This window comes from Onychomys torridus, chromosome 16 (assembly GCF_903995425.1).
Source record: "Onychomys torridus chromosome 16, mOncTor1.1, whole genome shotgun sequence".
In the NCBI taxonomy this organism is placed as follows: Eukaryota; Metazoa; Chordata; class Mammalia; order Rodentia; family Cricetidae; genus Onychomys; species Onychomys torridus.
This window is the reverse complement of record NC_050458.1, coordinates 66,674,932-66,815,300: the sequence shown is the minus strand read 5'-3', so window position 1 is coordinate 66,815,300 and position 140,369 is coordinate 66,674,932. Positions and strand designations below refer to the sequence as shown.

At 48.3% G+C, this 140,369-nt stretch overlaps 5 protein-coding genes and 1 pseudogene across 5 annotated transcripts; 5 read left to right on the top strand and 1 right to left on the bottom strand.

Moving 5' to 3' along the window:
• Positions 1 to 42,552: 42,552 nt before the first annotated feature.
• Positions 42,553 to 50,020, top strand: LOC118596760 (keratin, type II cytoskeletal 78-like). Its single transcript, XM_036207639.1, has 9 exons — positions 42,553 to 42,918; positions 43,328 to 43,542; positions 44,546 to 44,606; positions 44,983 to 45,078; positions 45,762 to 45,926; positions 46,278 to 46,403; positions 48,140 to 48,360; positions 48,574 to 48,647; positions 48,699 to 50,020. Exons 1-9 carry the CDS (start codon positions 42,553 to 42,555, stop codon positions 50,018 to 50,020), a joined length of 2,646 nt encoding a protein of 881 aa, XP_036063532.1.
• Positions 50,021 to 64,540: 14,520 nt separating this feature from the next.
• LOC118596830 lies at positions 64,541 to 64,824 on the bottom strand (annotated as a pseudogene).
• A 9,159-nt stretch (positions 64,825 to 73,983) lies between these two features.
• On the top strand, positions 73,984 to 86,817 carry LOC118597179 (keratin, type II cytoskeletal 79). The gene is made up of 9 exons (XM_036208488.1): positions 73,984 to 74,563; positions 75,994 to 76,211; positions 77,746 to 77,806; positions 77,920 to 78,015; positions 84,202 to 84,366; positions 84,562 to 84,687; positions 85,219 to 85,439; positions 85,939 to 85,973; positions 86,199 to 86,817. The coding sequence occupies exons 1-9, from the start codon at positions 74,090 to 74,092 to the stop codon at positions 86,402 to 86,404; spliced, it is 1,602 nt and encodes a 533-aa protein (XP_036064381.1). The 5' UTR covers positions 73,984 to 74,089; the 3' UTR covers positions 86,405 to 86,817.
• Positions 86,818 to 92,038: 5,221 nt separating this feature from the next.
• LOC118597178 (keratin, type II cytoskeletal 4) lies at positions 92,039 to 97,629 on the top strand. Its single transcript, XM_036208487.1, has 9 exons — positions 92,039 to 92,589; positions 93,780 to 93,994; positions 94,829 to 94,889; positions 95,241 to 95,336; positions 95,850 to 96,014; positions 96,163 to 96,288; positions 96,881 to 97,101; positions 97,315 to 97,349; positions 97,436 to 97,629. Exons 1-9 carry the CDS (start codon positions 92,098 to 92,100, stop codon positions 97,627 to 97,629), a joined length of 1,605 nt encoding a protein of 534 aa, XP_036064380.1. The 5' UTR covers positions 92,039 to 92,097.
• A 6,635-nt stretch (positions 97,630 to 104,264) lies between these two features.
• On the top strand, positions 104,265 to 109,147 carry LOC118596759 (keratin, type II cytoskeletal 3-like). The gene is made up of 7 exons (XM_036207638.1): positions 104,265 to 104,798; positions 106,004 to 106,224; positions 107,189 to 107,249; positions 107,601 to 107,693; positions 107,955 to 108,119; positions 108,529 to 108,654; positions 108,923 to 109,147. Exons 1-7 carry the CDS (start codon positions 104,265 to 104,267, stop codon positions 109,145 to 109,147), a joined length of 1,425 nt encoding a protein of 474 aa, XP_036063531.1.
• A 15,593-nt stretch (positions 109,148 to 124,740) lies between these two features.
• On the top strand, positions 124,741 to 132,476 carry LOC118597167 (keratin, type II cytoskeletal 2 oral-like). The gene is made up of 9 exons (XM_036208472.1): positions 124,741 to 125,286; positions 126,272 to 126,492; positions 127,747 to 127,807; positions 128,174 to 128,269; positions 128,724 to 128,888; positions 128,985 to 129,110; positions 129,708 to 129,928; positions 131,544 to 131,578; positions 132,157 to 132,476. Exons 1-9 carry the CDS (start codon positions 124,741 to 124,743, stop codon positions 132,474 to 132,476), a joined length of 1,791 nt encoding a protein of 596 aa, XP_036064365.1.
• The last annotated feature ends 7,893 nt before the right edge of the window (positions 132,477 to 140,369 follow it).

The following is a 140,369-nucleotide window of genomic DNA, read 5'->3' as shown; positions in this document are numbered from 1 at the left end:
GGGAGGGTCCTTCCTGGGGCATGGAAGCTTGGTGTGCAGGGCAGGAAAGTCTCCTCCAGGCTGTCCCAAAAGAATGTGCCTTGGCTGATGCTCTGGCTGCAGACCATGGCTTTTTTTCTTTTTCTTCTTTTAAGATTTATTATTTGTTTATTTATTATGTATGCATGCCTGCACTACAGGCCAGAAAAGGGCACCAGAAGGTTGTAGTTGTTGAGAATTGAACTCAGGACCTCTGGAAGAGTAGCCAGTGTTCTTAACCGCTGAATCATCTCTTCAGTCCCTTGGACCATGGTTCTTTGCCAGTGCATAGCCTCTTACAGTTTACAGCAGAGTCTCATTCATCCAGGTTCACTTGAGCTTTGCAGCAAGGAACCAGGTTTGGGGTGGTCCTATCAGAGAGTCAGTCTGCTGTTGCCAGACCTCAGCATCAGGACCACTCACAGAAAGTGGCTGAGCTGGGCATGGAAGTCAGGACTGTCCAATTCTCAAGCCTGTCCTTGAGCAAACACACAGCTTCCTTATGTCCATCTAGATGTCTTTGCTAGGGGCCTAGGAGGTCTGGGTTCCTATCCCTGCAGATGTCCAGAGTCTATTTTTAGTAATGGGTGTGTGGTGCCTATAATTTCTAGATGCCACGATAGTTCAGTACAGGACTTGGCACTGATACATGGGTTTGTCCCTGCGCCTCACCGTCACACCCACCCACATTGCTTCACACCGCCCTTTCCTCCCCTTTTAATGCTGTGCTTGATAGAAAGGGTGTGTGTGGAGCCAGTGTTTGCATGTGGAGGGTGGACTGTGTGCTTTTGGGTGTATATAAGTTCCTTACAGTGTGTGAAGGGGTTTGACTATCTGTCCAGTCTCCCAAGGTTTAGGGCCGGAAACAGCCGGATGAAGCATGGCTACAGCTCCTGCACAACTGCCATCAGTGTGGAGTTTCTGGCTGTCACACGGTCTGTGCACTGCTGGACTAGGTGTGCATCAGGGCTTAGCACCGCTGCTGAGCCTTATATTGTATCAACTCTGTTGAAAACGGTTGGAGAATAAACAGATATGCAGACAGGAAGTAGGAACAGACTAGTCCAGGAAGCTCATGGGTGGCCCCTCTGTGGCTAGGGTACTTATATTCCAGGTCCCTGGCATCAATCAGCCTTGCCATCTTCCTAGCCCCATGGAGATGTGCTTTTAGGCCAGCATTGTCCTCCCAAGCCCTCTAGCCAGCTCTCAGCCAGGTAGTAAGGGACTTCAGTCATTATTGTGTTACCATGTTGGTCAGAGCCTGGGCAACGACAGCCCTAATATGCCAGGCTTGGCCATCTGTCCTTACTTAATAAGCCAGTTAAACAAACCAACGATAGTGAAAAACAGAAAAAAGACTCCTCAACATGGCCACCTTGGGAAGAGGAACAAAGATACAATGACCGCCCCAAGTCCATTTTCAGAGTCTTGGCCTGAGATTTGGGTTTAAGATGAGGGCCGGAGCACAGCTAGGCAGTCCTGGCCAGGGTGTGTTCCCACCCACAGGCAGACCTGGCCAGGGTGTATTCCCACCCACAGGCAGACCTGGCCAGGGTGTGGTCCCACCCACAGGCAGACCTGGCCAGGGTGTGGTCCCACCCATGGGCAGACCTGGCCAGGGTGTATTCCCACCCACGGGCAGACCTGGCCAGGGTGTATTCCCACCCACGGGCAGTCCTGGCCAGGGTGTATTCCCACCCACAGGCAAACCTGGCCAGGGTGTATTCCCACCCATAGGCAGTCCTGGCCAGGGTGTGGTCCCAGCCACCACTCAGCCATCTTTGTCTTGGCTCCAGTCTTGCCTGCAAGGTGGTGTGACAAATGGTAAATCTCAGGGAAACAAACTCCCCCCATGTGGCTGGGCCAGGCTTCCTGAGCTTCTTGATTTCAGCATGCTTTGTTTTAGAACTCTGTCAGCAGAAGTGAGAGACCCAAGTGTCTCTTTGTCCCTTCCGATGCTGCCACATTGAGTAAATCTCCTTTTAGAGTTGGGGACAAAGCCGCAGCACTGTCAGAAAGAGCACGAGCTGCCTGTTTTGGGGTTGCCCCATTGCTCCATGGGAAATTCTTAGTCTTTCTTTTCCCCCCTAAATCAGCTTAAGAGACCACTCTTACAGCACCTGTTGGACCACACGGGCAAACCCTCTGTATTTTAAAAACTTGACATTTTATTTTTGTATTTCTGTATTTCTTCATTTATCTATTGTGTATAGACAGGCCGGAGAGTGACTTGTAGGAGCTGTTCTCACCTTTGCCCTGTGGGTCCTGGGAGTGGAATTCAGGTTGGCAGCTTTGGCAGCAGGGGCCTTTACCTGGGTTATCTCCATGTTACTCTTAATCCTTTTTCCCTTCTCTTTTAAATACAGGGTCTTATTGTAGCCTACACTGGCCTTGAACTCACTACCCTCCTGCCTTTGCTGGGTGACAAGTGAGTGCTACCACACTTAGGGGCAAATTCAGTTTTATTATGGTTATAAACGCACACATAAGTGATTCCCAGGAAACAGGAGGATAGTTATCAGCATTGCTCTGGGCCATCAGAACCCAGGGAGAGGGACCTTTTGCCGACTAGTGCCCCGAGTCAATATTTTCAGTTGTGCACACCCAGTTCTTGACCACCTGTCTTATCAGGCCCTGCTGCCAGGCAATGGGCAGGCTGGGAGAAGCCTTCCCTCATAGTTGCCAGATGATCTCCACACCCTAGATGTTTGTTGAGGGAAGGCTGTACGACTCTTCCATGCTGGAGCCCTGTCTTCTCTCGTGTGTACCACCACGGGGCAAGGCCACCCATCGCTCAGGAGTTACCCTCCTTTACCTGTCAGAACTTATGTATTGATTTATTTTTAATCATTTTTAAAATTGGTTTTTATGTGTTTTGCCTGCATATATGTGCACCGTGTATGGGCCTGGTACCCGTAGAGGTCAGAAAATGGTTTTGGGACAAGAGTTACAGAATTAGTGTGCTCTCTTGTGGGTGCTGGGAATTGAACCTGTGTCCTTTGGAAAAGCGGCTGGTGGTCTTAACCACTGAGCCATCTCTCTAGCCCCTACTTTTTATTTTTACTATTATTATTTTGGATAGGGCCTCACTGTGTAGTCCTGGCTGTCCTGGAGCTCACTATGTAGCCCAGGCTGGTCTCAAAGCCCTAACTCACAGAGATCTGCCTGCCTCTGCCTCCTGAATGCTGGAATTACATGCACAACCACATTCAACCCTGACGTAACTTAAACACTCACAAAGGATGGGGGTGTAGCTTAGAGGCAGAGGGTTTGTCTATCATGCACAAGGTCTTGAATTCCATCCTAAGAACTAAGAACATCTTTTTCTCCCTTAAGCAAATGCAGGGGCTGTGGATGTAGCTCAGTTGGTAGAGTGCTTGTCTAGCATGCATGAAATCTTGGGTTGGATCCCCAATACCACATAAGCCAGGAATGGTGGCACAGACCTGTTATCCCAGCACTTAGAAGGTATCAGAAGTTCAAGTTTGAGGCCAGCCTGGGATATAGGAGACCTTGTTTCAATGAGTGAATGAATAAATAAATGAAATCCAGTCCTTATTTATACGAGGGAACTCAGAAGGATGGAAGATAAAAATTCTTAAGTATACCTAGCCCCGAACACTTGTAGGTACTCCATCTGGAAAGTCAGCCAATCATGAACAGAAAACATTCCAGGATTGCACCCATATCTCATAATTCAGATCTCCCCCCTTGTCCTTATTATCTAAATAAAAACATTGTGTAGCTTTGCATGATATTAGAAGTAGACTCACATGACTCAAAATACGAGGAAGAGCTCGGTTGGGTGGCTCAGGCTTGTAATGGCAGCTCTTGAGAGGCGGAGGCAGAAGGGTTGTGAGTTCATTGTCAGCCTGGGCTATCAAGCTAGACCTTGTCTCAAATCAAAACCCAAACATAAAAACCAAAACAAACTAAATAAAATCAAAGCAAAATGGAAGTCAAGTGACAGGAGTGTGTGTTAGGTTCAGTGCAAACTGCAAATGATTTTCTTTGAGAGGCTGAGATTGAGTTTTCACAAGGACTGAGGCACAGCTGTGCCCGCTGCCCTGCCTGGCTTTCGCTTAATGAACAGGGAAAAAAAAAAGAAAAGAAAAGACTGCTCCTGGTATGATGGAGAAGAAAGTTTATTGTAGATATGTTGGAGAGCGTGGCCAGAGGCAGGAACATCTGGGAGAGTCCAGAGTGGACATGACCCTGGGCCATGGGAGGGTGGGGGAGGTGAGAAGGGAGAGAGAGCAGCTGCTGACCAAGAGGGGTAGCCTGGGCCAAGAGACCGGCCTGGAGAGCAGATGAAAAGACCAGGTGTGGAGGTCTGAAAGAAAATGGTCACCATAAGCTCCTTGGGAGGGGCACTATTAGGAGGTGTGGCCTTGTTGGAGGAAGTGTGTCACTGTGGGACCATCTCTGAGGTCTTCTATGCTCAAGGTTCACCCAGCATCTCAGTTCACTTTCTGTGTCCTGTGGATCATGATGCAGAATCCTCAGCTCCTTCTCCAGCACCATGTCTGTCTGCTGCATACGATACAGCTGCCATGCTCCCCGCTATGATGACAATGGGCTAAACCTCTGAACTGTAAGCCATCTCAATTAAATGTTTTCCTTTATAGAGGTTGCTGTGGTCATGGTGTCTCTTCACAACAACAGAAACCCTAACTAAGACACCAGGTAACCAAATGGCTGGATTAGATAGGAAGGGCAGCTCAGCCCCTGGGCTGGAGAAGTTTAGTGTAGTGGGAGGGGTATGCTGGCTAAGAGGACCCTGTATCAGGTCGGGAGTGAGGGATGTACGGGAGGACCTGGTGGCCAGGTCTGCTTTGATATGTTAAATAGGCATCTCAGCCTTTGACTTAGCACTTAACACCTTACTAACACCACTGATTACCCTTAAAGGCAGGCCTGAGCCCCAGAGTCACCAATGTCCTTTTGGTCACACGGGATTTTTATCATATGTAAGCTAAATTAAAAAGAAATTACTTTCTGCTTTTGAGTGCATCAGACAGGCATGTTATTCACAATTCAAGAACCCTGCTCAGTTGCCTTGTTTCTCTTGCAAAGGGCAGCTGGGCTGTGTTTCTTGTGAGTTGTCCCAGGTGGTGTCTGTGTATGTACAGTTCCTGTGGTTCATGTTCGCACACACCTTGTCAATGTTAACTTGTCATGAAGGGGCAGGGTGCCGTATGTTGTCATAGCCCTGCTTTGACTTCCACCTGTGCAGTGTTGGGAGGAAGGGAGCAGGAAAGGGTCGAGCACGGTGGCCTTGGCAGCCACCATGCTGTCTCTCCCACAGTGGCTTGTTATTCTTGCATCCTTCCTCCTTGTAGCCCAGGACCCTCTCTGCTACCTGCCGCGGCCACCCCCTTTTGGGCACCCGTTCTTCAGATCCACCCTGAGACTCAGGCCTGCGGGTCATGGGACACGGTCAGTGTGGGCCAGTCTTGGCTAAGCACAGACCCTTTGCTCTTTTTTCTTTTCCTTTTTCTTGCTTTCTTTGTGTAGCCCTGGCTGTTGTGGAAACTCGCTCTGTAGACCAGGCTAGCCTTGAACTCAGAGATCTCCCTGCTTCTGCCTCTTCGTGCTGGATTAACGGTGTGTGCCACCACTGCCCAGGCCCTTGCTTTTTTCTTACTGAGGCATCTATGTTATGGAGGCATTCACACCCCAAGATCCACATATTCCTTGAGAAATTCCCAGCTCCCCGTTTTCCTGATGCCTGGAACAGGAGCTTTCCTATATTACAAAAGACTTTCCTTCCTGCCCTAGCGGGTGTGGTGGTTATTCTTGGTTGTCAACCTGATGCATCTGGCAAGAGGGAGGCTCAGTTGAGGAGTTGCCTCCATTGGCCCCCAGATAAATGTCTGTGGGGTGCTTTCTTGATTGCTAACTGATAGAGGAGCCCAGCCCTCTGTGGGCCGTGCCACCCCTAGGCAGCTGGGTCTGGGCTGTATAGGGAAGGCGCTGAACAAGCAGTAAGCAGTGGCCCTCCATGATCTCTGCCTCAGCTTCCCTCGATCATGGGTTGTGATCCTAATAAACCTTTCCTCCCCAAGTCGCTTTGGGGCAGTGTTTTACCGTAGCAACAGAGAAGCAAACAAATACCTATTGCCTTTTCTTTTCTTTCTTTTTTTATAATTTTTTTTCAGAGTTTTATTTATTATGTATACAGTGTTTTGTCTGCACATATCCCTGCAGGCTAGAAGAGGGCACCAGATCTCATTACAGATGGTTGTGAGCCACCATGTGGGTGCTGGGAATTGAACTCAGGACCTCTGGAAGAGCAGCCAGTGCTCTTAACTTCTGAGCCATCTCTCCAGCCCCCTGCCTTTTCTTTTTGAGACAGGCTTCATGGAGCCCAGGCTGGCCTCAAACTCTGCATGAAGCCAAGGATGACCTTGAACTCCTGATACTCTTGCCTCCATCTCTACTGTGGTGCTGAGGATCAGTCTCTGGACTTCTTCCATATACTTTACCAACTTCATCCCCAGACAGACCTCCTTGTTAGAGCACTTTAGGATGGCAGTGAAATTGAGTGGGGTTTTAGAGGGCTCCCTTGCCTATTAGCTTCACGGTCAACCTGACCAAATTTAGTTTCACCCGGAGAGGGAATCCCAACAGAGAAATGGCCTCCATCAGATTGGCCTGTGGCCACGTCTGTGGGGCATTTCCTTGATTGCTAGTTCCATTTCTGTGCCATCCCTGGGCAGGCGGCCCTGGGCCATATGAGAAAGATATCAGAGCATGAGCTTAGGCGCCAGCCAGAGCCATAGCAGTGTGCTCTGGTTTCTGCTTCAAGCTCCTGCCTTGAGTTCCTGCCTCAGCTTCCCTTGATGATGGATTGTAGCCTGTAAGAGGACATAAATCCTTTCTTCTCCAAGTTGCTTTTGGCTAGGGTGATGATCACAGAAACGGAGATCAAACCAGGGCCCACCCTTTCCCCTAGGAGGTGCAGGCAACTCTCCCCACGGAGTTTATTTCCACTGGTTTTTACTGACACATGGTTTTTATTTTTACTGACACATGGCTGTCATGGTGTCTATGGCTGACATTATGGTTTACTCAGTGTGAAGTCTGTACGTTTGGATATGCCTCATGCCATGGATCCTTTATCATCTTGTCACGTGGAGTCATATCATGACCCTAAAAGAGTGTACTTCACAAAACCCAAACCGGGTTTAGTTACTCAACTACCAGTGTCTATTCCCAAGATAAAGTGCCAGTCCTGGCTTGGCCTGAGGGCTGTGCCGGCTGGGCCTCTGCCCACCCAGGAGATATTATTTCTGTGTTAAGCTCCCTGGTTAGCCTGTGTTTCATCCATGTAGGTGATGTCACTCACTCCTGCTGACAAGCCTTATTGATGTCAGCTTAGCCTGTACTGTCAAGCTCAGTGGTTCTCAACCTTCCTAATGCTTTAATACAGTTCCTCAAGTTGTGGTGACCCCCAACCATAAAACTATTTCATTGCTACTTCATAGCTATAATTTTGCTACTGTTATGAATCATGATGTAAATATATAATATGCAGAATATCTGATATGGGACCCCTATAGGGGTCGAGACCCACAGGTTGAGGACCACTGCCCAAGCTCTACTGTATAGGAGCTGCTCCCTCTGCTTGGGTCTCACTCCTGCTTTAGGGTCTCGGACTGAGAAGGCATGCAGGGTAGTCAATGACACTGCTAAATACGGAGTCTGTAATTCTGGTTTCTTGGGAGGCTCTGGAAAGGTTACAAATAATACCTTTGCAAAAGAAAAGGTAGGATTGGGGATGTACTCAGTTGATAGAGTGCTTACCCATCATGCACCGTGCCCTGGGTTCAACCCCCAGCAACTCAGAAACCAGGAGTGGTAGCATATACCTATCATCCTAGCACCCGGGAGGTGGAGGCAGAAGGACCAGAAGTTCAGGTCGTTCTGGCTAAGACTTACTGCATAAACCAGGCTGGCCTGAAACTCACAGAGATCTGCCTGCCTCTGCTTCCCCAGTGCTGGGATTAAAGGCGTGCGCCTCCGCCGCCGCCGCCACCGCCACCACCACCACCAGTCATTTCATCTTATTTTATAGATACTTTGTTGGGTAGTTTATGGATGCTCAGACTGCTGAGCTGAGAAAGCTGCACTTGATCTGATCTCAGGAGCACTGGGGTCCACTGGAGGTTTTTGGTTTGTTTGTTTGTTTTGGTGGGGAGCAGGCAGGGCTTTTAGGAAGATCAATCCTGGCATTGTAGGATAGGGACACACAATTCAAGTCACTCCAGCAAAATAAACTCTGGGAAAGAATCAAAAGACCTGGGTGGACACTGGGGTCTGGCATCCGAGGGGTCTGTGATCTGACTGTCGCCTCTGTCTCGCCATTTCAATGGAGTAAAGGCAACGGAGCCATGTCATGGAGGTGGTGAGAGTGAGCACCATGATGGGTTGACCAACCGGTTTGTGAACCACCAAGAGACATGAGATTTCTCCTCGTAGGAGACAGTCTGTCTCTCTGTCCCCTCTCTTCCCTGTCACAGACACCACAGTCACTTCCCATGGAACAGCAAGAAGGCAGAGGGCCAAAGAAGGCATCTCTCTGCTCTGCGACAGTCTCCTCAGTGAGACTTTATCCCTCCCTCCTTTGTTGTAATAAAATCGAGAGAGAAAAGTTCTCTCTGTCTCTGTCTGTCTGTCTGTCTGTCTGTCTGTCTGTCTTTCTGAGACAGGGTTTCTCTGTGTAGCTCAGGCTGTCCTGGAACTTGTTTTGTAGACCAGGCTGGCTTCAAACTCACAGAGATCCACCTGCCTCTGCCTACTGAGTGCTGAGATTAAAGGTGTGCACCACCACCGCCCAGCTACTCTCTTACTTTAAAAAAAAAAAAAAAAAAAAAAAAGATTTATTTTTATGTTTGGGTGTTTTGCCTGCATGTATGTCTGTGCACCACATGAGTGTGGTGCCTGTAGAGGCCAGACTCTGCAGAACTGGAGTTACAGATAGTTGTGATGTCATGTAGGTGTTGGGAGTCCAACCTGGGTCCTTTGGAAGATCAGCAGGTGCTCTTAACTGCTGAGCCATCTTTCCAGCCCCCTCTTCATCCCTCTTGTTCTGTATTCCAGTCCAGAGTGGTCAGGGGGCTTTGCCTCATCTGACCCTGAATCTGCTCTTAGGGAGTCAGGCTCAGCTCTCCTATGGAATCCCAGAAGCAGACAGTGTCTTGGGAAGTCTAGGCGTTTGGTGGTAGGGGTTAGATCAGATCCAAAAGACTTGGATCTAAGCCCAAGTTTTTTTTTTTTTTTTTAATTTTTTAAAAAAAGTTTTTAAAGACCTTTATTGACAGATAATTCACATAGTATACAATTTTCCTGTTTGCACAATTTGATAGACTTTAGTCCAGCATTCTCATAGGCCCATGACACCATCAGCACTTCCTGTTTTAGAACATCGCTGTCTTCAATTTCTTTCCCTTTTTTTGAATGCCGAATGCCATTTATCGAAGGAGGGAGGAGGTCTTAAATACAGGCATACAGCACAATGGGAGAACCCTGGAGGGCAGAAGTTCGCTTCTGATGTTTTACAATCTTGCATCTAAGCTAAGCACAAGTTTTTGCCAGATAACCTCACCTGCCCCTTGTCCCCTAGCGGAGCCCTGAGAACTGGAGGAGACCACTGAACAGAGGAGTCTGTCATAGGCAGTGGTAGAATAAGGCTAAGGCCTTGATTATGTGTATGGGTCTCTTTATACAGGTTTCTGGTGCCCCCTGGTGGACATTGTGGGAACTGTCCTGCGATGTGGGTAGCGGCTCCCTCAACGCATTTCAAATGGCCAGTTGGTTACCTTTGGGCTTGACCTGAATAGAAGTAACATGAGTGCTTTGGAGAGAGATTTTGGTTTGAAAAAAATACCAATTCCAATTTGTGTTGTTCACTGGAACGTAATCAAACTCCCAGCGGGCAGCCCCTTAAAGAGAACTGAGTCCTTCACCCTTACCCAGAAGCCATCCGCTGTGAAGGGCTACACTTCAGCTTCTCTATCACAATGCTAACGAGTTCTTTGCGATGGCTTCCTGTCTAGACTGTTTCTGTGTCTCTCATTCTCAACTGTGAGTCCAAAGTAATTGACACCTCTGCAGAAGAGCTTCCTTGCCCTTCATAGTCAGCGGATCATGGACTTCCACATGGTTTCTGTCAACAGCATGGGCCATGGACAACATGGCCTTCTGTTGTAACACGGACCACGGACACCAACAAAGCTCCAGCGGCAGCACAGACTCAGACCTCGACATGGCTTCAGGTAGCATCAAAGACACTGAGCTGGCTGGTTTGTGTGTCAACTTGACATAAGCTGGAGTCATCAGAGGAAGGATCCTCAGCTGAGGAAAGGCCTCCATGAGATCCAGCTGTAAGGCATTTTCTCAATCAGTGATCAATGGAGGGGGGGCAGCCCATGGTGGGTGGTGTCATCCCTGGGCTGCTGGTCCTGAGTTCTACAAGAAAACAGGCTGAGCAAGCCATGGGGAGCAAGCCAGTAAGCAGCCCCCCTCCATGGCCTCTGCATCAGCCCCTGCCTCCAGGTTCCTGCCCTGTTTGAGTTCCTGCCCTGACTTCCTTCAGTGATGAACAGCAATGCTGAAGTATAAGCCAAATAAACCCTTTCCTCCCCAACTTGCCTTTTGGTCATGGTGTTTCATCGCAGCAATAGAGACCCTAACTAAGACAAACCCAGGTCATAGACGTCCATATGCCCCCCGGCCACAGTAGGACCATGGACCCCAACGTGGCCCTCTGTCCTGAGTTCAAAAACATAAAAAACGGCAGTCAGTGCCCTTTGTCTTTGTGATATTCCCTTTGTCACCCCTTTGGCGAAGGCCCTTCACTCGTGGGGAGGGGTCCAAGGAGCCAGAGATACAGACCAGACGGAGCCCATGTTCCCCAGCCCCCCTCTGAATGCCCAAGGGCTGCGTGACCCTCTTCCCTAGAACTGCTGAGGTGGGGGAAGGCCTTTAGAGGCTGTTCACTGCGGTGACCCCAAGTCATGAGGGCTGACTGAGTGCTTCAAACACAGCTGGTCTGCTCTGAGCCCTGCCAACAGTGCTAAGTCTCTTGAAGACTTAGTATCAGAGGAAAGAATGTAGAGTATTTTCACACTGTGTAGGTCGAGGGGGTGGGAATGGGAGGTGGGAGGTGGGGGTAGGGGATGGGGGAATGGCTCAGGCAGGAAATGCCTGCTGTGCAAGTGTGGGGACCAGAGTGAAGATCTTAGGCATCCCTGTTTAAAAACAAGTGTACGTTTTTCACCTGTTCCACCTGTAATCTTAGTGTGGGGAGGAGTGGGTGGAGGTGGAGCTGGGTGGATTCAGGGTACTTACTGGACAGGAAGTCTAGCTGAGTTGAAGAACTCCAGGTTCACTGGGAAGCTCTGTCTCAGGTAGATGGGCTAGTGAGATGGCTGAGCAGGTAAAGGCACTTCCCACCAAGCCTGATGACCTGAGGTGGATCCCTGGAACTCACGTGTTGAGAACCAGTGAGAACCAGTTCCTGAGAGCTGTCCTCTGACTTCCACACATGAGCTGTGGCACCCTTGTGCCCACACAAATATATACACACAAAACAAATAAATGAGTGTAAAAAATTAAAAAAAGGTAGAGAGTGATAAAGACACCCGACATTGTCCTCTGGCCTTCACACACGCATACACCTGTATACATGCACATGCCCACACAAACAGGAACACATACCACACATACGCACTTATATTTGTATGTTGGCTACATGTTTGAATTAGATTTAGGATACATCGGATTATATAAATAATTATTTTAAACTTAATTTCACTGTATATGTTGTTCAGACCTGCAATGTCAGTACTCTTGGGGTTGAGGCAAGAGGATCCAATGATCAAGGTTAGCTTAGGCTGAGATCCTGTCTAAGACAAACCAAAACCAAAATTAAATACCCTGCTTTTTCAGGTTCCTTGTGGCTTTACCCAGCAGGTCTGCATAGAGAAGATGATTAGACCACGGGCCTGAGTGCAGGTGTCTGAGATGGTCTGCACTTGGCTGTGCTGGAGGGAGGTCTTTTGCTCTACCCCCTTGGTGTCTCTATAAATACCCTGGGACAGAGACAGTTGGGGCACGTTGGTTCCAGGCCCTCTCGAGGCTCTCCTTTATTTTCTATGTTTATCTTTGCACTATAAAGCCTTCTATCTAATATTTCCAGCTGATCACACTCAGGAAAACTCTGGGGACCTGTGGGGTTGGTGGGTAAACGCCCCACACTTCTTTTTACTTTTAAAATAAGGTTATGAGCTGGGAGTGATGGCACACACCTTTAATTCCAGTACTCAGGAGGCAGAGGCAGAAGGAGCTCCATGAATTTAAGACCAGTCTGGTCTACAGTGAGTCTCTCTCCCTATATATATCTATAGGTATTACAAATTCTACTTGATGGCTCTCATTTATGGCTTATATTTCTGTCTGGCCAGTGTCTGCCAGCACCTTTCAATGTGGGGAGAAACCAAGGTCAGGAGAGCAGGGAGTTATGACCCTCTTTTTTGTTCCCTTTCCTGGTTCCTCAGAGGCTGGGGCCAGGCAGCAGCTCCCCTCAGGTCTGCATACCACCCAGGAGTGTGGTTCCAGAGGGGCCCAAAGTTTCAACTTTGCAGTAGAGATCTTTTATATGGAACCTGATTTTTAAGTGCTAGTAATTGTTCTACATGTTTAAAGAATCCACCTTGGCCAACCTCACGTGGGTCCCTGGAAACTGAGCAGAGACACAGAGACCACAGGGACAAGCTTTCATGGGTGACACAGCTCAGGACTCTGAACCGGTATAGATGGGGTTGAGAAAGGGACAGGAAAGGGATGACACCACCAAGCCCAGCTCCTGTCTTTGCTTGCCAGATTGTGAGACTCACTGCTGTCTGGGGACACAGTGCTGGGAGTGTGGGGACTCAGGACACAGAAGGATAGTAGAGGGAGCCTGGAGTTGCTATAAAAATATCTTAATAGTCTTTGTTTAGTATTACACACAAGCTAAAATGCCTTTCAGTCAGCATCTCCCCACACAGGGAGTTCTGATTCAATTGACACCACAAAGAACAACAGAGACGGTCCCTTCCTTGTCTGCAATTGAGCAGGTTCCAGGATAATGTAATGGACACAAATTGAAACACAGGCAAGTTCTGCTTGGTCCTGAGACAGAGAGGAAAAATTTCCCAGTACTTAAGGGTAGTCACAGAACCATTCATACATACCTGAGCATGAAGCTGACCTTAGCTTGGGAGCGGCATGCTCCATCTTTGTGAAAAGAGGGAAATTGCTAATCAAGTCCACTGTATCTTTAGAAAGGGAAGTCAATGATAGTAAGTAGAATTACCATTAACTTTGTAACAGGGTCCCAGACCTTAGCACAACTGACTCCATGGTGGAAGTACCATTCAGGCTGTAAAACTCAGCATGTAGACAGCACCACCTGCCAGAACTAAAACAAAGGCCTAATCCACCGAAGTCCATAGTTCTGAGAAAGTCCCTAAATGTACTAACCTTGCTTTGGGCTTCTGCAGTTCTGTGTCTGGCTAACTGTTCTTGTTAACGGAGGTATGTCAACCCAGGACATGGTTTTGTGCTTAAAAGTTCACCCTGAGAAAGACGCTGGGCTCTACCTGGATCCTGAACACCCTGTGCAGTGGCTGGCTCAGAGACTTTCTATCGGCTTAAAGCCATGTCCGAGCAGTCTTCTGTGGCGGACACCCTGCAACGTTTCTTATTGTTCTGTGAGGGTTTGAATAGAGGTCAGAGGCTCATTTTGTGGAGCTGCACATTCCTTTATGTGAGTTCTGGGGATTGAACTCGGGCCACAGGGCTTGTATGACAACTGCCTTTACCTAACCCCACTGGCCACCTTGTAAACCCATTTGTAGTCTTTTTATATTTTGAAAACAGGACCTCACCATGGAGCTCTGACTGGCCTGGAACTCTCTATGTAGGTCAGGCTGGCCTCAAACTCATAGAGATCAATTTGCCTCTGTCTCCCAAGTGCTTGGATTAAAGACATATGCCACCATGCCCGGCCCCATTTTTCTTAAAAAATAAGCTATTAAATCTGCACCCCCCCCTTTTTTTTGAGACAGGGTTTCTCTGTGTAACATCTCTGTGGAACTCACTCTGTAGACCAGGCTGACCTAGAACTCATGGAGATCCACCTGCCTCTACACCCCAAGTGCTGGGATAAAAGGTGTGCGCCCTCCTCCCCAATCCCAGAGAAAATCAGTGTTGTCTCAGGAATGCACATTTTGGGATCCTCAAATACTTCATCAGAGCACCCTCTCCCCAGGGTGGACCTTTGTTCCTGCTGGCCTCTGTGTGAGGGAATCCAGCGGCCAGACCCATCTTCTGCCTTTCCAGAGAAGCAGGAGGCACATTTCTGAACAAAAATTTTGCTTTTCTGGACATTGCCCTTTTAAATCCTCAATGAGGGTTACGGGTCGGAAGCCGGAACTTGAACGCTCTTGGATTTTCATCGCTCCCGCTCAGCCTGCTCCTGTCTGACCCGCTGAAAGGCAGAACGGTGGAGGAAGTGTGCGGTTGAGTAGACGGGAAGTCCAGCACATGTCCGCCAGGGGGCAGCAGAGGAGTGTGGAAACTGCTCTGCAGGCTTTGGCAGGCGCCAGCCCCACAGCCCCATTCCTATTCCAGGAGCCAGACCACAGTGGCAAGTTTTGTGCTAACCAGAAGAAGCTCCCATTGTTTGGGGTGGAGCATGAGTGGTGAGTGGTGACATTCGGGTGGGTTTTAGCCCCTAATCACCCAGTCCCGCACGAGAGGTGGAGCTGAGTGCCAAGGGATCCGAGACGTGCTGGGCAGCCTTGTTTCTGAAGAAGCGTGTCTTCTGCTGTCTGTGCACCGCAGGTGTAGATACCAGAGAAGCACCAACGTTCCTAGTGGGTGCCACGTCGTCTCGCTTGCTTGCTGTCCCTCATCTGTCCAGCAGGGGGCAGCATCCGGCTCCTGGAGTCAAGCGTCACCATTTAGAGCCTTCTGAGGTTAAGGCTGGAGGTCCATGCCTCATGGGGCTGGCAGATGGAGAGGGAGGGAGAGGACAGCAGGCCCCAGGGGGCACAGGCATGGCAGGCATCAGAAGGGCACACCTGAGTTACTAGGGCATAGCTGGCCTATGTGAGCCAGCAACTCAGAGGTTCAGCAAGCACCTTGTAGTTCTGGGGCCTCAGAGAGGGCAGTCAGGGAACGTGGGGCAGAGCCAGAGTGGGAGCTTAAATGCCCTGTCTTCCAGCTTAGTATGTGTCCATTGCACTCCTCCAGTGGAAACATCCAGGGAAGCCTCCCCCTCCCCCATCACCAGCAGCTGAGCTCCTGGCAGGGTCCTTGGAGAAACCGTATACCATCTGCCCTTTGCTTTTGTGTGTGCCTGACCCCAAATATGCTTCCGGTGTCTTGCCTGTCCATTGGCATTTAGTTTCCTAATTCAGGGTTGATTTTCTCTAAGTCTTTCTCTGGCTCTGTAAGGCTGTGCTCCCCACATTCTGTATCTATCACAAGGCCCTTCTCCCTCAGCCCATACTGAGCAAGGTCAGGAGCTGTGTGTCCTGAATGCAGCCTGTGCCCCTGCGCCTGGCAGGGAAGGGGTGTGTCTTGAATATCTGCCGTCTCAATGGAAGCAAGGCCTGTTTGCATTTCCTCTGCCCTTCACCGCGTTGACAGCCTTCCCACGCAGGGAAGATTGGCAGGGGGGCGTGTGTGTGTGTGTGTGTGTGTGTGTGTGTGTGTGTGTGTGTGTATGTGTGCTTGTGCATGCATGCTTACACACTTTGGGACCAGAGGCCAGGGCAAACTTATGTAGAGGTTGTATGAGCACAGGCACAGACAGGTATAGGCAGGCACAGACAGACATGCTCACATTGAATCAGGAAACACGTGGCTTGGACACCAATGCAGACATTTGTTGGCAGACATTTGTTTGAGAGTTACCCGCGTCAGGCACAGAGCCTCACGGGGTCTCACAGTCCTGAGCATGATGCTACTGATCCCCAGATCTAGAAGTGGAGCAGGCCCAACCCCACAGTGGGGTTGTTACACACTGCTGCCTGACTGTTAGCCCGAAGATGGAGGGTCGAGGAGCCTCACGTCTTCACCTGTTTCCTCGAAGGGCCTGGGTCTGCTCAGTGCTGCTCCAGGAACTTTCCTGACTCTTAAAAAGTGTGTGTGTGTGTGTGCGCGCGCGTGTGCGCACGCACTCAGGGAAGTCAGAAGAGGGCTGCTGGAGCCCCAGGAACTGGTGGTTCGAGCCCCCTGATGTCAGTGCTGGGAACTGAGCTGGGTCCTCTGGAAGAGCAGCCAGTGCTCTTGACAACTGAGCTCCAGCCCCTTGAATGTTGAACTCAGTCCTGTTCTTCTTCTACCACTTTGTTATTGCCCTGCCTCCTCCAGCACTGGTGTGTGTGTGTGTGTGTGTGTGTGTGTGTGCGCACGCATGTGTGCGTGTGCATGTGTGAGTATATATGTATATGTGAGTATGTATGTGTGAGTATTCATATGTGTATGTGTATGTGTTTGTGTGTGTGTGTGAGTATATATGTGTATATGTGTGAGTATATATTTGTGATGTGTATGTATGAGTGTGTGTGTGTGTGTGTGTGTGTGTGTGTGTGTAGTTCTGGGGATTCATTTTGCTCCCTAAACCATCTTCCTGGTGGGGTTTTTTTTTTTTTTTTTTTGTTATCTTTAAAATTTCTTCATGGCTAAGTTCTTCTTGGGCTCAGGTCTTAGCCAGTCTGTCACAGCACCTATGGCTCTGTGCTTCACCACCGTTTCTGCTCACCTCCTGGTCTAGCTGCTGGGCCGTGAGAGTCCATTGCTTCTGGAGCGACATCTCTAGGCTTAGCAGACCTCAGTGTGTGTCTGCTTCCTGTCCCCAGGAAGCTGTCTCGGACTGTAGGGATCAGAGCTGTTGGAGAGGGTTAACAGGAAGAAAAGGAAGGGCCCAGTCACGCAGGGAGCTCTGAGCTGAGTAGCCCCTTCCCATGGGGCCTAGCTAGTCGGGCCTCTCCTTCAGGCCCCCAGCCCTGCTGTCAAGGACCTGTTTCCCCTCCCACCACTGGCCTGCTGACAAGGACTAGCCCCATCTGGCCCAGGCCAGATGCTGAGGTAGCAGGCAGAGGAGGGGGTGGGGCTGGCAACGTGCTGGAGCTTGGGCAGCCTGCCCTGTGCTGAGCTGGCAGCTGGTCCTGGGAGCAGGTGGGGCCCCACCCGAGCAGGCTGGGACAGGTGGGGCAGGCCTGTCTCCAGCAGGGAGGGGGGAGAGGTGATGGGGCAAGCCTGGGCTTTGTTTTCGCCAACATGGAAGGTTGTGGGGGCAGTGGTGTGTCCTGTGGGGATTCCTTGTGTGCTGGGGTGAAACGTGTCACATTTGTGGCCTGTGCACACTTACTTCTGTGACTACATGCATTTGATTCATGTGTGTGTCTGTAGTCCTGATGTGCTGTACCTATGCATGGGTCTAGGCAAGGCATAGTGGATGCCATGTGAGGGTTTGGAATGTATGCAATTCTGTGGGAAGGCCAAGCCCATCTAAAGATTGTCCTGTCTGCCGATTTATTGAAAGACCTGTGTGGCTTTTGTATGTGGTGTTCAGAGAAGACATCCATGGAAGTCAGTGCTCAGATGGTTTTCTGAAGTCATGTGTGTGCATATGTGCATGCCTGTGTGTGTGTGTACATGTGTGTATGTGTGGGTACACACGTGCGTGTCCCTGTCTGTGTACATGAGTAGCCCAGGTGTTAGGCCCAGCTGTGGCCTGTCATATGAATGGGTGTGGAGAACAGAAAAGCTTGAGATTTTATGTTGAAGCTTGAGTGTCTGGCCAGACCCAGGACAGATTTGTTCCTGTGCCTTCCAAGGGCATATTCCACCACCTTCCTGCTGGGTCTGTGTGTGTGCAATGACCCACAAATGATTGTGAGTCTGCACATAATAACTCTGCTTGCTCATTTTTATCCATGCTGTGTTGTAGGTATTGAAGGCAGGGCTTCCATATAGATAGCAGACAAGTGCTCTAACCCTGAGCTATGTCCAGAGCCTCATTTTTCACTTAAAAATTTGTTTTTGAGTTAGGGTTTCACTGATTTGCCCAGACTAGCCTTGAACTCACTCTTTAGCTCAGACAGGTCTTCAGCTTTCTACCCTCTGGCCTCAGCCTCATGAGGAGCTGAATTACAGGCCTTTGCCACCAGGTCTAGCTCACTTTGAGGGTTTTTGTTTTTTGTTTTAACACCCACTGGATTTTATTTATAGCATCAGACATCTGCCATTGGACAGTACTGGCTTACAGAATTAGGCAGCTCCTCTGAATGTTAGTGTATTTTGTTATATGATGTAGAAAATTGGATTAAGCAGTAAAGTCCGAAGCAATTGTGGCAGTAAGCTGTCAAGTTCTTGATTGTATTTCAGGATATTTGTATATAACATGCACATAACCTCTGTGTGTGCATGCGTGTCTCACTATGTAGAGCAGGCTAGTCTCACACTCACTGTCCTCTCACCTCACCCTCCGAAGAGCTTGGATGACAGGCGTGTGCCACCATGCCTGGCTCTGTTCACCATTCTTTCATATAGAAACAGCGTTCCAACATAAAAGCAGCTTGCAACTTAATTGTGCTGCTTTATTTTCCAAGAAACCCATTGTATTTCTGTGCGCAGCTGAGTAATTGATGCACGTCATTGTATTTCTATGTGCAGCTAAGTTCTTTATGCATGTCCCGATTCATCACACAGAAGTTATAAACATATATAAACACACAGGGTATTTAGTGTTACACACCCATGCACATAAATAAAAATAAATCATAACAATTATTTTTTCCTGTGAGTGTGTGACATGCTGTATTGAGTGTGTATGCAGGGGTGTGTGAGTGTGCATGCAGGGGTATGTGGAGTTCAGAGGCCAACGGCAGGCATTTTCTTCAATTGCTCTGCACCTTATTTATTTTTTTTGCTTTACATTTGTATGTGTTGTGGTGTGTGTATGACTGTGTATGTACTTATGTGTAATGTGTGTGTATGTGTTTGTGTGTATGAGTGTGTGTGTGTATGCATGTGTAGGTCAGAGGTGGACAATGGGTATCTTCCTTGATAGCTCTCCACTTTATTTACTGAGGCAGGGTCTCACTGAGTGTGCAGCTTGCCTATTCAGCTAGTCTAGCTAGGTGCCTTGCCTCAGGGATCCCCCATGGCTGTCACCCATAACCTGGAGAGACCCCCCTGGAGAGTGCTAGAGCTGGGCTTAGAGTAGGCCACCAAGACACATTTCTCTCTCTCTCTCTCTCTCTCTCTCTCTCTCTCTCTCGGTTCTGAGGATCCAGACTCTAGCCCTTATGCTTTGCAACAAGCCCTCACCCGCTGAGCTGTTTTCCTAGCCCCTTTCCACCTCATTTTTTCAGACGAGGTCTCTCAGTGAACCTGGTGCTTACTAATCACTCTGGGTTGGCTGGCCAGGGAGCCCCAGGGATCTGCCTGCCTCCACCTCCCCAGAGCTGAGATTACAAACTCTTGCTGTACCGGACTTTCACATGGGTGCTCGGGATCTGAACTCAGGGTCCTCACGCTTGCTGAGCAAACACTTTACCCACTGATCTCCCCTTCCTTTGCTTGCTTTGTTGCCCCCTCCCCCACCCTGCCCCCTACAGCAGGGTTTCACTTTGTATTCCTAGCCTGGAGCCTCTCTATGAGCTCTTAGACCAGGTATGTGTCATCTGGAACATGCGTGTACTATGCACTTGTACACGACCTCTAGACACGGATGGAATCCCGCACGGAGCATGTCTAGCAGTCACTGTGTGTGTCTGTACGTGTCCCCTACACACTGTGGACTGAGCTGACAGTGTCCTTCTTAGCTGGAGATTGGGAACAGCCTGTCACCCCCATACCCCCAAAGCCCACATGGGCTGACAGGTGGCTTCTTTCTGTTCCCTGCTCCATTCCTTCCCTCAGCCTGGAGGGACCCTCCCTGAGGATGGGTAAACCTGGGTGAGGTTGACAGTGATGTCCCCCAGTTTGCTGTAATGTGATACAGTGACTGCAGATGACCACGAGTGAGGAATCTGGGCAGCCAGAGCTAGTGAAGGAGTCTATGGTGTAGAGCTTGATGGCTCTGGGTTCAAATTAGGCTTTCCTTTTTCTTGTTCTGTGTCACCTTCTCTGAGCTGGCCTCATGAAGTGGGACCGGTGCTCATCTTATTCAATAGGTAGGATGCTCCCAAAAGTACTGCAGGGTTTAGCACTGAGTGCTCAGGGCAGTTGTGGGTCCCTTGCCTTTTTAAGCGACCCCCGGCAGTTGTGCATTGAGACTCTATCAAGGGCTTTTTCTTGAAGGACAAGGCTGGTCATGGGACTGGAGTAGACACCTTGAGTTTAGGCTATGGTCTGTAATCTGACCTGACCTACAAGGGCCATGGCAAAATGGTGGGTAAAATTAGAGCAGAACTCCTCAAAGACTTCCCGAGACAGGCAGAAAGCTGGTGTGGTGGTAGAGGGTGCAGAGATGATCTGAAAATGGTAGCCACGGAGTTGACCACAAGGGAACAACCTGCAGACTGTGGAAAGCCAGTTTGTCATCTAGGCTTGTCAAGGTAAGGCCTGCAAACCTCAAAGGGTCAGACAGAAAACCCCTAGTAAAGCACCCCACAGCTCTCATTTCAAAGGAACAGCAGCCCCCTCACCCACTACGTAGACACTGGAACCCCCACTCCCAGATGCTAGGTCCTGCTCTCCCCTTCCCCCAGCAGGCAAACTGTCCCAGAGGGCCAGACATGCCACCCCCACCATCCCTGGGCGGTTCCCTGCTGATTCAGCCTGGCCCGGCTTAGCGGGCGGGCCGGGGTGGGAAGAGGCTCGGGCACAGGGCCGGAGCGGGGTGCGGTGGCGGGTGAGTCATCGCGGATCCGGCACGGTGGCGCCGCCCGGCTCGGGCGTCCGTGGGAGCGCTCGCACACAGCCAATGTGCGCCTGCCACCCGGCCCGCGCCGCCACGCCCCCCGCGGCCCGCCGCCTCCGGTTCCCAGGTCCAGTACCCCCCCACCCCCCCATGGACCCCGACCCTGGCGACCTGCTGATCCCGCGATCTCTGCCTCCCCCGCAGCCGGGGCTCAGGAGGTGGGGTGGGGGCAGTTTCTGTAGACTCTTCTTGCCTCGCCACCCGCTGGTTAGGGCCACCCCACATCCCCAGGAGACCCTGCCTCGCATCCGGAGCTCTGGGTCCTTACTGCGTCACTCTGGGCTCTTCCCAGAGAGCGACATGGGGGTGCCCAGTGCCCCCTCGAAGGGGACAGACTCCCCTGTTTGCCAGTCTGTGCTGGCTGAACCCTGGCACTTCCTGTCACAGTCTCCACGGCCAAAGTTCTCTGTTCCTAGTCAGCCACACCACCGACTACTTTCTGCTCCAGAAAGGTCACCACACTAGGGAGGTCATGATCCTAAGACTTTGGTGACCCTGGCTGTTGACCAGCCTTCTCTGGCTGGACCTTGGCCTTGTCACACTGATACACACAGACTCAACTGCAAAGAAGCCCAGGCCAGTGCAGATGGCAGGGCTGGATTGTCATATAATGTATATACACACAGGAGGAACAGCCGGAAAACCCTTCTTACTAGAGATTGCCGTGAAGATAAAGTGTCTAGTAATCGACATATCCTCAAGAAATGGTAGGTTTTGATTCTCTCTCACACAGATACAGCCCCATACACACACAGCCGGTGAGGACACAGCCTTCACCCACTCAGAACCTCAGACATGGATACATGTTCAGATACACATCAACACAGGTGTATTTGTGCGATCTGCAGACACAACTGCCCCCTCCCCCGCCCCCCAAACCGGGATAGCAGCAACCCCCACAGCGACCATAAAATCAAGTTTTACTGCCCAGGGTGTGATGGGAACCAGCAGACAACTGGGCGGGGCAGGAGGCCTCCGCGTCAGGGCGGTGCCTGATCTGCCCAGCTCCCACTCAGCCCCAGGGTCAGGACGCCTTCATTCTCTAACACACCCTCCTCTGTCCCCAAGACCAGTCACCCCATCTATTCTCCACTGTTGCCTAAAATCAGGCCACACCCTCCCGCAACAACTGAACCCTAAGGTGCCCCTCCCCGCCCACAGGCCCCCACTAGTTCGTACCCTGCTAGCAGGGCCTGATGGCTTTCCCGGTAGGTTTGGGGTCCGCAGAGGGGTTCCTTCTCCTCTGGGCTGCAGGGTTTGGCTCTGAGCTCTTAGCTCCTCAGCCCTCTGCAGCTGGAAGGGGACAGGGGGAACTTTGGGCCCTGTACGGTTTCCAGGTAGTCTCACCCCACTCTACCTGTGGTCCTTATTCCCAGCCTTGAGACTGCAAGAAGTTGAAGGTTGCACTTTAGTGTCAGAGAGAGCTAGGAAGATGTGGGGGCCTGGGCCTGGATTAACACCCCTCTGCTGCTGAAGTGCGGCCATGTTGGCCTGGTCTTCCATTCAGTATTTCTCCATGGCTCTCATATCCCTTCCCTGCTGAGCACCATGGTCTGCCAGATGGACCCCCACCTCACCGAGTCTATCCCTGTGGGGAAGAGCCCCACATCGGAAATCACAGGGTGAATCTGTAGGAGTAGGGCTGGGATGAGGAGCGGGTCTCCTGTCCTTGTGACTAGAAAAGTTCTGGATGTCAGTGTCTGCTTTCTCCCAGTTCCTGGCCATTTTCCTGTGAACAGATCTGTGTCCCTCTGTGGTCTGGCTCCTGTCGGGGTCTAGGGAGGGGGATGGGAGCCAGAGGGACTCAGGCCTTGTCCTCTGCACTTGATGGGGAACAGATGTCAGGTCCCTGACAGAGGCACATGGAGGTGACAGGGCACACAGGTTCTGGGAAGTTTGTTAAGAGCCACCTGGAGGAGGGTTTTGAGGGAGAGAGGACAAACCAAAGGCATGCCTCAGTCTGTGTGGCTAGGGGTCTTGACGAAGGGGACAGTGCTTGTTCTGTGTCCTTCATGGAGTATTCGGTTGCTTCCAGCCCCCTGGCTGACTCTGGAGGCTGACCACGAGGGACCAGATGACTTTTTGCTTAGAAAGCTGGATAAAGGTGAAAGGGGCAGATGGTGCTCAGACGCCTGGTCCTTGATGTCATATCCGCTGGGTAACCTCTAGGGCTGGATACTGGTCATTTTCAAGGCCTGGACTCCTGGAGGTCTGGGACATGGAGATCATTCCACTCTCCAGCTCTCAAACTTCTCAGCCAAGCTCTCTCAGCCTCAGCATCCTGTCCCCTCCTACCCAAGAATCTTTGGAAGGCTAAGAAGACTTCTTTCAGTATTTGGGCCCTCAGCCGCCCCTTTCTCTTTTGCCTTCAGATTTTCTGCCCCCCCTTTGCCCCTAGGGCTTGGATGAGCCAGAAGGGTGGGGCTCCCAGTTGCAAAGACTCAATTTTGCTGGCTGGGAGTTTTTCAGGGTACTAATTAAGAGGAACCACCCAGAGAGAATGACTTCACTTGTTCACACACACACCCTTCTGCCCTGCCCTCTCTGGTGCCCCCATTCACACGCTGGCGCTCAGGCAAGGGCGCAGGTGGAGGAGCCCACGGCCAAGGCAAGATCCTCTGTGTATGTCAACAAGCCAAGTGCAGGCTCAGAGCATTTTTTGGCATTTTTCCGCCTCCTAGTCCAATGTTGCTGCGGCTGCATTTCTCCCATGTTTCCCTCCCATCTGAACTGGGCAGGCAGAAACTGATGCAGTGGGAAGGAAGATGGTGTCCTCCCAGGTCACAGGCATTCCCCCTCCCCCTTTGCCCCAACAGATCTGCGGCGGTGAGGAATTCTTCCCTTGCCTGGGCTTTAGTCCCTCTTCTCTGGCTTCATCAGGCCTCCCTGGAGAGAACTTGGTAGGGTCACCGTGTACTGCTGCATGAGGATCTCTCCCATCACTTTCTTATCCTCTCTGCCCCCCAAACTCTTCCCAAAGTGGAGCCACAAATCCTTCCACTCTGGACTGCTGGGTGTCCACATGAGCCTCAGGTGGGCTCTGGCACCCATGTTGGATGTTTAATGATGGTGCTTATAGCCCAACGCTCCCAAATACTCTTGCGTTGCTTTTGGGGAAGACGATGCTGACTCACTTGGTCTTGGTTACTTAGTGGAGGGGAGAAATGTAAATTTCTGGGCTGACTCAGGATCTGGTGGGATCCTCGGGACCAGGCAGCGTTAGAGCCTCTGGGAGGCAAATGTCCAAGCCACAAGCTGCCTAGGAGTAGGGAGAGAGGAGGAGCCAGGCTCGCTTGTCTCAGTCTCCCTGCATTCTGGGATTGTCCTCTAGGGGTCGCCCTAAGCCAGGCTTCCAAAGAGGGCAGCCGCCCATAGCCTCTTCAGACTTTGGGTCGTGTCTCCGACCCTCTGTCCCCCAGTTTGAATTCTTTTCTTCTTCCGGGGTCCTCCAGCTATCAGGAGTCCAGGAAAGGACACGAAGGCAGAGAATTGGTGACCCAGAGGTTCTATAGTGACAGGAGTGACAAATATTGGTGGCTAGAAAGAGCACTTGCAAATGACATGCAAATGAGCTGGGCGGGGCCGCCCTGGCTAGCACCTGCCAGTCTGGGCCCAGGCTCAGCAACATCCTCTTCCTAGCCCTGGGTGGGGAGAGAGGTACCGACCCTTCCCTTACAGTGCAGGCTAAATGTTTCAATACCTCCCTTCATTGCTACCACAACTCAGGCAGGGGCTAGTGTCCTCATTTTACACATGGCTCCCATGAATGTTTCTGTTTTCTTCCTTCTCTGTGAATCAGAGGCATGTGAGTTCGGGACTAATACAGCAAGCAATCCTTCCCTTCCAGCGGGGCCTTCCTGAGAGACTAAGAAGGAAGCTCTGGTCTCTGATGAAAAAATACTCTGAGATCCCCCAAAACACCGCAAGAAGGCGGAATGGTGACTGATCCTTAGTCTGTAAGGGATACCACATTTCTGTCTATCTGGGTCCTCTGGACCTGGTCCCACTGCTTGCTGACCTTGTCATCTCACAGACATGGTCACCTGATCGACTTCTATCCCTTGCTGTGTCTCTGGTACCTTCATCCTGTGTGTTTGTGGCAAGGGAGAAACCAGGAGGGGGTGTTGACTGGAATTACCCTATCTAAGTCACTGACTTGCCTTTAAGAGGCCAGGGGGCTGCAGGTGACCTTCAAAATGACCACTGTCCACAGAGGAAGAAAGGCATGGTGGATTTTGACCTTGCTTTTTTCCTTACACTCAGCTGAGTAGGGATCTCAGGTGAATTTGCATGATCCCTATCTTAGCCTACTCTGCTCTAGCTTGGCCTCAGTGTGAGGAGCTCCTTCGGCTTCTTCTTTTTTCTTTTTTAAAGATTTATTTATTTACTATATATACAGAAGAGGGTGCTAGATCTCATCACAGATGGCTGTGAGCCACCATGTGGGTGCTGGGAATTGAACTCAGGACCTCTGGAAGAGCAGTCGGTGCTCTTAACCTCTGAGCCATCTCTCTAGCCCTCCTTCGGCTTCTTAATTCCATTCCAGCCTCCTCCATTTACCAGGTCCTGCTATTTCTTCCTGCCATACCTGCCCAGGGCCCCCTTCTCTCCCCCACTCCTTTGGTCACTGAATCCTCCTGAGGTCCTCCTCCCCCACGGGCCTCTCTGTTTCTGGGGACAGGCAGGCTGAGAAACAAAACCTGGTACATTCATGGACATTACCCAGCACTTGGGCCTCTAAGGGCCCTAGACTCCTGACCAGGAGTAGCTGTGAGGAGGAAGGCTCAGGCTTAGGAGGCAGGGGCATTGCAGCCTGACTTGAACTGGGGGAGTTTAGGCAAAGACCTGCATTCCCACCCTCTTTGCACCAAGTTCCCATGGCCACCCTCTGCATAGAGGTGACCAGATCTCGGCCTCCTCACCTCTTTCCTCCATTCACATATGGCCCTTCCTTCCTGATGTCATTATGCATCCCTTTGCCAACTGCCCCACCGACTACTCCCTGAGGTGTTTCATCTGGTGTGAGCATGGCTCTCTCTTTGGGCTTCTCCTCACCCCTAGAGAGGGAGGAGAGCAGGGGTGTCAATGCAAGCTAGAGAGCAGACAGACAGGATTTGGAGAGGCATTACATCCAGCTGCAAACTGCAGCTCTGCCACCTTGGGCTGTGTGATCTAGGACAAGTCCTTTAGGTTGGCTGAGCCTTGGTTTTCTACACTCTCAGATGAGGCTAGCCAGTGGTGTCCTGTGTAAAGCAACTGGCAGAAACTAGTTGCTTGGGTGGTGGTGCATGCCTGTAATCCTAGCACTCGGGAGGCAGAGCCAGGTGGATCTCTGTGAGTTCGAGGCCAGCCTGGTCTACAGAGTGAGATCCAGGAAAGGCGCAAAGCTACACAGAGAAACCCTGTCTCGAAAAAAAACAAACAAAAAACAACAACAACAAAAAACAAAACAAAAAGAAGCCCTAGAAACTAGTTGCTCATTAAATGATGATCTTTATGCATGGTATCAACCACAAGAAGTGACTTCCTGGAAGAGAGGCCATGAAGGAAGTCCCTCCCCCCATCCTCTGAGTGCCCTTCCCTCCTTGAGGGTTCCTCCTTTAGCCCTTTCTCCGTTTTGCTTCTGGAGAGCTGTGAGTGGAACAGAACTCTGACCCTGAAAGGGGATGGTCGTGGGCTCTGAAGATCCTTGCTGGTTGCTGGTGGCAGGGAGTGAGCCTGCCTGAGGAGGTGGTTTGAGGTGCTTTCCCAGTCTGGAGGGGGCTGAAGCTCTCAGTCAGTCTTTCAGAGGAGCAGGGTTGGAGAAAGGACACCAGCCCACAGGTCTTACCCAAAGGGAGCATCCCATGCAGTCTGGCTTTGGTCTCTTTCCAGTTTCGATCAGAGGCGCGGTGTGAGGCTGGGAGGGGTGGAGTTGGCTTTTCTTTAGAAAACCTCAAAGCTTGGGAAGAGAAAAGAGTCAAGTCAGAGATTGTCTGTCCTACAGCCCGGGAGCATACTGTCAGTGACGAATCCCCCATACCAAGTGCTGTCGTATGTCTGGGGAGCATGGACCTCCACATGCAACCTCAGATACCAGTTCTTACACACTCATAACACCCGGCCCCGACACACTCTGCATCCTGCACACCCCTCTCACACTCTTACACATCAGCACACCCATGGCACCCATTCATGAAGGCTCTACTTCCCCCTACTCTTCAGCACACTATGTTACATACATGCAAGGTATGCCTTTATATATTCTCCCTATTGTTTTTTTCTGGAGACAATCTGGGTTTGCCCAGGTTTTTGTCTTCCTGTTTTAGCCTCCTGAGTGCTGGGATTTCAGGTAAGTACCACCCTGTATACCCCTTCACGTGTGCTCTTGTGAGCATGCACACACAGGTCTATGTGATCACATATGATCTCTTTGCACATTCACACTCATGCCCTGCTTCTCACAAGCTCTCTCAGGGCAGGAGGAGTCTCAAAAAGGCCTGTACCCAATAGGGCAGGCCTGGCAGGTGAGCGAGGCCCAGGGGTGCCTGCTTTTGTTCTGAGGGCTCTGCAGGTATCGTCTTGTTTCCACACACAGTGTTCCTATGAGAAATAGGAATTATTATTCCTTGGTCATAGATGGGAGCTTAGGGGGGCCAAGTCTTTTTCCTGAGGCCCCACAGTTACTCCTCTGTGGACACAGCAGCTGGCCCTCATCGTCAGCCCCAGGAACCCGTTTTGCTGATTCGCAGCCTTACTTAGCTGTTTGCTTGAAACACTACTAGGATCTCAGGCTTTTGCTTCCAGAGAGTTAAGTCTAGTGACTTTGCCCTGGACCAGCTGTGACATTTAAATCCTAAAAAAGGCCCAAGAATCACCAGCTCTTTGAGGCTCTATCGTATTTGGTGATTTATTCCAGCATCAGGCATCTAGGAGGTGGTGGGGAGAAGGGGCTTCTGGGAAGTCTTGCTGCTGGTAGATTTCCTTTAGTTTCCCAGGACAGTTGAGGCTGCAGGAACCTGGGCCACCTGCAGGGGGAGTCGAGTGTGGGAGAACCCTGCTCCTGCCAGGAAGAAATGCTGGGAAGGAGTCTGTCTTGGAAAAGCCTGGATACTGTCTAGGACCAGGACTCGACGGCGCTACAGTGCTCCATCCACAGGCTCCCCTGTGTGTGTCTGCAACGTGTGAGAAGCTGTGTAAGGGAACACTCAGCCGTGCACAGTGATTTGCATGACACAGATAGGAAAGCCTGTCAAAGTCTTTGTGTGGTGTGTGGTCTCACTATAAAATACGTACAGACCGGGCGGTGGTGGCGCATGCCTTTAATCCCAGCACTCAGGAGGCAGAGCCAGGCGGATCTCTGTGAGTTCCAGGTTAGCCTGGGCTACCAAGTGAGTTCCAGGAAAGGCGCAAAGCTACACAGAACAACCCTGTCTCAAAAAAAACCAAAAAGAAAAAAAATACGTACAGACAATTATAAACGATACTTCTCTGCATGGGATGTGGTGACCCTCCAGACATATAAATATGTAGATATGCACACACTTAAGCACAGGTCATAGGCATGATCGTAACATGTAAGACCCACACTGGCTATCTTCTCTTTCCTTCTCTCCTTTTCTCTTCCTTATTTATATCCGAGGTCTGGTGCATGCTGGGTAAGTACGCTACTGCTGAGCTGTGGCCCCAGCCCAGGCCTGGATTCCTAGCTGCTCATGTTGGACTTCCAGTGCTTGAACAATTCCTGGCACATCGTAAAGTCTAAGATAAACGCTGGATGAATGAAGGATGCTGACAGTTTGCGTTTGTGAGTGCCTGGACGGCCATGCCCCAACGTTCTAGTGGCTGCTTGCAGGGGATCGAAAGTTTGAAAGAGTTCTGTTTTCATTTTCCTAATGTTATTTAAACATTCATTACATTTATTTATATGTTTTATGTATGTGTATGGGCATCCACATGTGGAGGTCAGAAGACAGCTTATGGAAGTCAGGTCTTCTCCTTCTACCGTGTAGGTCCTGGCGTCAAACTCAGGTCTTCAGGCTTGATGGCAAGCTTCTTTACCCACTGAATCATCTCTCCTGCCCTGTAGTTTTGCTTTTCAAGTATCATTTTATCGCCTGCTGTTTTAAAACTGTCAACAACAGGCTTGTGTGGAGGACAGGAGACACCACAGGCTTAGGCCCGCCCCCATCCACATTTAAACTGACATGTCTAGACTTAAAAAGTCAGGTATTGGGTGGGATCTGCTTGTCCCTTCAGCTCCTCCACCAGCTTCATCCTCCAGCAGCTCCCCCTCCTCCCACCTCCTTCTCCCTGCCCATAAGCTTAAGCTGGTTCAGCTCCCTGAGCTCTCATGGCATCCTAGCAGGCAAGGTCATGCGGCAATGGGCTAGCTGACTCAGGAGTTGGGAGCGGGCCTGGGCAGTATAGTCCGGGCAAGCGAGTGAGGGAGCAAGGGAGCAAATGCCTCTAGGACCGAGAGAGGAACCAGGCTAATGTTGCAGCAGGATGGATTAAGGTTACACAGGAGAGCTTCCTGATTGCATAGGAGACTGTGAGCTGGTGAGGTCATAAAGCTGCCCCCGCCGCTGGAGGCAGCAGGGTCCATTCTTCCCTGGGAGGATCGATCACCACATCTGAATCGCTCAGCATAGCGCTTAGCTTTGGATGGATTTGTCTGCAACAGGGGTGCTGAGGTTCCTTTCTGCATGCCCCTACCCCGTCTAGGGTTCCAAATGGCAGGATGAAGGAGTCCTGGCCTGTCAAGTGCTTATTTGACTCTTGCTCTGTGACCTAAGTGTATCTTATTCCCTGTCTGGGCCTCATTTTGCTCCGCAATGAAACAAGGGTGCTGTACAAGACGATCTGATGGGTCTCCTGCTGTCATTTGTCCAGTGGCACATGCTGTGCTCTCCAGGATGGCTGCCAGGTGTCCTTTAGCGGTGTGTTGTTTCGGTCCCCACCATCAGGCATGGTGGCCGTAGGTCCAGGGTGCTGCTGTCTGCTGCCCCAGCCCAGAGGTCTTCCCTGGATGTTCTGATTGTGCTCTGACCTCATTACAGATGTGACTCAGCTCAGGGTGACTGGAGGAAGAGCTCATGTTTGTCCTTTGGGGGAGTGAGTGAGTTAGGGGTTAATTAAGAAATCAGGGTTCTTTCCTAACCTCATGGCAGTTTGGGAGAGATGCCTCAGTCTCCTGTCCCCTTCGAACCTGGTGCTCTCTCTTCTCTCTTGCCTTATTTTCCTCTCTCTCTCTCTCTCTCTCTCTCTCTCTCTCTCTCTCTCTCTGAGACTGTGTCTCAATATTCAGTCCTAACTGACCTGGAACTCAAACTCACTATGTAGACCAGACTGGTCTTGAACTCACAGAGATCTGCTTGCCTCCATCTCCCGAGTGCCAGAATCAAAGGCATGTGCCACCACGCCAGGCCTTATTACCTTATTATCTCTCTATGAAACCCATTTTTTAAACCTTTTTTTTTTTTTTTAAAGACAGGCTCTTGTATTTAGGCTGCCCTCAAACTATGCAGCTGAGGATGACCTCGACCACCTGATCTTCCTGCCTCCATGTCCACTGGGGATTCCATGTGTAGTACCATGTGTAGTACTTGTGGTACCATGTGTAGTACTAGGGATTGAACCAAAGACCTTATGTGGCTCAAGCTGACTTTGGGTCCAGGGTCTTTCTCTATCAGCTTCCTAAGTGTTGGGATCACAGGTGTGTGCCAGCTCCCTTGGTTCAGCTGGTATTTGTTAGGGTTTGTGTGTGTCAGGGGTATGGACCTTCACCTCTGTCAGAGAGTTTCCTAAACTTTTCTGGGACAATGATCCTAGTAACAAATTCGTTTACATCACAGGTTTACTTATCCAGATGTCTCTCAGTGTACCGTGGTGTGATATTGCCCTCACTGGCTGAGAGATGTCCTTCATTCTTCAGAGCTGGTGGAGACACTCAACAGGTGTCCATTAGTGGGCTGTGGATTGCCTTTTGTAGTCTGAAAATATCCCTCTCTGACTGTCCCTTGGGGACAGAGTAGAATCTCACCCCAACTCCATGGCAAGACAGGGCCCTCTGCATGGCTCAGGGGGAAGGCTGGTGAGCTGGTGGGAGCTGGGATCTGGCCCATGGAGCCCTGGCTTTCTCCTGGCCATCTTGGCCATTTTGAGGTACAGGAACACTGGGAACTTTTCCCCAGAAGCAGCCAGGCTGCGTCTGGGTATTGGAGGCTATGCTTGGTAACGTGCCTCATAATATTTACTGGGCCAGGGTTGTTGCTAGCAACAGGGCATCCAGCCATCCAACCTGCAGAACCTGACTGGGTCACCAGGGCGGCGGTGGGGGCTGGGCCCACACTGGCAAGTCTGGGCTCTCAGCTCAAGTCCTATGGTCTGAGCACATTTCCCTCTTTACCTCTCAGGGGCCTTCAGGTCCTGTCTAGGAACACATGAGATGTTTCTGTCCCCCCAGTTCGGGGGCAGTCATCTCCCTATTGCTGAAACACACACACACACACACACACACACACATTCTCTCTCTCTCTCTCTCTCTCTCTCTCTCTCTCTCTCTCTCTCTCTCTCTGTCTCTGGCTGCATCTGATGTGCAGGGGCACGAACTGTGGCCTCATTCCCCACATCTGCCTTCAGTGACATCAGTCTGCAATCAGCCACACATTCACATGGCAAATGGCAACCATACTTATGGGTCCAGCTATATGGGAAGCAGAGGCAGGAGGACTGGAATTTAATGCCTGGGCTTCCAAGTGAGTGCAAAGGTGAGTCTGGGCAGTTTAGGTAGACCTTGACTCAAAAGAAAAAGAAAAAAAATCGGGCTAAGGCCCAGCTTGGTGGCACAGGGCTTGCACAGCACGCCCCCCACCCCACACACAGCGGCTCTAGCTTGGCTCCCCAGATCTCGACAGTCAAAAAGCAAAAAACAAAAAGGAAAAGAAGAGAGGAAAAGACAAATGCAGAGAAGCAGCTACCCATCCCCTCCCAGATGGAGAGTGAGGAGAGCTAGCCCTGGGACTGGAGCATGCCTCTGAGTGCTGCTGGGCCCCTTATGGCTGAGGAGAGCAGCGTCTTGTCTTCCTCCCCAGCCCTTGGCTAGCTTTCCTCACTTCAGGAAGCACAGGGGCAGCCACACTGTGTCATGGAGGCATCTGGGAACCTTCCTGGACTGAGTCTGAAAGACCCTCATCTTGGGGATCTTGGGCAATTTTTTTGATTTTCTGTATCTGTAGAGTGGATAACCCTGTTTCATCTGGCACAGGGGATGAAGACGTGGAGGAGGGTTCTTCACAGTGATGGTGTGGCCCATGACATGCTTGTGAATGTGTAGTTATCACCCCAAACTTGGGTGTCAGCTCTCATTCCCACTGTCCCTTAGAACCGAAGACGTTGGGTAGAGTGTTACAAATCTCTTCTTGAAGCTTCCGTCTTGGGAATGCTCTCCTCCTTGGTCTGGGGCCTTTCTCTGGCCAGGGAGGGACAGCATAGACATCAAAGTGGCTCCCCGTGGCATACCCATTCCTGGTTGCAATAAGCCCATTCTCTAGGGAGTGCCACCTTCTCCTGTGGCAGCTCAGTGAGGGGAGCATGGCTCCCCGTCCCCAGTCCTATAGGAGAGGCGCTGGGGCAGACAGTGTGCTGTGCTGTCCTGCCTAGGGCAGAGGAAGAGTGGGCTATTGTCTACAATGACACCACGTGGATGTCATCCCCAGGACTGCTAGAAATGGGGAAGCATGGTTACGGGTCAGAGCCTTTGGTGACATCCCCGGTAAGCCGGGGTTAGTCACCTGTTATAATAAGTCCATCAAACAAACCTTGACATTAAGAGCAGAAAAAGACTCGTTGACTGTGGCACACTGGGAAGAGGGACAAAGATCATGTGATTCCCTTCCTCACTAACTTCATCTTTGGGTCCTGGCAGAGGTTTAGGTTTAAGCGGAGGACCAAAGCTGTGCCTAGCTAGGCAGTCCTGGCCAGGGTGTGGTCCCACCCACCGCTGAGCCATCTCTAGTTTGGCCAAGTTGTGAATCTCAGGGAAACAAATTCCTGTCATGCAGCTGGCCCAGGCTTTAACCCCTTTCTTCTCTCAGTGTGAGATTCCTAGGAATTCGAATTTCTTGGAATTCAATAGTCTGATCATCAAAGTGAGGGACATAAGTGTCTCTTTAGAATATTTTCCTTCCTGCCAGGCAGGTCGGTTATAAGTTACCACATCTGGCCTGGAACTCACCTTGGGGCATCTTGGAGTCCTTTGGTGCCCATAATAGCCATAGAGACAACACAATGTGTGTCTCCTGCAGGAGGCCAATGTGGCCACAGACAGATCTGCTACATATTAATAATGAAGCCTCACTTGCATATTAATTAAAAAATTAGAATGAACTCCTCAAACTGTGGTTTGTAGGATGTAATGGATTATAGTCTGGGTAGGATAAAAGCAAACTGGCTTGAATTCCATTCAAGGAGCTGGTGAGGTAGTATAGGCCAGTTATCCCAGTATGTGGGAGGCAGAAGAAGTCTTGAGTTCAAGGCTTGGCTATGAAGGATACCCTAACTCAAAACAACAACCACAACCACAACCACAACATGTACACGTAAGGACACCTGGCAAGTCCTCAGCAACTGAGTGAAGCAGGCCGTGGTGGTACTGGGGAGATACAAATGGTGGTTGCTTGGAGAATTGGGATATCCAAGGTTAGAATTTGGTTCATTTCTCAGCTTTGACAAAAGTCAAAGCCTGGAGGAAGGCTCCATGGCGACTGAGTCGAGGGAAGTCACTGTACTATCCGGGATGGGTAGAGGGGGCTGCCTGAGGGCAGGCAGGATGGGAGAGGCTTTCCTGTTGGGTCCTCTCAAACAATAACCAGCCAGAGAGGGACAGGGATCCTGAGTGAGTGCGGCTCAGCCTCCAAACTGGGGCCAGTTCCATCTCCCCTTCTCTGCTTAGCTGCCCTGAGCCTCTGTGACCCTGGAGAGGACGGGGGCTTCCTGGGCTGGGTCAGGAACAGTACCCACTGATACTGCTGTTTCAGGAAGACTCCAGGCCCTGTCCTCTGGCCCACACTTGATTCAGGGGCACTCTTGCATTTTACTGCTTGTGACAGTTCTATGTAGGGTCCCTCACCCTCTTTTTCCTTCACCAGATTGCAAGGGGCCTGAGGCAGAGACCTTTGTTAACCTCCACTTGACCTGGTGTAGCATGGTGTCTCGAACATGCTATGTGCTTCATAAAGGAATGAATACGTCTTGAGATGACATTTTCAGTTTTGGATCTGCTGTGTGGTCTTGGGTTAGGTTGTCCTACCTCTCTGGTCATCTGTTGGCTAAAATATCCTCCTTCAGCACTCCTGGGTCCCCGAGAGCAGCACTGTATGGCCGTAGGATCCTTGGACTTGGGAACTCTGCTGCTCAGGAACAGATTCCTGGTGCTGCTACATATGAGCTGTGTGGTCTTCAGCAAATTACTTGCTCTCACTGTGCCTCCATTCTGTGGGTTCTCCTTCTGTGAGCGCTAGGAACAGCAGCTGCTTCCTAGGGTGCCAGGACTGAAAGTCGACATGTGTAAAGTTGGTGTGTAGGTCTACACATGAGAGCTTAATGTATGTAAAGTGCTATGTAGGTACCATTTATTTTTAGATGTCGGCATCAAAAGCTCATTGATAATCTTCTTTTTCTTTTTTTGTACAGTAGTCTCAATGGAAATTTTCTTCCCACAGTTTTGGAGGCTGGAGGTCTGAGACCTGGTTGCTAGCACAGTTGACCTCCCACGTTGCTGAGTGCTCCCTTGAGGCTCCCCACCAGGCTTGAAAAGTCAGGGTAAACAGAAGGGCTGCAAGCAGCCCAGGGAAGCATTTAATTCTTTATGCTTTTAATTATTCTATTTTAATACCCTTATATAAAATATTTTATGTATACACTTGTAATTCCAACATGTGGGAGCAGGAGGCAGGAGGATGACCCTCTCTTTTCTGTGTTCATTAGTTTTCTCTGTCTGTAAGATTGAGTGCCTTCTACTCAGCACATTACAGACTCACTTGTTTTTATACAGTGAACTCTTGTCCACTTAGTTCAGGGGATATAGTCTGGCATGGTGCGGAAGGTCTGGAGGCAGGGGTGTGAGGCAGCCAGTTACTTTGGGTCCCCAGTCAGGAAGCAGAGTGGCAGTACATTGACAATTATTGTAGCTCAGACAAAGGTTCCCTGGGATTCAGCAAGACAGTGACATGATGTCTGATGCCCTTCTGGCAAGTTAGGACAATGAGGCTGAACAGCTGGGTGACTCCCAGAGGAAGGGTGTCTAGACATGTGCCATAGGGCTCTGTTCTCACTTTCTTTCAAGACTGTGCTATTGAATCAAGGTGAGAACAGGACCCTCACCACCATATCCCCCTGCCTTACCACCAAGGCGGTCCTTTCTACTCTTGATTTTTGTGCTCATGAGTGGATCTTCCATGGGAATAGATATTCTTTTCTGGGTGGAAAGAGGCCTTGTCCACCTCACATCTCCTGGATTACTTCAACTCAGTTGTCAGTGCTCTGCAAATACACACACACACACACACACACACACACACACACACACACACACACACAAGACCACAATCACATTTCTCAAGTTTGGAATACTTCTCAGCTCAGGAGGGCTTGTGGGGCCTGGGAAGAGGACTGATGTCTCAGAGAAGAGTCTAGGGACTCTACAGGGTTGACAAGAAGCCACAAAATGAGACTGGGTTGGAGTTTCTTCAGTCATTAAATGATTACTGCAGCCTTGCCGGGCTTCAGCTCTGCTCTAGGTGCAGAGGACAGAAGGGAGCCCCTGTGGAGCTTAGGGCCTGGTGCAGGCAGGCTGCCAAACAGAATGAGTCTGTTTGACACAGGACCAGAAGGGAACAGGGAGGACACAGGAAATGGCAGGGACGCATGGGCATGATGTGGCACAGTCAAGGAAGATGGTCGTTGAGCACAGGCCTGAGGGCGGCAAGGGGGCAACCTGTGTGGGCGTCCTGAGAGGTGCCATCCAGGAAGGGGGCTAGAAAGCGCGAAGGCTCTGAGGTGCAGGGTTCTTGGCATATTTAAAACAAAACAAAACAACCAACCAACCAACCAAACAAAACAAAACCACTAGGGGCTGACCTGGCCTTTTCTGGGTTTCATTCCTTCTCTTTATATCATAATTGTACTTAAAAACTTGTTTAATTACCTATTTAATGTCTATTTCTCTACCTGACTCTTAAGGTTCTTGGTTTTGGGGCTGAGCTTTGGTCTTAGCTAAATTCCCCTCGGCACAGGGCTCGGCACTCTGGTAGGTGCCCAGCCATGTTTGCTGAGTGAATCCATGACAACTGGGAAAAAATGGAACAACAACATTAAAACATCCCAACACCAACAACAAACCAGCCCCATTCCTCAGCGGGTGACCTGGAGCAAGGGAGGCAGAGGCGGATGCCTGTGTGTCTGCCCTGCTGGCTGAGCGCCGGGGCCCAGTTTGATGATTCTATCAGTTTCCATGTTGCTGTTGTGACCCAGGGGCTTGCTCTGCGCATCCCTCCACCTCCAAACTGTGGTCCCCTGTGTGGTCCTCCCTTACTCTCCCTTTCTGACCTTTCCGTACACGCGTAAACGGATTTCAATTATTTCCCCGCCATCACCCTCTCTTGCTCCCTTCTCACGCCTACAGATCTCTTTCCAGCTCATCTCCTTCCCCTTTTCAGGAGAGGTGGCCTTACTGCCATGTCCACCTTACCCTACTGCGTGAACCTTGGACAGTACAGTCTTTAAACAAAAGTTAATTATGTTGTATGTGTGAGTGTGTGTATACGTGTGTGTGTGTGTGTGTGTGTGTGTGTGTATGTGTGAGTGTGTGAGTGAATGTGTGAGAGTGTGAGTGTGTGTATGTGTGTATATGTGAATGTATGTATGTGTGTGAGTGTGTGTGAATGTGTGTATGTGTATATATCTGTGAATGTGTATGTGTGTGCACATGTGTGAGTGTGTGTGAATGTGTGAATGTGTATATGTATGTATGTATGAATGTGTGTATGTATGTGTGAATGTGTGTATGTGTATGTATCTGTGAATGTGTATGTGTGTGCACATGTGTGAGTGTGTGTGAATGTGTATATGTATGTATGTATAGATGTGTGTATGTGTGTGTGAATGTGTGTATGTGGGGGAGGACAGCTTGTGGGAGTCGGTTCTCTCCTATCCATGTGGGTTTTGAGACCTGAACGCAAATGGTCAGGCCTGGTAGCATCCTGCACTTATGACCTGCCCAGTTACCTATTAAACGTCTGTTTCTCCACCAGACTGCCTGCTGAGCCATCTTGCTGGGATTTCAATGGTCTTTTAAATGACTTCACATTTGCCACTGGGGGATTCTAGAAGATCCCCCATATGATTGTCAAGGATCACTATTTGCCAGGCTTGGTGGTGTAGGCCCATAATCCAAGTCATTCCAGACGCTGAGGCCAGATGATTGCCAAGTTTAAAGCCTGCTTGGGGAGCAGAATGAGTTCAAGGTTAGTTTAGGCAACTGAATGAGACTCCGTCTCAAAATAAAGTGAAAAGAGGGATCAATCAGGCTGTAACTGGGCGGCAGAGCACTTACCAGGCATTCACAAAGTCATGTGTCCCCAGTACCACACATACACAGTTCATCTCTTCAATCTGATACTGCTGGATGCCTAGTGAATGCTATACCCTGAGCTGGCTGGAAGGCCAGAAAGCATCATGGATAGGGTGATAGGGTCTCAGAAGGCCTGATTTGCAGGAGGAGGCTGCTCTGGGCAGTTTGGAAGGTTCTTACAGTGAAGGGAGTGGGGTGCTGGCTTCATTCTGGGCACTCTGTGTGGGTGGCCTTGCTGGTCACGTCCCCCAGATGCCAGAGTGAGGCCCAGAGTAGACTGGGCTCAGCTGGTGTAATCTCTCTGGTTGCCTAAGGAAGCACAGTCTATACCTTCCCCACACCCTCAGAGCCTGAGAGAGCTCTAGTGCAAAACAAAGGCATTGGATGCCAAGACCTCGAAGCTTCCTGTGGCTCTCATATTCTATGACATTACAGGTATGGGGAAGCTCCAAGAGGAGGATTTAACACCAGGCTCGGCGTGACCTCTGCCCTTCTTCAACACTATGGGGGAGGGGAGGTGGATCTCAGTCCCTGTGGGACCCCAGGGATGTATTTAAGCAAGGTCCACTGAGGTGGCAGGTAGGAAGACCCCAAGCCTTTTCACCCCTTCTCTTTAAAAAATTTTAATAATTCTTTAAAAACTTCATTTGAAAACAGTGTCTATATCACTTCTGCTTCCCCCACTCCCTCTCCAACTCCTCCGTGCCACCCTCCGAATTTATGATCTCTTTTAAAGTCGTCATTGTCGTCATCATCATCATCATCATCATCATCATCATACTAATTTTGAGATAGGGTTGCACTACACAGCCCTGGCTCTCCTGGAACTCACTCTGTAGACCAGGCTGGCCTCTAACTCACAGAGATCCGCCTGCCTCTGCCTCCTGAGTGCTGGGATTAAAAGCGTGCACCACCATGCCCAGCCCCTTTAATTATTATTGTTTATTATTATTATTATTATTATTATTATTATTATTATTATATTTGTGTTTTAATTTTACACATCCCCGGTCCTCCCCACTCCCGCCCCCACCCCCACCTTCCCCCCATCCCCTCCCCTCTATTCCCATCTCCTCCAGGGCCAAGACTCCCCTGGGGATTCATTTCAACCTGGTGGATTCAGTACAGGCAGGTCCAGTTAATTATTATTGTTGTTGAGTCTCTTTACTTCTGCTTGTATGTACGTGTGTTCAGGGCTGACCACTTGGGACTAGACAAACTATGTGGGAGCTCATTCACGGAGGAGAATGAATCTCCCTTCTTATCATGCATTGACAACCTGGAGCTCTTCGTTTTGGGGTGGGACTGTATAGAATTTTTCCTGTCCACACCGGCAGGTCAACTGAAATTGTTACTATGCTGGTCTTGTTCAGGTGATTGTATTGTTGAGAGCTCACATACATATATAGAAGATACTATGTCACAGCAGATGTCTTGGTTCTTTGGCTCCACTTTCATGGTTTTCTCTGAGCCTTAGGGGTTGTGCTGCAGATGTATGGGCTGGGGTTGGGCATAGCCACTTACTCTCTGCATGTAATGGTTTTTATCTCTTGTAAGAAGAAGCTAGCTTGATGAGGGACAAGAGCTACACCTATCTTTGGTGATAAGGATAAGTTAGCAATTATATTGGTTGAGGAACTAGCAATAGTAGGTTCTCCTCTGGCCTATGGCTTCTCCAGCCATGGGTAGCTGGCTAGGTACCAGGCACACATTCCCTCCTGTTGAGTGGACCTTAAGTCCAACTAGACAGCTGTTGGTCACCCCTAAGATAAAAGTATCGCTATTGCACCATTGCGGGATCTTCTGTGTGGTCGGAGGCTTTACAGCAGGTAGGGCTGTTGATTGCTCTTCCCCCTGGGAAGCATGTATAGAACCTTCTGTCACTATAAGAGTCAGTCCTCAGGGAGGAGGCTTCCAGGAAGTTCCAGCTTGATTCCTCCGAGCCCTGTGTCCTAAGCGTGTGATGTCTTCATCAATAAGGTCTTACCTCATTTGTTACCTTCTGGGAGGCAGCAAAGGGCAATGACAACTGTCTACAATCGTTTTGAGAGTCTCTTGGTTGCCCTGACCAAAAACTCAAGGGGAGTTCCCCATGCCCGGTACCATTTTTTTTTTTTTTTTAATTCTTCTAGATAGTCTATGGATCTTGGGAAGAGCTTTATCACCCCAAGTGGCACAACTTCATTTAGATTTTTATATATGTATACACATGCACTTATATATTATATATGCATTGTAAGTAAATGGAGAATAGTGTTTTTACACTTTTCAAATCATTTTTGGCATTTTCTCTTCCTCTTTTTCTCTCCCTCATCACTTCCTCCCTCTCCCAGATGAAGCCCCCACCCCATTTTTCCCATTTCCCACTTCATAGAGCCAGTGTTCTACAGCCCCCAGCTCCTCCCCAGGATGGACCCTTTTTACTTTGCTGGCTTCTGCAGTTACCCCCGGTTACACACATCTGAGGATTTAGAGCTAGGCTCCACAAATAAGAGAGAAAACACGGCGCTTGTCTTACAGGGCCTGGGTTACCTGCCTCAGTAGAAAATGTCCTAGTTCCATCTGCTCACTTGGAGTTCATGATTTCAGTTTTCTTTGCAGCTGAGTAGTGGTACTCCAGTGCGTCTATGTATTGAGTCCACACCAGAGTTTGTTGTCTTGGCCTCAGCCATTCTGATTGGTGACATGATATCTCAAAGCATTGTTTTCACATCTTATTTATCTGTTTGTACATGTGTGTGTGTGTGTGTGTGTGTGTGTGTGTGTATGTGTGTGTGTGGTGTGCACAGCATGCATGTGTTGAGGAAGAGGTTAACTTGCGAGGATTGAGTCTCCCTCGTTACCATGCGGGTCCCAGCCATTGAACCCAAGCCGTAGGGCTTGGCAGCAAGCACTTCTATCTGTGGAGCTATCGAACCAGCCTCTCAAAGGAGTTGTAATTTCCATTTCCCTAATTGCTGAGGGTGTTGAGTACCTTGAGAAATTTATTAACCATTTTATCTCTTCTTTTGAGAACTCCCTGTTCAGAACCATAGCCCATTTTTTTTTTTTTTTTCCAATGGGGTCATTTGTTTTCTTGGCTCTGTATTGGAGTTCTTTATTTTATATATTCTGGGTATTAACTTTCTATTTGCTGCATGGCTGGCAAAGATTGTCTGCACTCTGTGAGGGTCCTCTCAGTTGATTGTTTCCTTTGCTGTACAGAAGCTTTTCAGATTTATAAGACCATATTCGTCAATTGTTGGCCTGAATTCCTGAATGGATGGATTCTTATTTAGAAACTCCTTTTCTATACCTATATCTTGTGCTTGGTATTGCTTCCAGCTGTTTGGCATTTCAAGTTGAACACTGAGGTCTTTGGTCTATTTGGAGTTGATTTTTAAGGAGGGTGATAGATACAGATCTTATTTCACTCTTTTACATGTGGGCAAAGCTCTCTCTTCCAAGGTGTCTCTGACAGTGGTGGGCATATCTTGGAGCTGAGTTCTCAGTGGAGCCAAGTAGATTCCAGCTCTTTCTGACTCCAGGCAGCTTGGGTGCCTCCTTCCCACTGTACATGGAGCTTTCTCTGGGGTCTTCTTCTCCTCTTCTCTGGCTTCCCAGGCTCCTTGTGCCTTGAGCTTCTTTAATACTCCCGATGCCTTGAAGGCTTCTTTCTCATGTCTCTTGAGGTGCTGCCAATGGTTTGGAGAAGCAGGAAGGGGCTTGTGAGCCCCTGGAGGGAGTGGAAACATGCTCATGCACAGTTGCCTGGCCTGGATGGAGTACCTGTGCAGCTGTGCTACTTGTCAAGAATGACTTCCTTGTAGCATCTCTCCACTGTTTGGTATGCTGAGTTTTTGTTTGTTCTTGTCTGGAGTTGCATTCTCAAAGACCCCAAATATCCTACCCTCAGGTACTAGGAGAGGAGGTGGCAGAGAGTCCCAGTTGTTCCACTAGGGAAGACCCTAGGAATCCAAACAAAGAGGCTCAGCGGTTCCCAGGGAGCAGCTGGATCATCTACAGGGTGCTTTCCTCCTGGGATCACGTTTCACGCTGGAGATCGGACCCGAATATTAAGCAAATATTAGGGGCTCCTCTGCCTGCTAGAGCAGGGATTGAATCTATCCTGGGAGGATCCCAGGCCCCCTGTTCTGGCCCCCAGACTGCCAGGTGTAGTTCTCTAGATTCTCACTTTATTTTGTAGTGGGGTGCCCCTCATTTACCCGCTGGAAGGGCTTGCTCCAGCTGGAGGGGCCTGGAGTAGCGTGTTGGGAGGAGTAGGTCCACAGGACTGGCTGCTGTTCTACAGATCCTGCCTAAAGATACCTGCTTGGCGTGTGGCAGGTTCTGTCTCCCATCTCACGAATGATTGCTGGGTTGGGCCAAAGGAGGGACTGGGTGCCCTGCTTTTCTGTGCCATTTCTACATCATGGAGTGTCTTTGCTGCAACACCTCTGCCAGCCTTCTGGTTGCTCAGGGCCTGTGCTGCCTGTGTGAGGTTGGCTGTCCCTTTGGGAGCTGTGTTCTCCCTTCTCCTGCAGCTCCATGGTGCGGTACCTCCACCGTTCCTCATGCCTCCCTCTTCTCTGAACATGTACTCTTCTTTCTCCTTCTCCAGGAAGCCTTCCTTGAATACCCCCCATGATGTCAACCGTTGCCTATAACCATGGCTCATGCCTCCAGATGCTTCCTCATTTTTGGCTTCTAGGGCAGGGCCTGGTCTCCTACCTCGGGCTCTGCACGTGCCGCACACCTATTCCCCAAGTGTGTCAGAGCAGATCAGCCACAGCAAGTGGCAGACACAGTCAGACTGAGAACATCTTGCTCTCCAAGGCCCAGCCCAGGGACGGGAGGGGATAAAAGTCTCGTGCCAGGGCCCCAGGGCAGAAGCACATGCACTGTGTCCATCTCCAGTCTGTCTGAAGCTGCGGGCCTGTCTGTCTCTGCCATGTCTCTCTCCCCATGCCAGGCCAAGAGGGGCTTCAGTGCTCGCTCAGCATGTTCCGCTTTCTCTGGGGCTCGAGGCAGAGCTGGCTTCAGCAGCAGGAGCCTCAGCTCCTCCAGGAGATGGAGAGGAAGCTCTTGTGAGAGGGCCTGGGGGGCAGGGGCCAGGCAAGGGGTAAGGTTCAGGCAGGGGAGTGGAGGGCCTGGTCTTTCCCAGTGCCCTCCAGGGGGCATCCAAGCGGTGACTGTGGACCAGAGCCTGCTGACCCCACTGAAGATTGAGGTTGACCCCCAGTTCCAGGTGGTGAAGACGCAGGAGACTCAAGAGATCAGAACCCTCAACAACCAGTTTGCCTCCTTCATTGACAAGGTGAGGGTAGATACAGCCCCTGCTTCTGGGCCTCCCACAGACACCTGCTCTAGACAGGATGGACTAGAAGGAGGAGATCTGATCACTTTCTGCCATTTTCTCATCACTTCAGTGGCAAGGAAGTCCTCCTAGGGTCTAACCAGTGGCTTTCTGGTTTGCTAGTGCCCTGCTATTCCATGGCTGGGGCTCAGGGCCAGAGACCAGCTGGGTAGTGATGAGAAGTCTCCTCTCTGTTGTCCATCCAATCATGGATGTGCTTAGCTTCTTGTGGGAGGGCTTGAGGCTCCTCTGCACAGGCAGGGATGGGAGGCAAGAGTAAGGGGCCCACAAGAGGGTCTTTGAGGCTTCCCTCCCCAGAGGCTGTGCCAGGGGAGTCCCAGGAGCCTCAGGACCCTGTGTCTGGTTCTAGGTACGCTTCCTGGAGCAGCAGAACAAGGTCTTGGAGACCAAGTGGGCCCTGCTCCAGCAGCTGCAGGGGAGTCACAGCCCTCAGGGCCTGGAGTGCATCTTCGAAGCCTGCCTGGCCCGGCTCAGGCAGCAGCTGGAGGAGCTGCAGAGAGAGCGAGGGGCTCTGGACTCTGAGCTGAAGACCTATCAGGATCAGGAGGATGAGTACAAGTCCAAGTAAGCATCAGAAGTCTCCGTGTGGTGTCTAGGGGGTGGTGTGTGAAGTGCTCTGCCAGTCCGAGGGTGTCCTCTGTGACTGACCTCCATTCTGCCCCTCGAATGCCCCTCTCCTGATTCACAGGGGTCACCTGCAATGTGTAGAGGAGACCCCCCAAACCCTCCCCCACCTCAGGCCTTGAGAGACTTGGGAGAAATGCTGAGGTCTCTTTCCAGAGGGCTAAGGTCTAGCCACAAGGGTCCATGCCTCTGGTCAGGACTGGGAAGGGCTGATCTCAACAACAACCTTGGTTGCTTTCTCGAGAAATTCCTGTTGAGCAGGCTGTAAGGCTAAGTGACTCAGATGTCCTCTGGTCTTGGGTGGAGGGCAGTCAGTTTAGTGCACCCGTCTCCAGGCCCGTGGTGTGATTCACAGCTGGACTGTGTGTGGTTCTAGGCTCTCTACCTAGGCTGTCTGGTGGTACAGCCCTGGGCTGAGGGGCAGTGAGGGCTGGAGGACGAGGGTAGGCCTCTTACTTCTCCCAGCCCTGGTTTCTACTGTTACCGTCTGGGAAAAGTTCATTTATCTTCGTGGTCTCCAGGGGAAGGAACAGGGCAGGTGGGGGAGGGAGGAAGGCATTCAGTGTTTCAGGTCTGCAGTCCTGTACCCCCCAGGAAACCCATGTTGCCTGCACAGAGGCACCTGAGTACTTGGGAAACCATCAAGACATGTGGCCTACTGTTCTGTAGGATACAGGCTGACTCAGGGGTATAGATAGGGTATGACAAACCCCTGAAAAGAAATGGGAAAAGGGTCAATGGTGGCTCCTGACTTGGGGGCCTCTGAAGAGACAAGGACACTCAGAGAGCGTATAGGGTGCAGAGTGCAGGGGTGGGTTATAAGCAGGGAAGGTATGGGGGTGCAGGGGTGGGCTGTAAGCAGGGAGGGTATGGGGGTGCAGAGTGCAGGGGTGGGCTGTAGGCTCTGACCTGGTACCACCTGGTTGCCATTTTCCATTTGCAGGTATGACCAGGAAGCTCACAAGCATGCCTCCGTGCAGAATGACTTTGCGGTCCTTAAGAAGGTGGGAAGGGCTCAAATGCTCCACTTAGAAAGCCCCCATCATGCCCTAAACCTGGTCTCAGGCTGGGAGGTCATAGGGTGGAGATACTGAGGACACATTGTCACCCTGCATGCAGCCACCCTGCCAGAATGGGATATTCACTAGACACAGGCACTTAATGAATGAGGTGTTGTTTGACAGGCTCTAGACTTCGCTGCAGAGGGCAAGAGTTTGGGAGGCCGGGGAAGTGCGAACAGCACAGTGGTTTGGGGTTGACCTGCAACAGTGTGCAGATAGTGCAGGGTGGGGAGGCGAGAAGAAGGGGCCTCAAGACACAGTGGCATGGGTGTCATGAGAGGAAGTGGGAGATGCACGCTTTCTGTCTCCCTGTCCTCAGGATGTGGATGAGGTTTTCCAGAGCAAGATGGATTTGGAAGGCAGGCTGGAGTCTCTGAGAGAATACGTCTGCTTCTTGACACGTCTGTATGAAGAAGTAAGGACTGTGAAGATCGGGAGAGATGACAGAAGGGATGGACAGGCTCCCTGGGGCCAGGAGGAAGCCACTAGGAGGGCGGCTTTGGTTTGTGGTCATTTACAGTCAGCTACTAAATCATCGGTGTGAGAATTCATCAAGGAATAACCAGGCAAAAACCTTCAAAGCTGCTTCTACTAGGAGGCAGACAGAGCACCAGCCTCAAAACCTGTAATTCCGTACTCTGTTAGGCAGTGATAGGTGCTACAGAAAGCAGGGAAGGAGGGCTGGAAATGCGGGTAGGTGGCGATTACAAATAAGCCTGATGTCAAAGGTAAAATCAGGCTGAAAACGTGAAGGAGGGAAGGAACGCTTCCGGCAGGTAATTTCTGGGACTGTGGGCAGAGGCTGTGTTCTTAGCCAGAGGAATTGTGAGATGATGGATGACCAGTGTGGCCGGGGCATTGTGCAGAGGGAGGTGTGATAAGAGGTGGGAAGGATGACAGAGACCTCCTGGGTCTTGTTCCTTTACTGTCCACACTGCAAAAGTCACTGGAGACTACCTCAGTGGTCCTTACTCTGCAAATCTGGGCTACCACTACTGGGTGATGGGCAAGTGGGTGGAATTCAGACGTCCTTCTCCCCTCAGGGGGATAGGGGACAGGGAGCCAGGGTAGCAGACACTGAGTTGGTTTCTCCTATAGGAACTGGGACAGCTGCAGACTCAGGCAGATGGCATGTCGGTGGTGCTGTCCATGGATAATAACTGTTGCTTGGACTTCAATGACATCATCGCTGAGGTCCGTGCCCGGTACGAGGAGATCACTCAGACCAGCAAGGCCGAGGCAGAGGCTGTGTTCCAGACCAAGGTGCTGTGGCCCAAAGAACAAGCTGAGGATGGCTGGGTGGTCACATTCACACCCCAGGGAGGTCACCAACTCTGGTCCTATTGGGGCAGCTCTGATGACATCCTTGAGGTTCAGGCCTCACAGGGTAGGGCTGTGTCCACATTTCAGGAGGGGGACAATGGCAATGAGCCAGGAGACAAGCTTGGACCTCTGCAGGCAGGTTTAGTATGAGCTCTGCAGTGTAGCTGGCCTGCACTGGGAAAAATACAGACATCAGGAGGCATGTCCCAGGGTGGGAAGATGGCAGATACCTGATTCTGGGGTCAGAGATAGCCATCAAGTCAACCAATGGTGTTACCTTTGTGCCCTCAGTTCCAGGAACTTCAGGCCTCAGCCCAGCTTCAAGGGGACAGCATGAAGGAGGCCCGGGTGCAGATTTCACAGCTCCATCAGGCCATTCAGAGGCTGCAGAGTCAGATTGCAAGCCTCAGGACTCAGGTAGGCTCCCTGTGTCTACTGCTGCATCCCCCTGAGGCTTGGTGCCTCCATCATTTCCTTCCCAGACAGGCTTAGTGGGGAGGTTGGAGACAGATCTTCAAGTCACCTCTGAACTGACTTTGCTGGTTCCCTGTGAATTCCAGCCTGCAGGTTGGCTGTTCCGGGGCAGAGCCCTTGCACTGTACAGTCCCAGGGGGACTGTTTACTCAGTCTCCATTCAGCTAGACATCTTGCTTCTGCCTCCTTGGAGAGAGGGTGATCTTAACTCTCCATTCATCTTCTTTTGATTCTTCCCCCACAAGCAAACAGGAGCTTAAGGTCAAACACTGACTTTTCTTTGGGAAAAGTGTGTGTGTGTGTGTGTGTGTGTGTGTGTGAGAGAGAGAGAGAGAGAGAGAGAGAGAGAGAGAGAGAGAGAGAGAGAGAGAGAGAGAGAGAGAGAGGAGAGAGAGAGAGAGGAAGAGGAGAGCCCCATGAAAGGGAGATGGGCCTATGGGTGGAGCCTTTTCAGGAGAGCTCACAGAAGGTTGAGGAGGTCTGAGGTGCCCTGTTCTCCCAGATGGGAAGGGTGATGACTTACTAGATATCAAGTTTGTGCTCATGTTCCTCAAAGTTGAAGCCTGGATTTGAGACCCGTAGTGGGTGACGAACATAGAGTACATAAGTCAGGTGAGTATGTATGTGGAGGTGCGTAATACACAACCACTGGTTATATGGATGGGGGATATCTGAACTCCTAGCCTCATGATTGCAGAGCAAATGCTCCTAACCTGAATCATCTCTGTAGCCTCCCCTCCTAAACCTGCTTTTTATTTAAAATTAATTTTATTTGTATGGGTATTTTGCCTGCAATAATGTCTGTGTATCATGTGTGTGTCTGGTACCCATGGAGCTCAGAAGAGGGCATCGAATCCCCTGGAACTTGGGTTATAGATGGTTGTGAGCCACCATGTAGGTGCTGGGAATTAAATCTGGGTCCTCTGGAAGAGCAGTCAGAACTCTTAACCACTGAGTCATCTCTCCACTCCCTGTTTCTTATTTTATTCATCGATTTATTTTATGTGATTTGGTGTTTTGCTTGCATGTTTATCTGTACATATACTTTTCAACTAAACACACCAGGACTAGCCCTGAGAAGCCATACATGTGCTTTTCTGGGAAAGCCTGTTCCTTTTTTGTCACAGGCCCAAGAGACTGAGCTTTTCATACTGCCTCAGAGTGCTGGGTCCCTACTCAGCTATCCATTACCTTTCTGAGACACAGAGAGGAGTTCTTGTTCCTGTTCTTGGGTATTTGTGTGGGAACAGAGTAGTGACAACCTCTGGAGGATTTCTTCTTTTCTGAATCTGGGGTGATGCTGAGTTGCTCACACCCATCTCTGCTTCTCTCCTCACACCTAGCTTCTCAGTGTCCAGTGACTGGATTTAGGACTCATACTAAGTACCATGTGTTGTCATGAGATGCCAGCCAAGACCCTGCTTCCAAAAAGATCATGTTCTGAGGTTCTGGGTAAACTTGAAGATGTTGGGGGACCCTAGCGAACCCTCTGCCACAGGAAAAAAAACTGTTAGGCAACGTTTTCCCTTAGGATGAGAGGGGCTGGGCATGGGGTGGTCATGCATAATTTTGAACTCATGAGAGTCTATCTGGGTCTTCAAATTATATCTGTGGTGGTTGTTTTGAGAGGCCCTATCAGGCCTACAGCCATTTTCTCCCTCATTCCTACTCTCCTCTAGAATGGCAGTCTGCAGTCAGCCATTGCTGATGCTGAGCAGCATGGGGAGATGGCTCTGAAGGATGCTCAGGCCAAGCTGGATGAGCTAGAGGAGGCTCTGAGAACAGCCAAGCAGGACATGGCCCAAATGTTGCGCGAGTACCAGGAACTGTTGGGCACAAAGTTGTCCCTGGATGTGGAGATTGCCACATATCGAAGGCTGCTGGAGAGCGAGGAGTGCAGGTAGGAGATCTGGAGGTACCAGGGGATGTGAGCCTGGGTTGGGGGGAATGGAAGGGCACTGCAGGTCTCTCTTTGCTTGAGGGGATTCTGAGAGATTTCCTTACCCTGTAAGTCACTAAGGGCCACCAACTTTGCTGGGAGGGATTTTTAAATTAGGGATTGTATTCATTACAGCCTTTCTTAGTGTTTTTCCTCATGTCCTTCCTCCCCCAGGATGTCTAAGGAGTACATCAGCCAGGTTACTATCTGTGAGTATGAGGGGACTTTGAGAGTAGGGTTACCTTGTGGTGCTGAGGACCCTGCTGTGACCCTGGTGCATTTCTTGGCAGCCACAGCAGAAGGCAGTGTTGTTGTGCCTGGAGGAGTTGGTGGAGGTCAAGTGGTCATACCTGGAAGAATTTGTGGAGGCCAAGTGGTCATACCTGGAAGAGTTGATGGAGGCCAAGTAGTAATGCCTGGAAGAATTTGTGGAGGCCAAGTAGTAATGCCTGGAAGAATTTGTGGAGGCCAAGTGGTCATACCTGGAAGAGGTGATGGAGGCCAAGTGGTCGTACCTGGAAGAGGTGATGGAGGCCAAGTGGTCATGCCTGGAAGAGGTGATGGAGGCCAAGTGGTCATACCTGGAAGAGGTGATGGAGGCCAAGTGGTCATACCTGGAAGAGTTGATGGAGGCCAAGTGGTCGTACCTGGAAGAGGTGATGGAGGCCAAGTGGTCATACCTGGAAGAGTTGATGGAGGCCAAGTGGTCATACCTGGAAGAGTTGATGGAGGCCAAGTGGTTGTACCTGGAAGAGGTGATGGAGGCCAAGTGGTCATGCCTGGAAGAGGTGATGGAGGCCAAGTGGTCATACCTGGAAGAGGTGATGGAGGCCAAGTGGTCATGCCTGGAAGAGGTGATGGAGGCCAAGTGGTCATACCTGGAAGAGGTGATGGAGGCCAAGTGGTTGTACCTGGAAGAGGTGATGGAGGCCAAGTGGTCATGCCTGGAAGAGGTGATGGAGGCCAAGTGGTCATGCCTGGAGGAGATTGTAGAGGCCAAATGGTCATGCCTGGAAGAGGTGATGGAGGCCAAATGGTCATGCCTGGAGGAGATTGTAGAGGCCAAATGGTCATGCCTGGAGGAGATTGTAGAGGCCAAATGGTCATGCCTGGAGCAGAGTGCAGAGGCCAAATGGTCATGCCTGGAGGAGATTGTAGAGGCCAAGTGGTCGTGCCTGGAGGAGATTGTAGAGGTCAAATGGTCGTGCCTGGAGGAGATTGTAGAGGCCAAATGGTCATTCCTGGAGGAGATTGTAGAGGCCAAGTGGTCATGCCTGGAGGAGATTGTAGAGGCCAAGTGGTCATGCCTGGAGGAGATTGTAGAGGCCAAGTGGTCATGCCTGGAGGAGATTGTAGAGGCCAAGTGGTCATGCCTGGAGGAGTTGGTGATAGTCAAGGGGGCACTTGTGGACTCAGAGGCTGGAAAGGCAGCTTTGGGTCTGGAGGCTGCTCTAGCATCGTAACTGGTGGCTTTGATATCCCCCAGGGATCTGGGTACAGTCCCAGCATGGGTTCTTGCTCTGTGTCTGGCTCTGGCTTCAGTTCTGGCTCTGGCTCCTGCTGCCGCACCATCCTGAAGAAGACAGTGGAATCAAGTCGGAAGACATCTGTCATTTACTGAGTGACCAGGCAGTCATATCCCTTTTGAGCCCAGCAGCCTTGTCCCCACCCCATCCTCCATGTCCAGGGTCCACAGCCCAAGGCAGCCCACTGGGCTCTGGAGAAAGCCAATAAAGTCTGCCTGCTTGCTGTTCCAAGTGCTCAGCTGGCAGGCCTTGCTCTGCATACTCATTTGTGGCTCTGTTGTTATCTGTTTGCTTTTATCTACAGTGGCTGCCCCTTAAGCCAGTGCTTCAATGCAAGGGATTTTGTTCCCTCAGGCACAGACTCTTTCAAAGCTACTAAGGGAATTTATCTAAAATTCTGCTCACTCAGAGAGGCAGAATAGCTAGTAGCTAAACTCCCTTTGTGTTTCCCCCCCAAAATCTAGCATCTTTCTCTCAGTCCCCACTTAAAGAATGTGGTTCCTCTTTATGCTTCCTGTCAGCTACTTGCTGACTCAGCCTCCTGCTCACAGGTTAATTTTATTTAATCAAACACATCTTTGAATTGTTAACAAAAGCAGTAGGAAAAAATGCAATACACTTTAAAATAATATTCCCCAAACATTTCCGTCCTTTATTTTAAAAATGAAAGCTTTTAACTTTAACATGGTAAGACTGCATACAACAAGAACAATTATCAAGCAAAGATTACATTCATGGTGTACTGAATTCCAATTCATTTGTGTCTGGTAGATTTAAAGAAAATACTTCATAACTATTCTATCTTAGTGAATCCAAAGTTTTACACACACATTACTTTCTATTATAACTAAGGAGAGCTGTAACTATAACTATCTAGTCTTCAACTCCATCAAAGGCCCCAGAAGGATAATATTATTTAAGTAGACAAAAAGTGTATTGCAAACAACTTCCAAAACTCTAGAAATGACAGAGACATCTGGCTGCCTGGACAGTCACCCAAAGTTCCTCTGCAACGTTGGGGCATTTACCTTCAGTCTGCAGGCCCATATTACCTGGCAGAATTTTCAACGAAGCAGGAAATTCGAAAGACTGTCCCATCTATATTGGCAAAGTTTGCCAGTCACTTTCCTCTGTGTCCTGCAGAATGTCTGGCCATTTCTTCTGTGAAGTAGGACCCCTAAAGTACCAACCCACTTTGTTTTGGCAAAGGTAATTTTCCTATGGGTTCTGCATGTCCAATTTATATATATAAAATATACTGTCAAGCAGTCCAGGCAAGAGCAGCTTCTTGCCCAAATGGCTAGCCTTGCCACATTGAAAGCAAACGCCATAAGGAATTTCTTCTGTACCCATTATCTCTGAAGTAAATTAGTGCTGCCAGGAGCAGATGTATCTCATTGTCATGAAAAACCTTAAGTTAACAAAACATTTTAAATGCCATATTCTGTAGGTCTTTGAAAGATTTGAGGACCATCTATCTATCTAAAATATATTTCTATATGACCTGGAAAGCATACCTAACATATCTACAATTTTGATTGTTATAAATGACTAACCATTACTCTATGTTCCTGATTATTCTATATAGTTTATAATAATAACTTTTAAAATCTAGAACTTCACCCTACATTTCCAAATGAACTGCATAGGCACAATACCTCAAAAAAAAAAAAGAAACATACACATAATATGTTGTAACAAAAATAACCTTAAATTTTTATCAATATACAAAAATTCCTCAAACAAGAACAGAAACATGTATACAGTGTGTTGAAGCAAAATTATCTTAAATTTGTGTCAATATACAAAAGTCCTTACAAATACAAAATATTTGCGATCAATAATTGTCCCTTAGTTTATAGCAGATTCAATAATCTACTCTATTATCTAAAGTAGATTCAATAATATACTCTTCTATCTTATCATTCCTATATCTCCTTCTCATTTTTTCAAAGAGATTCCTGGATATAGTATCATTTGTATAATTTTCTTCCTTGCCCATACCAGTAACAATGAATAAACAACCCCCATAAATGATGACAATCATCCATAACCCACCAAATGACCAAATACCATGCTCTCCACCTCTCAGGAATGTGGGCATAATGTCACCAAAATTACTTCCTATTGTTTGGGGGTAATGATGCTCTGAAAAAAAAAAAAACCTGAAATATTGGCCAAGTCCAGAGAAAACCAGCGGCAACATTCATTATCCAGTCTCTGTGTATTGGGAAGGTGCAGATGAGGCTGGACCCTCTCAGTAAGCAACTTCAGAGTTGTCCTGAGCAGTTTGTATTCCGATACTGATCTTTGGGTCGTGCTTGTCCTCTTAATGGCATTACCACAATCCCCATAGACTCCTCATTGTGGGGCCCCATCTTCTATTAGAGACATCACAGGTCACTGTTAAGACTGGTCATGGTTCACTGCTGAAAACCTAAACATTTTAAATGTCATATACAGAATAGTCTTTATTGCAGTCCATGGGAAGGCCAGCTCCCCAGAACTGCTCCAGGGTTGTGAATAGAATACCTCAGAGTAGCAAGGGATTAGAAAAATATTCATATCTATCTGAGGGGAAAACTAAGAAAACACACATGCTTTCTGATGGTAACTTTCTCTTTTACTACATCTTAAAAAAGTCTTTTTTTTGAAAATCTGTCTCTACAAGATACATTCCACATTGTTGTATTCTCCGTCCAGCCAAGTTATATTCCACACTATTATATTCTCCATAAACTCCCTATATAGCCATATACTTCTTTTGCACAGTTACATCTCTTTTTTATATAGCTCCACATCTCTCTTCTATATGCATTTCTGCTCTCTACTCTGTCACATCCTTTACATATTATTACATTTGTTCACTGTTTACTCACTCATCCTCCCATTCATCCACTCGCCCACCCTGCTCTCATGCTTCATCTTTGATCTCTCACTCTTTTCCCTCTGCTCATTCTGCTGCACTCCTCAGCTCGCGCACACACACACACACACACACACACACACACACACTCGTTACTCACTGCTCTTTACAGTTCCTGCATATCCCTTCCTCAGTACACACACACACACACACACACACACACACACACACACACACACACACTCGTTACTCACTGCTCTTTCACAGTTCCTGCATATCCCTTCCTCAGCACACCCCTCCACACTCACTCTTACCCTCTGCACAGCTCTTCTCACAGAAGTTCTCTGCACAGCTTTTCATTTTTCTCTGTCCATTCAGCTGCATCCCTTCCTCAGCACAGACCCACACACTCTCACTCCTCCTTCTCTCTTCTCTCATAGCCATAGTCTCCTCATCAGGAAGGCTATCCTGTTCAAATCTATCCTTCATCAGTCTTGATGGTATTAATAGCTTTTTTTCTCTTGTGGAAACAAAAACAAAACCTCTCTCCCAATGGAAAACATTTCCTGGTTTCCATTCTGAGTTTAATATATCTTCAAAATATATAGGTTGATTTAATTCATCAGCTTTTTTCTACTATCTAATTTCTCTCTGCAGCTGTTGTTCCTTTTTAAGTTAATAAAGCATTGTGTGCTCTATCTCTGGGTGTTTTTATTACTCCCTTCTGCTTATTAATCATTTCTTTTAAGGTTTGATTAGACCTTTCTTGTCCTGTGGGGTTGTGTGGTATACCTGTAACATGCTTTATGTTATAACATTAAAAACTATTTTGGGTTGGGGATTTAGCTCAGTGGTAGAGCACTTGCCTAGCAAGAACAAGGCCCTGGGTTCGATCCTCAGCTCAAAAAAAAATTTATTTTAGTAGACACATATGCTTGAACATTGTAAATCTTAATTTGTACAGGTATTCCCATGATGGCCATAACTTCTAATAGATATGTAATTACAGAACCATTATTTTCAGAACTCAGAGCAGTTGCCCACTGAAATCTGGAATGTGTATCTATGGTATGGTGCATGTATTTTAATTTTCCAAATTCTGCAAAATGAAACACATCCATTTGCCAAATTTCATTTCTTTGAGTACCTTTTGGGTTACTTCTTGCAGGTAGTGGAGTTTGGTTATACAAAGAACAAGTAGGATATTTTCTTATAATTTCCTTGGTTTGTTGCCAAGTGATGGAAAAATCCTTTTTAAACCCTTGCTATTAACATTATGGGTTTTTTTTTTGGTGAAACTCTGAGGCCTCCAGCACATTTCCTATTAACAACTGATTGATCTCATCATTACCTTGTTCTAGAGGGCCTGGCAGATCCTTATGGGATCTGATATGTGTTACATGTATGGGATGATTCCTATTCCTGACTATTTCCTGTAATTGTATAAATAATGAAGTTAATTCTGACTTATCAGGAATAAGATCAGTGGTTTTAATATGTAAGACAACTCAACTCTTTCTGCATATTGGGAGTCAGTAATTATTTTAAGAGGTTCTGAAAAATCTAATAATACCATAAGAATAGCATATAATCCTGATTTCTGAACTAAATCACAAAGGCTTTGAGCCATTTCACTTATTTTTTCTGACTTATAACCTGCCTTTCCTGATGTATTTGCATCAGTATAGAATGTAGGGTATCCAGAAATTGTGGTATCTTTTATGAGGTAAAATCCAATTTTTTAAAAAAAATAAACTGTAATACTTTGCTTTTTGGATAGTTGCTACTTATCTCTCCTAAAAAAATTACTGCAAGCTCTTTGCCAATTTTCATTTCCTGCCCATAATGAAGCAATTTCAGCATTAGTAAAAGGTACTACATAATTTCTTCTGGGTTTATTCCTGTCAATTGATGAAGTCTTAATTTTCCTTTTAGAATCAACTCAGAAACCTTTTCCACATATGTCTTTAATTTTTTACTCTGTGAGGTAGAAATATCCACTCTAAGATAGTATTTTCCACCATGGGAACCCTCACCTATCACTGGCCAGCAGGGGAGACTTCTGTGGGCAGACTCCCCCACCAAAACCCCCCATTGGACCCTGCAATCTACAAGACCCATACCCTCCCCCAAACCTACCCATCTCGCTGTGACCCCAGTGGCTTCCTGAGACACAGAATCTGCCAGCTCTCATTGGACCAAGAGCCCTGACAGGACCAAGAGTGGTTCCCTGAGACACAGCATCAGCCAGCTCAGATTGGACCAAGAGCAGCTCCCTGAGACACAGAATCCACCAGCTCCAATTAGACCAACAGCTAAGATTGGATCCAGAGTGGCCCCTTGAGACACAGACACAGCAAGCACAGATTGGACCAAGAGCAGCTTGCTCAGACACAGGCACTTCTTGCACCTTGGAAGAAGAGATGGGAAGATGCCAGTGTAAAAATACATACAACAACACAAAGAGCAATATGGCATCACCAGAACCTAGTGGTTCTACAACAGCAAGACCTGAACATCACAAAATAGAAGAAGCAGGAGAAGGCAACCTTAAAAATAACTTTATGAAGATTATAGAGGTCTTTAAAAAGGAAATGAAAAATTCCCTTAAAGAAATTGTGGAAAAAACAAACAAAAAATTGGAAGAAATAAAAAAATCCCTAAATCAAAGCCAAAAAAACCCATGAAAAGACAATTAAACATGTGAAGGAAACAGTTTAAGACCTGAAAATTGAAATAGAAACAATGAAGACGACACTAACCAAGGGAATGCTGGGAATAGAAAATTTGAGTAAACCAACAGGAACTACAGATGCAAGCATAACCAACAGAATAAAAGAGATGGAAGAGAGAATCTCTGGTATAGAGGGTACAATAGAGGAAATAGATTAATCAGTCAAAGAAAACACCAAAGCCAAAAAAGTCATAACACAAAGTGTCCAGAAAATCTGGGATATTGTGAAAAGGCCAAACCTAAGAATAATAGGGATAGAAGAAGGAGAAGAATACCAATTCAAAGGCACAGAAAATAATTCAACAAAATCATGGAAGAAAACTTTCCCAACTTAAAGAAGGAAATACCTATGAAGATACAAGAAGCTTATAGAACACCAAATAGACTAGACCCTCCAAAAGTCCCCTTACCACATAATAATTAAACCACTAAACATGCAGAATAAAGAAAGAATATTAAAAGCAGCAAAAGAAAAAAGCCAAGTAACATATAAAGGCAGACTCATCAGAATAACACTTGACTTCTCAGTGGAGACTCTGAAAGCCAGAAGGATCTGGACAGATGTAATGCAGACACTAAGAGGCCATGGATGCTGGCCCAGACTACTATCCCCAACAAAACTTTCAACCACCAGAGATGGAGTGGACAAGACTTTCCAAGACAAAACCAGATTTAAACAATACATATCCACAAATCCAGCCCTACAGAAAGTACTAGAATGAAAACTCCAAGGAAATCAGATGCACCCACAAAAACACAGGCTATAGATAGCCCCACAGCAGCAAATCCCACACACTACCACCAAAAGATAACAGGAATTAACAATCACTGGTCATTAATATCCATCAATATCAATGGTCTCAACTGACCTATGAAAAGACACAGACTAACAGAATGGATAAGAAAACAGGATCCATCCTTCTGATGCATACAAGAAACACACCTAAACTTCAAAGACAGGCACTACCTCAGAGTAAAAGGCTGGGAAAAGGCTTTCCAATCCAAAGGACTTAAGAAGCAAGCTGGTGTAGCTATCCTAATATTTAACTAGATAGACTTCAAACTGAAATCAATCAAAAGAGATCGGGAAGAACATTACATATTTATCACAGGAAAGATCCACCAGGATGAAGTCTCAGTTCTGAACATTTATGCTCCAAATACAAGGGCACCCACATATGTAAAAGAAACATTTCTAAAGCTTAGATCACACATCAAACTCCACACATTAATAGTGGGAGACTTCAACATCCCACTCTCACCAATGGACTGATATGCCAGATATAAACTTAACAGAGAAACAGGGATCTAACATATGTTAGGACTCAAATGGACTTAATAGGTATCTACAGAACATTCCACTCTAACACAAAAGAATATACCTTCTTCTGAGCAACCTGTGGAACCTTCTCTAAAATTGACCATGTACTCAATCACAAAGCAAATCTCAACAGATTAAGAAAAAATTGGAATAACATCCTGTATTTTATCAGACCACCATACCTTAAAGTTAGATTTTAACAACAAAAATTACAGAAAGCCTACAATCACATGGAAACTGAATAATGCTCAGCTGAATCACCAAAGGGTCAAGGAAGAAATTAAAGACTTCCTAGAATTCAATGAAAATGAATGCACCACATACCCAAACTTATGGAACACTATGAAAGTAGTGTTAAGAGGAAAATTTATTGCACTAAATACACACATAAAGAAGTTGGAGAAATCTCACACTAGTGACTTAACAGCACACCTAAAAGCTCTAGAATAAAAAGAAGAAAAGTCACCCAGGAGGGATATATGCCAGGGAATAACCAAATTGAGAGCTGAAATCAATACAATAGAAACAAAAAGAACAATACAAAGAATCAATGAAACAGAGTTGGTTATTTGAGAAAATAAACAAAATAGACAAGCCCTTATCCAAACAAACCAAAAGGCAGAGAGAAGAGATCCAAATGAACAAAATCAGAAATGAAAAGGGAGGCATAACAATAGACACTGAGGAAATCCAGAGAATCACCAGGTCATACTTCAAAAACCTGTACTCCACAAAATTGGAAAATCTAAAAGAAATGGACAATTCAGGTAAACAATTTAAATAGACCTATAACCCCTAAGGAAATAGAAACAGTCATTAAAAGTCTCCCAACCCCACCAAAAAAATCCCAGGATCAGATGGTTTCAGTGCAGAATTCTACCAGAATTTCAAAGAAAATTTAATACCAATGCTCTTCAAATTGTTTCACACAATAGAACAAAAGAAACATTACCAAACTCTTTTTATGAGGCTACAGTTACCCTGATACCCAAACTACACAAAGGTGCAACAAAGAAAGAGAATTACAGACCAATCTCCCTCATGAACATTGATGCAAAAATACTCGATAAAATACTGGCAAACCAAACCCAAGCACACATCAAAGAAATTATCCACAATGATCAAGTAGGCTTCATCCCAGAGATGCAAGGATGGTTCAACATATTTTTGTCAGTGTAATACACTATATAAACAATCCAAAAGAAAAAAAACCCCACATAATCACCTCATTAGATACAGAAAAAGCCTTTGACAAAATCTAACACCCCTTTATGATAAAGGACTTGGAGAGATTAGGAATACAAGGAACATACCTAAACATAATAAAGGCAATTTATAGCAAACCGACAGCCAACATCAAATTAAATGGAGAGAAACTCAAAGCGATTCCACTAAAATCAGAAATAAGTGCAGGCTGTCCACTCTCCTCATAGCTATTCAATATAGTACTCAAAGTCCTAGCTAGAGCAATAAGACAACAAAAGGAGATCAAGGGGATACAAATGGGAAAGGAAGAAGTCAAACTTTCACTATTTGCAGACGATATGATAGTATATATAAGTGACCCCAAAAATTATACCAGGGAACTCCTACAGCTGATAAACACTTTCAGTAATGTGGCAGGATACAAGATCAACTAAAAAAAAATCAGTACCTCTCCTATATACAAATGATAAAAGAGACGAGAAAGAAATCAGAGAAACCTCACCCTTTACAATAGACACAAATAATATGAAATCCTTGGGGTAACTCTAACTAAGCAAGTGAAATATCTGTATGACAAGAACTTTAAGTCTCTGAAGAAAGAAATTGAAGAAGATATCAGAAAATGGACAGATCTCCTAATCTCATAAATAGGCAGGATTAACATAGTAAAAATAGCAATCTTACCAAAAGCAATCTATAGATTCAACAAAATCCCCATCAAAATCCCAACACAATTCTTCACAGACCTGGAAAGAACAATACTCAACTTTATATGGAAAAACAAAAAATCCAGGATAGCTAAAAGAATCCTGTATAATAAAGCCACCTCTGGAGGCGTCACTATCCCTGACCTCAAGCTCTACTACAGATCTATAGTAATAAAAACAGCTTGGTATTGGCATAAAAACCAACATGTGGACCAATGGAATCAAATTGAAGACCCTGACATTAACACACACGCCTATGAACACTTGACTTTTGACAAAGAAGCCAAAACTGTACAATGGAAAAAAGAAAAATATCTTCAACAAATGGTGTTGGTATAACTAGTTGTCAACATGTAGAAGATTACAAATAGATCCATATCTGTCACCATGCACAAAACTCAAGTCCAAGTGGATCAAAGACCTCAATATAAAACCAGTTACACTGAACCTGATAGAAGAAAAAGTAGGAAGTAGTATTGAATGCATTGGCACAAGAGACTACTTCCTAAATATAACACTGAGAACAACAATTAATAAATGGGACCTCCTGAAACTGAGAAGCTTCTGTAAGGCAAAGAACATGGTAAATAATACAAAATGACAGCCTACAGAATGGGAAAAGATCTTTACCAACCCCAGATCTGACAGAGGGCTGATCTCCAAAATATATAAAGAATTCAAGAAACTAGACATCAAAATATTGAACAATCCAATTAAAAAATGGGCTATAGAGCTAAATAGAGAATTCTCAACAGAAGAATCTCAAATGGCTGAAAGTCATTTAAGGAATTGCTCAATATCCTTAGTCATCAGGGAAATGCAAATCAAAATGACTCTGAGATACCATCTTACACCTGTCAGAATGGCTAAGATCAAAAACACTGATAATAGCTTATGTTATAGAGGATGTGGAGCAAGGGGAACACTCCTCCACTGTTGGTGGGAGTGCAAACTTGTACAGCCACTCTGGAATCAGTATGTCAGTATCTCAGAAAATTGGGAATCATTCTTCCTCAAGACCCAGCTATACAACTCTTGGGCATATACCCAAGGGATGCTCAATCATATCACAAGGATACATGCCCAACTATGTTCATAGCAGCATTATTCATAATAGCCTGAACCTGGAAACAACCTAGATGCCCATCAACTGAAGAATGGATTAAGAAAACGTGGTTCATATACACAATGGAGTACTACTCAGCAGCAAAAAGCAATGACATCATGAAATTTGTAGGCAAATGGATAGAACTAGAAAATATCATTCTGAATGAGGTAACCCAGACTCAAAAGGACAAACATGGTATGGTATGTACTCACTCATAAGTGGATACTAGATGTAGAGCAAAGGATAACCAGACTACAACCCACAGCTCTAGAGAAGATAGGTAACAAGGAGGACTCTAAGAGGGGCAAATGGATCACTATGGGAAGGGGAAATAGATGAGATCTCCATGAGTAAACTGAGGATGAAGGGTGGACAGTGGAGGGTAGCAGATGGCGGATGAGAACATAAGGGAATGGGATGGTTGAGCTGGAACAGGGATGGAGTGGGAGAGCAATGAAAGAGATATCATGATAGAGAGAGATATCATGGGGGATAAGGAGAAACCAAGTGTTAGGGAAGTTCCCAGGAATCCACAAGGATGGCCCCAGTGTAGACTACTAGCAGTAGTGGAGAGGGTGCTTGAACTGGCCTACCCCAGTAATCAGATCAATGAATATCCTAATTGTCATCATAGAGCCTTTCTCCAGTAACTGATGGAAGCAGATGCAGAGAACCACAGCCAAGCACCAGGCTGAGCTCCAGGAGTCCAGTCAAAGAGAGAAAGAAGAGGAATTCTATGAGCAAGGGGCATCAAGATCATGATGGGGAAACCTACAGAGACAACCAAACCAAACTAGTGGGAACTCAAGAAATTTAGACTAACACCTGTGGAGCCTCCATGGGACTGGACTAGGCCCTCTTCATAGTGAGACAGTTGTGTAGCTTGATCTTCTTAAGCCCCCCTCTCAGTAGGATCAGAATCAAGCCCTGGTGCATGGGCAGGCTTTTAGGAGTCCACTACTTATGGTGGGACACCCCACACAGCCTTGAGGCAGGGGAGGGGCTTGAACCTGCCTCTGCTGAATGTGCCAGGCTCTGCTGACTCCCCATGGGAGGCCTTACCTTCTTGTAGGATGGAATGGGGGTGGGTTGTGGGGGGGCTGGGGGGGCGAGAGGAGGGAAGAGGGGGATCTGTGATTGGTATGTAAAATGAATAAAAAATTTTTCTTAATTGAAAAAATAGAGTATTTTTCCTCTGTATTAAAATACCTATAGGAGAATGCACAGAGGGTAAAATAACCTGAATGCAATCAAGGTCCAGATCCAAATGATCCACATGTACATCCTGAATTTCTTTTCTGCCAAAGCCAATTCTTTCTCAGTTTCAGCTGATAATTTTCTTGAACTATTCAAGTCCTTGTCACTTTTTAAGGTTTGAAACAAATTACTCAGTTCTTGATTTGTTACTCCAATAGTGGGCCATAGATGAACAATGTCTCTCAACAATTTTTGAAAGTCATTAAGAGTGTCCAATTGATCTCTTCTGATTTGTAACTTTTGGGGTTGATTTTTTTTTTGTAAACCTATTTTATATCTTAAGTAATTAATAAAATCTCCTCTTTGTATTTTTTCAAAAGCAATTTGTAATCCCCAGTCAGGCAAAGTATTCTTTACTTCTTCAAACATTTTCTCTAAAGTATCTAGACTTGAATCAGCTGGTAAAATATCATCCATAGAATGGTATTATAGATTGAGGATATTATATATGAATTATTTCTGAGGTCTGTCTAACAAATACTGGCAGACGGTGGGGCTATTTAACATTCCCTGTGGGAGAACCTTCCATTGATATCTCTTAACAGGCTGAGAATTATTATAAGTAGGCACTATGAAGGCAATTTTTTCTCTATCCTTTTATTGTAAAGGTATAGTGAAGAAACAGTCTTTTTTTTTTTTTTTGAGCTGAGGATCAAACCCAGGGCCTTGTGCTTGCTAGGCAAGTGCTCTACCACTGAGCTAAATCCCCAACCCATGAAACAGTCTTTTAAATCAATAACTATAATAGAACATCCTTTAGGTAATAGAGAAGGCAGAAGAATTCCAGACTGTAAAGAGCTCATTGGCTGAATTATTTTATCAATAGCTCTTAGGTCTGTTATCATTCTCCATTTTCCAGATTTCTTTTTAGTAACAATACAGGAGAATTCCAATGACTGGTTGATTATTCAAAATGTTGAGCATATAACTACTCCTGTATCAGCTGCTCCGAGGCTTGTAATTTTTCTGATGTCAAAGGCCATTGTTTCACCCAAACAGGTTTGTCAATCAGCCATTTTAAAGGTAGGGCTGTTGTTACCTTTAAAATACCAGCAGCTGTGGTTTCCTGCTTATGTACAGTTTGAACTGTCTGTGACTTTCTTTGATAGTATCTTTTGATATTTCTCAGAAGCATTCCTTATTTTATAGTTTTTTTATGAGATGGGGGGATATTAATCTGAGTATTCCACTGCTGTAGTAAATCAGGTCCCTTAAATTCATTGCAATATTAGCCACCTATGGCTTTATTTTTCCTCTCTATCCTTCTGGTCCCATATATTCAACCCATCTTGCACTTTGTTTTACTTCAGACAAACTGCCAATTTCTAAAAGTGGAACATTTACTTCCTGAAGAGTCCAATCTGGATACCATGATTTTGGTGCAATTGTTGTTATTATCCATACCTGTGTCAACCAGACCCTCATCAGTGCCATTTATTCTTATTTTTAACTTTGGTCTTTGATCAATTATATAAGTTTGACAAAAATATTTGCCTTATGGTGTCTCCTGAAAACTTTGGGAAATGATTGAACTATGTTTGATATGGGGCCTGCAAGAGGCCCCGTAGGGCATTTCCAGATGGCAAAGGGCTATCCTGACTGTACCTTATTGATCTACATTCAGTAGTTCAATGACTTTGGCCTTTGCCACACCCTCTGCATTCTCCAGAAGGCTGGGGCCTTCTGTTTGAATTATTTCTAGAATAAACATTGTTTCTAGGAGTACCTTGCCTACACTCCCTTTTCAGATGAATTTGTCTACTGCAAGTAAAACACCTAATATTTTGATTTTTCTTTATATTTTTAGAAAGCAGTGCTTCTATCCAAGTATCATCATTAGAGGTATAGGAGCCAATATCAACTGTATTTCTGATTCATTCTTCTATGGGTGCTGATCTTGCCCTAAAAGGACTAATCACCCTTTTATATTCTTCATTAGCATTTTCAAAAGCCAAAGTTCCAATTAATATTTGTCTAGTGTCTGGATCAGATGCCATTCTATTTACTGCTGATGTTAATCTGTGTAAAAAAAATCAGTGAAAGATTCTGGGCCTTGTATAATTTTAGTAAATGATTCAGTCCTCTTTCCTGATTCTTCAACCCTGTCCCAAGCATTCCAAGCTTCTGTACAATATAGAATCAGGTTGTTATCATCCAACATCTTTGCAAATCAGCATACTGACCCTCACCAAGAATTTGGTTTTGGGAAATCTCATGACCTCTAGCCCTACCTCATTCATTGTTCCAGGGCCATGGCTTCCTCTCTCTACCATGTTCTCCAGTGTAATTGAGGACCTCCTTCTAATACTGCTGAAACTAAATCCTTCCAGTCTTGTGAAATAATCTATTCCTAGTTGCCCATGCATTTAACATCTGTCTTACAAAGGGTGAATGCATAACACATGGAACTACTGCTTCCTTAAATCTCTTTAAGTCTAACATATCTACAGGATTCCAGTTAACTTGTACATAGCCTTGGGGATACATATCATCATTAAAGCTAGTGTTCTAATAACCTTAGGCTGTTCCTCTCCAGTTTCACAGTGCAATGGTGTGGTGAATTATGCTCTAAATTCCTGTCTGTGGCTGGGCATCTTTCTTTCTTTCTTTCTTTCTTTCTTTCTTTCTTTCTTTCTTTCTTTCTTTCTTTCTTTCAAACTCTTTCCCAACTGAGACTTTATTGATTGAGTACACAGACATTTCAATTCTTAAAACATGGGCCCAAACTCTAAAAGTCATATATTGTGTTCACGTACCCAAAAGAACCATGTGTTGTTTCTCTTTGAACTTATTCCAGTGATGTTCCATCCTAAGCTTGGCAAGTTTTCCCTAAGACCTCACATAACAATCAAATGCTCACTGACTCACTCACAATTTTATGCCACATACAGTACATATTCAAAATTTCAATCTTTCACAGCACATTATCACAATTGTTGGGAAAATGGACTGCCATGACCAGAGACAGTTCTGACAGGGCAAAGACCAGACCGAGGAGTGGTTATTTTAGGATACAGTTCTACTAGAAACAGGAGACCAGAAATAACTGAAAATATTCCAGACACAAATGCACGACCAAGACTCCAAATTACCATTTAGTATGCTTTGTGTTGTAGGATATAAAACTAGCCCCCTCTACTCAATGTTATGGTGACCCCCGAGACAGTCACAGCCTCCTCTGCTTCAGTATCCTGCTATTTTCTGGTTGTACCAAAAAATAAACAACCAGCAAGTGATTTAACCTCTTAAAAAAATCATTTACACTTAAAAAATGGGATGAGGTGGGACTTCCTCCCACCTTTTAAAAATGTTTCTAGAGCTACTAAAAAAACCCGCATTTACAAAATAGTTGTTAAAAATATTCCTCTGGATTGTACAAGAAGGGAGGCGGGGACCCTGACAGACGCGATGGATGTTTAGTCAGACTTGGCTTCTCTCTCTTCTACTTCAGAGGCTGGACTCTGGTTCTCAGTCTCTCCGTTTTCTGCAGGCACATCTGTGGTTTGCTGATCCGCCACCTCAGCCTGTTTGCGCTTTGCTCCCTTCTTCCCTTTGGTTTGCACTTTTTGTCTGATGACTTATCCTTTCCCGTGGCCTTCTTCGGCTTGGCGTCCACCTTGGCAGGGGCGGACTTGGCCGACAGCCTCGGGGAGCGTCGCTTGGGCTCCGCCGCCTTTGCGCTAACCTTCCTCTTGGGCATCATGGCGGCGCTGGGTGGGAGGCGCGTGCGAGGCTGAACCTGTCACGGAGCTACACCGCCTAGGCCACCACCGCACAAACCTGGCATTTTTCTTTTTGTCATTAGTATATCTTTCCAAGGCCTGCATCCTATTAATCCTCTTGCCATATTTATCACAAAACCCCACCAAGGCTGTTATTGATAAGATAATTAATTACCATACTGGTAGTAGTTATTGTTGGTATTATATCAGTGTCCACTAAATCATTTACCTTCTGTACTCTGCTTCTCACTTCAAGCCTTCTAAGGTAGCAGTATAGAGAGCCCTAGCACCCTGCGTTGTTACGTTTCCCATTCTTAACACAGCAAAAACTTTCTTTTTAACTCTCTCCTATTCCCCTAAAGGATTCCCCAAATCTCTCACCAACTCTGTTGACTTCTCTGGGCAAGTGGCAACTGACTGCCAGCCTGGAGAGCCTCAGATGGCGGATGCAGCAGAGCTGGCTCGTGTGACCCCGCCTTCCATGTGGTTCTACCACCCATTGGGTGCCAATTGTTGCTATCTGTTTTTTTCTTTATTGTTATGTGTTTTAAATTTTATACATCAGCCATGGGTTCCCCTGTCCTCCCCCCTCCCGCCCCCACCCCCACCTTCCCCCCAGCCCCTCCCCTCCATTCCCATGACCTCCAGGATCAAGGCACCCCTGGGGATTCATTTAAACCTGGTGGATTCAGTACAGGCAGGTCCTGTCACCTCTTTCCAGACTGAGCAAAGTGTCCCTGTGTAAGCCCAAGGATTCAAACAGCCAGCGCATGCACTAAGGACAGATCCTGGTCCCTCAGACTGTTTTTTATTATCTACAGTGGCTACTCTTTAAGCAAGGCTTCATCTGCAAGGGCCTTGGCCTGAGGGGATGTCTTTCCCTTAGGCACCGACTCTCCCAAAGCTACTAAGGGAACTTATCTAAGTCTAAAGAACTCACAATTCAACAGTTTAGGTGGAATTCTGCTTGCTCAGAGAGGCTGAATAGCAAGTAGCTAACCTTCTTCCTTTGGTGGTGTCTTCCAAAAAAACCCCACATCCTTCTCTCAGTCCCCACTTAAAAAACTCTTGCTACACGTGGTTCCTCGTTATCACTTCCTGTCAGCTACTTGCTGACTCAGCCTCCTGCTCACAGGTTAATTTTATTAATCAAACACATCTTTGAGTTGTTAACAAAAGCAAAAGGAAAAATGCAACACACTTTGAAATAATATTCCCCAACACATCTCATTTGTGTATGTGGCCCACATGGTGCATAGGCTCTGTCCTCCAGCCAGCAGCTGTTTTCATTCCCTTGTCCATGGTCTTCAGGCTGGCCCGGAAGATCTTTTGGCTAGGTTTTGGCAAGACTCTAACTCTAGTCTAAATATCCTTCATTGAGAGGGAGTGTCTACAGGCCCTAACCGGAAGCTGGAGACTGGAACCCAGGAGTGCAACTTGGTTTCTTTCCCTTCCCTCTTTTTGCATCTCTTTCTCCAGCTGTTCTGTGCAGTGTTACAGCATTGGGTTCCCCTGTCATCTTCCCCTCTTCACAATCTGTGTTCAGGTGTGCTAGTGCACAGCTTTGTGCCATACACCGGCACTGCCCATCCCCTAAGCACCACATCTCCCCTGCCCTGTCCACCTCTACCACCTCCAGCAAGCTCCTCCCACCTGTGAGCCTGAGCTTCCTTCCAGGCCTGGCCTCCTGCCACTAGTTCAGACCCCTGTGTTGGGGATGTGGGTTTGTGGGAGGCTCCTTTTTGTCCTGTCCCCCTTTCTAGTCTGAGGCTCAGTGCTACCCAGGCAGCAAGCCTGGCTCCTGCTTCCCCTCCCATCACCACTGTAGAGCCTTGACCTGGCTCGGGGGTTCTTGGGGAGGGACCCACAGTCTAAACCAGCTGGGGTGTTTTTCTGGGGGCTGGGGGGTGGGTTCTTTTTGTTTGTTTGTTTTTTGAGACAGGGTTTCCCTGTGTAGTTTTGGAGCCTGTCCTGGATCTTGCTCTGCAGACCAGGCTAGCCGGGAACTCAGAGATGTGCCACCTGGCTCTGCCTCCCGAGTGCTGGGGTTATAGGTGTGCGACACCACCACCTGGCTTAAACACCCATGCAAAGCACAGATATCACCGAAGCAGACCACAGAAGTTGGCTTGAGAATGTCCTTGACAGCTGGGGGCTTCCATTGTGCTTCCTGTGGGGGACTTCTTCCAGTTCATTAATTAAATAATTAAATGTGAGCTTACAGGTCTCACTCTCCAAGCTGGCCTGAAACTATGTAATTCAGGCAAATCAGGCTGGCCTCAAACTCTTGACCATCTTGTCTTAGCCTCCCAATACTGTGATTACATATGTGAGCCATCACACCAACCAAACAGGGAACTTTCTTCTATTATTATTATTATTATTATTATTATTATTATTATTATTATTATTTGTGTGTGTGTGTGCGTGTGTGTGTGTGTGTGTGTGTGTGTTTTAGGTCAGGTGACCTCTTTGGGAGCTGATTTTCTCTTTCCCAGGTGTGGGGGATGGGAATCGAACTTTGATCTCTAAGTTTGTGCAGTCAGTGCTTTTTACCCACTGAGCCATCGCCCTGACCCCAGTGAGGAACATCTTCATGGCCTTGTTGTCCTGGAGCACATACTGGGTCCAGTCCAAGCGGAGAATTGTACACAGCCATCACCTCTTTTCACAACCCTGATCCCTTTATTGGTTTACCACCCTGGAAGTGAGGGCCTAGAGAGCTGAACTGACCTCATTGGAAGGATTACTTCTGGAGGAGAAGAGACTCGAAACAACAGCAGGAAGCAGGGAAGCAGTCACCACCCCTCTAGTCATCCAGCTGACTGGTTCAGGTTACCTGGGGCCAAGGAGTCTTTCAGTGTTAGGCTAGGACAGGCCAGGGAAGGGCAGACATCAGCTTCCCTGGATAGAGATGAGGAGACATGCGGCATGCCACTGGCGGAGAGTAGTTTCCCCTTGGAGTAGAGACCCCTTGAAGAACTGACCTGGGATGGTGGGAGCTAGCAAGAATACACATTTCCCTGCTGTGGATATCGCTCTGTGTAAATAAAGTTCTGATTGGCCAGTGGCCAGGCAGGAAGTATAGGCGGGACAAGAGAGTAGAGAATTCTGGGAAGTAGAAGGCTGGGGGGAGACACCGCCAGCCGCTGCCATGAGAAGCAACATGTAAAGACACTGGTAAGCCACAAGCCATGTGGCAAAGTATAGATAAACAGAAATGGGTTAATTTAAGATAGAAAAAGTAGATAACAAGAAGCCTGCCACAGCCATACAGTTTGTAAACAATGTGAGTTTCTGTGTGCTTTCTTGGTTGGGTCTGAGCGACTGTGAGACTGGCGGGTAAGAGAGATTTGTCCTGACTGGGCCAGGCAGGAAAACTCCAACTACAAATGGCGCTCAACGTGGGGCAAGAGTTTCCACCTAAAACCTGAGAAAAAAGATTCTAGACGGAGCTAAAAACAGCTTCCTAGTTGTCTCCCTCAAGTTAATGGCAGCCTGCCGGTTTGAGCTACTATGGCGGGTTCCTGGTGTGTGCCTCGGACCTGCAGTGTGGCGGGAATGAGGAGTCTACAAGTGGCACTTTACTCTGTTGTATGGTGGATTTAGCCTTTGCTAGTTAAAAAAAAAAAAAGTTTTCTGAGCTATGCAATGCTTTGATAGAACTGCTTCTGATAGTTGATGGTACACATGGCTCCAGACCCAGAGCTGGCGGTAAACTGTACCACTGCCATGTTGGAAAGCTGAGGTGGGCGGAGCCAGCAGCCACAGCGGCGCTTCAGTCTTACAAAGATGGATTTTACACAGAGAATCTGGTTTGTCTTGTCTTTGGGATTTTTAATTGTAGAAAAAGATTTGATCGTAAAAGCTGTTGAGTTAAACAAATATGTAAATTTTAAAGGTACCTTGACTTCAAAATTTGCATATAAGGATATGTTGCTTTAGAAAAGAGTCTCTGCTTTTGTTTCCACAGAAAGCCAGAGGCTGTGGATTTGTTCCAGATTAAGATACATCAGGTTTGATCAGCCAAGACCACCTGAAGGGTCTCTGATGACGCCATGGCCCAGATGATCCAACATCCAGAATGGTTTCAAGGCAACTGGCTCAGAGGTTTACCCTCATGGACTACTCCATAATCCTAAAATTTTCTTTGTGTCCCCATAAGATGCAGCGCCCCTCTCCAGCAAGAAGTAGTGAGAAAAACTACGCCCACATTCCCAAAATTATCAAGCTGGCTTTGGAGATGGAATTGGCTCACTCCTTCTCTAAACCCAGACATATTGCTAAAAGAAAAGGTTAAGAGATTCTTGTGTCCCAAATCAGAAGAGCCCTCTGATGTGGGACAGAGAAAAACCAATATTTTTCTTTAAAGCAGTTTAATTATAAATGAGATCTCTTTCTAAAAAAAAAAGGGGATATGATACAGATATAATAGGATGAAAGGGTAGATTAAGGAACTTACTTCTAAAGAACAACTTGTTTAAAATGTTTTACATTGGTATAGATTTTAGTCTATTGATACAAACTTAAAGTTAATTTTGTTATACTGTGTGCATATTTTTACTCATATTTAAGGTATTATGTTTGTATAGCTCATTTTAAATTGAAATGGATAATTAAAAATAGATTAATAATTAGTCATCTATGATAATCATACTCGTAGCCATGTTAGTTAAGTCTTCTAGGTATACATAGACATATTTCAGATAGATAGGTAATCTTCAAATACTTCAAAGACCTACAGAATATGGCATTTAAAATACTTTTAAAATTTAGACTTTCTGGACAGTGAGACACGTCTGCTCCTGGCAGCACCAATTTACTTCAGAGAGGAGGATGGGCATTGAAGACACTTCATATGGAGTTTATCTTCACCTTGGCAAAAATAGCCATTTGGGCAAGAAACAGTTCTTGCCTGGACTGCTTGATCGCCTGGACTGCTTGATCGACTGGACATGCAGGACCCATAGAAAGGTGACCACTGAACTTTGCTTTCAAAATGGTCCTTCAGGTTCCTGCTTCACAGAGAAAACTGCCAGACATTCTACAGGACACTAAAAAAAGTGACCGAGAGACTTTAGCCCTGTGGGCTAAACACAAATGCCCCAACTTTACAAAGGAACATTAGGTGACTGTCCAGGCTGCCAGCTGTCTCTGTCTACCCTGCAAGACTCCCAAAAAATGCTTGCATCCTTCTCCCAGTTCTCAGGTAATATTATATCCTTCTGAGGTCTTTGATGTGGTTAAAGACTAGATCGTTATAATTTCCTCAGTTATGATAAAAGATAAGTTAGATATAAAACCTTAGACTCACAAATACAAGATAGATAGGATATCTTCTTTAATATTGTAACTGTAATTCTTGCTTGATAATTGTTTTGTTATATGTAATTGTACTATGTAAAAGTTAAAACCTTCCTTAAAAAAAAAAAAGAAAAGGGGAAGTGCTGTGGATATTGCTCTGTGTAAATAAAGTTCTGATTGGCCAGTGGCCAGGCAGGAAGTATAGGCGGGGCAAGAGAGTAGAGAATTCTGGGAAGTAGAAGGCTGGGGGGAGACACCGCCAGCCGCTGCCATGAGAAGCAACATGTAAAGACACTGGTAAGCCACAAGCCATGTGGCAAAGTATAGATAAACAGAAATGGGTTAATTTAAGATAAAAAAGTAGATAACAAGAAGCCTGCCACAGTCATACAGTTTGTAAACAATATAAGTTTCTGTGTGCTTTCTTGGTTGGGTCTGAGCGACTATGGGACTGGCGGGTAAGAGAGATTTGTCCTGACTGGGCCAGGCAGGAAAACTCCAATTACATTTCCCTCCCTTCCGACCTCTTCTTAAGTCAGCCTGGTTGGAAGAAGGAGACGATAGAGCAGTGCCCAGGTGTGAGGAAGGTGTGCGTGGCCCCGAGGCAGGACGGAGACCAGGGAGCACAAACAGGGTCAGGCACAGGGCTGCCATCACTGCAGGAAGGTTCTCAGGCCGCACCGGGTCATCATACAGTAAGCACTCCGTATGGTTCTTACCAGGCTGGCGAGTCCTACTTCTCTTGGAGGCGCCTTGCCCTGTGTCTTCCATCTTGTTCACATCCAAGCCCTTTCGGTATTAGGGATGCAAGTTGCCCTTATCAGCTGTTCTGGCCGGTGCTTTGGGTGGGAGTAGTGCTCAACTTCCCATCTCTTGTCTCCTGCTAGCTGGCAAGGATCAGGCAGAGGAGAGTCTCCAGAGCTGGAGGCCCTTGGCAGCTATGGTGGAAGCAGCAGTGAGCTGGGGCTCCCCCTTCCTCTGGAAACCCCTCCTCCCTGGACTCCCTCCATAACATCTGTGGGAGGCCACAGATTTGGATCAAGCTTAGGCACGTGCTGCCAATGGACTGAACCTTGGTAGGGGTTCACCAGCCAGTGAATTAATAACAGAAGCCATTAAATCACTTCTATATTGATCCTCCGTTTCCCAGAGCTGCTGTGTGATCCTGGTATCAGCAGGAGCCTTTTGGAGGCCTGGTTGCTTGATTCATGACTCTTTTTTATTCTTTACTTCTGTTTACAATTATTCATATAAGCTCCACTAGTTTTAAAGGTATAGGGTGTCCCCTCCCCTCCGCCCCAGGCAGGTTTTCTTTGTGTAACAGTCCTGGCTGTCCTGGAACTTGCTTTATAGACCAGGCTGGCCTTGAACTCACAGAGATTCTCCTGCCTCTGCCTCCCAAGTGTAGGGATTAAAGGCATGCACCACCACTGCCTGCTGGGGTTTCCTCTTAAGAGACTGTAATAGCCAGGTGTGGTGGCACATGCTTGTCACTTAATCGTTTGAGAAGTAGGAGGATCAAAAGTTTAACATTTTAACATTCTTGGCTACACAGAGTTTAAGAATAGCTTGGGTTACATAAAATCTCTCTCTCTCTCTCTCTCTCTCTCTCTCTCTCTCTCTCTCTCTCTGTGTGTGTGTGTGTGTGTGTGTGTGTGTGTGTGTGTGTGCTCTGCAGAAAGACTTCCAAAGAAGGTTTGAGTTTAATGTCTAAAAGTGTCAACAAAGCTACAGAGCTGAGGGTAAGGGCTGAAGAGGCAAAGCGACCTCACACGACCCTTCCTGGACCTGTGGTGATCTGGCTGGCTGGGAAGGCGAGACTGTCTGTGAGTAACACCACCTTTGCCACCCAAGAGTGGGCCTGTGCTGCATAGGCATCTGCCACCAGCTTATTAACTCCTGGTGCAAAGCCTGGCATTGAGAGTGTGCTCAGTAAACACGTAAATGAATTGCATGCCTGAATGTAGTTTTGGGGTGGGGTATGTTCATGTTTACAGCCTGACTCCCACCAGTCCAGCCACACAGTGACTCACAGCACTGACTGACATCATCTTCCTGCCTAGGGGACCACAACGGCAGCCTGGAGGCTAGGCTCCACTCACAACTATCTCCTCTCCCACGCTGCCAGGCAGAGATAAGGGAGCCTGAGAAAGTGCTCTCAGCCTGAGGTGATTAGTGGGAGATGATGGCTCCATCCAAGGCTGTTGTTTCTCCAAAGCCTTCTACGGTGGGCTGCGCTTGGAGGCAGAGAGGTTGAGAGTTGAGCTTTATCAGATGCCTGGTATCCTAACTCTGAGTGGGGAGGGCAATCTTTTGGGTGGTGTTAAGGGGCTAGTTCTGTGGCTCTTCACCTCTGGTAGGAGCTGAATTCAGTGCTTCAAGTAATCGAGGACCACTTGAACTTCCTGTGAAAGGTCCCTCAGCCTCTTTTGTAGCCTCAGTGAGGTCCTGCGCTTCTGTTAGAGTCCAAGCTGGCTGAGCATCCCAGCTCTAGCCTGGCAGAGTAAACATTGCCCCCATCCTTGCCTTAAGCCAGTCTCTGACTTTTCTGGACTCTCCTCTACCTGAATGATGAAGAGGTGAGGAGTGCTGGTCTCGAGGCCCTCTTCCAAGGTCTGGGATCCTGCATCTGAAGTCTCTCCAGTGCTGTTCCGGCTGTGCTTGGTTCTAGAAACCTAACTGAAAAGAGAGCGGGAGATGATGTAAAGTGTCATTGTCCTTAGGAACTGAGCATACAGACTCCTGGTGGATAGGGAAGGAGGTGATGGGGGTACAGCATGAACCATCTGGGGCCTCTTGGATATATGTACACCTTCAGATACTCCAAAATGGCTGGGCTCTGCTGGAAGGCTCCACCAAGGAAGAGCTTAGGAGTGGTCAGAGCTCCCTGCCCACTTCTAGCCCCAGGAAAGACAAGTGAGGTCCTAAGCATAATACCCCCATCTGAGGAGACCAGGCCTTTCTTTTCCTCCCTCCCTCCCTCTCTCCCTCCCTTCCTTTCTTCTTCCTTCCTTCCTTCCTTTTTTCTTTCTTTCTTTTTGTTTGTTTTTCTTTTTTTGTCTTTTACTTTTTATATTCTAGTTTTAAGACAGGATCTCATGGGAAGCAGGCTGGCCTTGAACTTCTGATACTCCTACCTTGGCCTCTGCAGTGCTGGGATTATAGGTGTGTACCACCATGCCTAGTTTGAGCCAAAGCCTTTCAACCCACATTGTGTGCCCAGCCATACCAACGGCAGGGCAGGGACCCTCCTTTTGTCCTTGGATCCTTTTTGCCCCACACAGGGTTTCCACCCAGCAGACACCTGCCAGTATAGACAGAAGAGCAGCTGCCCCACCCCTACGCTGTCACCTGTGCCCCCCACGCTGGACCTGCCAAGAGACAGGAGGCCGTGGGCTGGGAGGGTGGGACTGGAGCAGGCCTGGGCACTCTCTCCACAACCCATTGCCCAATGCGCCTTCCCTTGCCACCTGCACAGCCCTGGGCCCCGGGGCCTTGGCTTACCACAGGGCCCTGGGACAAACCCCACAAAACAGAGCCCCATTGACGGCAGGCCATCAGGGCTGGGTAGGAGGAGACCAAGTCAGCCACTGGGTGGTGAGGGCAGCCGTGGGAGCCCTATCATCCTGTTCCAAATGAGGAGAGCCTGCGGGGGCTGGGGGTGGGCGTGGGGGTGTGTGCTTCTCACCCCGAGTAGTCTCTGCTTAGGTGCAGCTCTCTAGTCTGGGTGATGGCTGGGAGAGGCCCTCCCATATCCTCAGGGAGAGGGGCTCCCTCCAGGCCCTCAAGGCCCCTCCCTCTCACCTGTGGTAATCAAGGCAGGAATGTGGAACCCAGGGCCAGCCCCGCTGGGAAAAGATAAAAAGCCCCTTGGCAGCTCAGCAGCTCACTGTGCTAGTTCCCTCAAGCTCCCAGCTGCTTCCCCACTTGCTGTCAGTCATGAGGTCCTCTGTGTCCCGGCAGACTTACTCCACCAAGGGAGGCTTCAGCTCTAACTCAGCCAGCGGAGGGGGCGGGAGTCGGATGCGAACCAGCTACAGCTCGGTGACCATGTCCAGGAGCAGCGGCAGCGGCAGTGGCGGTGTGGTCCGCTCCTGCCCCGGCTCTGGGGGCTTTGGCAGCCGGAGCCTCTATAATTTGGGAGGCAAGAACATCTCCGTCAGTGTGGCTGGTGGCACCTCCTCTGGCCGGGCACTAGGAGGCTTTGGCAGTGGGGCCTATGTGGGCCTGGGGGCTGGCAGGCAGACATTTGGGCCAGTCTGTCCCCCTGGGGGAATTCAGGAAGTCACTGTCAACCAGAGTCTGCTGACACCTCTCAATGTGGAGATAGATCCCGAGATCCAGCGGGTACGCACCCAGGAGCGTGAGCAGATCAAGACCCTCAACAACAAGTTTGCGTCCTTCATCGACAAGGTGGGTGGGGCAAAATTGGGGGAGGGGAGCTGGAAGCTGGACCTCTAATGGAGGGTGGTCTGGGCAAAGGGAATTTTAGCCATATGCACCAGGCAGGCAGGCAGGGTGGGGTGGCTGAGGTTTCTGCTGTGAGAGCGTCTCAGGTGCCCAGCCCATCTGACTGTGTTGGAGTCTTTCATACCGTTAAGCAGCAGCCTTACCTCGTAATCAAAACACGTGTGGTCCTCAGTGTTCTCGTTAGGGAGGTGGCCCTTAATGACTTGTGTCATTTTATAGCTGTGGGCAACCAGGCGTGGCTGAGGAATCCTACAAATTATCCCAGGTTGAAACCTTGGGATCCTGTCTGTCCTCTCCAGCAGGAGAAGCCTTGGGGTCAGTTACAATCAGAACACGGGGTACAAAGGAAACCCCCATCACTTCTCCTTTTCTGGTTCCCTGTTCCAGCTGAGAAGCTCAGGTTGGGGTGGACAGTGAGGAGGGTGGCCACCATACGGTTTGACTATTATGCTCTGCGAGTGTCCTGGGTCCTGTCTCACCTACAGGGTGACTGGGATGGTCCTGGTGCCACTGTGTGGCATTTCTTGCTCCATTCTGTCAGCACTTCGTAGCTGGGCTCTGAGCCTAGGCAGTGGGGTCATGACGAAGGTCTGAGGGATAACTCATGGGGTTTGTGATTTGAACTTTGAACACAGAAGGCCCCCATCCCCTTTCTCATGTGGTACCCGCAGGGTTCCATGAGGGGTCAGGGTGGGGGATGCTTTGTCTATTTCAACGGTATGAAAACAGAGGCTTAGAGTGGTCCTGTGACTTGCTGAGGATCACACAGGTACTTTACAGCAGAGATGTAACTGTGAAGTAGGTTGCAGAGCCGCATGGTCTTGGGCACCAAAGTGCACCTGCTACAGAGCTCCTGGTCACGTGACTGGGGCCTGGGTTGCTGTGGAGGTGGAACCTGGATAACAGAGGATGAGGTACGCCGCCCACTTCTCACCTTCTCCCCTGGTGACTTTTGGTTCTTTTGTGAGCTGCTGTGTGGTTGTTAGAAATTGAATTTGGGTCCTCTAGAAGATCAGCCAGTGCTCTTAACTGCTGAGCCATCTTGCCAGCCCCCTCCATCTCTCTGATGTTTTTTAACAGTTGACTTTGATGCAGGATAAACACTGACCTCATCCAGTTTTACTCACGACAAGTGAGAAAGTGAGCCAGAGAACCAAGTGCTTAGCTCAGGTGACCAGCTCACATACCATGAGCACAGGGCCGTGTTTGTTAACTCCGGAGTCTTTTCCGTCTGTGTGGACTGTTGGTTGTGCAGGATTGTCCCTTCCCAGTGAGATGTAGGTGATGCTGCACTGCCTCGATGATGCCGGCCCCCGGTGTGCTAGACGAGGCTCTCCAGAGGATGTCCACCAAGCCTTTTTTTCCCTGGCTAGGTACGTTTCCTGGAGCAGCAGAACAAGGTGCTGGAGACCAAGTGGGCCCTGCTGCAGGAGCAAAGCCAGAATGCAGGGGTCGCCAGGAGCCTGGAGCCTTTCTTTGAGACTTACCTGAACAACCTGAGGAGGCAGCTGGATGCCAAGCAGAGCGAGCATGGGAGGCTGGATATGGAGCTGAGGAGTGTGCAAGACAATCTGGAGGACTTCAAGAACAAGTGAGAGACATAATGTGACCCTGTGGAAAAGAACTACCCCTCCCCCAACCCAGGGAGTGATACCCCTGCTGGGGGCTTGGGGTATTGGCATGTTTGTGATTTTTTCATTTATTTATTTATTTATTTATTTTTGTTGTTGTTACTACTACTACTACTACTACTACTACTACTACTACTACTATTATTATTATTATTTGTCTTTTTGAGACAAGGTCTCACCCTTAGCCCAGGCTAGCTTTGACCTCTTGGTGATCCCCCTGCCTCAGTCTCAGGGAATACATGTGTGAGTCACTCACTGCACTCAGTTTCATAATTTTAATTTGTAAGGTAGGAAGAATAGTGTCCCAAACCCCATGCTCTTGTCATCGACATTTGGTTCAGCCAATCTCATTTTGTCCTTCTCTTTTCCTGCCTCCTGCCTTTTTGTCTCCAAGCAAGTCTAGTCATCTTGTAACTTTATTCATAAATATGTTTCGTAGGTATATGTGAGAGGTTGGCCAAATCACCTCTCCTGTGTAAAGCCAGAACTGACACAGGAGACCAGGGGTCTCTTCTCTAGAAACTGAGGAAGGCCCTCACTAGTCTCTAGAAACTGAGGAAGGCCACTGGCACTCCCATGTTCTTTCTTACATTTGGTGGTATTCCAAAGTCCCTTCTTGAGAAATACCAACATCGGATGTTCTTATGACTGTGTCACAAGTTCCTTATCTCCTCCCACAACCTTAATTCAAACCCTGACAGGTATGTTTTTATAGTTCATTTGCCTAACTCGACCTAACAAAACTTAAACACAATGCCACAATCATATCTAAAATGTTCAGAATACTAGTTCCTCAGCCCCAAGGAATACCTAGTTTGGAATTTTCAGCTGCTCCATAAATACCATAAACTTAGAAAAATGAGCATTTGAATTGAGATCCAAATGATCTTCCTACAACATGGTTGGCAATACATATATTTATAACATTTAAGTGTAATTTTAAAATAATTTCTCCCAGGCAAAGGCAGGGGGATCTCTGAGTTTGAGGCCAGCCTAGTCTATAGAGCGAGTTCCAGGACATCCAGGGTTACACAGAGAAACCCTGCCTCAAAAACAACAAACAAACAACAACAAAGCACTTTTCCCATAACTTGACTTTGGCAATTTTTAAACCCTCATCTCAGCAGAAGCAGTTGGGCAGGAATTGTTTCAAATGGCAGTGTGTTGTGGAAAGTGGAGACAGAGGTTAACCAGTGTCGACACAGCTGTCCTGACGGGTATCGCCTCCAAGGGCTCAGATCCAAGGAGATGGCAGTCCCACAGTGCCATAATATTGTGCAAATTTGGTGCCCCTTTCTTCAAAAAGGGGAAGAAAGTGTTTAAATAAAGACATCACCCCAGCTTCTTCACTGGTTGATAGCATTAAAGAACTGTTCCCCAAAGATGTTTCTGGGTGGTGGGAGAAACCTATCAAGTCTTCCTGGGAGTCAGGTGAGCCCACAGCCTAAAAGACAGAACTGGATTGAGCTGACCCGAGCCTTCCCTGTGTTACAGGTACGAGGATGAAATCAATAAGCGCACTGCCTTGGAGAATGAATTTGTGTTGCTCAAGAAGGTGTGCGGGGATGGCCAAGCTAGGGGAGGAGGTCCTTTGGCTGCCAGGGTCCTGGGTGGGTCTGCAGAGAACTGGACTCTGGTCTGAGCATTCTGCTCTCTCCCTGTCTTCAGGATGTAGATGCTGCCTATATGGGCAGAATGGATCTTCATGGCAAAGTGGATACCTTGAACCAGGAGATCGAATTCCTGCAGCATCTCTTTGAGGCGGTGAGGAGACAAATGGACAGACACGATTTGCATACATTTCTTTCTCACTGGAGAGTCTCCCACGGAGGTGTGAGCTCACCAGTGTAACTAAACTGGTAAAAGTTTGGAGCCTACAGGACCGGGCAAGGCTTGGTGGCACAAGCCTTTAATCCTAGCATTTGGAGGCAGAGGCAGGTGGTGTGAATTTGAGGCCAGCCTGGTCTATGAAGATGTTACAGGCCAGCCAGGGTGACACAGAGAGACACTGTCTCAAAAGAGAAAAAAAGTTGGGAACCCGCCCCTTTAATGAGTATTACCTCTCATATAGTAGATGTGTTCAACAGGGCTAGGCCCTGGGCCATCTTTGTGCATAATCCTCTTAACAGCTCCATAGTGTGGGTGCTACCATTGTGCCCATTTGAGAGCCAATGGTACTGTGGTACAGAGTAACTGTAGAGGCAGTGCCCTTTGCCTGATCAGTTTGTAATGGGGCAGCAGGGATAGGCAAACAGGGATTGTGCTCCAGGTTTGTGAGGTAGGGTGGTGGGTAGTTCAGTGAATCCAGGACTGATCCCAGGAGACAGGGATCCTTGGAGACTGGGTCCAGAGGGTTGAGCTTAGTGGGAATTTATTAGAGAAGCAGATATTCCTAGCATCAGCAGGGACCTCACAGCTAACCTTGCATCCAGGGCAAAACCCCTTTCTGTGCCATCCAGACAGGGGGTCATGCAGCTTCGACTTGAATCCTCCAGGTGGCAAGGTGCTCACTGACTGTGAGGTCAGGTGTTGCTCCCACTGAGAGCTCTGTTAAAAGGTGACTAAGCTTGGCAGTGGTGGCACACACCTTTAATCCCAGCACTGGGGAGGCAGGGGCAGGCAGATCTTTGTGAGTTCAAGGCCAGCCTGGTCTATAAAGCTTGTTCCTTGACAGGCTCCAAAACTACACAGAGAAACCTTGTCTTGAAAAACCAAAAAAAAAAAAAAAAAAAAAAAAAAAAAGGTGACTAAGGCTAGGTGGTGGTGGCACACACCTTTAATCCCAGCACTTGGGAGGCAGGGGCAGGTGGATTTGTGGATTTCTTAGTTCGAGGCCAACCTGGTCTACATAGTGAGTTCCAGGACAGCCAGGGTTGTTACACAGAGAAACTGTGTCTCAATAAAACCAAAACCAAACCCAAAACCAAACAAAACCAACACAAAACCAAACAAAAACAAGAAAAAGATGACTTGGATCTTATGAGGATGAAGAAACAAAAATCTGAGGGATATGAGAAGCCAAGCAACAGGGCTCTTAGTGTTTAGCAAGCAGATGGGCAGGGACGGCAAATGGACATCTGTTCTTGCATCCCAACATTCCTTTAGTTTGTGTACTGTGTTTTAGATACCACCTTGTCATTCTGGCTGTTTAGACTGTTTCTGGAGATTTTCAAATGGATGCTTTCAAGAGCGATGCACACACACTTTTCTCCAATAATCGGGTAGTTGAAAGAAAAGTATGTGTGTGTGTGTGTGTGTGTGTGTGTGTGTAGGCAAGTACTGTGCCACTAAGCTCCATCTACAGCGATTAGTTTTTCAAACAAGCCCTTGCTATATAATCCATTCTGGTCTGACACTCACAGCCTTTTTCTTGCCTCAGCTTGCCCACCAAGTACTAAGACTATAGGCATGGTCCACCACACCTTGTGCTAGCTGAATTTTTATACAAAATGCAAGAGTTAATGTCTCTCTTCCTCCTTTATACTGCTGCTGGGGTGTGTACCATCAAGCAATGCCATGTAGGCACTTGGGAACTGGATTGTCCTATTCTATGTGTTAGTGGTGCCCTTTTAAAAAAACTGGATAAATGTTCTGTTCAGAACTTTTAAATTAAAATATTTTTATGATTATTATTTTTTTGAGGGACTCATGTACCCCAGGCTAGTCTTGTATTTTTGGTTGTGAGCCTAGCCTTTGACGGCTGAGCCATCTCTCAAGCCCCCCAGGCTAATCTTAAACTTGCTATATAGCTGAAAGTGGCTGAACTCTTGATCTTCCTGTGTTGACTAAGGTTACAGGTGTACACCACCACTCTCGGCTTGAACCCAGGGCTTTGTGCATGCTAGATAAGTGCTCAATGAACTAAGTTACTCACCCAGACCCTCCTGTTTTGGTCTCTGATAACAGTCCCACATAAGTCATTGCTGAGACAAGAAGGCAATCAAGGTTAAGAACAGAGCCCTAAGCTTCCATTGGTGACTTTCCAAAATTCTATCATTTTATTAATCCAGATGGTGTGGCTGAAGCGCCTCAGCTACTTTAACACCCACCTAACCAAGGTGGTGCGGAACCTTATGACTGTCATCTCAGTACTTGGGAAGTGGAGGCAAGAGGCCCAAGTTCAAGGCCAACTTGGACTATACATAATGAAGGCCTGTCCCCAATCTATTTAACATACTGTCTTCTGGGGCACATTACCCTGTCTTCTTTTTCTTTTTTTTCTTTTTTTGTTTTTTTGAGACAGGGTTTCTCTGTGTAACAATCCTGACTGTCCTGCAACTTGCCTTGTAGAACAAGCTGTCCTCAAACTCACAGAGATCCACCTGCCTCTGCCTCCCAAGTGCTGGGTTTAAAGGTGTGGTCTACCACCACCTGGCTTGTCTTATTTTTAAATTAAATTATATTCATAATCATTTGCAATGAAAGGGGGCAGGGCAGAAGTTGACTTTGGGTCTCTTCCTCTAGTACTCTCCACCATAATTTTTTGAGACGAGATCTCACACTGAGCCTGTACTTCACCGGTTGGTCAGCCAGCCTTGGGGGTCCATCCATCTCCCTTCACTCCAATGGTGTTACAAGGCACACACGAAGCTTTTTACATAGCTGCTTGGATCCTAACTCATGCTTGTATAACAAACATTTACTGCCTGGGTGATCTCCCCACTCTCTTTCATCTTATTTTTGGGATTTCTGGAAAGGTGTGGTCAGATAGTGTTCATGGTAAGTTTTTTTGGCTATCTAGCAATACACTCGTGTGTGAAAATGGAACCTGCTTGGTGGTTTCACATTTCCTCAGGCAACTCTTGGTGGCTCCATGCCTCCTTCCATGTTTTAGAATTTCTTAATTTGTATCCTGATCTCTTCCCTCTGAGGAGCAGGACATTTGTGCTTGGGCTCTGGACTCTTCATCCTTGTTTCTTTGGGATAATGGCTCAGTGTTCATCTCCTTGGCCTTCTCCGGGGCCTCCTAGGATCTTCTTTCCATGGGCTAGACTCTGAGGTTGCCTATGCCAAGCCCTCTCTTACATGTTCCAAGTCTACCTTGGTTTCTGTTTCCAGTCTGAAGACTGTTCTCTGTGCTGGAACTGAGGCAGGTGACGCAATAGTTGAGTTAGCACCCAGGTCTTCTGCAGACATTAGCCCGGTGTCCATTCCCTCTTGTGTTTCCCGATCTGCTGGGCTCTTCTGCTTTCTTCCATCTAGTTAGCTAGGTGGAGCTTGCCATAAAGGATTCTGAGTGTTTCCCATGTCTCTTTGCTGCGATCCCCTGGTGGTCTCTCAGGAGGGAGGACTCTTCTGTCTACCCTTGAGCTCAATTATCTGTTCTCAGTGTTTCAGATTTGGCATTGCTCTACCCAAAGCACAAGGCTAGCTGGCTCGCCCAGCATCCCTCTCTTCTGCTTTGCCTTGCTCACTTAACAAGCATTTATGGGGTTCCTCCCACATAACAAGTAAGGCAAAGTTCCTGCCCTTGGGGCTGGGTTCTGAAATGAGGAAAGCCCTGTTGGGACAGACTCAAGGTGCTAAGGCATACAGGGAGGCTGTGGGGGGGGGGCTCTGGAGGTCAGGAAGGAAAGCCCTCTGAGGAGACAATACCTGCAATAGATCTTAGGGAAGAGCTGGACTTCAGCAGCAGACACAGGAAGGGCCCAGCTGAGCAGGGACTTGGCATCAACAGTGTCTGGGGTGGCAGGAAGTTGGCAAGTTGGCCATCGAGTAGATAGGAGAATGAAATGAAGCTGTAGAGAGAGAAGGTAGCTAGGGGATCACTTCCTGTCAAAGGGCTTCTTCATCCATCAGGGCTTCCTTTCATGGAAGGAGGAGAACCAGACCAATGGTTCTTTTGCCAGTGATGGTGGCCAATCTGGCACTCAGGATTCAATTCCATGTTCTGGTTTTGGCCATGTCAAATCTAAAGAAAACCTGGAGGGTGAGCTGGCTCTCACTAAATGTCTCACTGACATGAAAACAGCCTCTGAGTCCCCTCTCTAGACTGGGGACATCAAAGGATCCAGCTCCCCCTAGGACTCTACTTCTGTCTCTCTGGCTTGTTTGCCTGGACCCCTCCACTGTCCTCCACCTTAGGGCCTCTGGTGTCTGTGGCGACACATGCTTCCCCTGCCAAGGGACTCTTCCTGTTTATTTTCACTGGTGCTGCTTCACGGAACACCTGGACCTTTCTCTCCATGTTATATCATGACACCAGTCACCATTGAGGCTGTTATTGGAAGGGGACTTTCTGTCCTGTTGCTTTACAAATTCCAGGTGGATTCTACTCAGGTCACATGCTGCTCTGTGGTGGTCTGAGGGTGGGGTTTGGGGTGCTGGAGCTGGGAGGTGATGCTAGCTGTGTGTCCCAGAGGACAATAGGCACACAGGGCCATGAGGAGTCACCTGGGACAAGGAGGCCTTGGGGCCCCTGAACCTTTAGAGGAATCTGAGCAGATGAGTGGATTTCCTGAGCACCCAGCATGGCCATGTCTGATCTGAACCCTCACAGCCACCATTAATGACACACATAGAATGTCAGGTTCTTTGAGTCTCAGTAATTTGTTACCTAGCTGGTACACAGCAGTCCAGGAATAGCTTGTCTCCCAGATTCTGCCACTTCTCCTTTCCACAGTTTCAGTGACCCATTTCTCTCCAGCCTTGTGCTTAGAGCACAGCCAACATCCCACATCAGTTAGATATGGTCTCCATCTCTTAGCTTTTTTTTTTTTTTTTGTCTGAGTTATCTCAGGTTCTGAGGTCAGGCTCCCAAGGAGTTGACAAAGGCTTCCCTTACTGCTTTTTGATTTGGGGCAAGTGACTTAATCTCTCTATGGAACAAGAAAAAGAAGTGTCCTGAATCTTAACACATCATGGCCAAGCTGCTAACTGAACCGCAGTGGCTGCTCAGAAAGGGAAGAATGTTGCTGTCTCTCTCTGTGTCTGCCATAGTGTCCTGGGCTGTATGTGTGAGATGCTAGAGATGTAGTTAGAATACAGAAGACATTTTAAATTATTTTTCAAGACAGAGACTTATACTGTAGCCCCTACTCCTTGGAAACTTACTATGTAGCCCAGGCTGTTAGGCAACTGTAGCCCAGGCTGGTTTCAAATTACAGCCATCCTTTGGCCTTGGACTCCTGAGCGCTGTGAGCACAGGGAGGAGCCACCATGCTCAGCAGCAGTTGTCCTTGGAGGGAACATACTCTGCTCTCAGGAAGTCTAGGAGGAGGACCAGAAGTGCAAGCAGCTTTCCAGCTGGAGTTGAGGGCAGTCTGGTAGCAGCTCAGGGAGCCACGGGACGACTGAGGCAGAGCTCTCTGGGAGCCAATGAAGTTGTGATCCAGTGAACAGATCACAGGCCCTCAATTTCTGTTATCCTCACAGCACATTCACAGTCACCAAGGCATAAAAAGTTGGTGGCCCTAGAAAAGCCAGGACATCTTGAGAACATTATAGTCTAGTGCAGGGATGTCTGAAGCCATCGGGCTTTGTCACTGTCTGGTTCCAATGTCACCCCTTCCCCTTGCACCTGGTGCTCTGGTGTGCCCTCTCTCCTTCCCTTATCATCAGGGTCACTATGGATGGTGGAGCAGGTGGCTCTGAGCAGGCTGCCTGCCCGGGGGCACAGAAGTAGCTTTCATGCTAGCTAGGGGGTTTCTGTGATCCTCACAGAAACCAGCGAATGTGCTAGCACTGAGCCAGAGTGGCACAGGGCAGGAAGGGACACTCCCCTCATGCCCCAGATCTCTCAGCAGGAGGCCTGTGGATCAACAGTGAAGATGAATGCCTATACCATCCAGGAGATGGAGGTTCTTTTTCAGTAGTAGATTCTCTCTAGGGTGGATCCTGAGGAAACCTAGGATGTCCCTCTGAGGCCATGCAAGGTTCCTGTTCTCCATCCCTTGCTTCTTTCTAAGGCTTGGAGCAGGGCTCTGGTGGCAGCTACTCCTGTTTCTTTAGGAGCTGAGCCAAGTGCAGACCCATGTGTCTGACACCAATGTGGTGCTGTCCATGGACAACAATCGTAGCCTGGACTTGGACAGCATCATCGCTGAGGTCAAAGCCCAGTATGAGCTGATTGCCCAGAAGAGCCGGGCTGAGGCTGAATCCTGGTACCAGACCAAGGTGAGCAGAGGACTAGCTTGGGTGTGCAGGTGGTGGTTGGACCTCCTCCCCTAGGGAGACCCAGTCCACTGGGCCCTTCCAGCCCTGGGACCTTGTCTACTCAGCTCTCACAGGACTTCCAGAAGAGGGTGGGCTCTGAGGCCAACAGTTAGCCAGCAGGTTTTTGATAGTCACTGACACTTTTTCGGCCTCCAGTATGAAGAGCTGCAGGTGACAGCTGGGAAGCATGGGGACAGCCTTCGAGACACTAAAAACGAGATTGCAGAACTCACTCGCACCATCCAGAGACTGCAGAGTGAAGTGGATGCAACCAAGAAGCAGGTAGGCCACAGGGTCAGCCTGGGAAACTCAAAGTCTGACCCATCAAGATCAACCTGCTCCTTTTGGGAAGGGGCTCACAGGTCAAGTGATTGGGGTTCAGACAGGGGAAGGGACTTGCCAAAGGTCACAGAGTGTGTGTATAAGTGCTAGAGCATGTGGGATGAGTTCCTTCAAAGCGGTAAGTCTATCCCATCTCCAGGATGTCAGGGGGCGGGGCAGAAGGGTCTATGGTGCTGACTCTGTGTAGGTATGAACAGTGTGGCTTCTTCTATGGCCTGAACACGGCACTTGCTGGGTAGTCAGGTTGCATTGTTCACTTTACCTTTTCTAAAGCCCTGGGGGGATCTGAAGGAGGGATTGTGATAGACTTCTGGGTTGCCTCAGTTCTCTTATTAATTCCCTTTCAGTTACAATGTCTCCTTCTGCTTTTCCCAGGTTGGTTGGGTAGGGTGTGGGGCTTCTGGCTTGAGAGCAAAGGGATGAATGGGATGACCCTGGAAGGTGTTGCCAATGCCATTTTCCCGTGGGCAGTGCCAGCAGCTGCAGACCGCCATCGCAGAAGCAGAGCAGCGTGGGGAGATGGCGCTCAAGGATGCCAAGAAGAAGCTTGGAGATCTAGACACAGCCCTGCACCAGGCCAAGGAAGACCTGGCCAGGCTGCTTCGTGACTACCAGTCTCTCATGAATGTTAAGCTGGCCTTGGATGTGGAGATCGCCACCTACCGCAAGCTACTGGAGAGCGAGGAGAGCAGGTGGCAGCCCCTCTGCTCCTCTGCACACATTGGGGAGACCTGGAGTCTGTGGGTGGGACAGAGGATAGTGGTGGTGCTCTAGGGCTCTCCTCCAACTCCCAGTTCCCCTGTTTCTGCTGTTCATTTCCTGGAGGAATTGACTATCCATATCCTTTGGGGTGTCCCAGCTCAGAATCAAGGTTTATTTGGCCTGGCCAGGCTCAACTCCTTCCTTTGGGAAAGACAGGACATTCTGTCCTTAGGAATGTGGGGTGCTGTCAGTGTCCCTACAGGAAGTGGGAGTGAAGGGAAGCTTCAAAAGCCTCCTGCAGAACTGCCTTTAGGCTTTGATGAGAGGCCTTGGGTCCTGGATTGGCGCATACCCCTATTTCTCATATCTCTGGGTCTTGTCCTCAGGCCCTGGCACCAAGTTGGTTGCATGTAGAGGCAAGGGGAGGGGAGAAAGGTTTAAACATGGGTTTGCAGACCGCTGACAACTCCGGGCTCTTGTTTCCCCTAGGATGTCCGGAGAGTGTCCCAGTGCAGTCAGTATCTGTAAGTATTCAACACCCTCCCGGCCCCTCCCCAACCCTCCCCACCCTTGCCTCCGGGTCCAGGTCCTAAGGGGCCTTTCTTGGAGAGTCAGTGTTAAGGGGGTGGGCAGTGTGATCTTCCAGTGCATTGCCGCATTACCCTGCTCTGGTCCTTTGGGGGGATTTCTGGGATCCCCCTGTTCCTTCCTGGCGACAGCTCTACTAAGCCAGAGCCTTTGCTTTGCAGCGGTGACTGGCAACTCTACCTCCGTGAGTGCAGGAGGAGCGACTAGCTTCGGGAGCGGCTTCTCTCTGGGCGGGGCTGGCGCGGCCAGCAAGGGTGGCTTCGGTGCCAGCGTGAGCTATGGCACTGCCAAGGGCGGGCAGGTCTCTGGAGGAACCTCCATCCTGCGGAAGACCACCACGGTCAAGACCTCTAGCCGGAGATACTAGCAGCAAGGTTTTGTGGGCGGGGCTGGGCTGCCGTCCTTGAGCTGGCCACGCCTTCCCAGGAGCAGAAGCTGAGTATTCTTAGTGCACAATTTTCTTATGATTTGCATTTGGGAAAGGGCTCAAATTTACTCAGATTTTCTCCTTGGTGATGCAGTGGGATGGGAGGGAGGTTAGGGCCACCAGCTGGATGACTTGGGGTGACCTGACCATTTAGATAGAGAGGTAGGATGTCCATGTCTACTTTTCACCTCAGCAGATCTGCTCTGAGTTCAGGGCAAGCTGGAGAGGAGAGAGGGGGCAGCAGTGGTTCCCAGAGACCTGCAACCTCCTCAGTTTCTCACCAGACGTCACCTTGGCCACCTCATGTCCTAGCCCCTGTCTGTGCCTGTGATGTGTCTCAATAAACAGCAACTGCAGCAAGCTGCCTGTGGCTCCAGTCTGGTCCCGTCCCCCCCCCCCCCCCCCCCCCCCCGCCCCCGGGAACTGGCATGTGCCATTGGGCAGCACTCAGGGCACAGGTGCAGACTCCTACACTCCTGCCTTCAGAACCAGGCGGGCTTCGGTCAGATCTCACCGTTGCCACTGTTAGCTGTGTGAACTTGGGCACAGTCCTGATCTCCGAGACTAGTTTCTTCCTTTGTAGAAAGTGTAGCTGTGAGGAGACATGGAAAGCACATGACTTAGAGAGCCCTCCCCCAGTCCCCTTCCCTTCCCTGGACCTCTGTATTCTCTGCACACACCTCAGGTGATTTCACCCCCAGTCCCCCTCATCTGGTCACCAATACAAACACATTTAATTGGACTGTGTGCTTTATAGATCCATTACTTTGCTCCAGGATTAAACAGGGACACAGGGCTCTCCATTTTCTAACTCAGGTAATGGAGGCTCTTACGAGTTAGCTTGCATGTCCCCTGTAGTGACAGATGAGTGGTGGCTAGGGCTTTTCAGGTTCCTCTCCTACTGAAGTTCCTTCACTCTCTTGGCTTCCTGCCTCCTAAGTCACCTCCTTTCCTGCTCACCTACCTGCACCCAGCCTGGGCTCCACTCCTCACTGACATGTAAAAGGTGGAGGCCGAGCTATTTCTTCCCCGTTCCACGCTGCCCACAGCCTGTGCTCAGAGCCTCCTCTCCTGCCTGAGCACTGCTGAGCACAGGAGCCTATGCTTTTGTGCTCCCCGGAGGACTAAGGAAGGTTGGTGCCAAGGCTGGGGGATACAAGCAGAGACTCTGAACCAAATCCTCTTTCCCAGCCGGGGGACACAGTACCTTGACTTGGCAATCAGCACTCCCCACACCACCACCACCACTGAGCTTTCCTCAGGGTCTTCTCATGCACGCTTAGACTTTTAGGGATGAGAGCTTAGGCACTTGGATTCTCCGAGAGGCTAACCCAGTCTCTCCAACAGTCTCTGATTTCAGCACTCTGAGAGGCTAACCCAATCTCTCCAGAAACCATTTCCAGATGAGGAAAATAAGGCACAGAATGGTTAAGTAAGGTTTTAGGGCCACAGAGCTGGATGTAGAATCAAAAAAAAAATGTTGCCTCAAAGCCCGGGCTCCTCGTTGGGTTATGCCACCCACAGAGAAAAAGAAATTGGTAGGCAGTCAGTCCAAACAGTTATTTCACGGGAGAGAAAAGCTGCCAGTGGTGGGGGTGGGAATCCGGAGGGAGGATTTCTGCCCAAAAGCCACCAGAAGTCAGTGGCAGAGTCAAAAGCAGCTCCACAAAAAGGTAAATTTAGGGTCTGGAAGCTGAGCAATATAGTTTTACCCAGCTTGTCATCAAGCTCAGAATTGACTTTGTAGACTGGGATCCTTCCCATGGGGCACTCCTAGTTGAGGGCTTCAGCGGGTGGGGAGGGAGGCCAGCCGCAGGGGAGGGCTGCTGTACTATAGCCTGGTTTCTGCCCCTGTTGTCTGAAAGTTTCACCAAGAGTGTCTGGCTCTGGGAAGGGTTGAAAGCCCCTGCTGGCACATGCCAGGGGCAAGAGACCAAGCTAGCTGATCCATGACCTTTTCTGGCCCTGGTCTGAAGAGCCCTACCTTCCTTTCAGCTCCCCGGGCCTCCCAAGAGCTGGCTTCTTCCACGCAGGATTTCTGATCCCTCTGCTGGCTCTGGCTCCCTCAGAGTGACTCAGGCCATGGGGCAATTGAGATTAGGTGACCCAGTGGGGCTAGAGTACCCACCTGACCAGGGAAGGCAAGATACTTTCCCACACTGCTCTGCAGGTTGGGGCTGACAGTGACAGAGGCCTCAGGATCTGTAATCCCAAGTTGAATGGGAAGGCTTCGCCTCCTTGCACTCAGAAAGCTCTGAATGAACACACCCGCCCACTCCCGCTCCATGCCTGACAGCATCTGGCTTACTCCTCAGAGCCAGGCTTGGGCAGGTGGCCAAAGGAAGCAGGGTCACCAAGGGCAGTGGCAAAAGCCAAAGCTGTGTGTGCACAGGGCTGCAGTGGGAGTGTGAGAGCAGTGTTCAATTGTCACCTCCTGGTGGACGCTTGTCTTTGCCTGTGCCCCATGTAGAAGGGAAAACAAAATACAAAACAAACAAAACAAACAACAAAACCTCTTCTTTGCCTCTCTTACCATAGGGACTAAACCACCTCACTTGGGAAGTTCTTGCTTGTGTCTACCGGCAATTTCTTACCTACAGGTTGAGGATTCTGCAAAGTGTCAGCAATTCTGATTTAATAAACTCACAGGATGTACATCGAGAACAGAACATTCTTCTTGTTTGATCTGGGTTTATTGTAGGATTTACAATTATATTAATTTGTATTTAGTTAATTGAAGAGCACAAGACTGGCCTTTAAGGACCATGTCATGACTTACTGAGTACCTGTTAGGACAGGGTCACACAAGTCAAGTCACCAGTCATACAGAGTAGGGACAGAAAGGACTGAGCTGGAGCATGCCATGTTTCCCCAAGACCCTGCTCCTGTTCTGGAGGGTCATCAACTGTGGGTGGCTGAGAATTCTGCACAGGGTAGAACCCATATAAAACAGTGTACAGAAAGCTAAGGTTATGAGTTCTGAGCTCAAGCCTACAGCACTGGCTTCTTATACCCATTATTTTTGAGCTGTTGAATCTCAACAGACAACCTTTCTGAGCCTCAATGTCTCTTTGCTAGAATGGCTGAGGAGAATAAAAGTGTCCCAAGAAAACATCCCGGTGTTGAACATACAACAGGCATTCTAAGAGAGTTGCTTCTACCCAGAACGCACTGGGCTTTTCTCTTCTGCTTTTTGACGTAAGGGACAGGCATATGCTTCAAGTAACCATCAGGGAAGTCTTCAGTCATGGCTTTGTGGTTTGGATGACTCCCAGGCACAAAATGAGGGTGACTGTGTATTATTATATGTCATTTCTCTCAAAATCCTCTAGTCCCAGCTTCTTCTTCTTCTTTTTTCGTTTTGTTTTTCAAGATAGAGTGTCTCTGCATATCCTTGGCTGTCCTGGAACTCTCTCTACAGACCAGGCTGGCCCCAAACTCACAGAGATCTGCCTGCCTCTGCCTTCAGAGTGCTGGGATTAAAGGCATGAACCATCACTGTCTGGCTCTGACCTCCTTTTTGTTCAGCACTTGACATGAACATGCACTTGTGTAATTTTCTCCCAAGTTTGGAGTATTATAGTCCCACATACAAGACCCCGAAGTATGCCGTGAGTCCCCTGGGGCTTTATCTGGTAAATCCCCATCAAAGCCTTAGCACCTATGGATGTTAGAGGTGAGTTCTGGGGGTGTGTGTAGAGAGAAGGGCAAGAAGGTGGCTCTCAAAACACCCCCCCCACCCCCGCCTGCATGAGATGGCCCTTGGAATGTGGAGTTTTGTCACCTTCTGGCTAAGCCACACCTACCCTCAGACTAGGGTGGGCATGCACAGGCCTGGATGCAGTGTCCCATAGTCCCTTTGTCCTTTGAATCACAGAGCTTGGCTCAAAACTGGTGCCCAGCAAATACCTCTCTGCTCGGCCATGCTCACTTGCTCCAGCTTTCTGTGCACATGTGGGCTCCAGCCCTCCCTGTCTGGGCTCCGAACCTCCCAGGCCCAGAGTAGGTTTACTGTGGCCAGCTGGACAGTGTCAGGGCAGAGGAGATGGGGGAGAGTTGGGCGGACTAACGGCTGAACTCCTGTCTAGTCTGGTCTTCCCTGTAGCTCCATCTCTAAGGCCTGACCCATGCTCATCTTCCGGGCCCCTACCCTGAGTTCTTTGTGCATCAGGGAAGCTTTTGGGGAACATGTTTCATTGACATGGGGTGGCTCAGGCCTGTAGGGTTCTCTAGGTAGCTAATGGCTGCTCCTTTGCACATCTGGGTCATTTCCTCAATGATGGATGGAGGAGGGAACACAGATGCATTGGATTTCCTAGTGCCTGGACAGGATACGAATGAGTGCCTATTGGCCTCCAATGCACTGGGCACCTTGGGTACATTGTCTTATCAACTATGCACAGGCACATGTCTTGTTTTACATATGAGTTGGCTTGGCTCAGAGGGTCAGGTGACCACCCTAGGCTGCATAGCTAATTAGTGAGAAATCTGATGTAAGTCAGTTAGAGAATCCCAGATTTTAGGAGTAAAAACAGGACTTGGCATCTTTTTCTTTTTTAAATATATATGTATTTTTTAAAGATATATTTATTTAGTATACAGAAGAGGGCACCAGATCTCATTACAGATGGTTGTGAGCCACCATGTGGTTGCTGGGAATTGAACTCAGGACCTCTAGGAAGAACAGTCAGTGCTCGTAACCTCTAAGCCATCTCTCCAGCCCATGGACTTGGCATCTTATACATGGCTGGGAGGAGGGGCCTCAAATTATCACCATTCTGCCGAAGCTGTCCTCAGAATCAAGAATGTTAGGAACTTCTTTCCACAATTCTGGGATCACATTGGAAAAACCAAATGTGCTATGTTCTGGGAAAGTCCAGTGGGCTCCAGGGTGGCCGCAGGCCACACGGTGAAATCCCAGACAGGAGCTCCTTTGGCTCTCGCTTGGAAAGGCTACCAGGCTGGAACTGTACGAAAAGAGCCTCGTTTCCTAGGTGAAGAGAGGGCCAAGGATGAATGGAGGAAAAGAACAATGGATGCAAAGCCCAAGAACTGCTTGTGACAGCTTACAGAGCACCCATCCATGATCACGATCTCACTTGTCTTGAGAGGAAAGGTAAATATTTGCATTCTCTCCAATTTACGAGTACGGAGGTTGAGCTCAGAGAGCAGCTTGTTCAGGTCAGGGTGTGTAGCCTGGAACCCAGGTTCTTAGGTTCCAGAGTCTGTGGCATGAAATTAGGGGTGACAGGGCTATGTGTCTGAAGCAGGAGCCCCATGAGGCTGGCCAGGAAGGTGGAAGGGCAGTGGGGCTTTGCAGGGCTGAGTCAGGTGGGCTGTGATGCAGGAGGCCCTGGGGCACTAGCTCAGGGAGGGGATGGGACCGTAAGCCATGCCCTCCCAGTGACTTCTGTTAGGTGTGTTTAGCGACATGCTCAGCAGGTGCAAGAAAGATGGGCCTGTGCCAAAGGCCCAGCCCAGGGATGCTTCGGATTTTTCCCTTTATGCCCCTGAAACCAAGCCCTGCTGCTCCAGCCTATATAAGCTACGAGGGCCAAGGGCTCTGGCATTCACGATCTGGCCCTTGCTTCGCTTCTGTTCTACGCTCATTGCAGTTGCCTCCTCTCTCAGCTATGATTGCCAGACAGCAAAGTGTCCGCGGAGTCTCCCGGGGCTTTAGCAGTGGCTCAGCCGTTGCCGCTGGAGTCAGGCGGGTGGCCTTCAGCTCGGCCTCCATGTCTGGGGGTGCAGGCCGATGCTCCTCTGGGGGCTTTGGCAGCAGGAGTCTCTACAACCTCGGGGGTCACAAGAGTATCTCCATGAGCGTGGCTGGGTCCTGCCAAGGCGGTGGCTACGGTGGTGTCGGAGGCTACGGTGGTGCCGGAGGCTTCGGTGCCGGGTTTGGGGCTGGCGGCTTTGGCGGTGGCTTTGGAGGTTCCTTCAATGGTCGAGGTGGTCCTGGTTTCCCCGTCTGTCCTGCTGGAGGTATTCAGGAAGTCACCATCAACCAGAGCCTGCTGACACCTCTTCAGGTGGAGATTGACCCAGAGATCCAGAAAGTCCGCACCGCAGAGCGTGAGCAAATCAAGACCCTCAACAACAAATTCGCTTCCTTCATTGACAAGGCGAGTGAGCCCGACATGAGCAGAGGGTGGTGGAAATGAATCCTGTGGCCATGGGTCTTAGCCAGGAGGCGATCTCGCACCTACTTCTGTCTCTGGGTGAAACCACTCGTTTCTGAGGCTGCTTGAAGTACAGAGGGGATGCTCTTTGCTTTTTCTAACCCAGCTTCCATTCTCATGCAAGAGCTGGAGATCTCCCTGTATAGGCTCAATTGTGGCCATGTGTCATGGAATTTTGTTACTCAGAGCTCTATGGATAGGGACCAGTGTGATGCTCCTGCTCAGGCTGTTCTGGGTTGCTGTGTGTCAAGGTTTTGGTTCCTTTAGGTATTTAAGGCAAGAGTGAACCATCTTGAAGTGAATGTGTGGGTGCACTTGCTCTTCCCACTGGCTCAGATAAGCCTATAGTGGAGGCTTTACTATGACCCCAGGGATACAGTCTGGAGTGCCAGACTGAGCTTTTGGTGCCTCCTTGCCATATCTCTTTTTCTCTCACCTTTTGGGTTCAGAGGTGGGACTCTCATTTGTTGTGTATAACATGGAGATGCTCTGCTAGGCCACTCCTTCTGCTGGCCTGGCTAGGTGCTTTAGAGAGGGAAGGCTCCAGGAAGTCCTTGTCAGGGTGGATTCCAGCTGAGTCTCAGAACATGTATGGACTTAGCTGTATACAGATTCAGGAAACAAGGGTTTCCTCTGTAGCTCATGCTGGCTTCAAACTCATCCTCCTCCTGCCTCAGCCTGTGCTGGATCACACAGGCACACCACCATGCTTAGCTTATTTTCAAAGTCTCTAGTGAATGTGTCTGTTCTTCTCTGTGGGTCAGGATCCCTTGAATGCAAGCAGCGGCTAACTGTGCTTGTACCTCCTGGTCACATTTGATTTGATAATTTCACAGACACTTCTGTTCTCTAGCCCTGCACCTGGGTCCTTGGTCTGCCATGGTTAGAAAGCTGTGCCTGCTGTACTGTCAACCCTACACTTGTTCTCCAAGCTATGTGTCCCTCAGACAGCTATGGGCCCAGTGGCATGCTTGTCATAATGGTGCCCTGGGCTTGCTATGTGGTGGCCCAAGCTGGGTGACTCTTGGGTGGTCTTGGCTGCCTGGACCACCTAGGCTGGAGCTGGCTGCAGACTACCCTTCTGCTGCAGCTTCTGGCCCTTACTAACAGCCTGTGTCTTTTTTCCACAACAGGTGCGGTTTTTAGAACAGCAGAACAAGGTCCTGGTGACCAAATGGAACCTCCTCCAGCAGCAGACCACCAGCACATCCCCCAGAAACCTGGATCCTTTCTTTGAGACTTACATCAATGCCCTGAGGAAACATCTGGACTCTTTAATCAACGACAAAGGGCGCCTACAGTCAGAGCTGAAGCTCATGCAGGACAGTGTGGAGGACTTCAAGACCAAGTAAGTGAAGAGAGGGAGGGCTGGCCCACATCCAGGCTCCTCTCTAGCGGCTTGGGACCCCAGGAATCCACAGCTGGGTGAAAGCTCCTCTAAGCCAACTTTCATATTCAAATGGTCATGTTTTCATAGGCAGAGGCCAAGGAGCCACTAGTTGCTTTAATCAGTGATAGATTTAGGTTCTAGGGTCTGCTGGGCACAAAGAGGTTCAGAAAAAAATGGATCAATAGCAGCATTAGCTTGGTCATAAGTTGGAATATAGATTGGTATATAGATTGGAAAGAGGTAGAGCCAACTGAATACTGATTGGTGTGGTGTGGTGTGTGTGTGGTGTGGGTGTGTGTGTGTGTGTGTGGCCTTAGATGAGTTTCTTAAAATCTCTGAGGTTTGGCTTTCTTAGTCTTTAGTAGGAGTAGTATTCTTACCTTGTGGTTGTGAGAATTGAATGGAATAGGGAGTAGGGACAGGGCAGATAGGACATACAATGGACAAGCAATACCCAGTAGCTTTACTTTTGCTCTCTGGAGGATGGGGCTGAGAAAATGAGCACATTCACACACTGAGAAAGGGGAACTAGAGTGTTTGCCTAGAATTTAAAACCAATGATCTAATATGACCACTGCACTGAGGTTTCCCCTCACATCTTGTCCCCTGAAAACAGGCTTTCTGATGCTTGTTTTTTATTGTCTCTGAATAAACCAGGGCCAAGGTGTTAGCCTCATGGGTAGTACTGCTTATGATCTGGATGTTTCCAAACTCTTAGATGTTTGGGAATAAGCCGTGGAGCTTCGACAAGTAGCTCACAGTGGTCTTCTGTCTTCCTGTCCCCACCCCCAGGTATGAAGACGAGATCAACAAGCGCACAGCTGCAGAGAACGACTTTGTGGTCCTGAAGAAGGTGAGCCAGGAAGAGCATGTAGCATCCCTTCCTGCTGGAAGTGGAGCTTGGCTTAAGTCATGTGTTTAGCCCATCTCTGCAAGGAAGATAAAGATCTTCCTTGGCTCTATCTGGGATTGTGGTATCAAAGGAAGTGGGTAATGGGGTGAGATCTATAAGGAAGTAAAGGTGTGAGGAAAATGCATCTAGACAGTGAACTTCATGTGTTCTGATGACTTTAGTGGCAGATACATCAGATGATTCCCCTTTGCTGTAAAATGCTGGAGGTGTCGATCAGCTGTACTTCCTGCTCCTTATCTCTTCTTCCCCTTCTTCATCCTCCCCTTTTTTCCTCCTCTTCTACCTCTGTAGGATGTGGATGCTGCCTACATGATCAAGGTGGACTTGGAGGCCAAGGCGGACAGCCTTAAGGATGAGATCAACTTCCTGAGGGTCCTCTATGAAGCGGTGAGGCCTCCATCCTCCACTTAGAGGAGGGCAACCCCTATCTATGATGAGGCTGTGGGTTGGAAGTCATGATTCTTAATAGATTCCAGCAATTTATGTCAAGGCAGTAGGAATTTGGCAAGGTCATGGAGAGAAAAGACCAAAGTGAGAGACTCAGTGCAGAGTTTCTCAGGACTGGATGAACCTTAGAGCTGGAGGTTGCCTGGGGAGAAGTCACTGCTGCTCATCATGTTTCCATTCCGTTGTCTTCCACCCAACACATAGAGCCCCTGCCTTATTACCCTCAGAGTGTTTATATTCTCGAGGATCAGTACAGACTAGAAACATTGCTTTTTTTGTCCAGAGATGTCACCAACGGTTATTTCTCTCTTTCCCCTCTCCCTACACATGGGGACTATTAACTCTGGTTCCATCAGACCTGTTTCACAGTCATTTCCATGGGAATGGGAGGATGGTGTCAGAGATCAGGGGAGACTGACTACTGGGGTCTTATGTGAGACATGGGCCTTGTAGGAGCTGTCCCAGATGCAGACACACGTCTCAGACACATCTGTGGTGCTGTCCATGGATAATAACCGGAACCTGGATTTGGATAGCATCATTGCTGAGGTCCGAGCCCAGTATGAGGAGATTGCCCAGAGGAGCAAGGCTGAGGTCGAGTGCTGGTACCAGACCAAGGTAGGTGTGTGAGATGAGTGGATCCTCTAGATACCATTGATCCTTGTTTGACGTTGGGTCTCATGGCATTTGGTACTACGCTTTCACTTGTGGTTACCCTCACTGGGTCTGCCATATAACCTTAGAGCCCTGTTCCCCTGGGAATCAGGTCCAGCAGCTCCAAAATTCAGCTGACCAACATGGAGATAGCCTGAAGAGTACCAAGAATGAGATCTCAGAACTCAACAGGATGATCCAGAGGCTACGGGCAGAGATTGAAAACATCAAGAAGCAGGTGGGTGTGGGTGCCTTTATGGAGGGACTAACAGAGAAGGCACTAAGCTGGGGTACTCTAGGCTTGTCTATAGGGCCTTGTACCTCATGATACCAACCACACAGATCTCCTCAGAATGTCTTGTTTAATATGATGTGATATCCCAAACACAGGGCTCCTGGCTAGTCTTCCCTGGTTTTCATATATCTTTATCTTTATCTTGTTGGTCTGGTGAGGTTATGGGTAAGCTCTGTGGTCTTGCCTCATGCCTGCATGGAAGTATTCTGTCTGGAAGGAATGGGACTCTTTTTTTTTTTTTTTTTTTTTCTGAGACAGGGTTTCTTTGTGTACCCCTGGCTGTCCTGGAACTTGATCTGTAGACCAGGCTGGCCTCAGAGATCCACCTGCCTCTGCCTCCCAAGTGCTGGGATTAAAGGTGTGCACCACCACCACCACCCAGTTAGGAATGGGACTCTTGAGTTAGGAAAAGTGGGGAGAAGAATGAACAGAATTCTAGCATCTTACCTAAGGGAAGCTGGCCCAGGAGGAGGAACAGGTATGAAGTTCTCTGAAGTAGGGAACTGATGTTGCCCATCAATGTCCCTGTCTACAGTGCCAGACTCTGCAGGCATCTGTGGCTGATGCAGAGCAGCGTGGGGAGCTGGCCCTCAAAGATGCCTACAGCAAACGTACAGAGCTGGAGGGTGCCCTGCAGAAGGCCAAGGAGGACCTGGCCCGGCTGCTGCGTGACTACCAGGCTCTGATGAACGTCAAGCTGGCCCTGGACGTGGAGATCGCCACCTACCGCAAGCTACTGGAGGGCGAGGAGTGCAGGTGAGGAGGCTTGGGTTTGGGGGTCAGGACTCTGCTGGACTTCTTGCTTCTGCTGGATGTCTTGGTACTCTCTGACCAGGACCAGCAGAACATAGTTTTGATACTCAGCTGTTACTGTATGGCTACTCAAGGCTGAGATAAGCACATAATATCTTTGTGTGGAAGGACATGGGGTTCTGTTCTGCATGGCTCACGACTCTTTCTCTCCAATAGGATGTCTGGAGAGTGCCAGAGTGCTGTGAGCATCTGTAAGTATCTTCTACCATCTATTCCTCTGGGTCTGGGCTGGGGACTACTGGAATTGAGAGTAACTGGACTTCATCTCTCCTTCCAGCGGTGGTTGGTGGCAGTGCCAGCATTGGCGGTGCCGGCATTGGCGGCAATTCTGGCATCTGCCTTGGCCTGGGTAGTGGTTTCGGCACTGGTTCCGGTTCTGGAAGTGGCTTTGGATTTGGTGGTGGTGTCTACGGCAGTTCTGGTACCAAGATCACCTCTACCACCACCGTGAGCAAGAGGTCCCAGCGATAGAAGAGACAGGGTCCTGATGCCCAGACCTCAGCAGGGTCAGCCATTGCTGGTGTTTCAAGCTCCTTCACTTCATCTCCACGCTTCCTTCCCAGTGCTCATCTTGTCAGAGTCTCTTCCTTAGTTCTGGTCCCTCAGTTCTGGGATGATCCTGGCTGTGGTGTGACCTCTGCCCTTTGGGGCTTGGCAGCTTCTTGGTGACCCTCCTTCAATGGGAGGGGTGTCTGATTTCACCCCAATGGACAGAAGGGATGAAGACCAGAAACTCCTTCAAAACTTCAAAACTTCAGGGTCACATGCGGCCACTCCAGTCATACCACCCTCCACCAGATCCTGGACATCCATCTGCTACAACTATGGTCATTCTCCTCCACCTGGCAGCAATGGACTCTGCAAGGTTACAACAAAGACTGCTTGGTGTCTTGTTCAACCCTGTTCGCCTCTCTATTCATCCCCAATAAAATGCTTCTGTCATTCATTCTGAGTGGTTGACATTGCATTCTATGGAGGAGGCTCTAGAAGCCCATTTACTCAGATGATGTTCTCAGATAACCTGAGAAAGTGACCTTGATCTGTACAGACAGATCCTCAGACCTTTACCTAGGTTCCCTTTCCAAGATGCAGAAAGTACTGCTGGTGGAGATGCAGGATACAGACCCAAAGGCTGCCCAGAGAGCAGAGGAACAGATTCACAAAACCCCAACTATATGAAAGATGCTTGTAGGTTGACCTGGGGCAGGATGTCTCAGTGTTGAACCTGGGATCATCCTGGAGGCTGAGTCTGGAGGTATACAGGGCATCTGATAGTCCAGTGCTTTTCCTGTATATAGAACATAGTGTCCAGCAAGAAATCTTTATTCTTATTTGCTGGTGTCTGGGATCCAACCCAAGGCCCTGCACATGCTTTGTGTGTTCTCTGAGCTACACTCCAGCCAGAGGCCTCTCTGTCTTTTGCAGTTCCATGCTCGGGATCTCAAGCCTCCTGAGAGGCTTTCAGGAACCTGTTCTGAGAATTAACAAGGTCATGAGTGTTGGATGGAGGAGAGCAGGCATGTTCTTTCAGAGTCAGAAGGCTTTGCTTTCTCCTCCACTTCCTTGGGCTGACTGGGCTTCAGTCTGCACTGCTGCCCCTGAGAGAAGGGAGAAGGGGGACAGGCAGGCCTTCTGGAGCAAGGAAGGGGGACACTTCTTGGTTGGGGTGCTGTTTGGTGCTATGCTGCAGGGGGAGAGGACAGTTTGAGGAGAGGTCTTGGTGTAGCCTTTGAGGACATTCTGTTTCAGTTCCAGACCTCCCACTTCTAAAAACAGACAGAATATACAGCTCCCATCTCAGCCTGACCTATCTTTCCCATGGCAAGTGCCACCTTTCCCCTTGAATTTTGGCCTGATGGTGCAGTGAGGGGGGCGGATGTGGAAAGGTTTTGCACATGCCTGAACTTACCCATGGGGCTATCAAACAAACACTGAGGCCATATGGGGTTTTTCTTCCTCTGGGACAGAACAGAGAGCATTGACATGGGCTATGTTCTTGGGAGAGGTTTCTGGCTCAGAGAAATCTGTCTTTCTGGAGCCCAACCCTGATCTCTCCATTGTCTGCCCTGGGCTTGCTGCCCTCTGTGTCATGAGTGTCAGAGCAGGAAGCACCTGTAGCCTGTGAAGTGGCTTCCATTTCTTCCCCCACTGTGCCCTGCCCCTGGGAAAATGCCCGGTCAGCTCTTTTTTGAGTTTCTGGGGTGGGGAAGAGGAGTTAAGGGTTTAGAGTGAGGGCAAAGCTTCCGGCTCTTTTACCAGAAGACCGCAGGCTGCCCTAGTCCCTTCTTCTCATGCTTCTGCTCCAGAGGAGTGTGGGAGTGGCCAGTCCATGGGGCTGCAGGGTCTGTCTGGCCTCTGCAGGGGCAGTTAATGATCTAGTCCATCGAGGCAGCTATAGAGGAGATGCACGCAAGTGTGTCTTAGAGTCAATGTGGCTACGTGAAGAGGCAACTGGTTGTGAGAGTCTTTGTGTTTTATTTATATAATACTTTCATAAAAGAGGAAATCCCAAGCTGGAGTGGTACACACTGTAATCCCCATGCTGAGGAAGCTGAGACAGAGGCAGTGATGAAGGTTTCTGGCCCATTTGGGCTACATGAAAAGACCTGGTCTCAAAAATCAACCAATCAACAAACCCAGCACACAACAAACTAACAACAACAAAACCAGAGAAAGAAAAAAATGGAGGAAGGAAGAAGAGAAAACATTCATGTGGTCTGTTTCTGAGCGGTCTGGTAGCCTAGCCAGGGGAATGAGAGGCCAAGGGGAGGTAGAATCATAAACATCTATTCAAAGCCTTTAGTATGTCAAGGTTGGGAGTGAACTCTATCCATGAAAAGTGTCTGAGGATAGGAGTGTGGCCAGGAAGCCTTGGTGGGGGCTGGATGCCCAGGACCCAGGCTCACTTCTGCCTGACCTTGTGCCAGGCAAGACTGTCCTTCAATGCCACGGTATCACTTCCTGTGTCTCAGATTTGATACTTGATGATTCAAGGGAGAAGTTAGATAAAGACATGCAGAAGTTCAACAAAAAGTTTTTTTTTTTTCCTCCTCTGTGTACCTCTGGTTGTCCTGGAACTCACTCAGTAGCCCAGGCTGACCTCGAACTCAGAGCTCTGCCTTCCTCTGCCTCCTGAGTATTGGGATTAAAGACGTGCAGCACCACAGCAGGCTTGTGAGAAATGTTTTTGACTGTCACCTGTCAACCGCCCATCTATCTACCCATCCATTCATCATTTCAACAAACAGCCCAGAAGCCCTGGCTGGATTCATCACGATGTCCATTTCTGTATGTCTGTCTTTTAGTGGCTGTTTAATAAATGGTTATGGAATGAACCAACAAACTGCTGTTGGCTGAAAGCCCAACCTGTGCTAGGCAATGTATGGACCCCAATACAAAAGGAATTAGACGAGTCTTTGGGGGAGATTTTGGTATAGATGGTCATGTCTATATCTTAATGACTTGGTAATTAAATAGACAGATGAATGCCATTGGGAGCTACCCACCAAAGCAATGGCTGTCCAGGGGAAAGTGAGATGACTTCCAGTCTTGGGAGAGGGCTTGGAAACACCAGAAAGCATCACACAGGAGACGGTATTTAAGGGATAGAGTGCCAGGGGTGGGGGTGAGTGCTCTCCCAGTAGGATGCTCAGGGAAGCCTCTTCTTCAGGAAGTCTGTCAGAGGCTGCACTGTGCTGAACACCAGTGCTGGGTCTCCCTTAAGCCTCTTAGGATAGATTTTGAGTACACCCCTTTCTCTGAGCAGTGCCCTGATAGGTATCTCCCCCTTATCCTGGAGTTCTTCCCCCTTGTTTGACAGGGGCTTCCCTTGACAATCCTGTCTGTGAATACCTTTTCTGTGTTGGCTTTGTGGGAGGCCACAGGGACAGAGAGGTCATGATAGATGAGGCTGATGCAAAGGAGGATGTAGCCTGAGTATGGAGCATGACTTTGGGAGTCCTGGGGACAGACACATTACCCACAGACATTCCAGAATTTAAGAGGGTGTTGAGAGCCATTGTAGATATCACCAAGGATCTTTAAGTACCATGGAGAAGGAATTCAAGGAAGACTCTTGGAGGAAGTGGCCCTTGTCTAGATATAGAAGCCAAGGAAGTGGCCAGGTGAAAAGAGTGTGGACCCGGAGCTGGGGAAGGGCCCAGGGATGAAGGACTTCCCAGCAGCAAGAATACCAGAGTGAAGGCTTCCAGATGACACAGGACAGAATGTGACTAAGCCAAAACCAGCTTAGTGTTCCTGGAGATGAAGGGCAAGGAGTAGAAGCCAGGCTGTGGAGGACTCTGGTTTGAATGACTGTTCAATTTGTTGGGGGCTTCAGCCTTCGTCCTAAGACTGGAAGTAAGCTCAGACCAAGGTGTCTGAGCAAGTTAGCTCAGACAGAGAGGGGAGGGCCTCCATGGGCCAGCCTGGAGCCTGGGTCCTGCTTTGGGCATGAGCACCCTCTCCCCTGCTCTGCAGCCGACACCTTGGGACTGCTCTGCCTCTTTTCCACTCTTGGTCACTCTCTGGATTAAGAGGTTTTGTGTCACCCCCTTGTCTCCTGATAGATGTATTCCTTGTTCTTCACAATATTTCTTCAACATTCTCAATACCATCTACAAGCTATGCGCCATGGGTGGCTTTTTCTAATCTCTTTAGACTACTCCAGTGGCCATGGCTACCTGAGTCCTTCCAACCACACTCACATCCTCCGTGTTAGCTCCCATTGAATTCCCCCCAGTTCTTTAGTAGAGAGAGATCCTTAGAAATAATTCATGAAAAAATAAATGTAGATTTTCCCCTTAACTCCAGGTTAAATGACTGCGTCAAGATCTTTCTACCCCTGCTTCCTTTTTGTTTCAGCAATGTAGCTAGGAAGTTCCTAAAGTCTTTCTGGATCTTTCTGAGAGGGCAAGGCTATATTTCTGCTGCCGGGGAACTCCTCAGGGGCAAGGTCTGCTGGGATACCAGACTCAGCACGTGTTTAATCACAGAAATCTCATCAGGGCAGTTCCCAGCTCAAACTCTCACTCCAGTGGCCTGAACAGGGGAAACTTCTAACTTTTTGTGTAGCGCTCTCGGCTCATCCCTGCAGGAGGCGGTGGAAGCCAGTTTTGCAAAGATAAGACAACAGGAAGGAGGAGGGAGCATCTCTCACCTGTTCCCCTGGACTCCTGCAGTCTGCCTTCTACACAGAAGCCAGAGTGAATCTTTCAATGCCAGCTCGTGTCTTACTCATGTCTCCACGGTTTGACCTCAATGGCTCCCCTCTCAGTGAAAAAGCCAACCTCATGTGGCCCTGTGTGACCTTCCTCCCAGCTACTCAGACCTTATTGTAGAGGCCTGTCTCCCACTCTCATTGCTTCAGCCATTGATGGATCCTTCAGACCCTCTCCCCAGTCCCACCTCAGGGCACTCATGGATGTCCATGTTTTGGGACCCCTTCCTTCCAGATGTCTGCATGCTTGCTCCTCACTGCATTTACTGGACAGGTCTCCAAGGCAACTCCATGAAATAGCCCCCTTCTCTCTTTTTATTTGTAGATTCATTTATGTGCATGAACGTTTTGCCTACATGTATGTCTGGGTACCATGTGCATGCCTGGTGCCCATTGGGTATCAGATGATGAGGGTAGGATCCTTTGAACTGGAATTATGGATGGCTATGAGCCACCATGTGGTGCTGGAAACTAAACCCGGGTCCTCTGCAAGGGCAACAGGAGCTCTTTATCATGCAGCCATTTCTCCAGTCTGACCTTGTATTGCTACACTTCTTCCATAGTTGCTGGTTCTCCCCCCCTCCTCCTTTTCTTCTTCTTCTTCTTCTTCTTCTTCTTCTTCTTCTTCTTCTTCTTCTTCTTCTTCTTCTTCTTCTTCTTCCTCCTCCTCCCCCTCCTCCTCTTCTTCTTCTTCCTCTTCCTCCTCCTCCTCTTCCTTTCACAGACCTTCCTCCTCCTCTTCTTCTCTCTCATAGTCCTCCTCCTCCATCTTCCTTTTTACACAAGGTTTTGCTATGTAGCCTGTATTGACCTAGGACTCATGACCCTCATGTTTCCGCCTCTTGAGGGTGCTTCCATGCCTTACCCTTCCATAACATCTCTACTTCCTGGTGGATGTTTCACATATATTTGTCTCTTGTCTGTCTCTTACTGGTGCATAAGCAGGGTTTTCCTATGTTTTGGCCCTGATTTTTTTTTATTTATTTGTTTTTGTTGTTGAATTGATTTTTCCTGTTTCCGGGACTTGGGTTGACACTGGAGGAATGACACAATGTAGAGAACAAGATAGGAAGAGTTAGAGAAACCCCAAGGTGATGTCTGTAATTACATATGGTTTCTTTGGGAGGCATGGGAACAGACGAGTTTTGAGTCTCGAGTTTTGCCAAGGTCTGTGAACTTTGCATTTTTTTTTTTTTTTTTTTTTTGTCCTTAGAAGATGGTCAAGAACCACATAGCTACTGCCTTCTGCACTGAGGCTGGGAGGGAGGGAGAGCCCAGGGAGCCGATGATGCTGGTTCCTGGCTTTGACTATAGGAAAGGAAAGTGATAGTATTTTGTCTCCAAGTTCAGCACAAAGCCGGGCATACCATGGACACATAATAATCGTGTTCTGACTGGAGCAAACTGTGTCACTATTTATGGACATCATTCTCCAGGGCTGTGAGTGGGCTCTGCCATCTCCCTTACTGAGGAAGCCAGGGTGCTCACTACTCTTTCATGTCACCTTTCTGGAACTGAGTTCTATTTTGGTGGGTAGACAGACCAAAACTGATTCCCTGGTCACAGGTCAAGTGCCTCTTGGCTCCTGCGACATTAAACTGAAAAGTACTGTGCGTGGGGGTGGAGCACTGCCAGGCTCCCTGCAGGGCAAGCCTGCCACTTCAACACTCAGCTTACCTTCAAGGTGTGCTCTGTGGCTCAGAACAAATCTACTGCCTTTTGGTAAAGCCCAGCCCGCAAGCTTTGGGGATTAATGATCTGTCCTTCCCTTGAGCCCTGCAGCCTGGTCAAATGCGTATAAAGGGATTCATTCTCCCCAGGCCTTTATTCCTCTGCGCTCTTCTGCCAACTTTTACTCTCCCTGCTTGCTTCGCCCACTTTTTCTGTCATGGAGCTCCTTGCCATGAGCAGACAAGTCTGTAAGACACCGGGTGTGGGGAGCCAGGGCTTCTCTAGCTGGTCGGCTGTGGAGTTTGCCAGCACGAGGAAGAACTATGTAGCTCGCTCTGGGGCAGCTAGTGTAAGGGCTTATGGGATCCGGAGCAGAGCACCTGCCTTTGGCAGTGGAATCCTCTATGGCCTGGGTGGCAACAGGAATCTCTCTACTAGTGTGGCAGCTGGTGGCTTCCAGATTGGTGGCTTTGGCGGAGTTCAAGAAAGCTTTGGTGCTGGCTCTGGGAATGGCTTTGGTGGTGGCAGAGGAATGGGAGGTGGCACTGGGAAACCTGGTGTCTTTGGACCGGCTGGTGTCTTTTCGAGGCCTAGAATCTCTGGCTCTGGGGGAATCCAGGAAGTGACCAGCAACAAGAGCCTCCTGCAGCCCCTCCTTGCGGAGACTGACCCCCAGGCTGTGGAAATCAAAGTCAAAGAGTATGAAGAGACCAAGGCCCTCAATGACAGGCTCGCCTCCTTCCTTGGCAAGGTAATGAAACTCTGACTCCCATTCCCACACAAGAGACTTTGAATCTGACGTTTAGACACTGTTTACACGTGTCTAGAGGGCGAGGGGGGTCGAGGCCGAGCCATGGAGTTCTGGGCTGATGCTCTCCCCGCTTTAATCAGGTAGGACGTGAACATGTGTGGAAAGACCCAAACATCACCACGTGCTGCTTGTCTGAACCTCTGCTCAACTCTCCCACCTGGAGCCTTACATAGGTCTGGGCCTGCAGAGCTGGAGCCCAGGGCATCACTGGCCATGAAGGGTCTGACCTAGAAACAAAGCATTGGGGATGTCAGCTGCCCTTTGAGGCTTTTCCCTCTGTCCTGCTGCGCCAGCAAACGGGGCTGGTGTCCACGAGGATTTAGAGAGTTCTAAGTTGAGCCCTAGCTTCAGGGGGCTGTGGGAAGCCGGTGCCCTTTGTACCTCTACTCAACCTAGTACAGAAGGTTCTGGCCCACTTTGTGACTCACTCTAACGTGGTATAGCTTACCTGGGGCTGTTTCCCCTCTAAGCTGAAGAGAAGTGATGTTGTGCCAATGGTCATGTCAACTAGGGGCAGTTCTCAATGCTCGTGGCCTGGAGCGCTTCAGTGGCCATGGATTCTGTGATTAAAAAACAAACAACAAACAAACAAACAAAAAACTGCTGGGCGGTAGTGGCACACGCCTTTAATCCTGGCACTTGGGAGGCAGAGGCAGGTAGATCTCTGTGAGTTCGAGGCCAGCCTGGGCTACAGAGTGAGTTCCAGGACCGGCTCCAAAGCTACACAGAGAAACTTTGTCTCAAAAAACAACCAAAAACCAAAACCAAAACCAAAACCAAACCAAACCAAAACAAAGAACCCCCCCCCAAACCCACTGCTGCAGAGTGATTTTGCAGTGTGCACTGTATTTTGGGGAGTCAGGATCACGTCAAAGTCCCTAGAATATCCAGGGGTTCCCTTTACGGATCTGTGTCTTGTGTGTGTGGACCCTTCCTCTATGATCTTTCAAGTATGTTTTCCTTCAGTGTCCTGGTTGATGAACTACCAGACCACAGTTTGTGCAGCTTCAGGAAGAGCCCAACTTCACGTGTGCCTTTGCGCAGACAGACCACGAGCCAGATGCCCAGACCTACCTCCACTGACTAATGAAGGCCCTCCATGGTTTTGCAGTGTTGCCTGACGCTGCTGCCTCACTGTCCTGTAGGTACGTTTCATGGAACAACATCACAAGGCCCTGGAGACCGCCTGGGAGCTACTCCAGCAGCGGAGTCCCAGCTCCATCACCAGCACCAACAGCCCTGACTCTCATTTTGATAGCTTCATCAGCTCTCTGCGCCGTGACTTGGATGACATCGCTTCGGAGATAGGCCACCTGGATTTAGAGCTGAGGGACGTGCAGAGCACAGTGGCAGACTACGCAAAGAAGTGAGTGACAAGTGGGAGCGAGTAGATGTCATAGGCCACTCCTCCCAGAGTCTTGGTACTGCCTGAGCTCTGACTACTGTGCAGTGGTGTTACCTAGTGTGTTTCCCTTCTCTTACTTCCACGGGGACAGTAGGGTTCATTAGGCCCCTGCCCCTTTCCTTCTCCAAGCACTATATAGTCTACACAGAGAACTTGTTGCAAGGGTTTATTAGAGTTGAAGCACTTCCTCATGGTTGATCCTAGTTCTAGGATGTGAAAGATTCTGAGGCAGCTCATGGGATGGTAACTTGTAGCTCTGGAGGTTTGCCCTGGACTGGGGGGCTTTCCTGGAACACAGGACTTTCAGCGCTAAAACCAAGACAGTTTTTTTTCTGGGCAGATGGGTGTGACTCACTAGTCACAGGTCCCCTCACTAGCACAGAAGCAGTGAATTGGAGGCGCTCACCAGGAAGGTCAGGCCGGGCGGGAACAGAGAGCAGTGGAGTTTATGATTAACTCAAAAGTAAGCCCAGGGTCTGAGGAGATGAGGGTCTGAGGAGATGAGGAGATGAGGGTGTGAGGAGATGAGGGTGTGAGGAGATGAGGGTCTGAGGAGACAGGTCAGTGAGTAAAGCATTTGTAATACGGTCATGAGGACTTGAACTTGGATCCCCAGGAGCCACATGAAAGCCAGTGACATGTGTCTATATCACCAGGGATCTATGGTGGAGGGAGACACGTGAATCCCTAGACACTCAAGGTCAGCTTACCTGGCATACACAGCTGCAAAGAGAGACCCTATGTCATATAACCTATAAAGAAAAGATGGGTCAAGGTTGTCCTCTGACCTCCACATGTGTGCTGTGGCATACAAGTGCCTTCCCCCACATGTTATACGCCCCCCCTCACCAAAAAAAATAAAAGCAACCCAAACCAAACCATCCCAGACAAAACAAATCAAGCAAGTTCACTTTTATGTTCACAGATACGAGGGTGAAATCAACAAACGAAAGGCTGCTGAGAAGGACTTTGTGACTCTGAAGGAGGTGGGGACTAGTGAGAACTCCCTGGGGTGTGTCACACAGGGTCTTGGCTGGAAGGCACATTCCCCTGCTTGCTTTACTGCTGGGTTCAAACCACTGGCCTAGACAGAAGCAACCGGGTGCTTCTTTTGAAGGTCTTGAGGAATCAGTCCACTGGCCTTGAGCTTTGGAGGGCTGCATTTACCCCGTTCCTGTGAGCTATGAAAGCAGCCTTCATGTGGAGCCCGTGTTTGAATGAGAACCTCCACGTCGGCCTAGCCAGATTCCTCCACCCCCTCCAAGCTCGGCTGTTGCAATTGCAGCTTGCGTTTTGTCCCTTGGAGTAATCAGGCCTTGTGTACCTGCTTTTCTCAGGATGTGGACTCTGCCCACCAGGCCAAGATGAAGCTTCAGGCCAATGTGTATATTCTGATAAAAGAAATCAACTTTCTGAGGCATCTCTTTGAGGTGAGAATGCAGGAGAGAGGGAAGGGGTAATGCTTTCAGACGTGAGCCTGGTATTTTTGGTACCAAGGCCCTGGGAGACTGACTGTCTGGATGAACCTAGAGATGAAGCCCCCTGTAGCAGCTCAGCAGGGTGGGCTGCAGACATGGAGCTCTCTGAACATCTGGGGCAGCTGGACCACACACATTCAGAGCTAAGGGTCAGCGAATGGGATTGTTGTTCCAGTGGTCCTGAAAGTGAGTGAGCCCCTTCTGTGTTGGCAGGAAGCATCCCAGTCGCAGAACGGTGTCAGTGACACATCTGTGGTCCTCTCCATGGACAAGAACTACAGCCTGGACTTGCACAGCATCATTTTTGGGATCCGTACCCAGTTTGAAGGGATAGCTCAGAGGGACAAGGTGGAGGCTGAGTTGCTGTACCAGACCAAGGTGGGTGTCAGGTACTTCCTATGGGCTTCACTAGGAGTTAGAGAAGCTATTGCCTTGTGAGACAGCTGTGGAGGGGTCCCTGGAAGAATCCATATTTGTCTATTTTCTGGAGTCATCCATTTGATGGTTGTTTGTTGTACAATGTTTTATATTATCACCTTCCAGGCTGTATGGGACCATTTCTAGCTTGCTCAGGGCCTACAAGGTGGAAGAATCTTCTAGTACAATAGCCCAGATGTCTTCTTCCTTGCTGCCTTGGAGATGCCTCTCCTTGGTTCATTAAAATGATATTGAATATTATTTTAATAAATGCTTCTTGGCATCTCAAAGTTTGGTGAGTGGTGTGGGGGTATAGAAACTGGTTAGGAACAGTTGCATTTAGTATTCCTTTTTCTCTTCTGCTGTCTAGTTGGGGGAGCTCCAGACCACAGCTGGCAGGCATGCAAATGACCTGAGGAGCATCAAGGGCCAGATGACAGACATCAACAGGGTTATCCAGAGGTTACAGGAAGAGATGGAGAATGCCAAGAAGCAGGTGGAATGACTTGGATGCTATTGCTTGGGCTTACTGTTGCTGGGGTGGGGTACCTTAGGACTCATAGCAAAGAAGGGGATTTTGAAGACAGATGGCCCTCTGGGAAGGCTAGCTAACAGTGAGAAAACATCCCCATGGATAGAGAAGATAAAGACAATTAGGAGAATTGTGTCCTTCCCCAACTTTAAGATGGGATAGTCCATTTTTGGTTGCAGAGAGCCTGGGACCATCCTATTAGGCTCATTCTGCTCCTCCCCACCAATTTCAGAATGAAAAGCTGTCTAAGTCCCTCATGAAAGCTAAGCAGTGTGGTGAGACAGCAACCAGGGATGCCAATACCAAGCTTCAAGACTCACAGGCTGCCCTGAAGAAGGGCAAAGATGACCTGGCTGGGCTGCAGAGAGACTACAATGAACTGTTGGATGCCACGGTAAACTTGGATATGGAGATTGCTGCCTACCACCAGCTGCTGGAGGGTGCCGAGTACAGGTGAGCTCCGTCTCATCTTCCTGTCATAGTTTGAGGACCACACAAGTAACCAAGTGAGTGACAACAGAGTCCTTCCACAAAGACTTCTTCCCTTAGCCTGTGTATTTCCCAGTCTGCTCCCTCCATGGTAACCTAGCTGTCTATGCAACCAGTGTGCACAGCTTTCTTATTATGGTGCAGAGCCATGTGGGTGAAGCCTCCCAGGTTCTTGAGTTCAGTTATAGCAACTAGTTATTACCTCGACCCATGGCCTTGTTGTGGACCTACTGTGTGATGGATCCTTCTTTCTTGCTTTCTCAAACAGGATGTCCGGAGGGTACCAGAGCATCTGTAAGTAGCCCAAGTCTTCATGATAAAGGCTGCTTCTCAAATATTTCTACTAATACATGAAGTAGCAACTAATTTAGACAAGTTCCTTTTTTTGTTGGGGTCACTATTGCTGTGATGGAACACCACGACCAAAGCAAGTTGAGGAGGGAAGGGTTTATTTGGCTCACACTTCCACATCATAGTCAAGCACTGAAGGAAGTCAGGGCAGGAATTCAAGCAGGGCAGGAACCTAGAGGCAGGAGCTGATGCAGAGGCCATGGAGTATGCTGCTTACTGGTTTGTTACTTATGGCTTGCTCAGCCTGCTTTCTTAGGGAAACCAGGACCACCAGCCCATGGATGGCCCCACCCACTATGGGCTGGGCTCTTTCTCATAAGTCACTAATTAAGGGCATGCCTTACAGACTTGCCTGCAGCCTGATCTTATGGAGGCTTTTTCTCAACTGAGGTTCTCTCCTCTGATGACTCTAGCTTGTGTCGAGTTGATAATAAATCTATCCAGCACAGTTCCTATGGAAGTTATGGGGGCATTCTGGGAATGGAGTGGCAATGGATTGGCTTTTCTCATTGTTCTGGGCTCAGATCCTCCCATACATATTTATGATTTTTTTTTTTTTTAGTGTTTATGTATTGTATGTGTGTCTCTCTGTGTGTGCACATGGCTAAGTAAAAGTCAGAGAGAAACTTGTGGGAGTCATGTCTTCCATGTCATATCACGTAGAGTCTCAGGTCATCAGGCTTGCTGAGAAGCCCCTTTTCTTCCTGAGACATCTTATAGCCCTTAGGGCACTTTCAAATGGCCAGTGGGGAAAATTTCAGACACTGTGTAACCTTATAGTGTGTCACCAAGGATTGATCATATTGGCCTGGGGATGTGGCTCAGTGGTAGAACTCTTACCAAGCATGGGTGAAGCCCTGGGTTCAGGCTCCAGCAGCATAGAGGAAGAATAGAGTTGATGACAGGGTGTGCTGATGGGTACCTTCAAGCCCAGCACTTGGGAGGCAGAGACAGGTGGATCTCTGTGAGTTCAAGGCCAGCCAGGGCTACATAGTGAGATCCTGTCTCAAAAACAAACAAACGAGCAAACAAACAAACAAGCGAACAGTAGAGTTGACGGCGTGTAGAAGGAACCATTTTGTTATTTGAATTGACTTGCTGCATGGAGTTAATAGCCAATGGCACTAGAATGCCTCCTAGTTAATGTCAAGTGCACAGCTGTCATGATCACTGCCGATCTCCCTGGGTCTGGTTATTTATAATTCAGTGAAGTGGATGCCAGGGTGCTGACTGTGGCCCTGTCTTCCCCACCGCTGTGGTCAACAACAACAGCAGCAGCAGCAGCAGCCTTGTCAAGCGGTTACGGAAGTGGCTTTGGCGCTGGACATGGCACAGGAAGTGACGTTCGCCTGGTAAGCAGCAATGGCAGTAGATTTGGCAGCGAGTTTGGTGGCAGTGGCTTTGGTGGCGGCAGCAGCTTTGACCGTGGCTCCGGGGGTAGTCTTGGAGTCCGTGGTAGAGGCGTCAGCTCAAGCAACAATGGAGGTGGCAGTGACAATCTCTCTCAGTCCTCCAGGCACTACTCCAAATAAAGAGCTTGCCAACATCCTGGCCACCCCAGAGTACCTCTCTTCATCTGCTCCCCACACAAATCAGCATCACCCCCCAGCAGTCTATTCTCTTCTCAAGAGAGCAGTTTTCTGGGGCTGGAAGGCTGGCAGCCCTTGGCTCTTCCATCAGATCCCTGGTGGAGCCCATGTGAAGATTACAAGTGTTCCTCTCCCTGGTGCCAGTCTGTGCCTATGATTGTCCTGGTGTGACCTCAGCTGCCATCTTCTGCTTCCCTCACAGTATCCCCTCCCTTAGTGGAAGTGATGGATATATACACACAGTCCCAGGCCCATCTATTCTGTTGTCAATAAAGAGCATTGTGACTTACACCAGCTCTTCAAGTATTCTCTGTGCCCTTCTCCCCAGGGACCCATATGGTCCCCCTCAGGGCTCTCTGCCTTTGTCTCTCCCTTTGGGCTCTGTGGGACAACTGCAGAACTCCAGCTCTGAACCAAGGCATTGACTCACCATCACTGAGTGTAACCAAAGGGGCAGGTGCTGGCTAATTTATCCTTGGAGCCCTCTGGGGAGAGCTTGTGTGGCCTCACTTGCTTCTAGGAGGAAGGCTGGGGTGCACAGACATCCATTTTCTTTTTCTGCTTTCATTTGTAGGAACTAGGAAGGTCTTGGAAACAGTGCTCCATCACAGGGCGCTGGTCCCCATGGCATCTGACAGCCTGAGAGTTTGTACCCTACAAAGTTGACTGCACAGAGATGGACAGGAAACTGCTAAAACCTCAGGGCTGCTGGTTCCCTGAGTTCAAAGTGCCACCATGAGCACAGTGCACTGGCACACTCTGTGATAAAGGATTCCTTGGCTGGAAAAGCGTCTCTCTTAGAACATCCTGGAGGCCCAGGGAGTCCTGTGGTGGAGAAAATCCTAGCACTCTTTAGCCCAGATGTCCCACAGTCCCCTTCCTATGTGCACACTGGAAGGGACTGAGGAGCAGGGATCCCCAAATCTTCACCCTTCTTTTAAAACTGAGGGGTGGAACGACTTACTTAGGCTCTTTGGGTGTCCTGAGTCGAGGCTTCCACTTTCCCACACTGCCTCTGAGATTGCAGTGGTTCCATCTGGCCATGCCCGGCTACCTGGGCACTGAGAGCACACACAGGCTAGAGACAGAAACACTTAGTGACGCTAGGCCAGGGGACCGATATTTCCTCCTTAGGCTGAGGTAGAGACTATCTCAGGGATAGCAAATGGCAGTTCAATAAAGAAAACCTGCAGCCAAGGGCTGAAGAGAACCAGACCTTGGGAGAAATTCCAGTGATGAGTTGGTAAGCAGCAGTGACATATAACCCTCTCTGATTTTGGACAGGGCTGATAATGAGATCAGAGAGCAGTGAGCCACCAGGTAACGCTATTTGGTCAGGCAAGGGTGGGGGTGGGTGCCATGGGTATGGGAGAGAGAGCCTGGACAGACAGGCTAGAGCTGCTCACAAGACAGGAAGATTGGAGGTGTCTAGATGGTAGTTGTAGATGCGTGCTCTGAGGGAGGATCACCAGACTGGAGAGACTCATTTGGGCATCATTGACATTTGGATGACAAGGGTAGTTTTGAAGGCCACGGTGACTGGTGATTTATCCAGAAAGAAGGAAAAAGGGGCTCAGCTGAGATATACAGAGCCTGATATTTAGATATAGCTGGAGAGTTTCTCTCCAGGTCCCTCCAAGCCCACGAGTCCGGCAGCCCACTTATAAAATAAACACACAGGTGCTTATATATTTTAAACTGTTTGGCTTAGTGGCTCAGGCTTCTAACTAGTTGTTCTTATACCTTAAATTAAGCCATTTCTATTAATCTCTAAGTTGCCACGTGGTTCGTGGCTTACCGGTACCTTAACATCTTCTCATGGAGGCAGCTGGCAGCGTCTCTCTGCCTCAGCCTTCCACTTCCCAGAATTCTCTTTGTCCCGCCTATATTTCCTGTCTGGCTACTGGCTAATCAGTGTTTTATTTATCAACCAGTCACCCACAGCATTTAGAGTCAGGGTGAGGAGGACAGTCAACAAAGCCACAAATTGGTCCAGGTTTTCTAGAATGCTCTAGAGACGTTAGGACCCCTTAAATTGGCTCCAGGGAAAACCCAGAGCAGGTCTAGCCCTCCCTGGGTACTGTTCACAGTGAGTCTCATACTGAGAGAGTGGCCTCTGTCCATTGCTGCTCCTCTCTGGACTCGAATCTATGCCCCCTGCCCTTGCTGACCTTAAGGGTGTTTACAGGAAGCTCCACTTTCTAGGTAGCCCTCTAGGGGTGGCATAGGAAGAGTGCATGGCAGATAAGGCTATTTCTGAGAGGTGTCGTTGTCCCAGGAGAACAGCCTTGGCGGCTGACCCAAGACCGAGGGAGTAAATACCATGACTGGCTGTGGAGTCTCAGCCTAGCCCTGCCTATTTCTAATCCAGGCTGACGGCACTCCCCAGGGACTTGCAGGAATCCAGCATTCCTTCTGTTCCCTTTCTTCAACGCTTACACGGTTGCCGTTCTGTGCTGACTTCCCAAGGGCTCTTAGGCTGCTGGGCTTCAGCTCGCTTTCTTGTACTTGATCAGACTTCCATTCTTCGAGTAGGTAGTCCCAAGGCATGCTTTCACAGTGGGGGAGTGCAGTGACTGGGAGATATGGATAACTTTGTGATGAACTCTCATCAGAGGCTTGAAGCCGCTGGGCAGTGGTCACGAATCTTTGTGCCCCACCTCTCTTCCTTATCTGGGGAGTGGTGTATCCTCTTGTAACGACAAGAGGGACCAATTTCTGTCCGTGAGTCGCTCTGTGTGCCAGCTCCCCCTCACCTCACCCAGGGTGAGGGTGCTCCAAAGAGCTCCTTTCTGTTCTAGGAACTAGTGACTCACTGGTTCGCTCCTCCCTAGTGTTTGTAGATTTTGGGTTATTCCCTTCTCTCTCCTGCCAGCATGCAGGCCTCAGGCCAGAGCAAACACCAACAGTGCTGGTGACGTATTGGTACATGGTCTAGGAAACTAGAACTGTTTCCCCAAAGGGTCTGAAAGCATGTAGTACCCTCTGTGCACTTCTTCAACCTACTGCTGTTCGTGAGGGTGTGGATGTCAGGTTGCAGGTAATTTGAAGTACATCTCTGCAGCCCTGTTTGGCTGAAGCTCGGCAGGATTTCTGTCAGCCGGTTATTAGAAATGTCGTCTGGTGTGACTTAGGCCACTCCTTCTCTCTGCCCACTCAGCACTTAGGACAAGTGCATTCTCCCTCTGACAAAGGTCACACTTGGGGACACCTTGTGGTAACATTAGGATGGCAGAGAACACTCAGTTCTGAAAACACATTTTTGTGTATTTTGTATGGCTTTTGTCTAGATCTCATACAGGCCCTTGCAACATACACACTGGCTAAGGGCAAGCTAGTCAGCTGGATGGCAGGCTGGAGGAGAGCTGCTTCTCCTGGGAAGCCATGGTTGAGCACCTGATATACTTGGAAGCGTGTCCCAGCTAAATGGTTACAGCTTCATCACTGGGGCAGTCAACAGAGCTGTGGTTTGCAGGGGACATGATTTCCCTCCCCGACAAAGGGGTGATGTCTACTGGCATTTTTGACTGTTATAAGTGGTATCTAAGAGGCTGAGATGTTACTAAGCACCACACAGCTTACAGGTCTGCCCCCGTAGAGATACCATGAGATGCCAATGGTTCCACTGCTGTGGAGCCTGCCCGGGGGCAACAACTCACCATAGCTGCCTCCTAGGTGAAAGCCTCTAGCTGGAGGGACAGTGCCGTAGCTGAGCTGCACAGAGACCCTTCTGGGCTCAATAAGCTTGTTTTTGTTTACTTGTGTGTATATGCGGGCCTTTATCTCGATCGAATCTTTCTTATCGAATCCTGCTTATACGACCCTTGCTGGCCTAAAACTTACTGTGTAGCCCAGTTTGACCTCAAAATTACCACAGAGCCCAGGAACCCTGAAACTTGTAGGCAATCTTCCTGCCTCTGACTCCTGATTGCTGGGATTACAAGTGGGAGCCGCTGCATCCAGCTCTTGAGCACTTGGTTGTAAAGTGGAAAATTCTTATTAAATCTTTGGCTTATTTGATGATTAGTTTTAGATCTATCTGTCATCTCTCTACCATCCATCTATCCATCCTTCCGTCTGTCTGTCTGTGTGTACCTGTTTGACTTTATATGCACCACATGTGTACAGGCCAGAAGAGGGTGTTGGAGCCCTTGGAAATGTTGGGAACTGAATTGGGTTCTGCCACAGCAGCAAGTGGTGTAATTGCTGAGCCATTTCCCCAGGCCTTGGAAGTGCTTTTTTCTTTCTTTCTTTTTTTATTTATTATGGATGAAACCATATGAATTTAAGCTACACAACCACATAGCCTTATGTGAGGACATTTTCCCTTTTAAAGTTGTATTTATTTTTGTTTATGTGTACACATATTTCTGTGTGAGTATATTCCCTGTGTGTGTGTGTGTGTATATGTGTGTGTGTGTGTATGTGTGTGTGTATGTGTGTGTATGTGTGTGTGATGTGTGTGTATGTGTGTGTGTGTATATGTGTGTGTATGTGTGTGTGTATGTGTGTGTATGTGTGTGTGATGTGTGTGTGTATGTGTGTGTATGTGTGTGTATGTGTGTGTATGTGTGTGTGTGTATGTGTGTGTGTATGTGTGTGTGATGTGTGTGTGTGTATGTGTGTGTGTATGTGTGTGTGTGTATGTGTGTGTGTATGTGTGTGTGTATGTGTGTGTGTATGTGTGTGTATGTGTGTGTGTATGTGTGTGTGTATGTGTGTGTATGTGTGTGTATGTGTGTGTGTGTATGTGTGTGTATGTGTGTGTGTATGTGTGTATATGTGTGTGTGTATGTGTGTGTGTATGTGTGTGTGTATGTGTGTGTGTGTGTGTGTGTGTGTGTGTGTGTGTGTGTGTGTATGTGTGTGTGTGTCCATGGAGGCCAGAGGCAAGCGTTGGATTGCCTGGAATGGCAGTTACAGATGGTCGATGTGGATGCTGGAACTAAGCCTGGCATTCAATCATTGAGCCAACTCTCCAGCCTCCTTATGTGGGGACATTTAAAACCTGCACAAATGAGCTAGGAGGGCCATTTCCTGGTACAAAGCACAATTCCACACCACCATGCCTTTTACCAGGATTCTGCTCTCTACTCTCAATCATTTCTACATCCTTGAAGAGCTGCTAGTGTGGCTCCTGAAAAGTTTCCCTCCACCTGACATGGGGCCGAGTGCCGTCTGTCTACACTCTCACAGCATGTTGTTACCCCTTTGTGTCATGTGCTACACTACTTCTCCCATCTATTCCACACACCAGAGTAGAGGGTGCTTGAAGGGACCTGAGTCACATGATACTCCTCACTGGCCAGTACAGCGCTTGATATAGCAAGCCTTGTGGACTCACCAGACCAGTGAGATGTTGAAAAGGGACTCTTCAAGTTGTCCTGTGGTCCTGACAGTTAATGAACACAGCAGATGAAATGATTGACCTTTGTGGGTGGTATCAATAACACCCTGGACATTCCTCTTGCCTGTCACCTCATTTAATCCTCACAGGTGCTACAGGAGGTAGGTGGTAATTACCCACATTTTTTACACTGGCGCTTAGGGAGACAGCAACGTGACCGATGGGAAGTGGCAGAGCTGGGCCTCAAATCCTACATGTGTAACCACTCTGCTATGTTGCTAAACAGGCTGGCTGAATCCTTCTGGGGTCGTCTGGTGTGTTCTGTAATTCTGGAATGTGGGGCTAACATATCTTTGGAGTGCTGAGGAGCCATAAATCAAACCTGAGGTTCATCTGTCCACAGGGAGGTGGGCACTTTCAACTTTAGAGAGATCTGATCTCTAGCAGGAGACTAATGCAGGCATTGGAGGTGAGAAGTAGAGGTGTGTGTGTGTGTGTGTGTGTGTGTGTGTGTGTGTGTGTGTGTGTACCTTGATGATGATGGATGGCTTTCTTTGTTACCGCAGAGGCATTCATGAGGTTTAAAACCATTTTGATCAACACAGCTTGATGCTTCAAGACAAGTCTAGCCATCACATTCTATGGCTGCATTCCTTAGATGTCAAAGGGAGCTTTTCATCCAGAGATAATGCTTTTTGATTTGCTGAAGCCCACATAGTCATAGAAAGGTTTCATGAATTTATATCTGGACTCGGAACTGGATAATTTGGTTAAACTCTTGGGTTAGGAAGCTAATTAGTTTTAGCAAGCTAGTTAACCTAATGTCTTTTTCTGTAAAATGAGATTGAGGTTCTGACCTTGCAGAGTTTTATAACTAGAAATGATTCTTGTAAATAACCCAAGGCAACACTTAGTACACAGCAGGCACTCTATCCATGCTAGCCATTTTTATATTCTTTAAAAAATATTTTTATTTTGTGTATGAGTTTTCTTTTGCCTGCATATATGTAAATGCACCATGTGTGTCTAGAGCTCTTAGAGGCCAAATGAAGAAGGCATTGGATCCCCTGGCACCGGAGTCACAGATGGCTGTGAGCCACCATGTGGGTGCTGGGAACTGAACATGGGTCCTCTGCAAGAGCAGTAAGTGCTCTTAACTGCAGAGCCATCTCTCCAGCCACCATTTTTATATTTTCCCACAGATACATGGTAGAAATAAAGATTTGATTTTCCTTTTCTTTTGTGACAGTGTTATGTAGCTAGATTGCTCTGGAAATCATCACATATCTGAGGATGACTAGAACTCTAGATCTTCCTTCTCTCTGCCTCCCCAATGATGGCTCACGGGTCACAGGTTGTGTGGCACCATAAGGTTCTAGGCAGTGATAGGATTCAGCTCAGGCAAGCATTCTATGAGGTACAGGTCCAACTCCAGGAGTGAAGATTGAAAAAGGAAAATTATTTTTACTAAAACATTATCCTCTTACCTCTGAGAAGTGTGCAGTGCTCGATAAATATCCATTGATCAATGGGTTACTCAGGAAACCTGTGGTAAGAAGCTGGCTTGGCTAGACATGGAAGAATGTCCCTCCTACTATAGACATTATGATTCCTTGCAACTTACTGCAAACATCATCAGAATTGATGGTGTTTCTCTCTTGTTCTCTCTCTCCCTCCCTCCCTCCCTCCCTCCCCCCCCTCTCTCTCTCTCAATTTGAGATAGGTATCTAGGTATCCAGGCACTACAGTATAGCCCCAGGTTTTCCCAGAACACTTTGTAGTCTAGGCTGGCTTTGAACTCCTGACTCTTCGGTCTCCATCTTCCCAGTGCTGGGATTGTAGACACATCGTGCTATGTCCTACTCACTATGTACAACTCATAGACTGCAAGGTTCCTTGACCCTGAGCTGAGCAGCTCCCAGAACTCTTCTTTACTCTTTGTCCTGAAGACTGACAGTTTTAACCTGTTCGTATTCACCTATGGAAGGCTTCTCACTGGCCTTGTGATCACAAGGAAGGCCTGCCATGTTTTGAGCACCTTCTCTGTGTAAAGCTTTTCTGTTGTAGCTTTAACAGTCCCACTGTAATCTTAGGAAGATGCCATGCCAACTCCTATTCAGCAGATGGAAAATGGAGATCCAGGGGACAACATTACTTGCCATATGCCTTACAATCAGAGACTAGCAAGGCTGTGACTTGAACCCAGACTTCTCTGCTCCCCACTCCTTTGAGGTACAAGGGAAAAGATGGAGGAGATGCAGTCAGTTGAGTTCCAGAAAACTCAGCATGCCAATAGATTTTGGAAAGACCTAGCAAGATGTATTGCTGAGGAGAAATGAGTAAGGACAGAGCTGGTCCTTAGAGACTGAGTCCATTTTTCATACTCCATGTCTTTCTGTGTGTTTCTTCAAGTCCAGGCCTTGGTGGCTGTAAGCTTGCTGCCCTATCTAGAAGCAAGCTTTTCTCTCCTGGGACTCAATCAATGTTGTTGACCTCTTGCCTGGCATTTGTTGTGGGATATTTGATTACATGGTGTGAAGATGTGTCTCTGTCCTTCTTTACCTGCCTAAGGCACCTTCTGATTGGTTTAACAAAGAGCTGACTGGCCAATAGCTAGGTAGGAGAGGATAGGCAGGACTTCCGGGGAGAGAGAGGAACTTGGGGGAAGAATCAGAGAGATGGAATTCACCAGTAAGACTCAGAGGAAGTAGAAGGTACAGTGTGGAGGAGAGGTAATGAGCCACATGACAGAACATAGATGAATACGAACAGGTTAATTTAAGTTTTAAGATCTAGTTGGGAACAAGCCTAGGCTAAGGCCAAGCTTTTATACTTAATAAGAAGTCTCTATGTCATTATTTGGGAGCTGGTGGTCCAAAGAAAGTCTGACTATATTTGGTGCCCATGTTGGGCACCAAAATATTGTTTTTCCTCTGGCACAGCGGCTGCACCTGAATCTACTGCTGTTTCAGCCAGCAATTGTGGCTCCGAAGTTACTGGCCCACTTCTCAGGCAGTGGCCCAGTGGGACTTTTACTTCCCACTGGATCTGCTTCCTGCCACTGCCACCAAATGTAGTTTTTAGCTAAATCCCTATTGTTCTATTTATCAGTAAGACTCAGAAGTCAGAGGCTGGGTTGAAAACATGCTAGCTCAGAGAGGTTGAGGAGCAAACTAGTTGACCTTCTCTCTTCACCAGTGTCTCAGAAAGAGAGCATCCTTCTGCTCCCCCCCCAAAAAAAAATCACCACACTCAAAGTCCCTTCCTACTACTTCCTGTGCATCTCTCTGTCTTCCAGTTCCAGACTCCCTCTGACTCCATGATTACTTTCTGCCAACTAGTTTATGGCTCTGCCTCCTGACCCAAGGTTGATTTTATTTAACACAATCGCAAAGTCAGGGTTCACAGTAAGATTGAATATCCCACAACAGGCCTTAGTCTGCCAGTCTTATCTATTTGGGATGGGTGTTGACTGGTGCTTCCCCAAGTATATCCAATACTAATGTGACTCATGACTAAGTTTATTTGGGAAGCTCTGATTAAATAATGGTCAAAGAATTGTTTCCTGATGAACCTCTATGGGTGTCTTAATAGTTGAATGGGCTAATGGGCATTATTGTAATTCCAAGGAACTACACAATTTTCATTTCCCAAACTTGTTTGACCATAAAACCTCTTAACAAAGGCTATCTTAGGGAATCAAATTCTGTCCTAGATAAGCAGTGGGAGAGACTCAAGAATCAGACAAAGGTTCAGGGGTGAATTCAAGTATGAGGCATAATTAATATAAATTATAAGTGCCACCAGCTTACACTTAGCAATAAGGGGATTAATTGTACTTAGGCATGTGCTACTTTGTCAAGCTCTAGCTGTACCAGGAGCTGGCTCTGTGTCAGCATACATTCTTACTAGTCATTGGTCAAATAGTTTCAGTAGTGATGAGTTTTTATTTCAACATCGTATCAAGGAGAGAAAAAAATGTTATTCAGAGGCAGTATTCCCAGAGTGACAGTTTCATCCCTCCCTCCCTCTCTCCCTTCTCTCCCTCTCTCCCCCTCCTCTTACTCTTTTTCTTCTCCTCCTCTACAAAATAGTGACTTTTCTGAAATAGATCCGTGGCTCTACACATGAAAAAAGATAATACCGCCCCCTTCAGCAGGCCCTGGGGTGGAGAGGGCTGCCTGTTCACCTTGACCTTGAGGTGATGACTACCGCCTTCCTCTTTATTGCTCCACCCACAATTATCCTGGCACCTCTTAAGCCTCTCCATTGCAGGTGAATACCAGAGAACAATTTGGTTAAAGTAAATAACTACCCGGGAACAAATCCCCCCTGTTTTGTGGGTGGGGAGTAAGAGTCCAGAGTGCTCAGCTGCACGACAACCTTTTGACAGACGATTTTGGCATGTGAGGGATTAGAACTCAGGCTGCTGGCTGTAGTCAAGCCATTCAGACACTCCTCCACCAGATCTTATGGCAAATAAGGAAGCCAGTGCCAAGCGTGGCAAATCTGAATAGTCTTGGCAACATCACTGAACCATCCTAGCTTGCCAGGCAAGGTGCTGATGCGCTGGCAGGGCTCAAGAAGCACGAACTGGGAAATCCCAGTTCAGCGCAGGCCCTTGTGATCTGCCCATCGGCTCCCTCCTTTGCTGCTCTGGCTCCAGGGTGGCAGCACTGGCCACACTTAGGAGGCAGACGCTTGTTACTTTGGTGTTAGAGCCCAGGGAGGGGAGGCATAGGAGACACTGAGGGCTGTTCCTCTTCCTTCAGGTGCTCACCTGGGGCTTCAGGGGAGCCGGGTGAGAAGTGTGGATTGGGCGATTTTTAATTTTGTTACGTGCTGTGGGACTCCCCACAAATCAGAGAGGCAGGCAAGTGTTTGAATGGACTTCCAGTGTTGAACCATGGTCCAGGGTTATCCAGGCCGACTGCTTCTGCTGTAGGTCTCCTCCACTCCAGTGGGCTTTCTTCTGTTCTTGACCTTCTTTCCCGTTCTCACCCTCTGGTGAGTTTGTTAGGGGACAAGGTTATCTTATCAGCCGAGGCAGAACATAACAAACCCTTCCACGTGCCCAGAGAATACTAACAGTAGCTAGTTCTATAATGTTTATTATGTGCCCAGCTCTACACAAAACATTTCAAAATTGTTAGTTATTCACGGAGGGTTTGTGTGCACACAGGCATGTAGGGGTATCAGAGGGGCTCTTGTGGAATCTGGTTCTCTCCTCGGGGGTTAAACTCAGATCATCGAGCTTGGCAGCAAGCGCCTTTGCCTGCTGAGACACCTTGTCAGCCTCCACACCAAACACTTTATATTTTAACTTATTTACTGCTCACAAAAGCCCGGTGAAGTAGCTGCCATTATTAGCCTCATTTTATAGTTGACAGAACTGGACACACAAAAGTAGATTTCCTTAGATCAAGTTGCCAACAAGAGATGAAACTGGGACCCAACCAGGTAGATGGCTGCACATGAACTGGGGAGCACAGGAGTGAGGGTTGTTGGCAGGGCCCTGGACTTCTGTCCTTCTGCCTTCCGACAAATCTTCTGCTTGCTTTCAAATCACCCCATTGCTGCCAGCTGGGCTGGAATCTTGCAGATAATCCAGACAGCTCTTTTACGGCGAGTCTAAAGTCCGACCCTCCTGCTGCTTTATGTCCTGTCAGCCTTGTACCGGGGGATGACACCGGGAAAGCGTGCCTGCACTGTGTGTGTGTGTGTGTGTGTGTGTGTGTGTGTGTGTGTGTGTGTGTGTGTGTGTTGTGTGATAGCTGGGTGTGAAATGAAGGTGGGCTGCTATGTATGTGGGGAAACAGTAGAGCTCCTAGAAGTTAGAAAAGCTGTTCATCTGTGTACCTATCCTGCGATCAAGGGTCCTCTTTCCCACTACCGCTAGCCCAGATGGAGCTAGACCTGAGTCTAGATTTTTAAGCTGAAGATTGCCATCTGATGTGGGGTTCTTCGACTGAATATGGGGGTCATGAAAAACTTGACAATAGGAGGTTTCTGAGAGCATAATGACAAAAAAAATTGTTAAAAGCAAGGTACTAAATGAGTCTGAGCTGTTTCTGGCAGCGTTCCCCTGTGTGGCATTGTGGACTTTACTACAGTCCAACTTCTCAATGCACATCATGAACGTGTTGCGTTGTGCATTCTGTCACACCCTACAACGCCGAAGGATGCAGCCCCAAGCTCTTTGATTCAGCTTCGAGGCTCTCGCATGTCACAGTGTGCAGTGTTTTACCGTGTTCACAAGGTCTGCTTCTGTAGAAACGTAACTGCTGAGTTATGAAAAACAAAGACTTGAAATATTTTCCCGCCACCGTTCTTCAGCATGCACAGATGAAGCGAGTTTATCTTTAGGTTGTATTGTGTTAAAAATGTTTGATTTTTAAAATTTGTGTTTTAATTGCTGATTTGAGCTTCATAAGGTATTGTTCACTGGCTTTTGGGTTGTGAGGAGGGCGGAATCGCCAACCGTCTCTGAAATGGTTCTAAATATTCTGCCATTTTTTGCTGGGTATTTATGTGAAGTGGCAGTCTCAGCACTGAGGATTATAAAAATTCAAAGTACCAGTCAATTCTGAAAAACGTTGACGATGCTCTGTGTTCTGCAGTATCAAATGTTCAGCCAAGATTTAACTCTTTATAAATATGTATATATATATATATATATATATATATGTATATATATATACATACATGCATATATAAATAACCTCATTCATCTCATTAGTACACAAATTTGCTTTAATCTTTAACACAAATGGTAAAATTACATGGATACTAAGCAATTGTTTTAAAAATAAATTTCTTTATGATTTATCGATAAAGGTTTGATTTGTGTATCTACTGTATCTGTATTTATACCCTGGGTCAAGTAAAAATGTTTCCAACAGAAGGCAGTTTTCAAGTAGAAAAGGTTTAATTCATTTCAGCCTAGATGAAGGCCTCCTAAGTGGCCTGGATCCAAAGGGTTTACAGGAGTGCAGACACCCAAACCTCCTCTGCATATTTTCATCCAAAGACTGTGTGGGAATAGGTCTAAGCGTCTGTGATCTTGGACCTCAAGTCCTGAGTCAGCTGATCTTTTTGTGGTGTGCTCACTCTGGTGTTTCAGGGGCTGGACAGCAGAATGGTAGCAGTCAGGTGCTTCCACAGGGGAGCTCAGAGCCTCGAGTGGTGCTGGCATATGAACAGCCAGGGACACTGACTACACCAGATGGCCGAGGGGGAAGGAGATCCCGATGCCTGAATCTTTGTGGTCACTAAGATGTGCACATATTCTTATTCCAGGATGAGTGAGGTCCTTGAACTGACCTGACTATCCAGCCAAGTAGTCTCTGTATTCTGTCCTGACCTGCTTCTGGATCCAGGAACCACCAGCTACCGGTCTAAGATGGTGGTGGCAGGATCCACCCTGAGACCTTAGGATGGTGGGGGCAGGGTCCACCCTGAGACCTTAGGATGGTGAGGGCAGGGCTGTCTGAGATCTTCTCCTCTCCCTAGCCTCACACTTCTTGGCTCCGAACCTTGGGCTTCCATTCCCCAGAGCTCAGACACACTGGCTCTACTTTATCTCCTTTTCCACAGTTAACCTGTTTCTCCTTAAACTCTGGGTCTGCTTTGGTGGATGCTTTGACCACAGAGGGAGCAGACTGGACCCCGGGTTCATGCATTTCTTATGGCCAGCCCCACTCTTGGTGCTCTCTGAAATGAAGGACACAGGTGACATGTCATGAGAAGACAATGTCTACAATGAGAGAAAAAGCTTGGGCACTATGGGAGTGCCACAGGACCTGGCTCATTACAAACCTCAATGAATTTAGGTCTGGGACTCAGTTTCTTGGGAGAGGCTGACAGGGTCATGGAGATTAAGAGCCCCTAATCCCTTGGGGTCTAGAGTCAGGTCATCCTGATGTGATGGGTTCTGCTTAACTTTTTAAAACTCTTGAGGAAATCATGTGTCAGGAGGGAGGGAGGGAGGCAAAGCTGTCTTCTGTCAACTGAGGCAAGTTTGGGTGATTAAGCTAAAAAAGCAAAGCCATTATGGCCCAGAGGATTATCTTTGAGGTGTGCTGGGAACCAAGAAGTAACTTATTGCCTGTGAGGCAGACCAAACCCGAGATGACTCTCAGGTAATTGCTTGCCTCTCCTTCTGCCAAGCCAAGAAGCCTGGAATATAAAGGCCAGCTTCTTCTGTCATCCCTATCCTCTCCTCAGCCCTTTGCTCTGCTAAGTGATTGCTAGCTCACTGCCACACTCCTCACCATGAACAGACAAGCCTGCAAGAAGTCCTTCAGCTGCGGGAGCCAGGGCTTCTCTGGCCACTCGGCTGTGGTGTCCGGCAGCAGCAGGAGGAGCTGCGTGGCACGCACTGGGGCAGCCCGTGCAGGGGCTTGTGGGTTCCGGAGCGGAGCAGGAAGCTTTGGCAGTCAGAGCCTCTACAGCCTGGGTGGCAGCAGGAGTATTTCTATGAGTGTGGCGGCTGGTGGCTCCCAGACTGGTGGCTTCAGTGGAGGGCTTGGCAGCTGTGGCAGTGGCCATGGAGGTGGCTATGGAGGTGGCTTTGGTGGTAGCAGAGGAATGGGAGGTGGCTTTGGAGGAGCATCTGGATTTGGGGGAGCTAGTGGCTTTGGTAGGCCCGGAGGCTTTGGTCCTGGTGGCTGCCCTGGGGGAATCCAGGAAGTGACCATCAACCAGAGCCTCCTGCAGCCCCTCAATGTGGAGATTGACCCCCAGATTGGGCAAGTGAAGGCCCAGGAGCGTGAACAGATCAAGACACTCAACAACAAGTTTGCCTCCTTCATCGACAAGGTGAGGCCCAAACCCAGAGGCATTGTGGGGTGTTTGGGCTGCTAAGGGATGGTACACAAAGTTGCCAGTGGGATGTCTGGCACTTGGCCTGTTCTGCCTTACCACTTTCAGACAGTGAGCATGCCTTCCTTGTTCTTTGTGCTCTCTCATTCCAACTGTGGAAGGAGGGAAGGATTCCTGGTTTTGATTCCTCTCTAGTGTTGGGACAGCATGGGGAGGGGCCAAGCACACTTTTTTTTTTTTTTTTCTGAAGAATTCAGCCACAAACCCAGAACGGCATACCTTCTTTTTGACAAGCAGTTGCTTGATACTTTTAGCTAGCAGCCAACTAACTCTGCGCAAATCCTGGGACAGCTTCTCATATTCTCAGAAGCACCATACCTTCCCAGTGATATTGCACCTCTGCCAAGGGTAAGCTGAACTGTCCATGTTGGGGCAAAGCAAGGCATGCTGGGTCGAAGGCAGAGATGAGCCCAGGATTTGAAGAGAGCCTTGGTCAGCTGCAAGATGAATTCTGAGGATCCATTGGCTATTTTTACTGCCTTCATGGAGGAGAAAGAAGCTTGTACCTAAGGTCCAGTTAAAAATTACTTTGGCCATGCTGACCTCCTTTGGCTACAGTTTGAAGGATCCCAATAGACCGAGGGTGGTCCTGGGTTAAACGGCTCTTCACTTTGTCATTCCACATGCTTCTCACTTTTGGTGATTTAATGCTGTCTAGGTGGTTGTGAGGATTAAGGGACACAGACTACATGAAATTAGGAGGTTTAGCGAGTATCCACACACACACACACACACACACACACACACACACACACACACACACACAAGCTTTCCATTTTCTAACCTCTGTCTTCTCCATATTCTGAAACACAGTGATCACTGTGGATCGAGGAGTTGGGTCTGTTCCCTATCTTCCTACCCTATGGGGTGTGCGGCCCATGTGCCCAACTGAAGGGCTCTTTTTCTTTCTCTCTTGGTGCAGGTGCGATTCCTGGAGCAGCAGAACAAGGTCCTGGAGACCAAGTGGGCTCTGCTCCAGCAGCAGACCACAGGCTCCGGCTCAGGCCCCCAGAGTTTGGAACCTTTCTTTGAATCCTACATCAGCTGCTTGCGCAAGACGTTAGATTCACTGATGTTGGAGAAGGGAAGCCTGGAGGGAGAGCTGAAGAGCATGCAAGACCTGGTGGAAGACTTCAAAAAGAAGTAAGTGTCCTCCTGGAGGAGCGTCTTCATTTGGGATTTCAAACACACATCTTTAGTCAACACTCTATGGTGGGTTTGTTGTGTGAAGTCTGGCCAAGTTGAAGTTGGGGGAGTGGAACTATTGTGGGTGGGGCTGATCCTTCCATAGTTTTCAGTCTCCGGCAGCTTCCCCTCCTACATCGGCCCTGATGAGCAAGAGGGTTCCCTTGGGGTTGGGAACTTCACATTACTGTACACAGGAATCGCCTAGGAAGGTTATCAAAAGGGCATATCCCTGTGTTCTAGCTGCTGCTGTTCTGAAACAGTGGGTGTGGGGCGGTGCTGGGTCTGAGTGCTCCCTAAGCCCTGGTCCAGGACTGTATTGTGCAGATTCATCCTGTTCTTTCATGTGTCTGGTTTTCTGCTTCTGTGGCGTCACTCTGCCTCCTTCTTAAGGTTCCAAATTTGAGTTCACACCTGAGATCTGTGAGAAGTGAATAGGGTCTCCCAAGCTGGGAGGGAGCTCCAGCACCCCCAGGAGTCAGGACCCATGTAGAGGGGTATATCTACTTCTGGTAGACCCCTTTCTTCCACTGTTGATTCTTTGAAGTTGTTCAAAGAGCTCAGGCAAGCAGTTGGCTTCTTGATCCACCCCCCAAGTATACACACTTTAGCTTCGCATAGAACTTGGAGGAGGGAGAGGCAGCCCCTGAGCTCTGTGAACAACCCACAATAGTTCCACTCCCCCAACTTCAACTTGGCCAGACTTCACTCAACAAACCCACCAGAGAGTGTTGACTAAAGATGTGTGTTTGAAATCCCAAATGAAGATGCTCCTCCAGGAAGGACACTTACTTCTTTTTGTAACATTCTTGTTAAAAAATTCTGAGAAGTTTCGAGATGATGGAAGCAGAACTTTGATATCAGGCAGGGTGAGGACACTGCGGGCTCTGTGTGATCGCACAGGTCATGTGCCCATGGAGCAGGTGTCCTGTCTCTGGGTGGAGAGATTCTGCAGGAGCATAGGGATTCTTGTTTTATTTTTTTTTAACTCCTGTATTTTATGTATGTGGGTGTTTTGTCTGCATGGACATCTGCACATCAGAAAAGGGCATTGGATCGCATGACTCTATGGTTATAGATGGTTTGAGCTGCCATGTGGGTGCTGGGAATTGAACTCAGGACCTCAGGAAGAGCAGCCAGTATGTTTAACTGCTGAGTCATCTCTCTCGTTCTGAAATGTCACTGTCTGAGTCTGTGACTCTCTCCATCCAGGTATGAAGATGAAGTCAACAGGCGCACTGCTGCAGAGAATGAGTTTGTAGGGGTGAAGAAGGTGAGTGAGTGGACTAGACCCAGAATTCCTTTGTCTCCCAAAGCAGGGTACTGCTGTGGATGGGACTTACTTCTTTCCTTACATTCTTGGGAAATGTTTGAAGGAAGCTGTTCATCTTTAAACCCTACCATAACCAACAAGCTAGTTAGTAATGTGAACTAATAATGAACATCTCATGTGCAGCACTAAACACGATTATTTTTAGCTTACACATGTACCATACTTTGTTTCTGTTCCCTTAAAAAGGTTAGGTGAGTGGTTACATTTAGAAGGGTTAGGGGAGGGACAAGCAAGAGAGAGGAGGGCTCAGAGGGAAGCTTGAGTAGAAGGGAACTGAGGTCATTCTCTTGTTTCTCTCTCTTTCAGGATGTAGATGTTGCTTATATGAACAAGGTGGAGCTGCAGGCTAAAGTGGACAGCCTGACAGATGAAATCAACTTTCTGAGGACTCTCTATGACATGGTGATTCTCCAATTTGCTGCTAAGAGACTGGCCACTAGCAACCTCACAAGCACAACTTCTGGGGGCAGGTCAAGTGGCGGTGTACCCTCAAAGCCAGCCGCAGGGCTCCCAGCTCAGCTTTGCTCCACCCAGGAAATGCCCACATTGCTCCTCCAGCCTGCAGGGTCAGGGCCCTTCTTTTCCCTGAGCTCCACAGTCAGCTACTAAATAACAGCCTTTTGCCCTGTGCTCCCAGGAGAAGCCACACTTGGGTTCATGGGCTGATGTTTCCAGGATGATACATCTTTGCAATTTGCTCCAACCTATAGTTGCTGGCATTCTGTAGGCTATAGCCAGACCCAAAACAAAAGCTTAATTGTTCTACAGCCCCATTTTTTTAGCATTCTTGGGCATCTCTGCTAGTAGAGAAGTCCCAGCATTAGTTGGGATCTGTGACTATTCATGTTCCCCACAGGAGCTGTCCCAGATGCAGAGCCACGTCAGTGACACATCTGTGGTCTTGTCCATGGACAACAACCGCTGCTTGGACCTGGACAGCATCATCTCTGAGGTCAAGGCACAGTATGAGGACATTGCCCAGAGGAGTAAGGCTGAGGCTGAGGCCCTGTACCAGACCAAGGTAGGACCCTTCCTGTCACCCCTCAGATTAAGCTCTGATCAGCCTCATCAAAACTTTGCCGACATTTACAAAGCCCCTCTGATCCACCTCTGTCAGCTTGGGGAATTGCAGACCACAGCTGGAAGGCACGGGGATGACCTGAGGAGCACCAAGAGCGAGATCATGGATCTCAACAGGATGATCCAGAGACTTCAAGCAGAAATTGAGAACATCAAGAAGCAGGTGTGGCAGCAGCCGGACTCCTTTGTCCCATTTTCTCCATTCTTTGGTGGAGTCATAGCCTGGGAGAGCCTCTTGCTGTCCATCTGTTTTTCATGGAGGATGAGCTTCTTGGAATGTCCCAGTACCCAGCAGGAGGGAGGGCTACAATTTTGATCTGCATAGCTAATCTGACCCCTGCAGTGTTGGCCCTAAGCAGTCAGCGGCACTGTGTTACTGAGCTTTTTTTTTTTTTTTTAAATCACACTTTATATAGCCTCAGTGGCTACTTTGTATAACTGGAATGCAATAGTCAGGAAAGGGAATTTTTTTTTTTTTTTTTTAACAGTCTTGCAAAAGAGATCAAAGGCTATCCAGTCTTCTGTCGCCTGTGCCAACTCAGGGAAGCAGATGTGTTCCTTTTCATGAGTCACACAGGAGTTGATTACAATGGGAACAGGATGAATTAGCCAAATTGCAACATCATCCTGATTTGTGAGCACGTGCCGGTGGGAAAGGGAAGGAGGACTGACAGATGGTGAAGAGGTCCCATCCTCAGGACAATCAGGTATTTGCTTCCCAGCCCTATGCTAATCCCATCCTTTCCTCTTTCTGCCCCAGAACACCAACCTGCAGACATCCATTGCAGAAGCTGAGCAGCGTGGTGACGGGGCCCTCAAGGATGCTGATGCCAAACTCCAAGACTTGCAGGCTGCCATGCAGAAGGCCAAGGATGACCTGGCCCGGCTGCTGCGTGACTACCAGGAGCTGATGAATATCAAGCTGGCCCTGGACGTGGAGATCGCCACCTACCGCAAGCTGTTGGAGGGCGAGGAGTGCAGGTGAGGGGTGATAGGGTTGACATTCTCCAAGCATGGTTTTGTAGCGACCCACGATAGCAAAGAAAGGAAAAAAATGATAATAAAAGGAGAGGATAAGTCGGACAGAGGCCAGGGAGTCTCCTGAACAGCAGAGGAAGTGTTTAAGTCTCCTATTTCTCATCAGTCATTATTATCTAGTTATCTGATTCATCACAGGCACACCATCAAACCATGCACTTGTATTCATCAGGAGAAGCTCTTTGAGGTTGTGATGGAAGTTATAGACCAGGGCTGTCCACTGGGACTTTCCAAGATGAAAATCATCCAGGCCAGGCTGTCTGATACAATAGTTGGTAGCCTGTTTCTTCTTCCCCTCCTCCCTTCCACCCTCCTCCTTCCTCCCTTCTCCCTCCTCCCTTCTCTTCTCCTCCCTTCCCCCTCCTTCCTTTTCTCCCTCTTCTCATCCCCGACTGTTCTTTTGTTTTTTCTTCTGAGATGGGGGTCACACTATGTATCTCCACAGCTGATCTTGAACTTCTGATTCTTCCACCCCAGCCTCTAAAGTGCTGGGATTACTGGTATGTCAATGACCGGCTTCTTCCGGCATTTGAAACAGGTGTAGTGTAACTGAGGATCTGAGTTTTACATTTAATTGAAATTAATTTATGTAGCTTCGTGTGGCTAGTGGCTTCCATGTTGAAAATTCAGTGTGGATGATCCTGCAACCTCCATGGCTGAAGCTGAGTCTGTATGGGGAGAATGCTTGCCACGTACATATCCTTGAAAAATAACACAGCATACAGAGGCCGATCAAGGTTTAGTGAGTGGATACCACGTGTGAAGGCAGTGTCAAGAATTGAGGGGGTATTCTGTTGACTCCTGTCTCATGCATCTACATTCAGAATCTTTGCCCTCAGTCAGTTCCCAATCTGATAGAGGAAGGAGAGCCCAAACATGGGAAGAAAAATAATTCTGATGTGTTTCTGTGGGAAATAGTGAAGATGAGTTAAGTGTATTGAGAATCATGTGATGTGAAGGGAGTCGTCAGCATCAGCAGGCACTCTGTGGCCAGGAGCACACAAACATTCCATGTCTGCTCAGTGCTCCATGAACAAGCACCAGGCCCGGGGAGATGGGTATTGTGAGTGGGAAAATTTCAAATCTAGCACAAACTGGGGGTCGGCATCTCGTGTTTTCTCTACCATCACTACTGTTGCCCCAAGCCTCACTGGGGAAGGCTTGCTGGAGGAGGAGACTTGGTTAAATAAAGGCAGGGCTGGAGAAGAGGGGAAGGGCAGGCACAGATGGAGAAGTTTATCTTAGCAGCAGGGGAGAGGTGAGGATGGCCAATCAAGTGGGGGTGGGAGTGGCAGTTTGCTTGGAACAGATCTTTAGAGGTCAGGGTGGGAAGACAGGGAGATGGAGTGTGGTTGGCAGAGGTGTGCTGTAAGTCATAACTGGAATCAGCCCCCTTCTCTGAGGGAGATGGAGATGTGAACAGCCTGGACTGGCTTTTTCCTTCCCAGGGCTTGGCCCCTGGGAGGGCAGATGGGAAGAAGTGGTACCTGAGGTTATGAACCCAGTTGTCTGGCTGTTGACTCACTGAAGAAGTAACTCTCATCTCCTGTCTTTCCAGGATGTCTGGAGAATGTCAGAGTGATGTGTGCATTTGTAAGTAGCACATTTAAGAACCATCTCTGGGGGCTAGGGATGGTTCAGTGGGGGCAATCTCTTGCTGTGCAAGCATGAGGACCTGAGTTTGAAGTCTTTACCACTCACTTAAAAGTTGATCATGGTCGTGTATTAGTATTGGGATTGGGGGGTGGGGTGGGAGGATGGATCCTGGGAATTGGCTGGCCAGCCATCCTTGCTGAAATGTTAAGCTTCAGGCTCATCTCGAGGTAGTAAGTTGGAGATGGACATCCTTCTTTGGTCTCTGCATGTGGCCCAATTCACTTAAGGCATCCCTGTGACATCAGCCATCTCTCAGCTGTAGCTGTATCCTTCACGTACACTGTGATCCAGCTCTTTGACCCTTCTGCTTGTGGGGTATGCCCTAGGTTGGAGAACCAGAAACTTTGTGAATACTTCCAGTTCCTGTTCTTGGCTAAGGTACTGAGAGCCAGGGTTCATCAGCCAAGGCCTCAGAGATGATGAGCATCTTTTCTCAATTATAGATCAGGGCAGGTGTAAGACAGTCAACCTCCAGCTCCCCAGGCCTTTATCCTGACCTGTCTGTTCCCCTGCAGCGGTGGTCAGCAATGTCACCAGCACAAGCAGCAGCTCTGGAGGCTTCAGAGGGTCTGGTGGCAGCAGCGGCTCTGGGGGCTTCAGAGGGTCCGGTGGCAGCAACTATGGAGAGGTCAGCAGTGGCAGGAACAGCAGCAGCAGGGACAGCACTGGGAGCAGGCTTGGCCGTGAAGGCAGCGTCTCTGTAAGCCAGCGAGGAATGGGCTCTAACTCTGGCGGTACCCAGGCCTCCGTAGGTGGCAGTTACAAGTCTGGCAGAGGAGGCAGCAGCGTCCACTTCTATCAGACTACCAGTTCTAGCCAGCAGCGCTCCAAGTGATCCTCAGAAGCAAAACATCGCCCCCCCCGCCACCCCCCTGCACAGTCCCCTGCCTCAGTCTGCAACTGCACCCTCCCCCATCTGCTTGGCATCAGCAGGTGCATAGTGCAACCCTGCTTTCACTCAAGTTCCTTGGAGAAGGGGTTGAAGTCTACATATCTAGCTCTTACATATTTGAGTCTTCTCCTAGGCCAGGGTGGCCTGGCTACTGGTCTGGGATGCTGCTGCTCCTGGAGAAGGCCCTGTGATAGGCCCCAAATTTGGACAGTAACACCTGAGCCCATGCCTTCCTGAGCCTTCTAGTCTAGCCTAGTCCATTCTGGCCATCTACCTCTCACAGGAGGAAGGTCGAGGTTTCCAAACTGCTGGTTCTCATGAAGCTGTGTTCATGCCCGGCACATCTGTTCCCCTAATCTCCTGACCTTTGGATCTTTCGCTGATGACATATTGCACTTCCTTTTCTCAATAAATTGCACTGTGCTTCACCAACTCATGTTTGCCTTTTATTCAAGGACTCATAGAACAGACCAGATCCAAGAGTAGAACAAAATTAGGTCCTCTAGAAGACTAGTCTCAGGAATAAAGGACACCAAGTTGATATGACATCACCTTTACTTGTCTGCTTGGGTTTTTGCAACAGGTCTACCCAGGAGCACTCCCAAGGAGCACTCACTGCACTAAAGTAGGGGCTCTCTCCTCTTTCGAGAAGTTCATTTTTACCATCTCCCAGCCTCTGAGCAGGCACCAGGCGGAGGAAGCAGACTGCTCTGGGACTTTCCTCTTCTGCTCCATCCCCACCACAGTAGACGCAGTGAATTCTCTCTGCGAACAGAACTCTTGGGTCTCAATCAGTCAACACACAGCACTCTCTTTATCCTGAGCAAGTTCTGAGCGGAGTAAAAGATTAAACAAGAGAATGAACCTATGTGGGCTGGGGGTATAGCCAGGTGGTATAACACTTCATTCTACTCATCTGCGGGGTGCACACATTTCAGAGTGCTCTCCAGGGTCCTGCACAGGGCTTAGGGAACCAAGGGAAGGTCTGGTGTTCAATTATAGGAATACATAGAGATAAATTCACAGAACAAGATTCCCTCCCCCAACCTGAAGGAAGATGAGGTGGGGTCACACTCCCAGTAGGACAGAGTTGGAAGCTGATCCCCTTGTGAGCTGTTGTGGGGAGAGATGGTGGAGGGAGGTAGCTGAAGGATGAAGGTTAACAGATGCTGGAAAACTGGGGGTGAGGGTGGAGGGAGGCATGTTAAATAAGACCAGAATAGGAAAACATTGTCTGGGAGTGGCTCAGCTCTTATTCCAACTGTGGTGGTTTGAAAGAAAATGGCCCCCAGAGGGAGTGGCACTATTAGGAGATGAGGTCTTTTTTCTCAAGCTTTTTTGCCTAAGGGTAAGACTGCCTCTCAATGTGACAGTCAGTCAACTTCCTGCTGCCTTCTGGTCAAGATGTAGCCAACACCACATCTGACTGCACACCACCATGCTCCCTGACATGATGATAATGAACTGAACCCCTGAAACTATAAGCCAGCCCCCTCAATTAAATGTTTTCATTGTAAGAGTTGCCGTGGTCACAGTGTCTCTTCACAGCAGTAAAAACCCTAACTAAAGAGGCTGGAGGGACGGCTCAGCAGTTAAGAGCACTGACTGCTCTTCCAGAGGACCTGGGTTCAATTCCCAGTACCCACATGGCAGCTAACAACTGTCTGTAACTCCAAAATCTGACACCCTTACACAGACATACATGTAGGTAAAACACCAATGCAAGTAAAGTAAAAACAAATAAGTTATTTAAAAAACCCTAAGACACCAACCCTGCTTCATTTACCACTCCCTCTGTGTTGATCCTAAGAGCATTGCCATACATACCTGCATCTCAGAAAGTGTGTCCTAGGAACCTGGCCTCAGCCATGAGGGAGCCAGAAGATTGGCTGGTTGCTTGAATGGATTTGGATGGGAGGCTCGCTCTCTTCTGGTAGACCTGGGGAGAATGGAGAAGACTCTGGAATCTTTGAAAACTCCACAGGCAAAGGACCAGAGATGGATGAGAGATCTTTCTCTTACTACATAGGGAGAAGAATTTGTAAGGAAATGGTGAAAGCAGGAATCTACAAACATCTGATTAAGTAGTGAATATCTGTATGTGACCTCCAGAAAAGGCAACTATTATCTTCAGCCCACCTATTTTGTTATCTTCTCAGCCCACCTATTCTGTCCACTCATTCAGGACATTTTCTTCTCCTGATGACGTAGCTTGAATTCCCAGTTTGCTAATGTAATGGATTATCTCAGCTTCTCCTTGGTGGACAGAGATGCTGCCTTCTCTGCCTCCAGATGGCTCTGTTCACCTCCTTTCCTTTACTCACTCTTATTAAGTTGTGTTCCTGAGTTCTGTTTTCACTCCTGCTGTTCCAACTATCTGTGGATGTGTCAATCCAGGCATCACATTTACTAAATTGGGATTACTCACAGCTAAGGCCAAAGAGTCCTCACTTGAATGCCCATAAACTTAATTCATTGCCACTTTTCAAGATGTAGGATCTTAAGCTAGTCATTTATGTAAGATGCACATAGACAACCTGGAATTTGAGACATTTATTCTAACAGTTTTGCCTAGCTTTCCATAGTCATTGATGCTCAGATAGAATTGGGCATGGTTTTTAACGCATGACCGAGTCTGCCAGATTTCCCTCTGTACATGTAGCCAAATCTCTGAGTCTTCTGTTTGGGGTTCCTGCTTCTGCTTCCCCACCTACCCACCTACTTACACATGCATGAATACACAAATACACACACACACACACACACACACTCCTGCTTTTTATATTTTTAATCACAAAACCCTAAATGACCTCCACGTGCAAACGTTGGAGGATAAGGGCTGTGTGACAAGAGGATAGGCCATTTGGTGGATGATCTCAGATGATTTTTCTGTTGTAGTTTTTAAGAATGTCACAATTAGACAAGTGTTAATATGTGCTAGGTACTTGGTGTGCATCAGGACCTTTCTTAAAATAGCTGAGTGCTAATAGCAACTCTGTGAGTAGATCTTATTATCTTTATCTTATCACTAGAAACAAAAGCACATGCCCTAAAAAACTTAGCCAAGGTTGGGAAATGAGGAAGAGGGGATCCAGGACTGAACTCTTTCAGCCTCTGTATGAAGTAACTCACCTAACACAAAGGCACACAAGTCAAGAGGTTTTGTAGTTGATTCTCACATTGTGACTCATGATGTCGAACGGGTGTCCTAAGGTCTTCTTGACTCTTCTAGTCTTTACATTTAAAAAAGAAATCACAATTATGTGTTTAGGGGGGGAATACACATATGTCACAGTCATATTACAACTTATGGGAGTCAGTTCCTGCCTACCATGTGGGTTCAAACTTAGTCATCTGCCTGGGCCACATGTGCCTTTACCTATGGGGCCATCTCTCTGGCTTTTTCTAGTCTTCCCATGAACTGGGTAAGTGTCCTCTCAGTTCAGCCACACTCTACAGGCACAAGTCTTGGCAATGGTTTTTAAGAAGTAAACATGAGCTGGTGTTCTTCTGGGTGTGGGACACAGCTCATGTGGGGCGCTTAGCTTGGTAGTAGAGTGTGTGGTCTGTTTTATGTTCTTATTTTACTCTTGCTGTGAAATCCCTGTTCTTGACCAGAGCTTCATAGCTGACGTGGTGGCCCCACTATGGTTTTGTTAGACCATCACTGTCCTGAGCACTGAGATCTGGGGAGGAAGGAAGCTACCTCCAATCTGCCTTTAAATCCCTGCTGTCCCTCGTTTCTGAGGCTGGGCTGCCTCCTCACTGCTCAAGGCAGGGATGAGCACTCCTTTCTGCAATGAAAACAATGATACCATAGCTTCTTTATGTTTGTTTTCTAGTGGCCCAGGGTCCCACAGAATTCCATAGCTTTAGGTTTCCTTCAGCCTGCGCATGGGGGTGGGTTGGGGGTTGGGGGTGGAGCTGGAGAGATGGCCCCTGTGCGCTGTTGTTCTGTCCATGGTGCTGAAATATGAAATATGTCCTGTGCAAGCTCAAGTGCTCTCTCTCTCTCTCTCTCTCTCTCTCTCTCTCTCTCTCTCTCTCTGGTGTGTGTGTGTGGGGGGGCATGTGTGTGCACATGTGTGAGTGCATGCATGTGTGTGTGTGCCTGTCTTCTCTTTCAGGCTTATGTCTGATACTCCCGGAGCTTCCTCTAACTCACACCCAATCCCTGCTTCAGCTACTTTTGTTGATGCATCTGGGCTAGCAGATTTCTTGTCTAAAATCAAATAAACATTTGATTCAAAGCATAACTCTAAAATAGGCCTAGAGTTCATCCCACTTGTGTTTTTCTATAAAAGGAAGACCTCAAATTACGTGTCTCTCAAGGTCATTAAGGCTAACTAAGGCTTGCGTGTATTTGTGTTTTCCTCTCTGCCCTGGTTGCTGGAGAGCTTAACTGCTGATTGGATTCTGAGGTAGATTATTATTTCTAATTTAACTATTTTATGGGAATGAGAGGGATGTGAAAACCCTAAAAAACTGATCTTCTCTTTAAGGGTTTATTACTGATGTATAAGCTGACATTAGAAACTGTGAGCTCCCAGAGAGAGCAAACAAATTAATTAAAACCTTAAAAAATTATAATTATTTATTTATATGTGTGAGCACATGGGAGTGCCACAGGGTACAAGTGGGAGTCAGAGGACAGCTTGTAGGAGTTGGTTCTTTCTTTCCACTATGTGGGTTCTAGGGAATGTACTCAGGCCATCTGACTTGGTGGCAAGCATACTGTAGGCATGAGTAAGTGATTTTAAAATGTAAACAATATTATTCATTAATTTTATAATGAAATAATATCTTTCTTAAGGGATGTTTCAAGGAATAAATTAAATAATAAATATAAAAAAATCACCTTACAAAATGAAAGATGACCAGGATATGATGGGACACACCTTTAATCCCAGCACTCAGGAGGGAGAGGCAGGTATATTTCTGTGAGTTCAAGGCCATCCTGGTCTACATAGTGAGTTCCAGGATAGAAGGGGCTACATAGTGAGGCCCTGTCTCAACCCTCTTCTAAAGTAGATCTTAAAATAAGAGATGATCTTATGTATGTTTGCAAATTTGGATTAGAGAACTTATAATATGCTCTTTAAATAAAGAGGCTATGCCAGGTAATGTCTTGTGCATTCAGTAAGCATTTGTTGACCAACAGACCATTTAGACAATGCACAGGCTGTTAGAGCTTGGCTCAGCTTGTCCTTAAACACAGTGTGAGATTTGACCACCGTTATTTCCAGAGTTACTACCGTTAATTAATTTCTGAAGAATCAACTAGAAATAACTTCAGAAACCATCAAGAGGAGCCTCCTTTTAGACACTTACATTTCCTTTAAAACACCATCCACAGTGGCAGTTATTCTCCTGCGGTGGGGCATCCTCATTCCCACACAGTCCATATAAATTTCACCAGTGAGTCTGAACTTTTTGTGTGCGAGTCTGCAAATGTGAGCGTGGTTTTCCCTTTGTAAGTTTTATTTTCCAAGGTGTCACTGCTATTTCCTGAGGGATGCCCCCTGACTTCTTGAGTGCTTTCCCACAGAATCTTCTGGGTGCCTGAGCCCAGCCCTCTAGGTGAGGTCAGGTTAGCTCAGGAAAGGGGTGAGCACAGGCCTTCTCTTTGACCACCCCAGGCCTGGCCTGGGCCTTTGGCAACCCTTCCCCATGATGACTCACCCTGCACTGGCAGGGCTTTCTACGTCGTTGTGTACTATACCCCTCATGCAGAGTGTACAGACGTTTTGTTTGCATGCATGTGGAGGGTTCTTAATCTGTTAAGTCTGTCTTTGTGCTAGTTCAAGCTCCAAAAACCAAATAGTTTTTGGGTTCTGCTCCAACTGAACTTCTAACTTGTCACTTGTATTAGACTCTAGTCAGTGTAATACATTCCTCTTCCTGCCAAACCTACCCCTCCCTGATCAGCCTCCAGCTCATGCTTCCCCACAGCTCAGCCAAGTTAACTCTTCCATCTCTCCTCATCAACAACAAGGTCATTGGGCTCAGAAGCAATGCCAGGCTCACTGTTGTCTGCAGATGCCCAGCTGTGAAGAAGAGAGGGTCTGTGTGTGAATCCAGACATGGATGGATAGCTTCTCCGACCTCACGACTCATGGCTGTTCGGTTTCCAGAGTCCCCAAGGTCTCCCCCTCTCCCACCATAAATCAAGGCCAGTAGAAATCTCCCCAAAAGTCCCTTCCCAGATGGGTGTTACTGTCTCTTGTGGTCACACTATGGGATCATGGGCCCTCTGCTCTTAGCCTCGCCCTCAGCTGTTGTAAAATTTGTGACATTTCTCCCATTCCTTTTCTTTGCAAGGTCTTCATTTATTCCTCTAATCAATTGCTGCATGTTTTGCTACAGGTCTCTCTCTCTGTCTCTGTTACTGTCTCTGTCTCTGTCTCTCTCTCTGTGGTGCCAGTTTGATTCAATGTTATCTTACAGGGTTGATGGTAGAGGGAGCAAGGCATGTAAAGGAGAGAAGAAACTTTCATCCTCGACAGGCAGAGGTGAGGGAGGATGGGACCCTGGATATCCAGAAGTGTGGAGTCCAGTGGGATGGCCCCAGTTCCTCATCTGGCCTCTTCACTTGGGTGACACCTTCACGGTCCTGCCCAGTTCCAGCTGCTGTGCTGCAGTCCTGCACAGGCCTCCAGCTCCTCATAACTCAGATCTGTGAAGCCTGACCAGATGGACCAATATTTGCACCTTCACAGGACAAGAGGGACCCACAGACTTGGCCTCTTGCCTTATTTTGGTCCACGTCACCTTTCGCTGCTCTGCTTTGACCCAGGCATCAGAAATGCTATCTGAAGATTCATGGACGGTGCCTTTGTCCACCCTTTCAGATGTTCTTTAGGATCCCAGGGATCCAACCAAAACTCACACAGTCCTGCCCAATTTAGATTTGGGGCGAGTGTTGCCAGGATTCACCTCCTTTACTTCTCTGAGGATGACTGAGAAGATGTAAGTTTGACCGAAATGTCTATTCACTGTCTTCTGCCACAGGATCCTGCTCCGTCCATCACCCGAAAGTCACACTAAAGTCTCAAGGGTTTACTATTTGCCCAGGAGCGGCCTACCTTTGGTCAGTTGCTTAATGCTTAGAAGATGCCAACTCCATTGTATCTTTTTTATCATTGTTTTCTCTGCTTTCTTGCTTGGTCTATTATCCTAGTTAACTCTCCATTGCTGTAACAACACCAACCAAACCAGCTTGTGGAGGAAAGGGTTTATTTGACATACATTTCTATGTCACAATCCTTTTATTGAAGGGGAGCCAAGGCAGCAACTGGGAGGCAGGAACTAAAGCAGAGGCTATGAGGGAGTGCTGCTTACTGGCTTGCTTTCCATGGCTTGCTCAGTCTACTGTTTTATACCATCCAGGACTATCTGCCCAAGGTGGCACCACCCACAGTGGGCTGGGATTTCCTACATCACTCATTGATTAAGAAAATGTCCCACAGACGAGCCTGCAGGACAATCTGGTGGAGGTAAGTCCTCAGTTGAAGTTCTGCCTTTCCAGATGACTCCAGCATGTGGTAAATTCACATGACAAATACTTCAACAACATCATGGTGTCTCTGAAGATTACTTTGGTCTTTAAAATTTTCATATAGGATGCATTACTTTGTGTTTGGCTTCTTTGGTGCATCATAATCTTTCTGAGAGCCATTGGTATTGTGAATATATTTTTCTTGTAGCACTGGAGATCAAACCTAGAGCCTTGCTCATGCTTGGTAGGCATTTCCTACCCAGTTATATACTCAGTGTCACAAAGAAAACATTTTGCATTGGGAACATTTTATTGTGTGTCTCTTTTGCCCAGCCTGT

Excerpts from the sequence above, each read along its gene's own strand:
- LOC118596760 (XM_036207639.1), top strand. The coding sequence starts at position 42,553 with ATGTCTCTCTCCCCATGCCAGGCCAAGAGGGGCTTCAGTGCTCGCTCA. Across the intron at positions 45,079-45,761 it reads TGACACGTCTGTATGAAGAA|GAACTGGGACAGCTGCAGAC; the intron begins GTAAGGACTGTG and ends TTTCTCCTATAG. Across the intron at positions 45,927-46,277 it reads AGGCTGTGTTCCAGACCAAG|TTCCAGGAACTTCAGGCCTC; the intron begins GTGCTGTGGCCC and ends TTGTGCCCTCAG.
- LOC118597179 (XM_036208488.1), top strand. The coding sequence starts at position 74,090 with ATGAGGTCCTCTGTGTCCCGGCAGACTTACTCCACCAAGGGAGGCTTC. Across the intron at positions 76,212-77,745 it reads CTGGAGGACTTCAAGAACAA|GTACGAGGATGAAATCAATA; the intron begins GTGAGAGACATA and ends CCTGTGTTACAG. Across the intron at positions 84,688-85,218 it reads TGGATGCAACCAAGAAGCAG|TGCCAGCAGCTGCAGACCGC; the intron begins GTAGGCCACAGG and ends TCCCGTGGGCAG.
- LOC118597178 (XM_036208487.1), top strand. The coding sequence starts at position 92,098 with ATGATTGCCAGACAGCAAAGTGTCCGCGGAGTCTCCCGGGGCTTTAGC. Across the intron at positions 93,995-94,828 it reads GTGGAGGACTTCAAGACCAA|GTATGAAGACGAGATCAACA; the intron begins GTAAGTGAAGAG and ends CCCCACCCCCAG. Across the intron at positions 97,350-97,435 it reads CCAGAGTGCTGTGAGCATCT|CGGTGGTTGGTGGCAGTGCC; the intron begins GTAAGTATCTTC and ends CTCTCCTTCCAG.
- LOC118596759 (XM_036207638.1), top strand. The coding sequence starts at position 104,265 with ATGGAGCTCCTTGCCATGAGCAGACAAGTCTGTAAGACACCGGGTGTG. Across the intron at positions 107,250-107,600 it reads ACTTTGTGACTCTGAAGGAG|GATGTGGACTCTGCCCACCA; the intron begins GTGGGGACTAGT and ends TGCTTTTCTCAG. Across the intron at positions 108,655-108,922 it reads TGGAGAATGCCAAGAAGCAG|AATGAAAAGCTGTCTAAGTC; the intron begins GTGGAATGACTT and ends CACCAATTTCAG.
- LOC118597167 (XM_036208472.1), top strand. The coding sequence starts at position 124,741 with ATGAACAGACAAGCCTGCAAGAAGTCCTTCAGCTGCGGGAGCCAGGGC. Across the intron at positions 128,270-128,723 it reads TGAGGACTCTCTATGACATG|GAGCTGTCCCAGATGCAGAG; the intron begins GTGATTCTCCAA and ends TGTTCCCCACAG. Across the intron at positions 131,579-132,156 it reads TCAGAGTGATGTGTGCATTT|CGGTGGTCAGCAATGTCACC; the intron begins GTAAGTAGCACA and ends GTTCCCCTGCAG.